This window comes from Hyla sarda, chromosome 11 (genome assembly GCF_029499605.1).
Source record: "Hyla sarda isolate aHylSar1 chromosome 11, aHylSar1.hap1, whole genome shotgun sequence".
Classification (NCBI taxonomy): Eukaryota; Metazoa; Chordata; class Amphibia; order Anura; family Hylidae; genus Hyla; species Hyla sarda.
Genome location: NC_079199.1, coordinates 77,383,739 through 77,527,917, shown reverse-complemented (window position 1 = coordinate 77,527,917; position 144,179 = coordinate 77,383,739). Strand labels below are relative to the sequence as shown.

Below are 144,179 nucleotides of genomic sequence, written 5' to 3'. Positions count from 1 at the left end.
TGCGGCATGCCCCCAGAGCAAAATTTGCTTTCAAAAAGCCAAACGTGACTCCTTCTCTTCTGAGACCTGTAGTGCGCCAGCAGAGCACTTTTCACCCCCATATGGGGTGTTTTCTGAATCAGGAGAAATTGGGCTTCAAATTTTGGGGGGTGTTTTCTGCTATTACCCTTTTTAAAAATGTAAAAATTTTGGGAAACCAAGCATTTTAGGTAAAAAAAAATAAAAAATGTTCACATATGCAAAAGTCGTGAAACACCTGTAGGGTATTAAGGTTCACATTACCCCTTGTTACGTTCCCCGAGGGGTCTAGTTTCCAAAATGGTATGCCATGTGTTTTTTTTTTGCTGTTCTGGCACCATTTGGGCTTCCTAAATGCGGCATGCCCCCAGAGCAAAATTTGCTTTCAAAAAGCCAAATGTGACTCCTTCTCTTCTGAGACCTGTAGTGCGCCAGCAGAGCACTTTTCACCCCCATATGGGGTGTTTTCTGAATCGGGAGAAATTGGGCTTCAAATTTTGGGGGGTATTTCCTGCTATTACCCTTTTTAAAAATGTTAACATTTTGGGAAACCAAGCATATTAGGTAAAAAATAAAAAAATGTTTTTACATATGCAAAAGTCGTGAAACACCTGTAGGGTATTAAGGTTCACATTACCCCTTGTTACGTTCCTCGAGGGGTCTAGTTTCCAAAATGGTATGCCATGTGTTTTTTTTTTGCTGTTCTGGTACCATAGGGGCTTCCTAAATGCGACATGCCCCCAGAGCAAAATTTGCTTTCAAAAAGCCAAATGTGACTCCTTCTCTTCTGAGACCTGTAGTGCGCCAGCAGAGCAATTTTCACCCCCATATGGGGTGTTTTCTGAATCGGGAGAAATTGGGTTTCAAATTTTGGGGGGTATTTTCTGCTATTACACTTTTTAAAAATGTAAAATTTTTGGGAAACCAAGCATTTTAGGTAAAAAAAATATATATTTTTTTACATATGCTAAAGTCGTGAAACACCTGTGGGGTATTAAGGTTCACTTTACCCCTTGTTACGTTCCCTGAGGAGTCTAGTTTCCAAAATGGTATGCCATGTGTGTTTTTTTGCTGTTCTGGCACCATAGGGGCTTCCTAAAGGTGACATGCCCCCCAAAAACCATTTGACGCTCCTTCCCTTCTGAGCCCTCTACTGCGCCCGCTGAACAATTAACATAGACATATGAGGTATGTGCTTACTCGAGAGAAATTGGGTTTCAAATACAAGTAAAAATTTTCTCCTTTTTACCCCTTTCAAAAATTCAAAAATTGGGTCTACAAGAAAATGCGAGTGTAAAAAATGAAGATTTTGAATTTTCTCCTTCACTTTGCTGCTATTCCTGTGAAACACCTAAAGGGTTAATACACTTACTGAATGTCATTTTGAATACTTTGGGGGGTGTAGTTTTTATAATGGGGTCTTTTATGGGGCATTTCTAATATGAAGGCCCTTCAAATCCACTTCAAACGTGAACTGGTCCATGAAAAATAGCGAGTTTGAAAATTTTGTGAAAAATTTCAAAATTGCTGCTGAACTTTGAAGCCCTCTGGTGTCTTCCAAAAGTAAAAACTCATAAATTTTATGATGCAAACATAAAGTAGACATATTGTATATGTGAACCCAAAAAAAATATATTTTGAATATCCATTTTCCTTACAAGCAGAGAGCTTCAAAGTTAGAAAAATGCAAAATTTTCATTTTTTTCATCAAATTTGGTGATTTTTCACCAAGAAAGGATGCAAGTTACCATAAAATTTTACCACTAAGTTAAAGTAGAATATGTCACGAAAAAACAATCTCGGAATCAGAATGATAACTAAAAGCATTCCAGAGTTATTAATGTTTAAAGTGACAGTGGTCAGAATTGCAAAAAACGCTCCGGTCCTTAAGGGGTTAAGTAACAGGACGCAAGGGCGTATGCATACGCCCTTCGTCCCCAACAGATTAAGTACCAGGACTCAAGGGCGTACCCATACGCCCGTGGTCCCCAACAGGTTAAAAAAGCCACCTGATTGGTTGCTATGGACAACTTCTCCACTTTTCCTCTCACAGGTTTTCATAAATCTCCCCCAGTATGTGGGAATATTCACAAATTTTTAGGGCAGTTTTACAGTATTCAGAATAGGGTATATTTGATTATAGCAGAGTGTGGCGCAGTTACATACTTTGCAGCACAGTGTTTTACTGCACTACCCTCTGCTGTAATCTAATTAAAAATGCATAATTAGAAAAATCAATTGGGGGGGGGGGGGGGGGTCCCTGGGGGCAGACTCAGGGACAGGCCACTAGGTTGAAGCGAACCCCGGCCTTTACCTGTGTAAGGGGGCCAGAAATCTCTGATGGCAGCCCTGTCTCCTACCCTATATATAGAGGATAACTTTTAAAGATTGCACTTACACCACTACCATCAGGTGTTGCACCAACTGGCCTCAACATATGCATGGAGCTGTAGGTGGGCATTTGCCAGGACCTTAGGCGCTCCTCAGTATGACATGATGAGATTGTGGCATAAAGATGCAGAATTCTTTCCCCTTATTCATCAGCTTTAGCCATCTAGCTTCGAAGAAATATTCTATACATTGACCAATATTATGGCCTGCAAGTTTAGCTCAGACTTTGTGCTCCTAGATCAGTGTTTCCCAACCAGGGTGCCTCCAGCTGTTGCAAAACTACAACTCCCAGCATGCATGGACAGCCTTTGGCTGTCTGGGCATGCTGGGAGTTGTAGTTTTGCACAGCTGGAGGCACCCTGGTTGGGAAACACATTCCTCTGGAAGCCATTCATGGTACCAGACAGTTTCCCCCACATGGTAGTCAGTAGCAGTGCCCTTCCCCTCCCCCTCCTGGATGCTTACCTTCTGCGACTCTTTTACCCTCTTCCCAGCGGCTCCGGCGGCGGGGGCTTCCTTAGCATGGGCTCTTCCTTTCTCTTCCTCTGCGCTCCGGCATCTGATGAAGTCACTCGTTCGCAGAAGCGCAGAGGAAGAGCTCAGCCTGGCCTCTTGTGTTCTCTGGCTAACTTGAGCCAGCGAGCACAAGAATGATTGACTGGGTGAGGAGCCAATGGCTCTGTCAAACCTTCCACCGAGCACCGCATTTAACTACAGACGCCTCATTAAGAGGCATTTACAGTTAAATGCGGGACATGTGGGGGCCAATAGCGGGAATGTCCTGCCGGATCTGAGATGGTTGGGAGGTATGGTTATAGGGCTCAGAATATGGAGATTTAATATAGAAAATAAAAGGAGAACCACAAGAAATGAAAATGCACAGCATTCTAAAAGAATTAAAGGGGTTATCCACCATAAGGTGATTTTAGGACGTACCTGCCAGACAGTAATGGACATGCTTAGGAAGGATCTGCGCTTGTCTTGGGGCTAAATGGCTATGTTGTGAGATTACCATAACACTGTGGCTAGCTTTTTGTGAACTGGTATTTCCTGTTTGAGTTTTCTTCTTTGCCTACAAATCCTATAATTCCATTTTCCTCCCTCCCACACATCAGCCACCCGACCCATTAAAACATAAATGAGCTGCATCCATTCAAAAGACCTGTGTTTTCAATCAGGGTGCCTACAGCTGTTGCATTAGTTGCAGATTGAGCTCACTCCCACCAAGCGATTGCTCAAGCCATTGAAGCAGACAGGCTCCCTGTCATCAGCTGACTAGTGATTGCAACCTGGGAAAAATCTGAGACAACAGTCATTTTGTATGGTGTTTAAAAATAAATCAAATAAGAAAACCTATGTATTATGAACTACACTAACTTTACAGCCCCTGTAGCATAGTCAAATAAAAAAAAATCCCGGAATACCCCTTTAAGGGGTTATCCAGATGCTAAAAAAAACTTTATATATTGTTAGGGGTGACATGAAAGTAAAACAAAACATATATTTATGTCAACGAAGAAAGTAGAAACTGATCCAGCACTTGGATAAAAAGTTGCAGCTTTATTTTGGTCCGAATCCGACAAACAAACTTTCCACGGTAAAACCGACACCCTCCCTTGTCATACGCGTTTCAAGAGCATGCGCTCTCTTCCTCATATATTTATGTACCTGACTCCCTGTCATCTGGTCTCCATCAGCTCTATCTACCTAATTCTGAGACAAGCTCTTCTTGAATCTGATTGTCTGAGCCTCGACACTAGGGGGAAGAGTGTTTCCCTTAAGTAGGAAGTAGGTAAAGTAGTGGGGGACTAGATAGCATCACAGCAGGGTGATTGCAGGATGGGGTAAGGGGGATTTGTGATCCGTTGTGCTCCTCCATGTTGTTTCAGCTCCCCAAGAAGGAGCGAGTGCAGCACCAGATCCCGGCTCCCAGTCCTGTGCACTAAAAGACTTGTATTGTAGGCTGCAGGTCCTGGCAGGTGTACAGAACAGGAGCAATAGCTCTGCACTGGAATGTACAAACCGTGGACTCCACAGTGCCAGGACCCTTACACTACAAATCATTCTTTGGTCTTGGCAGTTTAGAGCCCATGTTGTGTACATTCAAGTAGTCATCCCTTACACTTGCAGGGTGCTGTAAGAGATCTGACAACATCCTACTCTGAAATCACACAATCAGCTCCAGCTCACCCCCTATGTAAATCACAGCCCCTCACTGCAGCATCAGAACACAGTATTGTAATGAAGGGTATGCTCATCTGACAGATTCACTGTCAGTCAGAGAGGATCCAAAAACCTTCATATCTCGAGAATGGGGGAGGAAGAATTTTTTTTAACTAAGAACACCGGTAGATTTAGGGCGCCCTAAGATTTTAAGGGATATTAAAAAGTCACAATGTCTGGGGAGGCCACAGGTCCTAGAGAACAGAGGATGTTACTGTACAATCTGGCTGCATGGTACTTGGCGCACCAGGACGTACTGAGTCTCTACTGGATTATGAATCGAGCGCAGTAGCTGTTTACTTTATAGAGCTGCGGCTAATGGCAGACATCAGCCATCATGCTGATACCCTATATTAACCCTTCAGATGCCATGATCAATACTGATCACGGCTTCTGAAGCATAACAGAGAATATGAGGCCACCATATCACCATCAGACCACCCACTGCACAATCTCTGGGGTATAATGAGTCAAGATGGCAGCCAAATCTCCTCTCACCTGCTCCTGGCCCACTTTGGCAATCTTTTTCTGGCAGACCATAGAAGCAGATCTCCGATATTACTTATCACTGCTATGCCTATGCATAATCTAATGACTGCTATAAATATTCTCCAATGGAGTTAAGAGGAAAAAAAAAATGTTTATATAAGTAAAAAAGCTTCCACCCCAATGAAATAATAAATAACCCTCTTTTCCATTTTACAAGTGAAAAAAATTAGATTAACAAAAATATTTGGTATTGCCGCGTGTGGAAATGTCCAAACTATTAAAATAAAATGTAACCCCCCTTAAGGACATTGGGATTTTTGATTTTTTTCCTCTTTGCTTTGTAATAGCCTTTTACATTTTACACCTACAAACTCATAAAAGGCTCCTTTTTTGGCTTCACTAACTGTACTTTGTAATAACATCACAAATGTTATCACAAAATCTACTGTGAAACAAAAAAATAAATATTTGTGGGGCAAATAAATTCTATTTTGTAAATTTTGGGGGCTTCTGTTTCTAATAATGACACATTCAATGACACTGACCTTACGGTTTTCTTAATGTCATATTTTAATAGTTCAGACATTTACGCACACAGTGATACCACATAATTTGAAACCTTAACCCCTTAAGGACCGAGCCCTTTTTCACCTTAAGGACCAGAGCATTTTTTGCAATTCTGACCACTGTCACTATAAACATTAATAACTCTGGAATGCTTTTAGTTATCATTCTGATTCCGAGATAGTTTTTTCGTGACATATTCTACTTTAACTTAGTGGTAAAATTTTATGGTAACTTGCATCCTTTCTTGGTGAAAAATCCCCAAATTTGATGAAAAAAATGAAAATTTTGCATTTTTCTAACTTTGAAGCTCTCTGCTTGTAAGGAAAATGGATATTCAAAATAAAAAATTTTTGGGTTCACATATACAATATGTCCACTTTATGTTTGCATCATAACATTTATGAGTTTTTACTTTTGGAAGACACCAGAGGGCTTCAAAGTTCAGCAGCAATTTAGAAATTTTTCACAAAATGTTCAAACTCGCTATTTTTCAAGGACCAGTTCAGGTTTGAAGTGGATTTGAAGGGTCTTCATATTAGAAATACCCCATAAAAGACCCCATTATAAAAACTACACCCCCCAAAGTATTCAAAATGACATTCAGTAAGTGTATTAACCCTTTAGGTGTTTCACAGGAATAGCAGCAAAGTGAAGGAGAAAATTCAAAATCTTCATTTTTTACATTCGCATATTCTTGTAGACCCAATTTTTGAATTTTTGCAAGGGGTAAAAAGGAGAAAATTTTTACTTGTATTTGAAACCCAATTTCTCTCGAGTGAGCACATACCTCATATGTCTATGTTAATTGTTCAGTGGGCGCAGTAGAGGGCTCAGAAGGGAAGGAGCGACAAATGGTTTTGCGGGGGCATGTCACCTTTAGGAAGCCCCTATGGTGCCAGGACAGCAAAAAAAAAAACTTGGCATACCATTTTGGAAACTAGACCCCTCAGGGAACGTAACAAGGGGTAAAGTGAACCTTAATACCCTACAGGTGATTCACGACTTTTGCATATGTAAAAAAAATGTAAAAATTTTTACCTAAAATGCTGGGTTTCCCAAAAATTTTACGTTTTTAAAAAGGGTAATAGCAGAAAATACCCCCCAAAATTTGAAGCCCAATTTCTCCCGATTCAGAAAACACCCCATATGGGGGTGAAAATTGCTCTGCTGGCGCACTACAGGTCTCAGAAGAGAAGGAGTCACATTTGGCTTTTTGAAAGCAAATTTTGCTCTGGGGGCATGCCGCATTTAGGAAGCCCCTATGGTGCCAGAACAGCAAAAAAAAACACATGGCATACCATTTTGGAAACTAGACCCCTTGGGGAACGTAACAAGGGGTAATGTGAACCTTAATACCCTACAGGTGTTTCACGCCTTTTGCATATGTGAAATTATTTTTTTTTTATTTACCTAAAATGCTTGGTTTCCCAAAATTTTTACATTTTTAAAAAGGGTAATAGCAGAAAACACCCCCCAAAATTTGAAGCCCAATTTCTCCCGATTCAGAAAACACCCCATATGGGGGTGAAAAGTGCTCTGCTGGCGCACTACAGGTCTCAGAAGAGAAGGAGTCACATTTGGCTTTTTGAAAGCAAATTTTGCTCTGGGGGCATGCCGCATTTAGGAAGCCCCTATGGTGCCAGGACAGCAAAAAAAAAAAAAACACATGGCATACCATTTTGGAAACTAAACCCCTCGGGGAACGTAATAAGGGGTTAAGTGAACCTTTATACCCCACAGGTGTTTCATGACTTTTGTATATGTAAAAAAAAAATAAAAATTTTTACCTAAAATGCTTGTTTTCCCAAAAATTTTACATTTTTAAAAAGGGTAATAGCAGAAAATACCCCCCAAAATTTGAAGCCCAATTTCTCCCGAGTACGGCGATACCCCATATGTGGCCCTAAACTGTTGCCTTGAAATACGACAGGGCTCCAAAGTGGGAGCGCCATGCGCATTTGAGGCCTAAATTAGGGACTTGCATAGGGGTGGACATAGGGGTATTCTACGCCAGTGATTCCCAAACAGGGGGCCTCCAGCTGTTGTAAAACTCCCAGCATGCCTAGACAGTCAGTGGCTATCTGGCAATACTGGGAGTAGTTGTTTTGCAACAGCTGGAGGCTCCGTTCTGGAAACAGTGGCGTACCAGACGTTTGTCATTTTTATTGGGGAGGGGGGCTGTGTAGGGGTATGTGTATATGTAGTGTTTTTTACTTTTTATTTTATTTTGTGTTAGTGTAATGTTTTTAGGGTACAGTCGCACGGGCGGGGGTTCACAGTAGTTTCTCGCTGGCAGCTTGAGCTGCAGCAGAAAATTTGCCGCAGCTCAAACTTGCAGCCGGATACTTACTGTAATCCTCCGCCCATGTGAGTGTACCCTGTACGTTCACATTGGGGGGGGGGGGGAACATCCAGCTGTTGCAAAATTACAACTCCCAGCATGTACGGTCTAGCAGTGCATGCTGGGAGTTGTAGTTTTGCAACAGCTGGAGACACACAGGTTGTGAAACACCGAGTTTGGTAACAAACTCAGTGTTTTGCAACCAGTGTGCCTTCAGCTGTTGCAAAAGCTACAACCCCCAGCATGTACGGACAGCGGAAGGGCATGCTGGGTCTTGTAGTTATGCAACAGCCGGAGGCATACTACATTGGCTGGGGATGCTGGGGATTGTAGTTATGCAACAGCTGGAGACACACTGGTTTGCTACTTAACTCAGTGTGCCTTCAGCTGTTGCAAAACTACAACTCTCAGCAGTCACGACAGCCAACGGGCATGCTGGGAGTTGTAGTTATGCAACCACCAGATGCACCACTACAACTCCCAGCATGCACTTTAGCTGATTGTGCAAGCTGGGAGTTGTAGTTATACAACAGCTGAAGGTACACTTTTCCATAGAAAGAATGTGCCTCCAGCTGTAGCAAAACTACAAGTCCCAGCATGCCCATAAGGGCATGCTGGGAGTTGTGGTGGTCTGCCTCCTGCTGTTGCATAACTACAGCTCCCAGCATGCCCTTTTTGGGATCTAAGCAACAGCAGGAGGCTGTCACTCACCTCCTGCTGCTGCTCAGGGAACAGGTCAGTCCCGCCGCCGCTGTCGCTCCTGGGGCCCCGATCCCAACAGGGACGCCGGGGATCGGGGTCCCCAGCACCCGGGGTCTTCTGCCCGCACCCGCTCATGTCCTCCGGAAGAGGGGCGGAGCGGGTGCGGGAGTGACACCCGCAGCAGGCGCCCTGATTGGTCGGCCGGGAATCCGGCCGACGAATGAGGGCGATCGTGAGGTGGCACCAGTGCCACCTCACCCCTGCTGGCTCTGGCTGATCAGCCAGTAATTCCGGGTCATCGGGTCACTGGAGACCCCATTGACCCGGAATCCGCCGCAGATCGCTGGACTGAATTTTCCAGCGATCTGCGGCAATCGCCGACATGGGGGGACATAATGACCCCCCTGGGCGATATGCCGGGATGCCTTCTGAACGATTTCAGCAGGCATCCGGCCCCGGCTCCCCTCTGGCTAGCGGCGGGCGCCGGAAATGCTCAGGGCGTATCCATCCCTCGGTCCTTAAGCACTTGGAAACGGGGGCGTATGGATACGCCCTATGTCCTTAAGGGGTTAAGAACTCTTAAGGGCAATTTTCGTTCTTTCCTCCTCCCCTTCTAAAAATCATAACGCGTTCAATTTTGCACCTACAGACCCATATGAGGGCTTTTTATTTGCGCCAATAAGTTTACTTTATAATGACATCACTTATTTTGTAACATAATCTGCGGCAAAACAAAAAAAAAACTTATTTGTGGGGTGAAATAAAAAATAAAAAAAAAGACCATTTAGCAACTTTTTAAGGCTTTCGTTTCTACGCAGTGCACCTTTCGGTAAAAAAGACACCCTTAAAAAAAATTATAATTACATGCACCAAAATTAGTATGTTTAACCCCTTTTAAGGACCAAGTCCAGTTTGACCTTAAGAACAATGCTAATTTTGTTTTTGCATTTTCATTTTTTTCCTCCTCGCCTTCTAAAATCCATAACTCTTTTATATTTCCATCCACAGTCCCATATGAGGGCTTGTTTTTCTGCGTGACCAATTGTACTTATAAAAGCTCCTCTCATTTTACCATAAAATGTACGATGAACCCAAAAATACAGTTTTTTAGTGAGGAAATTTTAATAATAAACACAATTTTGCTAATTTTGGAGGGTTTCGTTTTCACATTGTACACTTTACAGTAAAAATTAAGTTTCTTCATTCTTTGGGTCAATACAATTAAAATGATGCCCATCTTTACATACCTTTCTATTATTGTGTTCGTAGGAGATACAGACTGTCGTGTCCGGCACTGCAAGGGTGTAGTGCGTAGATTGCACTGGTAGCACACACAGTTTGATTGGCGTGAGGTTAAAGAGGCTGCTAAAACTGGTAGTGCAGGTAGAAGAGCACAAAGCGCTACTGTAATATGCAGAGAGAGGAACCGCACTCACCTGTGTATCCGTGCAGAAAGTCTTTATTCCATCAGTTTTTATTCCATAAATATTTTTAGTTACACAGTTTTTTTTTTTTTATGGGTAAAGGGGGATGATTTTATTAGGGAAAGGGTTAAATCATCTTTATCCACTTTTTTTTTTTTGCAATGTTATAGCCCCCATAGGGGCTACATACACACAGGGCTACATGAGGGCTCATATTAGGGGAGGGGCTTATTCACATATATTAACTTTTTTTTAAGCCCCATAGGGGGCTATACCATGCAATCTTTTGATTGCATACACTGTTCAATGCAATGCAATAGCATAGCATCTATCAGTGTTATCAGTGCTCTACTGCTTCAGCCTGCATGGACGGCTGGGAGCAACAGAGGACCGATCGTCCAGCGAGGAGGCAGGTAAGGACCCTCCACTGTCCATTTAGCTGATTGAGACATCGCGATTTCATCGCAATAGTCCCGATCAGCTCCGCTGAGCTGCCAGGATGCTTTCAATTTCATTTTAGATGCCGCAATCAACTTTGATTGCGGTGTCTAGAGGGTTAATGCCGGACTTTTTGCCCCAATAAGGGGTCTGGGCAGGCGCCTTCGCGGAACAAGACGGCTCCCTCGTTCCGGGCGCGCCCGTCTTGGAAATCAGACACCAACCGTTCCGGATGTTTTGTGGCCAAATAGGGCAACCGCAAACCCACTTCCGCATGAAGTGATGCCCCCACCCGCAGATTTTTTTCTCCGGTGTAAGGTCGTCTCTTACTTCTTTGAGACATCTGGACCACACAAATTCAGGACTCTTGGGTCAGGGACGTGGTGTCCAACGGATACCGAATCGAATTTGCCTCCCTTCCGAGGGATCGATTTTTTTCAGTCCCGGGCCCCCCGGTCTCCTTCTCTGGCGAAGCAGTTTCGGGAGGCCCTCCAGTCCCTACTTCTCCAAGTAGTTATTGTCCCCGTCCCTCCAGGGAAACGTTTTTGGGGTTTCTATTCCAATCTTTTTGTGGTCCCCAAGAAGGGCGGTTCTGTGTGGCCAATCTTGGACCTCAAGCGTCTCAACCGTCATCTTCTCATCCGCCACTTCCGAATGGAATATCTCCATTCAGTAGTGGCATCCATCGAACAAGGGGAGTTTCTTTCTTCGGTGGACATCAAGGATGCCTACCTCCATGTTCCAATATTTCCCGGCCATCAGCGGTACCTCCGCTTTGCGGTTCCAGAGGGGTATTTTCAATTCGTAGACCTCCCCTTTGGTCTGGCCACTGCTCCTCGGGTCTTTACCAAGATCCTTGCGCCAGTGATAGCCCTGTTGCGGTCGAGAGGAGTCTCAGTGATCCCTTACCTGGACGACCTTCTCATCAAGGCTCCCACCAGAGTCCAGACTCTGGAGAATGTGGATCTCACTCTCCAGACCTTGGATCGCTTCGGGTGGATGGTCAACCGGGACAAGTCTGACCTCTATCCCACCCAGTCTCTGATCTTCTTGGGACTTCAATTCAACACGGCCATCTGCCCGGATTTGCCTTCTGCCGGACAAACGTCTGACTCTCCTGTCAGTAGTCCTCTCCCTTCGGGCCCAGGTCCCAGTTTCCATCCACATTTGCATGGAAGTCTTGGGTCGGATGGTAGCGGCCATGGAGGCCGTACCCTTTGCCCAGTTTCATTACCGCCCCCTTCAACTGGCGATTCTCTCTCGATGGGACAGATCTCCTCTGTCTCTCGATCGCAAGATTGCTCTCCCTTGTCGGATCCGTCAGTCTCTGCTCTGGTGGCTCCGCTCCCCCCTTCTTCTTCAGGGGCTATCATTTCTTCCCCTCCACTGGCAGGTAGTTACAACAGTTGCCAGTCTGTCGGGCTGGGGCGGTGTGTTCAGGGACTAAACGGTTCAAGGCCTCTGGTCTCCCCGGGGTGCCCTTCTTCCGATAAACATCTTGGAACTGAGGGCGATTCTTCTTTGTCTTCTTCATTGGGAGTCCCTGCTTCAAACCCGCCCTGTCCGCGTCCAGTCGGACAACGCCACGGCCGTAGCGTACATAAATTGGCAAGGCGGCACTCGCTGCTCGGCAGCCATGGCCGAGGTGACAAAGATTCTCATCTGGGTGGAAAACAAGGTTCCGGCCATTTAGGCGATTTACATTCCGGGTGTGCTCAACTGGGAAGCGGATTTCCTCAGCCAGTCCTCAGCCGACCCCGGCGAGTGGACCTTCATCCAGAGGTCTTCGCGCAGATCTGCGACCTCTGGGGCATTACAGACGTGGACCTCGTCGCGTCTCGGCACAATCGGAAGATTCTTCCATTTGTTTCAAAGTCCCGGGACCCCCTGGCTCTAGCCGTGGACGCCATAGTGATTCCTTGGGCAGGGTTTGCCCTGCCCTATCTGTTCCCTCCCCTTCTGCTCCTTCCCAGGGTTCTGAGGAAGCTCAAAGCGGAGGACATTCCCGCCATACTGGTAGCTTCAGATTGGCCCCGAAGGACGTGGTACTCCGACGTGGTCAGGCTCCTGGACGACTCTTCGCTGCGCCTTCCACTTCGTCCGGACCTGCTGTCTCAGGGTCCTCTTTATCACCCCAATTTACATTTGACAGCGTGGCGGATGAGACCGCGGTTTTGAGAGCCCACGGTTTCTCTTCCCAAGTCATTCGCACCATGCTCAGGGCTCATAAGCCCTCCTCGGCGAAAATTTACAGTCTTATTTTCGTTAGTGTGAAGCTCAGGTCTTGTCTCCTGTTACTTTTTCTGTTCCCCGTCTTATCTCCTTCTTGCAGTCGGGATTGGGTTGTCTCTCAGTTCCCTTAAGGGTCAGGTTTCGGCCCTTTCTATTCTTTTCCAGCGTCCTCTGGCTTCTAATTCTCATGTCCAGACCTTCATTCAAGGAGTGGCGCATGCTGCCCCTCCTTATCGGTCACCTTCTCCCCCTTGGGACTTGAATCTGTTCTGGGTGTCCTCCAAGGTGAACCCTTTGAACCCCTTAGGGAGGTGTCCCTGCGCCTCCTTTCTTGGAAAGTGGCGTTTCTTGTTGCGATCACCTCCATTCGGAGAGTGTCTGAATTGGCAGCTCTCTCCTGCTGTTCTCCGTTTCTGGTGATTCACTGTTAGGTCCTATCTCTCTATCACTTCTTCATTTCGTCAGTGCGATTCCTTTTTCGTCCTTACGGAAGGTCGTAAGGGACAACCGGCTTCCAAGGCCACCATTTCTCGGTGGATCCGGTCTGCCATTTTGGAAGCCTATCGCTGTATGGGGAAGATTCCTCCCATCAGGGTTGTGGCTCATTCTACCCGTCCTGTTGGTGCATCCTGGGCTCTCCAGAACAAAGCCTCGGCCTCGCAGATTTGCAAGGCGGCTACTTGGTCGTCTTTGCACACTTTCTCGAGGTTCTACCAGGTTCATACCTTTGCATCGGCTGATGCTAGTCTGGGCCGTAAAGTGCTGCAGGCGGCAGTGGAACAGCCGCCTGCCTGACTGATTATCTGCCCACCCAAGGGACGGCTTTGGTACATCCCATGGTCTGTGTCCCCCAATGGAGTCGATAGAGAAAAGGAGATTTTTTAATGCTTACCGTAAAATCTCTTTCTCGATGGATCCATTGGGAGACACAGCTCCCACCCTTTTGGGTTTCTCTTTGGTTCTCTGTCCAAGGGTGTGTTTAGTTATGCTTTTTCTTCTGGTTCTTGAACAGTTCGTGTTTTTTCCTTGACCTGTCGGTCCTCTCCTATTGCTCTGGTACTAAAACTGATTAGCTCAGGGCCTGGAGGCGGGTATATCCTGCTGGGAGGAGCCGACTTTTTTTGTTGCCATAGTGTCATACCTCCTAGAGACATCATCATACACCCATGGTCTGTGTCCCCCAATGGATCCTTCGAGAAAGAGATTTTACGGTAAGCATTAAAAAATCTCCTTATTTTTTAACCAATGTATATTACAAATACGCATATAATGGTATTATCTACATTGTCTAAAAAGTTTTTGTTGACAACAGGTACACTTTAACCCCTTAACGACCAAGGACGTAAATGTACGTCCTGGTGCGGCGGTACTTCATGCACCAGGATGTACATTTAAGTCCTGTACATGCGCGGCAGGTCCTGGCTGCTGATAGCAGCCAAGGAGCCTCTGGTAATGGCCGACATCTGTGATCGCACGGATGTCTGCCATTAACCCCTCAGATGCCGTGATTAAACGTACTAATTTGGTTTTAAAAGTTTGCTATTTGTTTTTAAGCACAAAAATAAAAGAAAAGTATGTAATCATGGTTATCTTTTTAATCGTATCGACCCACAGAATAAAGAACACATGTCATTTTTACCATAAATTGTACGGCGTAAAAACGAAACCTTCCAAAATTTCCAAAATTGCGTTTTTCTTTTTCATTTCACCACATAAATAGTAGTTTTTTGGTTGCGCCATATATTTTATGGTAAAATGAGTGAGGTCATTACAAAGGACAACTGGTCGTGCAAAAAACAAGCCCTCATAATATAGTCTGCGGATGAAAATATAAGAGTTACGATTTTTAGAAGGAGAGGAGGAAAAAACGAAAATGCAAAACTAAAATTGGCCTGGTCCTTAAGGTCAAACGGGCATGGTCCTTAAGGGGTTAATAACTAAATATGGAGAAAACAAAAAAACATGAATATGTAAAAATGAAAATTGGCCTAAAGGGGTTAACAAATGTTTACATAAACATTTGGTATCTCTGTAATCGTATGGACCTACAGAATAAGTTGCTAAATTATGGTTTTGGTTTCAGTTTCATCTCTCATAGATGCCTGGCACCTGCAGAATCCTTCCGTCAAAGACTACTTGCACTTTTCAGCAGCTCATAACTCTTACCAGAGACTGGACTACTTGTTTGTCCATTCTTCTCTCTTACCACACCTCACAGCCACAGGTATTGATGTTATTTCTCTGACCATGCTCCTGTTCACCTCTGTCTTCTCCTTTCTAAAACCACCTCTAAACCTGGAGATGGTGCCTAAATGAACACATTCTAGAGAACCCACAGGCCGTCTCAGATATTCAGTCTCATCTTGATTCCTATTTCAAGCTGAATTGTGACTCTGGCCCGCCTGTACCAGTCATATGGGAGGCCCACAAAGCCTGCATTATGGGAATTTTCATATCCTGGGGCTCTAAACTAACGAAAGCTAGCCAGCATGAGAATGACTCCCTTTTGCAATAAATAGCTGCATTGGAGAGGATCCACAAAGCCTCACATACAGCAGACACCCAGAAAGAACTATGCTTCCTCTGAGAAAAACTTCTCAACCATAAATCATCCAAAGCATACTTACATTTCAGGCACCGCATCTACGCTCATGACAATAAGCAACACATTCATGAGGTGAGAACCACTGGTGGCGCTCTTAGCACCTCCACACCAGACATTGAATTTGCTTTCCAGCGGATCTACTCCAAATTATACAACCTTAACGATAAAAGTCCCCCATCCAAAGTGAGTGAGCGGAATTTGCTGATTGAGCAGTTCCTTAAAGTTCTATCTCTTCCTCAACTGCATGAGGACATGTCTGCAGAGCTTCTCACCCCTTTTACACCAGAAGAGGTAAAAGTAGTGCTCTCCTCCCCCCCCCCCCCCCCCCGGAAAAAGCCCTAGTCCAGACAGACTACGACTACTTTATTACAAGGAGTTTCAAGATATCTTACTACCCCCATCTCACAAATCCTGTGCTCCTCACTGTTCCAGGGTACCCCTCTCCCTAAGCAGTCTCTAGAAGTAGGGATCGATCGATTATCGGTTTGGCCGATTTTATCGTCCGATATTCACGATTTTGGGCGTTACTGGTATCGGCAATTACCTTGCCGACAATCCTATAATGGCCCCCGCCCACACCGCGCCGCACCACCCGCCGCACCCCCCACCGCACCGCCCCGGCCCCATGGCCTTCCCCATCCCCGGTTTTATAATTACCTGTTCCCGGGGTCCACGCTACTTCTGGCTCCTGCTGTGTCCTGTGTTACGCTGTGCAATGATGAGTGACGTCCTCAACGCGACCTCTCTGTCAGCGCGCACAGTGACAGCTCAGGAGGACGCCACCGGAGCCAGATGTAGTGTGGACCCCGGGAACAGGTAATTATAAAACCGGGGATGGGGGAGGCAATGGGTCCGGGGCGGTGCGGTGGGAGGTGCGGCGGTTGCGGTGATAGTTCTCAGGAGGACCCCCGGACAGGCAGGGGGAGAGAAGTGGGTGGCGGCGGTAGTCTCTGACACTGCAAAAGCTGCTGCAGTTCATTGATTTAAAGCGCCCGCTTTAAATCAATGATCTGCAGCGGTGTCGCGTGCGGAGGGGGGGGGCTGGGGGTTTCGGTGGGTTGGGGGGGGTGTCTGGTTTCTAATAAAAGTCGGAGCTTCTGAATGTCTCCTTCCCATCTTCTAAAACCTCCATGCTCAAATCTCAGTCTCAGTTTGCCTGGGCTCCCACTTCCCTCAAATATCTAGGTGTCCACATCACAGCAGAGATGGGCACTCTCTATGATGCCAACTACAAACCACTTTTACATGACATACCATCCTTACTGGAGGAGTACGATATCACCCTCATATCATGGCTTCAATGTAATGTTCTCCTGAAACTCACATATAGGATGCACGTGGTCCCAATAGCCCTGCCGGAAGCATTTTTTGCCTCTATACTGCCTCTGTTCTCTAAATTCCTCTGGAAGCAGAAGAAACTGGTAGGGATAAAAGACTGATTCAGTCTTTTATCCCTACCGTGGCTCCCTGAAACGCGTCTGGTACAGACTGCTTACTTGCACAGAGACCGGGACACATCAGAGCATTCTATTACCACAGCAGAGTCCCGAACAGTCACCGCTAATCAGCCGCAGACAGCACCGGCTCCCAGCGCTACAGCCAGCAACGTCATCTCACACCGGACCTCCATCCCTCTCCTGCTCCTGTTTCCCCATGCTGCCGGGTCACAGATGGCAGGCACCGGAGGACCTCCAGCGCTGACACGCGCATTCAAATTCAGAGGAGCCGGTAAGAGGCACATAGTGCCCGTTCTTCATTGACCTCTTCTTGTATTTTGTCCCCGTGCCGCCGGGGTATAGGAGAGCGCATCTTGCACAACTGTATATAACCTGATACGCCTGCAGCGCTATTACGCGCATCTATTTTAAGTAAACCCTGCGCAGACAGGGAAAGTGGTCTAATTTCTGAAAGCCTACAGCGCCGCCGAGCGCCAAAACTACTGTGGATCAACCCTATCAGTGCTATGTATGCTATGTGACTATTACAAGACTATTACTTTCATTACCTATCATCCACAGAAATAGGTCACCGTCATCCCCCAGACTATTGCTTGACACCTTCTCTCCCATATATCCCTCTAGTGCAATATTAGCCCCAATTGTATTTTACTCATTTTTTAATATATGGTTAATATTATTTGTGTGTCGTCCGAAGCAAGGGCACTGCCGAGGACCTCACTATGAAACTATTGTAATTAATGTAATCAAATAAATAGGGATCAACCGATATCGTTTTTTTAGGGCCGATAATCGGTGGAGGTTAGTGCCGATAGCCGATAACTTATACCGATATTCCGGTATAAGTTATCGGCTATTTATCCCCCCGCGACACCGCTGCAGATCATTGATTTAAAGTGGGCGATTTAAATCAATGAACTGTAGTGGCTTTTGCGGTGCCATAGGCCGCCGCCGCCACCCGCTTCTCTCCCCCTGCCTGTCCGGGGGTCCTGAGTCCTGTCACCGCCATCGCTCCCCCCACTGCCGCACCGCGACCGCCCCCCCCCCCCCCGACCCGCCGCACCGCGACCGCCCCCCCGACCCGCCGCACCGCGACCGCCCCCCCGACCCACCGCAACGCGACCGCCCCCCCCCGACCCGCCGCACCGCGACCCCCCACCGCTCCGCCCCGGCCCCATTGCCTCATCCATCCCCGGTTTTATAATTACCTGTTCCCGGGGCCCGGGGTCCACTCTACGTCTGGCTCCGGTGGCGTCCTCCTGAGCTGTCACTGTGCGCACTGACGGTGACGTCGCACACGTCACGTCACTCGTCATTGCGCACAGTGTAACGCAGGACGCAGCAGGAGCCAGAAGTAGCATGGTCCCCGGGAACAGGTAATTATAAAACCGGGATGGGGGAGGCAATGGGGCCGGGTGGTGCGGTGGGGGGTGCGACGCGATGCGGTGGGTCGGGGGGGGGGGCGTCGCAGTGCGTTGCGGCGGGTAGGGGGGCGGTGCGGGGGCGGGGCATTATCGGCTTATCGGCAAGGTAATTACCGATAATGCCCAAAATCGTGATTATCGGCTGATAATATCGGCCAAACAGATAATCGTTCGATCCCTACTAATAAATGTTTAATATTTGACACAACTCTTCATCTACTATCTCTTTAATATTCTATTCTTCATCTTTCATCTTATACCCCTAGCATGGCAGGACTGCTCCATTTATTTATGTATATACAGTTGGGATATACCCACAAATCTTAGGTACTGGGGTCTGCAGTCACTGTTCTATGATTGCTGTATTGTGAATTAAAACCAATAATATTGACCCCCTCTACTAGTTTTCGGTGCAGCAGCACCGTCCTCAGGAGGATAATAAGGCAACACCCTTCCTCGTGGTCCTCCCGGTCAAACATGCCCTAGGTAGATTAACTCATCATTAGGTGCCAGACAATCAGCCAATCTCTCCTGCCTGTTTAGTAGTACAATGCACAGGTATGTCTTAACATTACCTGTGCTCCTATGATCCAAAGGGTTCATCCGCCATCCTTCAGGTGTGTAACGTCATCTGCAGCTATCATATCTTTTTTTTTTTATCTTTATGTAACTTTTTAGTCTCCAAAAGGGTGGTACACTAGGCCAGAAGGGCCTCCCCTATAACATCAATAAAGGAATAATCCAAGACAAAACATTCCATTTAAGAGAAATAAAACAATACAGCAATCTCCTCAACAACAACTTGATGAAATATAATCGCCACTCTTCCCTATTTCACCCCTCTGAAGACATATAAATAACCAACCCCAATCCCTAACCCCCCCCCCATGCCCAGTTAGGCCCCGAAAAAAAAACCCACCCCAAACCCCTCTTCTCCCTCAGCACTAGGTCCAGCTTATCATATATCGCAAAGAAAAAGGAGGACGCTAGGACCTAATCTCATACTTGCTTAACTCATAAAGAGCATCCTTATATAAAAGCTTGTCAGGGAAAACCCTCTATATTCTTATATTCTGACGTCTCACAGAATTCCCTCCAGGCACACCATGTTTGCTGAAACTGTTCACCGGCATCATGGATAAAAGAAGTCAAATTTTAAAGAGTCATTAAATCATTTAACTTGGAAACCCAGAGAGACAAAGATGGAGCATTAGATTTTTTTTTACAAAGAATTGGAACACAGGCTCTAGCGGACATAACTAGAAACCTCAAAAGAGGCTTCTTATATATCTTAATGGGTACCTCACAGTGATGGAGAAGAAAAAGAGCTGGAGACAGATCTATTTTCATGCCTGTTGCAGCCTTTATGATTCGTGTTACCCCCTCCCAAAATTGGGTCAACAGAGGACATGACCAAAAAAGCCCTCTGCGTCCCCACAACGCTAGAAAGCAGACTCTACATGTGACCACATGGCATGAGGTTGAGTTGGCACTCTGTACCACCTAGATAAGATTTTATATCTAGCTTCCTAGGAGTGGGAACTAATCGTGGACTGGTGTAAAACTGAGACCTCTGCACGGGGGTCAGAGAGATCTGTAGGTCCACCTCCCACTTAGAAATAAAACTCAGGGGTCCCCGGTCCGGGGGAAACATCAACACCTCATAAATTCTGGACACCGAGTGTCTCACGGAGCCATCCCCTGAGCAAAGCACCTCCATCACTGTTAATAGGGAAACAAATGCAGAAGGCAAGGGAAAAGTCAACAAACAATGGCGCAATTAGGCAGTCATCCATTATCCCAGCGGGCATGGGTCCACCACCTCCATCGAAGCGGAGCTGGTCAACCAATCCTGTTCGTGCAAAAGATGTCCAACCCGAAATTTACCCGCTGTTATCCAGGCTTGAAAGACCGGGTCATTCAAGCTCGGGGAGAATGAAGGACTGCCCAACACTGGCGTGATAAGGGAATTTGTAGTAAACAAACAAACCCTGCTTTTTCTATCTGCGCATGCCCCCAATGTGGGACCCAAAATGGGGGTCAAACGCAATGGCCGTACTTTGTTGGTAGGACACAAGGCAAACAGCAAAGCAGGATTTTAGTAAATGATTGTTCTAGCTCCACCCATGGCTTGCTGTGAGCATGGCAACACCAGTCAACCCCTCGTGTTAACAATACAGCTTAAAAATAGGACCGCATGTCCAGAAAGCCAATCCCTCCAGCCGCCTTTGGGCTACAGAGAGCAGCCCTTTTCAATCTCACCACTTTCCCTCCCCATACAAACTTATTTTGAAGAGATTCAAGAGCAGAATTGGGAGTCATTGGAAAGCGTGAAGAAATTTTGGTAAGATCATCATCTTCTAAGGGATACATTTAATGGCTCTGATTTAGAATAGTTTATCTTAAAATTCGGGAGCTTTGAAAAACATTCCAGTTCTTTCATAAGGACAGGATGGGAAATCCGTGGTTTGGTGATTAAAAACAAAAGGTCATCAGCATAGCCCCTTAAGGACGCAGGACGCAAATGTACGTCCTGGTGAGGTGGTACTTAACGCACCAGGACGTACATTTATGTCCTGTGCATAACCGCGGGCATCGGAGCGATGCCCGTGTCATGCGCGGCTGATCCCGGCTGCTGATCGCAGCCAGGGACCCGCCGGCAATGGCTGACGCCCGAGATCTCGCGGGCGTCCGCCATTTACCCCTCAGGTGCCGGGATCAATACAGATACCGGCATCTGCGGCAGTTCGCGATTTAAATGAACGATCGGATCGCCCGCAGCGCTGCTGCGGGGATCCGATCATTCAGAACGCCGGACGGAGGTCCCCTCTCCTTCCTCCGTCCGGCTCCCGGCGTCTCCTGCTCTGGTCTGTGATCGAGCAGACCAGAGCAGGAGATGACCGATAATACTGATCTGTTCTATGTCCTATACATAGAACAGATCAGTATTAGCAATCATGGTATTGCTATGAATAGTCCCCTATGGGGACTATTCAAGTGTAAAAAAAAATTTAAAAAAATGTAAAAGTAAAAGTAAAAAAAAAGTGAAAAATCCCCTCCCCCAATAAAAAAGTAAAACGTCCATTTTTTCCTATTTTACCCCCAAAAAGCGTAAAAAACATTTTTTATAGACATATTTGGTATCGCCGCGTGCGTAAATGTCCGAACTATTAAAATAAAATGTTAATGATCCCGTACGGTGAACGACGTGAACGAAAAAAAAAAAAAGTCCAAAATTCCTACTTTTTTAATACATTTTATTAAAAAAAAAATTATAAAAAATGTATTAAAAGTTTTTTATATGCAAATGTGGTATCAAAAAAAAGTACAGATCATGGCGCAAAAAATGAGCCCCCATACAGCCACTTATACGGAAAAATAAAAAAGTTAGAGGTCATCAAAATAAAGGGATTATAAACGTACTAATTTGGTTAAAAAGTTTGTGATTTATTTTAAGCGCAACAATAATATAAAAGTATATAATAATGGGTATCATTTTAATCGTATTGACCCTCAGAATAAAGAACACATGTCATTTTTACCATAAATTGTACGGCGTGAAAACAAAACCTTCCAAAATTAGCAAAATTGCGTTTTTCGTTTTAATTTCCCCACAAAAATAGTGTTTTTTGGTTGCGCCATACATTTTATGATATAATGAGTGATGTCATTACAAAGGACAACTGGTCGCGCAAAAAACAAGCCCTCATACTAGTCTGTGGATGAAAATATAAAAGAGTTATGATTTTTAGAAGGCGAGGAGGAAAAAATGAAAACGTAAAAATTAAATTGTCTGAGTCCTTAAGGCCAAAATGGGCTGAGTCCTTAAGGGGATAGGATGCCTTATCTGTATCCTTGCAATATCAGGCGACCACCTGATTTTACACTAGTGGTCCCATGGTGAGAATAAAAATCAGTGGGGACAGGGGACACCCCTGTCCAGTGCCGTTATGTATTGAGAAGTCCCCTGAGAGTATGTGGTTCATCCTTACACATGCTGTTGGTGAGGAGTATAGAGCCATTATCCAATTTAAAAACACGACTGTATAAATCTGAGTGTCTCTTCCCAAAAAAAATTTTAAAAAAATGAACACGATCAAATGCCTTTTCGGCGTCTGTTGAAAGTAACATGGCAGGTATAGCTGCTGATTTTGCAATGTGGATCCGGATTAATTGCTTTCATGGTATTATCCCATGCTTCCCTCTCATCATGAACCCTGCTTGGTCTGAGTGAACTACTCCCATAAGCGTCGCCAGTACCTTTAGCAAAAAGATTTAGGTCCACATTAAGCAGGAATATAGGGCAAAACCCAGCACATGTGGACGTATCCTTTCCCTCTTTTGGTAACACCACCACGTGAGCACGCGTAGAATCAGCTGGTAAGTTGGTTCCCTTAGCCAGTGCATTAAAGCCCGTAGAAAGTGTGGTGAGAGAATATCAAGAAAAGTCTGATAGTATCCCAGGGGAATATTTAACTGAGAAAATTCAACTGCCCTTTGTAATTCTTCTGCAGATATCGGATTCTCCAAGTTGATTACATCCTCTTCACAAAGAGGAAGCATACCCGAAGAAGCAATATAGTCTTGTACTATATCCCGAAAATTAGGGATTTCCATAGAGAGATGCACCACAGAGTGTGAGCGAGTGCCTATAGAAGGTATATAAGATCTTGCTTGTTGTTTTTGTAGTGCCCCCGGCAGGGTCCTCCCACCCCGGCAGGGTCTGCATTTTGTAAGCGTAGCTTTGGCCTTATCCAGCATCAGAGAGCGGACCTCCTGCCTCTTCTGAGCGAATTCCCCTCTGATTCTTACCAATGCATGATCCGAGAAACTTATGGTATTAATAGTAACGCATTGTAATATCTGGAGGTCGTGATGCTTCAGAAAAAAAATATCTAACCTAGAGTACATATCATGTATCGTAGAATATAAAGAATAATTACGCTCTCCAGGATGTCAAATGCGCCACGCGTCCATAAATCGATGTTCATGGAGAAGTGTACCAATACGCCTCAACGTTGAAAGTCTGACTCGTGAGGCTCAAGAGCTACATTAAAATCTCCCCCCAGAATCAGGGTACCCTCCCCAAATTCACTCAGACTCCAGTGCAGAGGCCTATGCACATGATATGATACATATGTACTCTAGGTTAGATTATTTTTTTCTGAAGCATCATGACCTCAAGATAATGCAATGCGCTACTATTGATACGATAAGTTTCTCAGATCATGCATTGGTAACCATCACTATTCTGATTCCCTCTTCATATGCGCTGCAGTGGCAATGGAGAATGAATCCATCCCTTCTGAATGATGTAGTGGTGGTGGAAGATATTAAATCCACCCTGGACAATTCTTTTAAGAAAAATGTAACAGAAAATGTCCCTACTCAAGGGAAGCTCATAAATGCATGGTTAGGCATATATTAGTGAAGCATGGTGTCCGTATTAAAAGAGCTAGGGCAGCCCAGCTTTCCGGCTGTTGGCACAGTTGAGAGAGCTTTATGTGCGGCATAAAATGTCCCCGACAGATAGGCTACATGTGGGTGTTTTGTTTTTTGCATTTATGTCAGAAGCGCTGTAATGATCAGCCACCCCTGTGCAAATCATCAATTTAGGCCTCAAATGTATATGGTGCGCTCTCACTCCTGAGCCTTGTTGTGTGCCCGCAGATCGCTTTACGTCCACATATTGGGTATTTGTAGTTTTGCAAGATCTGGACAGCCACAGTTTAGAGACCACTGCACAGTGATCTCCAAACTCTGGCCCTTCAGATCTTGCAAAACTACAAATTCCAGCATATCCAGAGAGTAAATGGCTGTCTGGACATGCTGGGAGTTGTAGTTTTGAAAAATCTGGAGGGCCACAGTTTAGAGACTACGCACAGTTGTCTCCAAACTGTGGCTCCCAGATCTTTGAGGACCTCTTCTGCATCAACGACGCCTCCTGTCAGGATGGCAGTGCCGCTGATCTTTGCCTGCCAGGGTTGAGCTGCCTGCCGCTGATCTTCACCCTCCCCTGCTCTTCCTGGACTACCAGTGGAGGGACTAAATTTTGCCCCCGCTCCCTCCTGACTAACCAATGCCAAGGATAGGAGGGGTGGCACCCCTGCCACCTCACTCCAATCCCTTCAGGGTAATAGGTGCTGTCTCAGACAGCACCGGTCACCCTTATTTTCCGATCCATTGGGTCACCAGCTTGGCCCTGAAAAACAGCGATTGCTGTTATGGGTGGGTCTCAGGCCACCCCTAGGCGATGTGCCGGGAAAAAAAGCAGCCTATAGTGAAATAATGTCATACATGCCATTCCTGGTATTAACTAGCTGAGTACCCGGTGCTGCCCAGTTTTTCCTACCTTATCCTTGTGGGGGAGGAAAAGTAACATAGGAGGAAGCTTTTGTCCTCATATCCCATCCTTAAATCCTGACCCCATATCCCCTCCTCATATGCCGACCCCAAATCCCTTCCTCCTATTCCAACCTCATATCCTGTCACCATATCTTGTCCCCATATCCTGACCTCCATATTCTGTCCTTATATCCCATCCCTATATCCTGTCCCCATATCTCGTCCCCATATCCCAACCTCATATCCTGTCCTCATATCCTGACCTCATATCCCGTCCTCAGATCCCGTCCAGATATCTCGTCTCCATTTTCCGACCTCGTATCCCGCCCTCATATCTCGACCTCATATCCTGTCCCCATATCCCGACCTCATATGCCGACCCATATCCTGTCCTTATATCTAATCCTCATTTCTAATCCTCATATCTTGTCCTCAGGGGGGGCTGCGTTGTGGTTAAGATATTGTAAGCTGAAAATAAAAGGGGTGTGGCTTAAATGGTGGGCGTGTCTAGTGCAAGATGGGGCATGGAATGTGGCCTGCCAGCCGGACTGACGCATTTTTCAGGAGATGCAGAGCGGAGATTGTGGAGTAAGGTACCAGAAGTCCTATATACATGCATGGGAATTGAAACAAAATCCCCATCCTTCACATATCGGGGTAGGGGTTAATTTAACTATTATATATTTTTATTTGACATATAAGTAACATGTGACCAAGTATTATTTTTACTGGACTTTAACCGGTTGCTGTCTAAGGACGAGCCGGCTTGTCATGAGACCGCAAGCGGTGTATGACTCAGGCTGCATCATAACGGCCGGCCACCAGCTGATTCTTGTAGCTGGGGGCTGCCGTTATTAACCGACATAGCCGCAGGCGGCTATTAACCCTTTAGATCGCCTCTGTCAAAGTTGACAGCAGCGTCTAAAGGGACATTTAAACCATCCCTGGTGGTCCAGTGGAGTGGATTGCCCCCCCCCCTCCGGAGTGCAATACACTGTGGGCGTTCCCGTAGGGCTTGCCTCCCCTTCTGAGGCTGTCCCGGCTCTGTGATTGATATGGCAGAGTTTTCACACCAGCCAGGTGTGAGGGGCTGAGGGATAGATGACAGCGCTGTCCACAAGCTGGATGGGTAACTTTTATTCACATGTAACGCGTTTCAAGGACGCTCCGTCCTTTTCCTCAGACATGCTAAATATACATAAAAACAACACATATATACTCATTTGGTTATAGGAACCGGAAATGACATCACAAATTAATTAGCATAAAATGATGTTTTTCCATGTGATCCAAGATAATATAAAAAAAAAATTCTTTAAAAATTCTTTATATACATGGATAAATAAATAAATAAGACTCCGAACCTACCATTGAAATGTTTTATCTATTGTCTCATTTAATCCCCTTGGCCACAAGGAGTTAAGGGAATAAATCCAAAAGGATTCCCTATTCACTAATTTTTGAAAGCGGTCATCATATTCTAAAGGGATACTTTCCAAGATAGTTAGTTTCAAACAATTGTGGTTACTGTTGTGTAAAGCTGTGGTGTGTCTTGATACACTATGTAGTATAACATTGTTTTTGATATTATATCTATGTTTATTTATGCGGGCACGTACAGTTTGTACCATGCGGCCCACATACTGAAGCCCACACTCACATGTAAGGAGATAAATAACAAAGGAATCGGAGCAGTTTAATTTTTCTTTCAAAGAAAAAACTTTGCCTGTAGAGAAAGATGTTACTGAATCACAGGGAGGAAACGCAATCCATTCGCAGCACAGACAGCGTTTTTTAGCGCAGCGGAATGTACCAATCATGGTAGGTTTACAAATATTTGGTTTGATAATTTTATTTTTTAGTTTGCTTGGGGATAAATGATTTCTTGATGTTTTTGCTCGTAATAATTGGCCAGTGTTTATTTAATATGTTTCTTATTTTGTTTGTGGCATTGTTAAAAGTAGTAATAAAATTTAATTTGGGTGTATTTTTTTGTTTTTGTTTTACCTCATATTTAATTAAATCAGTCTGTTTTAGTCCCTCTACTCTTTTATATGCGTTTGTTAATATTTTTTGGGGTAATTTTTTTCTTTAACCCCTTAACGATGCAGGACGTAAATGTACGTCCTGGTGATGTGGTACTTAACGCACCAGGATGTACATATACGTCCTGAGCATAGCCGCTGGCATCGGAGCGATGCCGGCATCATGTGCGGCAGGTCCCGGCTGTGGATCGCAGCCAGGGACCCGCCGGAAATGGCGGACACCCGCAATCCCGCGGATGTTCGCCATTAACCCCTCAGATGCGTGATCAATGCAGATCACGGCATCTGCAGCATCGCGGTCACTTAACAGGACGATCGGATCGCCCGCAGCGCTGCCACGGCGATCCGATCATCCTGCACGGCAGATGGAGGTCCCCTCACCTGCCTCTGCTGCCTTCCGGGAGTCTTCTGCTCTGATCTGCCTTCCTGCAGACCAGAGCAGAAGATGACCGATAATGCTGATCAGTGCTATGTCCTATACATAGCACTGAACAGGATTAGCAATCGAATGGTTTCTATAAATAGTCCCCTATGAGTGTAAAAATAGAAGTAAAAAAAGTAAAAAAATTAAGTTAAAAAAAATGTGAAAAACCCCCTCCCCCAATAAAAACGTAAATTGCCCCATTTTCCCTATTTTACCCCCAAAAAGTGTAAAAAATATTATTTTATATACATATTTGGTATCGCCGCATGAGTAAATATCCGATCTATTAAAATAAAATTTAAATGATCCCGTACGGTGAACGGCGTGAACGTAAAAAAAAAAAAGTCCAAAATAGCTGCTTTTTATAACATTTTATTCCCAAAAATAATTATAAAAAAATGTAAAAAAAAGTTTTTTATAAGCAAATATGGTATTAATAAAAAGTACAGATCACGGCGCAAAAAATGAGCCCTCATATCACCGCTTATACAGAAAAGTGAAAAATGTATAGGTCTTCAAAATAGGGGGATTTTAAACGTACTAATTTGGTTAAAAAGTTTGCGATTTTTTTTAAGCGCAACAGTAATAGAAATGTGTATAATCATGGGTATCATTTTAATTGTATTGACCCAGAGAATAAAAAAGACATGTCATTTTTACCATAAATTGTACGGCGTGAAAACAAAACCTTCCAAAATTTGCAAAATTGCGGTTTTCTTTTTAATTTCCTCACACAAATAGTATTTTTTTGGTTGCGCCATACATTTTATGGTAAAGTGAGTGATGGCATTACAACGGACAACTGGTCACGCAAAAAACAAGCCCTCATACTAGTCTGTGGATGAAAATATAAAAGAGTTATGATTTTTTGAAGGGGAGGAGGAAAAAACGAAAGCGTAAAAATAAAATTGTCCTTAAAGGGGTATTCCGCCCCTAGACATTTTATCCCCTATCCAAAGGATAGGGGATAAGATGTCAGATCGCCGCGGTCCCGCTGCTGGGGACCCCCGGGATCCCCGCTGCGGCACTGCGCTATCATTACAGCACAGAGCGAGTTCGCTCAGTGCGTAATGACGGGCGATACAGGGGACGGAGCCGCGTGACGTCATGGCGCCGCCCCTAGTGACATCACGGCCCGTCCCCTTAATGCAAGTCTATGGGAGGGAGCGTGACAACCGCCACGCCCCCTCCCATAGACTTGTATTGAAAGGGGCGGGCCGTGACATCACGAGGGGCAGGGCCGTGACTTAACGATGCTCCGGCCCCTGTACCGCCCATCATTACGTGCAGAGCGAACTCTCTCTGTGCTGTAATGATAGCGCGGTGCTGCAGCGGGGATCCCAGGGCTCCCCAGCAGCGGCACCGCGGCGATCTGACATCTTATCCCCTATCCTTTGGATAGGGGATAAAATGTCTAGGGGCGGAATACCCCTTTAAGGTCCAAATGGGCTGAGTCCTTAAGGGGTTAAAACGCTTATATAACATTTTTGATTGTTCTTTAAAATCCTCGGAGGAAGTACAATTTTTTTCTTATCCTCCGCTACTGTCCGTAGGGGATATTTGTAAGCCACTTAGAATAATGACAACTATCAAAGCCAAGGAAACTATTTACATCTACCTTTTTAAAGTGTTTTTTTGTACATATTTTAGAATCCACATTTGTAAAAAATTTCCAGATCGAGAAAAACTGTAGAATTAAAAGAAAATTTCATAGTGAAATTAACCCCTTAAGGACCAGGCCATTTTACACCTTAAGGACCGGAGCGTTTTTTGCAATTCTGACCACTATCACTTTAAACATTAATAACTCTGGAATGCTTTTAGTTATCATTCTGATTCCCAGATTGTTAAAGTAGAATATGTCACGAAAAAACATAGTGGTAAAATTTTAATGTAACTTGCATCCTTTCTTGGTGAAAAATCCCAAAATTTGATGAAAAAAATGAAAATTTTGCATTTTTCTAACTTTGAAGCTCTCTGCTTGTAAGGAAAATGGATATTCAAAATATATTTTTTTTGGGTTCACATATACAATATGTCTACTTTATGTTTGCATCATAAAATTTATGAGTTTTTACTTTTGGAAGACACCAGAGGGCTTCAAAGTTCAGCAGCAATTTTCCGATTTTTTACAAAATTTTCAAACTCGCTATTTTTCAGGGACCAGTTCAGGTTTGAAGTGGATTTGAAGGGCCTTCATATTAGAAATACCCCATAAAAGACCCCATTATAAAAACTACACACCCCAAAGTATTCATAATGACATTCAATAAGTGTTTTAACCCTTTAGGTGTTTCACAGGAATAGCCTCAAAGTGAAGGAGAAAATTCAAAATCTTAATTTTTTACACTCGCATGTTCTTGTAGACCCAATTTTTGAATTTTTGCAAGGGATAAAAAGGAGAAAATTTTTACTTGTATTTGAAACCCAATTTCTCTCGAGTAAGGACATACCTCATATGTCTATGTTAATTGTTTGGCGGGCGCAGTAGAGGGCTCAGAAGGGAAGGAGCGACAAATGGTTTTTGGGGGGCATGCCGCATTTAGGAAGCCCCTATGGTGCCAGGACAGCAAAAAAAAAAACACATGGCATACCATTTTGGAAACAAGACCCCTCAGGGAACGTAACAAGGGGTAAAGTGAACCTTAATACCCTACAGGTGATTCACGACTTTTGCATATGTAAAAAAACTATATATATTTTTTACCTAAAATGCTTGGTTTCCCAAAAATTTTACATTTTTAAAAAGGGTAATAGCAGAAAATACCCCCCAAAATTTGAAGCCCAATTTCTCCCGATACAGAAAACACCTCGCATGGGGGTGAAAAGTGCTCTGCTGGCGCACTACAGGTCTCAGAAGAGAAGGAGTCACATTTGGCTTTTTTGAAGGAAATTTTGCTCTGGGGGCATGCCGCATTTAGGAAGCCCCTATGGTGCCAGAACAGCAAAAAAAAAACACATGGCATACCATTTTGGAAACTAGACCCCTCGGAGAACGTAACAAGGGGTAATGTGAACCTTAATGCCCTACAGGTGTTTCACGACTTTTGCATATGTAAAAAAAAAAAAAAATTTTACCTAAAATGCTTGTTTTCCCAAAATGTTTACATTTTTAAAAAGGGTAATAGCAGAAAATACCCCCCAAAATTTGAAGCCCAATTTCTCCCGATTCAGAAAACACCCCATATGGGGGTGAAAAGTGCTCTGCTGGCGCACTACAGGTCTCAGAAGAGAAGGAGTCACATTTGGCTTTTTGAAAGAGAATTTTGCTCTGGGGGCATGCCGCATTTAGGAAGCCCCTATGGTGCCAGGACAGCAAAAAAAAAAACACATGGCATACCATTTTGGAAACTAGACCCCTCGGGGAACGTAACAAGGGGTAGTTTGAACCTTAATACCCTACAGGTGTTTCACGACTTTTGCATATGTAAAAAAATATATATTTTTTTTACCTAAAATGCTTGTTTTCCCAAAAATTTTACATTTTTAAAAAGGGTAATAGCAGAAAATACCCCCCAAAATTTGTTAGGCAATTTCTCCCGAGTACGGCGATACCCCATATGTGACCCTAAACTGTTGCCTTGAAATACGACAGGGCTCCAAAGTGAGAGCGCCATGCGCATTTGAGGCCTAAATTAGGGACTTGCATAGGGGTGGACATAGGGGTATTCTACGCCAGTGATTCCCAAACAGGGTGCCTCCAGCTGTTGTAAACCTCCCAGCATGCCTAGACAGTCAACGGCTATCTGGCAATACTGGGAGTAGTTGTTTTGCAACAGCTGGAGGCTCCGTTTTGGAAACAGTGGCGTACCAGACGTTTTTCATTTTTATTGGGGAGGGGAGGGGGGCTGTATAGGGGTATGTGTATATGTAGTGTTTTTTACTTTTTATTTTATTTTGTGTTAGTGTAGTGTAGTGTTTTTAGGGTACAGTCGCACGGGCGGGGGGTTCACAGTAGTTTCTCGCTGGCAGTTTGAGCTGCGTCAGAAATTTTGCCGCACTTCAAACTTGCAGCCCGATACTTACTGTAATCCTCCGCCCATGTGAGTGTACCCTGTACATTCACATTGGGGGGGGGGGGGGGGGAACATCCAGCTGTTGCAAAACTACAACTCCCAGCATGTACGGTCTATCAGTGCATGCTGGGAGTTGTAGTTTTGCAACAGCTGGAGGCACACTGGTTGTGAAACACCGAGTTTGGTAACAAACTCAGTATTCTGCAACCAGTGTGCCTTCAGCTGTTGCAAAAGCTACAACCCCCAGCATGTACGGACAGTGGAAGGGCATGCTGGGTCTTGTAGTTATGCAACAGCTGGAGGCATACTACTTTGGCTGGGGATGCTGGGGATTGTAGTTATGCAACAGCTGGAGACACACTGGTTTGCTACTTAACTCAGTGTGCCTTCAGCTGTTGCAAAACTACAACTCTCAGCAGTCACCGACAGCCAACGGGCATGCTGGGAGTTGTAGTTATGCAACCACCAGATGCACCACTACAACTCCCAGCATGCACTTTAGCTGATTGTGCAAGCTGGGAGTTGTAGTTACACAACAGCTGAAGGTACACTTTTCCATAGAAAGAATGTGCCTCCAGCTGTTGCAAAACTACAAGTCCCAGCATGCCCATAAGGGAATGCTGGGAGTTATGGTGGTCTGCCTCCTGCTGTTGCATAACTACAGCTCCCAGCATGCCCTTTTTGCATGCTGGGAGCTGTTGCTAAGCAACAGCAGGAGGCTGTCACTCACCTCCAACGATCCTCGCTGCACAGGTCAGTCCCTCGTCGTCGCCGCCGCTGCTCCTGGGGCCCCGATCCCAACAGGGGCGCCGGGGGTCGGGGTCCCCAGCACCCGGGGTGCACGTCCCGCACCCGCTCACGTCCTCCGGAAGAGGGGCGGAGCGGGTTGCGGGAGTGACACCCGCAGCAGGCGCCCTGATTGGTCGGCCGGTAATCTGGCCGACGAATCAGGGCGATCGTGAGGTGGCACCAGTGCCACCTCACCCCTGCTGGCTCTGGCTGTTCGGGGCCGTCTCTGACGGCCCCGATCAGCCAATAATTCCGGGTCACCGGGTCACTGGAGACCCGATTGACCCGGAATCCGCCGCAGATCGCTGGACTGAATTGTCCAGCAATCTGCGGCCATCGCCGACATGGGGGGTCATCATGACCCCCCTGGGCGATATGCCCCGATGCCTGCTGAACGATTTCAGCAGGCATCGGGGACCGTCTCCGCTCCAGATGGTTGCGGGGGGCCGGTAAAACACATGACGTTCTCATACGTCATGTGTCCTTAAGGACTTGGAAATGGAGACGTATGAGAACGTCATGTGTCCTTAAGGGGTTAAGACCCCAATCATTTTTGTTTAAAAATTCAACAAATTCAAAAGCTTCTTCCCGTGACCCCTTCCACAAAATAAACAGATCATCTATAATTCTCTTAAAATACATAATATTACTATTAAAATACCAGGGAGACTGTGCGATGGACACACTCTCAAATAGACCCATATATAAATTTGCATAGCTTGGTGCGAAACGTGTGCCCATCGCACAGCCTGTCGTCTGGCGATAGACCACATTTGGCTTACAAATATCCCCTACGGACAGTACCAGAGGATAAGAAAAAATTGTACTTCCTCCGAGGATTTTAAAGAACAATCAAAAATTACATATAAGTGTTTTAAAGAAAAAAAAATACCCTAAAAGAATATTAACAAACACATATAAAAGAGTAGATGGACTAAAACAGACTGATTTAATTAAATATGAGCTAAAACAAAAACAAAACAATACACCCAAATTTAATTTTATTACTACTTTTAACAATGCCACAAACAAAATAAGAAACATATTAAATAAATACTGGCCAATTATTATGACGGATCCTATTTTAAAATTATTAATCCCAAAACGTCCTACCCTAACATTCAGACGATCAAAAACATTAAGAAATCATTTAGCCCCAAGCAAACTAAAAAATAAAATTATCAAACCAAATTTTTGTAAACCTACCATGATTGGTACATTCCGCTGCGATAAAAAACGCTGTCTGTGCTGCGAATGGATTGCGTTTCCTCCCTGTGATTCAGTAACATCTTTCTCTACAGGCAAAGTTTTTTCTTTGAAAGAAAAATTAAACTGCTCCGATTCCTTTGTTATTTATCTCCTTACATGTGAGTGTGGGCTTCAGTATGTGGGCCGCACGGTACAAACTGTACGTGCCCGCATAAATAAACATAGATATAATATCAAAAACAATGTTATACTACATAGTGTATCAAGACACACCACAGCTTTACACAACAGTAACCACAATTGTTTGAAATTAACTATCTTGGAAAGTATCCCTTTAGAATATGATGACCGCTTTCAAAAATTAGTGAATAGGGAATCCTTTTGGATTTATTCCCTTAACTCCTTGTGGCCAAGGGGATTAAATGAGACAATAGATAAAACATTTCAATGATAGGTTCGGAGTCTTATTTATTTATTTATCCATGTATATAAAGAATTTTTAAAGAAAAGTTTTTTTTTATATTATCTTGGATCACATGGAAAAACATCATTTTATGCTAATTAATTTGTGATGTCATTTCCGGTTCCTATAACCAAATGAGTATATATGTGTTGTTTTTATGTATATTTAGCATGTCTGAGGAAAAGGACGGAGCGTCCTTGAAACGTGTTACATGTGAATAAAAGTTACCCATACTTAGCTTGTGGACAGCGCTATCATCTATCCCTCATCCCCTCACACCTGGCTGGTGTGAAAACTCTGCCGTTCTTATTCCCACGTTGTTGCCTGGGCGGGATATAGCTGCAGTCCACATCGGATTGTTGTGCCTCTATCCTAGCACAACTATATCTGGTGAGTCCTTTCATTAAAGGGTCCCCCCCTTTTTTTACCGTCAAATCGTTCTACACATTGGAGCATTCTGTTTTCTTCTTCTTCTTCTGTGATTGATATAGCCTGGCTAAACCACATTGATCTGTATGAGGAATCTACCGATTCCTCCTAAAAGTCCCCTAAGGGGACTAAAAGTGTAAAAAAAAAAAAAAAAGTTTTAAAAAACACCCATTAACCACTTCCATATTAAAAGTTTGAATCACCCCCTTTTCCAAAATTCCATATAAGAAATACGTAAACATAATAAAAATAAACATATGTGGTATTACCGCGTGTGTAAATGTCCGAACTATAAAACATAATGTTAATTAAACTTCACAATCAATAGCATACACCATGGGTGTCAAACATGCGGCCCACAATGAATATCTTTCTGGCCCGGCAAAGATATTCATTGCTCTGGTTACCTGGAAACGGGCAGAGATAAAATAAAAAAGTCAGAGGCTGTCCAGGAGCGGTTGAAGGATGGTGGAGGCAGTCCAAGAGAAGTTGGAGGCTGTCCAGTAGCTGACAAGCGGTCCAGAAGAGGATGGAGGCTGTCAGAGGCAGTCAAGGAGCTGTTGGAGGCGGTCCAGGAGAGGATGGAGGTGCGCAGAGGTCAACGTCATGTCCTGATGTGACGTCATCAGGCTGCTCCTTAAAGGAGTTCTGACACATGCTGCGGACGGCACCATTGCGGCTATAGACACAGGACACCAGATTGACAAGGTGAGAAAAGTAAATATTAATGCTAATATTGTTGTTTGATTTATTTATTTTTTAAACAGGGAATGGGGTCTTGTGCAGGGGGGTCATGGGGGCAAAAGGGGCATGGGGTGTTGTCCAAAAGGGGCCTGGGGTCTTGTGAAGGAGGGGCATGGGGTCTTGTGCAAATGGGCATGGAGTCTTGTGAAGGGGGGTCATGGGGTCTTGTGAAGGGGGTCCAGGGGTGTTTTGCAGGGGGGCATGGGGTCTTGTGTAGGGTGAGCATGGGGTCTTGTGCAAAGGAGGGCATGGGTTTTTGTGCAGGGAGGCATGGGGTCTTGTGCAAAGGGGCATGGAGTGTTGTACAAAAGGGGCATGGGGTCATGTGAAGGGGTCATGGGGTCATGTGAAGGGGTCATGAGGTGTTGTGCATGGAGGCATGGGGTTTTGTGTAGGGTGGGCATGGGATCTTGTGCAAAGGGGGCATGGGATCTTGTGTAGGGGGGCATGAGGTCTTGTGCAGGGGGGCATGGCTTGTTGTGCACAGGGGACATGGGGTGTTGTGCAGGGAGGGCATGGGGTCTTGTGCAGGGGGGGTTGGGTTATTGTACAGGGGGGTTGGGGTCTTGATACATATAGTAAAGTTAAATAATTTTTTTTTGATGCGGCCCACATAAACTTAAACCTTGTTTTTTTTGGCCCATGTTAACCTTTGGGTTTGATATGCTTGGCGTACACGTAAAAAAATTCAAAAGTCCAAAATTGCACTTTCCGTACCCGTATCAGATTTCTTGTTTCATTTTTAACAAGCCCTCTGCAAAATGAAAGAAGGGATCTGATTGGTTGCTATGGGCAACTCAGCAACTTTTCCTCTGCACAGGTTTTGATAAATCTCCCCCATGGTGTCATTTTTAACGAAAAGTGCACTACATAGAATCGGAAGCCCACAAAATTATCAAAAATTGCTTTTTTGTTTTTCAATTTTGCCCCACAAATATTTTTTTTTTGGTGGTTTCGTCAAAAATGTTGTGGTGAAGTGATTGATGTCATTATAAATTGCATTTGGTGGCGCAAAAAAAAAGCCCTCATATGGGTCTGTATGTGCAAAATTGGTTTTTAGAAGGTGATGAGGAAAAAACGAAAGTGCATAAATGGAAAAACCCTGTGTCCTTAAGGGGTTAAACAAAAACCCTGACCCTCGCAATAAGGGTAGATTAGGGTTAAATTAACTATCCTATATTTTTTGTGAACAAAGTAACATGTGACCAAGTATCATCAAAATATCTCCAGCTGGAAGTTATGCAGTAACATATACCGTAATTCTCATAGACTTGTATGGGACTTTAAACAAAAACCTAAATTACCTATCCTATATTTGTTGTTGACATACAAGTAACATGTATACCAAGTTTCATTTTAATATTTTTAGCCATTTGGTGATGCTGGAACATACATACATACACACACACACATTGAGTTTCATATATATATATATATATATATATTTATATATATTTACCATGAATATACTCTGTTTTTGTTAATTATGGCATATGCACGCACGCTCCATATGAGCGTGCATATTATCATCTTTTACCATATAATACCATATTACATACTTTTTAATTACTCTGTAAGATAATACCTCCCTAATTTCATTATACCATAAGGCTACGTTCACACAGGCATTGTCCACATGGAAAAATTCTGTGCAGACATTTCCCCGACAGCGGAACGCTGGCAGAACAAGCCAGCGCTAGGACTGCTCGGAAATGCTGCATCTCCTAGATGGCAATGCATGTCTGTGCAGACTCTGCAGAAAGAATAGACACGCCCATTTTTTGCAGACTGCAAAATCAGGATTTGTGCAGCAGAAGCATCTGCAGTGGAAATTCCGCTGTGAAAACCATGCAGCAGAATCCCATTAATATCAATGCTCCGTGTGGAATTCCATTGTGTGAACATTTGTTTTTGATATCTGATTGTAGAATATATTATTTTGCTTTTTACACAACAGTACTCTACACTACACTAAATTGGGAAAAAAGAGGGCATCAAATGAGGGAAATAAAGTATGCAGCAAATAGTACTACACTAAATTGCCATACATTTACCATTGGTATATGATCGTTTTTTTTAATACCATTTAAGAGGTTCAAGCTAGGTACTAGGGATCGACCGATATCGTTTTTTTAGGGCCGATACCGATAATCGGTGCAGGTTAGGGCCCATAGCCGATAACTTATACCGATATTCCGGTATAAGTTATCGGCTATTTACCCCCTGCGACACCGCTGCAGATCATTGATTTAAAGCGGGCGCATTAAATCAATGATCTGCAGTGGCTTTTGCGGGGCCATAGGCCGCCGCCGCCACCGGCTTCTCTCCCCCTACCTGTCAAGGTGGTCCGGGCCATCCATTCTTCCTTCCTGTAGTGTCCGGGGGCGTTCCGGGTGGAGGGTGAATCGGTCCGGGCTGTCCTTCTCCGGCGGTCATCTTCTCCACTCCTGGCAGGCTCTGGCCTAGTACGCTGCATAGACGCCGCTGCGCAGTGACGCCCGTGCACAGCGACGCACCTGACATCACGGCGTAGCGGCGTCTATGCAGTGTACTAGGTCGGAGCCTGCCCGGAGTGGAGAAGATAACCGCCGGAGAAGAAGGACAGCCCAGACCGGTTCACTCTTCACCCGGAATGCCCCCGGACACTACAGGAAGGATGGATGGCCCGGACCACCCCCATTAAGTTAAATTTTTTTATTGACTCGGAGGGTGGGGGAGGGGCCCGACCGGTATAGCGGTATGGGCAAAAATCCATACCGGTATACCGCCCAGCATCACGGTGGGGGGTGCAGTGCGACGGGTCGGGGGGTGGCGCGGCGGGTACTTTATTTTATTTCATTGTGGACCAAAATCCATTATTATTTGTTGGCATTTTTGATGCACTCTTCAGTTTTGGTATCTTTTATGTTCCTTCCCCGCCCCCTTCTCCTTCAAGTCCTTTATGTAGGTCTTGTCTTCACATGTATGAAATTGTTTAGCAATTCAGTTCCCCCCCCCCCCCCCAATATAAATTAATTAGCCAGATACCAACCAAGCAGCAACAGCCTGACATTACCAGGGTGGGCGAGGACCATTATTATTGGTCCTGCCCAGCCTAAGATATGTCAGCCTGTTATTGCCTAGGCCCAGGAGCGCCATGTTTGACGATCTGGCCCTTTTGGTACCGTCGCTTCTCGGCACCCCTGGGGCGATGGGTACCAGGGTAATATTTGGAGGTCAGCGCTAGCTGTTTTTGGGGCTAACACTAAGGCTGCTTTCACACTATAAAAATTCATCTGTTATAAACATCCGTTAGAAAAGCTTTAAAAAAGGATGTTAAACGTCCATTACAAAATCCCATTAAAGTCTACGGGATTTTTTGATTATCTGTTATGACCCATTATAGTCCGTCATGACTAGCGGACGTTAATTGTGATGGAAGAATTAACGGCACATGCACTAATTTTTCTTCTGTCACAAGAAACGGATAAATTAACGGCCGTTATTTTTAACATTGAAGTCTATGGCAAACGGATGAGCCTTTATGTTATCCGTTTGCACCTGGTTTATAAAATCCGTTATTTCTGAGGTGACATCAGCAGACTCCTGCAGTGCTGAGGGACTACTACTACTCCCATTATGGAACAGACTTATTTCCATGATCGGAGTAGTAATTCCCCGGCTGCGGGAGTCTGCAGACAGCTGGGGAGGCTACATTAGTGTTTGTACTACTACCCCATCATGGAACAGAGTCTGTTCCATGATGGGGTTGTAGTACAGGGGCTGAGGGATTGATAGCACTCTGCAACCCTGCGGCCGATACCGAGGGGCCATTCAGGGCTCGCAGCGAGAGATTTAAAAATTACCATTGTGAGTAGCAGGGGGCCATATCTATATTAAAAGCGCTGTGGGGGCAAGATATATATAGTTCTGCAGGGGGGGGGCAGACATATAGCCTATATATCTAGCCCCCCAGTGCATTTATAATATGCCCCCTGCAGCACATTAATAAAGATATGACCCCCGCCGGCACATTTATACATATATACCCCCCCGGCACATTTATACATAAATTCCCTTGCCGGCACATTTATACATATGTACCCCCCGCCGGCGCATTAATAAATATATACCCCCCGCCGGCGCATTTAATAAATATATACCCCCCGCCGGCGCATTAATAAATATATACCCCCCGCCGGCGCATTAATAAATATATACCCCCTGCCGGTATATATAAGTAGTGAGACTGTCCAGGCATGCTGGAAGCTGTAGTTCTGCAACATCTGAAGGGCCAGATGTTACAGAACTATAACTCCCAGCATGTCTGGGCATGCTTGGAGTGGTAGTTTTGCAACATCTGTAGGACTACAGCTTGGGCACCACTGTATGGTGGTCTCCAAACTGTGGCCCTCCAGATGTTGCAAAACTACAACTTCCAGCATGCCCAGACATCCTTTGGCTTTCTGGGCATGCTGGAAGTTGTAGTTTGGCAACTCCTAGAAGGCAGCAGTGAAGATCACTTACCACTGATCTTCACGGCTGCCTCCACCGCTGCTCCTTTGCCACCTCCTTACTTCCGCTGATGCCTGCCGGTTAGTCCCAATGTGAAATCAGTCAAATGCATTCTACACCTCCCCCCTTTTCATACTCTTTTCCTACCATATCTTTCACTCCCCTGCTATTTGGGGAAATTGGAGAAGGGAGTGCCTACATACATTGTCTTGGCTCAACAGGTGTCGTGTCAACTGTGTCCCTCCATATACACCAGGTGAGTTCTACTACATAAATGGCATTAGTGACTGTTTGGATGAGCGCTGCCCGTTTTGTAATTCTTTTCTTACATAATGAACAGAGTCATGCCCTTCTGGGTCTATTTACTGGGGGGTATTCATCAAGAGTGGTGTAGGTGAACGTTTTTTTACCTTATTAAATCATGTGTAGAGATGAGCGAACTTACAGTGATTTCATTCGTCACAAACTCCTCAGCTCGGCAGTTGCTGACTTTAGCCTGCATAAATTAGTTCAGCTTTCAGGTGCTGACTTTAGCCTGCATAAATTAGCATAGCTTTCAGGTGCTCCGGTGGGCTGGAAAAGGTGGATACAGTCCTAGGAGAGAGTCTTTTTATGTAGGGTTTTTCTTTTTTTTAATAGTGTTAACTGTGCGGGATAAATAACTATATTTAATTATTATTTTATAATACAGGGCTTTATTAGAAAAGGGACATTTATATAGTTTTTTACACTTTTTATTGAAAAACATTTTATTTTCACACTTTTTACCTGTTAACCTCTTAAGGACGCAGGGCGTATGGATACGCCCTGCATCCCGAGTCCTTAAGGACGCAGGGCGTATCCATACGCCCGTGGGAATTTCGGTCCCCACCGCTAGCCGGTTGGGGACCGTAGCCGGATGCCTGCTGAAATCGTTCAGCAGGCATCCCGGCATATCGCCCAGGGGGGTCATTATGCCCCCCCCCCCATGTCAGCGATCGCCGCAGATCGCTGGACAATTCAGTCCAGCGATCTGTGGCGATTCCGGGTCAATCGTGTCTCCAGTGACCCGGTGACCCGGAATTACTGGCTGTTCGGGGCCGTCTCTGACGGCCCCGAACAGCCAGAGAGTGCAGGGGTGAGGTGGCACTGGTGCCACCTCACGATCGCCCTGATTCGTCGGCCGGATTACCGGCCGACCAATCAGGGCGCCTGCTGCGGGTGTCACTCCCGCACCCGCTCCGCCCCTCTTCCGGAGGATCCCCTGTTGGGATCGGGGCCCCAGGAGCGACGGCGGCGGCGAGGGACAATCCTGTGATGAAGCAGCAGCAGGAGGTGAGTTACAGCCTCCTGCTGTTGCTTAGCAACAGCTCCCAGCATGCAAAAAGGGCATGCTGGGAGCTGTAGTTATACAACAGCAGGAGGCAGACCACCACAACTCCCAGCATTCCCTTATGGGCATGCTGGGACTTATGGTTTTGCAACAGCTGGAGGCACATTTTTTCTATGGAAAAGTGTACCTTCAGCTGTTGTATAAACTACAACTCCCAGCTTGCACAAACAGCTAAAGTGCATGCTGGGAGTTGTAGTGGTGCATCTGCTGGTTGCATAACTACAACTCCCAGCATGCCCGTTGGCTGTCGGTGACTGCTGAGAGTTGTAGTTTTGCAACAGCTGAAGGCACACTGGTTGTCAAACTTATTTTTTTTTTTTACCTAACTCAGTGTTTCACGACCGGTGTGCCTCCTGCTGTTGCAAACTACAACTCCCAGCAGTCACCTTACACCATGCACCGTACATGCTGGGAGTTGTAGTTTTGCCACAGCTGGAGGCACACTGGTTTTGAAACACTGAGTAAGGTCACAAATTCCGTGATACATAACCAGTGTGCCTACAGCTGTTGCAAAACTACAACTCTCAGCATGTACAGTCTGTCAGCGCATGCTGGGAGTTGTAGTTTTGCAACAGCTGGATGTCCCCCCCAATGTGAATGTACAGGGTACACTCACATGGGCGGAGGCTTACAGTAAGTATCGGGCTGCAAGTTTGAGCTGCAGCAAATTTTCTGCAACAGCTCAAACTGCCAGCGAGAAACTACTGTGAACCCCCGCCCGTGCGACTGTACCCTAAAAACACTACACTACACTACCACAAAAAATAAAATAAAAAGTAAAAAAACACTACATATACACATACCCCTACACAGCCCCCCTCCCCTCCCCAATAAAAATGAAAAACGTCTGGTACGCCACGGTTTCCAAAACGGAGCCTCCAGCTGTTGCAAAACAACAACTCCCAGTATTGCCAGACAGCCGTTGACTGTCCAGGCATGCTGGGAGTTTTGCAACAGCTGGAGGCACCCTGTTTGGGAATCACTGGCGTAGAATACCCCTATGTCCACCCCTATGCAATCCCTAATTTAGGCCTCAAATGCGCATGGCGCTCTCACTTTGGAGCCCTGTCGTATTTCAAGGCAACAGTTAAGGGTCACATATGGGGTATCGCCGTACTCGGGAGAAATTGGGCTTCAAATTTTGGGGAGTATTTTCTGCTTTTACCCTTTTAAAAAATGTAAAGTTTTTGGGAAAAGAAGCATTTTAGGTAAATTTTTTTTATTTTTTTTACATATGCAATAGTTGTGAAACGCCTGTGGGGTATTAAGGTTCACTTAACCCCTTGTTACATTCCCCGAGGGCTCTAGTTTCCAAAATGGTATGCCATGTGGGCTTTTTTTGCGGTCCTGGCACCATAGGGGCTTCCTAAATGCGGCATGCCCCCAGAGCAAAATTTGCTTTCAAAAAGCCAAATGTGACTCCTTCTCTTCTGAGACCTGTAGTGCGCCAGCAGAGCACTTTTCACCCCCATATGGGGTGTTTTCTGAATCGGGAGAAATTGGGCTTCAAATTTTGGGGGGTATTTTCTGCTTTAACCCTTTGTATAAATGTAAATTTTTTGGGAAACCAAGCATTTTAGGTACATTTTTTTATTTTTTTTTACATATGCAAAAGTCGTGAAACACCTGTAGGGTATTAAGGTTCACTTTACCCCTTGTTACGTTCCCCGAGGGGTCTAGTTTCCAAAATGGTATGCCATGTGTTTTTTTTTTTGCTGTCCTGGCACCATAGGGGCTTCCTAAATGCGGCATGCCCCCAGAGCAAAATTCGCTTTCAAAAAGCCAAATGTGACTCCTTCTCTTCTGAGACCTGTAGTGCGCCAGCAGAGCACTTTTCACCCCCATATGGGGTGTTTTCTGAATCGGGAGAAATTGGGCTTCAAATTTTGGGGGGTATTTTCTGCTATTACCCTTTTTAAAAATGTAAAACTTTAGGGAAACCAAGCATTTTAGGTAAAAAAATTTTTTTTTTTTTTTTTACATATGCAAAAGTCGTGAATCACCTGTGGGGTATTAAGGTTCACATTGTTACGTTCCCCGAGGGGTCTAGTTTCCAAAATGGTATGCCATGTGGGGGTTTTTGCTGTTCTGGCACCATAGGGGCTTCCTAAATGTGACATGCCCCCCAAAAACCATTTGACGCTCCTTCCCTTCTGAGCCCTCTACTGCGCCCGCCGAACACTTTACATAGACATATGAGGTATGTACTTACTCGAGAGAAATTGGGTTTCAAATACAAGTAAAAATGTTCTCCTTTTTACCCCTTGCAAAAATTCAAAAATTGGGTCTACAAGAACATGCGAGTGTAAAAAATGAAGATTGTGAATTTTCTCCTTCACTTTGCTGCTATTCCTGTGAAACCCGTAATGGGTTAAAACGCTGACTGAATGTCATTTTGAATACTTTGGGGGGTGCAGTTTTTATAATGGGGTCATTTATGGGGTATTTCTAATATGAAGACCCTTCAAATCCACTTCAAACCTGAACTGGTCCCTGAAAAAAAGCGAGTTTCAAAATTTTGTGAAAAATTTGAAAATTGCTGCTGAACTTTGAAGCCCTCTGGTGTCTTCCAAAAGTAAAAACTCATCAATTTTATGATGCAAATATAAAGTAGACATATTGTATATGTGAATAAAAAAAAAATTATTTGGAATATCCATTTTCCTTACAAGCAGAGAGCTTCAAAGTTAGAAAAATGCAAAATTTTCAAATTTTTCATGAAATTTTGGGATTTTTCACCAAGAAAGGATGCAAGTTACCAAAAAATTTTACCACTACGTTAAAGTAGAATATGTCACGAAAAAATAATCTCGGAATCAGAATGATAACTAAAAGCATTCCATAGTTATTAATGTTTAAAGTGACAGTGGTCAGATTTGCAAAAAATGGCCGAGTCCTTAAGGTGAAAAAGGGCTCAGTCCTTAAGGGGTTAAACTATACTGCAGTACAACTTAACTGCAGTATAGTATAACTGCTATGACAGTTCACCTGTACAATTCAGGCTAGGACTGGACCTTACAGGCTTCCATACTGAGAAGATAGGAAGCTATTCAATGGCTTTCTGTTGCCATGGTAATCAGCCAGGTCGCGTTGACAATCTTGCGGGAATATAGACACAATTTTTCCTGTAATGAATGGAACGCATTCACCGCTTTACTCATTGTGGGGTTAGTGGACATTTCCAGGAATGGGAGCGTACCTGTACACCCTACGTCTTCAACTGGTTAAACCAGTGCCGACAAATAAATGAAAGGATGGCAGCATATGGCAACTTTACTGACCTGCATTATGAACCTGAAAACCCTCATGGGTTTTTCGGTTTGAAAATGTGTAATTTTCCCTTATGCTGCTACCCTCTTATAATCCATCATTTTTGGGCCAGGTAGTACGATAACTTGGCGACAAGATAACAGTATGAGTATATGATGGTTTGGGAAAATAGGTGTAAAAGGACAAATGGATGAAAGGATAGCAGCATATGGCAACTTTACTGTTTGCTTTTTTTCAAAGCTAAAGAGGAGCATATAATTGTTAAAAGGCTATTTTTGGAGATGGACAGGCAGGCTGTAGGGGAGGAGGTAGGCCTGTATTTTGAACTTAAAAACTCAAATGGGTTTTTGGGTTCAAAATGTGTATTTTTCCCTTATGCTGCTATCCTTTGATAGTCCATAATTTTGGGGCCAGGTTGTCCGATAACTTGGCAAAATGAGAACAGTATGAGTGCATGGTTTGGGAAAATAGGTGGAGAAGGACAAATGGATGAAAGGATGGCTGCATGTGGCAACTTTACTGTTTGCTTTTTTTCAATGCAAAGGACGAGCGTATTATTATTATTAAAAAGGGTATATTTGGAGATGGACAGGCAGGTTGAAGGGGAGGACGTAGGCCTGTATTTTGAATGGGTTTTTGGTAGGGATCGACCGATTATCGGTATGGCCGATATTATCGGCCGATAATCACGATTTTGCCGATACCTTGCCGATAAGCCGATAATGCCCCGCCCCCGCGCCGCCCCAACCGCACCGCGACCACCACCCCCCCCCCGACCCGCCGCACAGCGAATGCCCCCCCGACCCACCGCACCGCGACCACCCCCCGACCCACCGCACCACGTCTCACCCCCACCGTGATGCTGGGCGGTATACCGGTATGGATTTTAGCCCATACCGCTATACCGGTCGGGCCCCTCCCCCACCCTCCGAGTCAATTAAAAAAATTCAACTTACCTGTAATGGTGGTGGTCCGGGCCATCCATCGTTCCTGTAGTGTCCGGGGGCGTTCCGGGTGAAGGGTGAACCGGTCCGGGCTGTCCTTCTTCTCCGGCGGTCATTTTCTCCACTCCGGGCAGGCTCCGGCCTAGTAGCTGCATAGACGCCGCTACGCCGTGAAGTCAGGTGCGTCGCTGCGCACGGGCGTCACTGCGCAGCGGCGTCTATGCAGCGTACTAGGCCAGAGCCTGCCCGAAGTGGAGAAGATGACCGCCGGAGAAGGACAGCCCGGACCGGTTCACCCTCCACCCGGAATGCCGCCAGTGTGAGGTGGTTTTTTGCGCCCCCGTAGATCGATGCGTCCGCTCCTCCCCCAGCTCTCCGAACATTTCCGAAGCTAGAACTGGGGGAGGGCAGAGCAAGGGGAGGGAGGAGGTTCACGCCCCCTCCCTCAACTCCCTGAGCTCGGCTGGGCGCAGATCTCTACGGCACGCCCCCTCCCTGAGGACATAGATCTCCACGGCAGGTCCCCTCCCTCATCTTCCCTCCCTGAGGACGTAAATCTCCACGGCAGGTCCCCTCCCTCATCTCCCCGAGCTGAGGACATAGAGCAGTGCTCTCAATGAGCTCTATGTGTAAAGGGGGACATACTGTATGGGCTAAAGGGGGACATACTGTATGGGCTAAAGGGGGACATACTGCACGGGCTAAAGGGGGACATACTGTACGGGCTAAAGGGGGACATACTGTATGGGCTAAAGGGGGACATACTGTACGGGCTAAAGGGGGACATACTGTATGGGCTAAAAGGGGACATACTGTATGGGCTAAAGGGGGACATACTGTACGGGCTAAAGGGGGACATACAGTATGGGCTAAAGGGGGACATACTGTATGGGCTAAAAGGGGACATACTGCACGGGCTAAAGGGGAACATTTATCCTGAACAGTATGTCCCCCTTTAGCCCATACAGTATGTCCCCTTTAGCCCATGCAGTATGTCCCCTTTAGCCCATGCAGTATGTCCCCTTTAGCCCATGCAGTATGTCCCCCTTTAGCCCATACAGTATGTCCCCTTTAGCCCATACAGTATGTCCCCTTTAGCCCATGCAGTATATCCCCCTTTAGCCCGTGCAGTATGTCCCCCTTTAGCCCGTGCAGCATGTCCCCCTTTACACATAGAGCACATTGTGAGCACTGCTCTACGTCCTCAGCTCGGGGAGATGAGGGAGGGGACCTGCCGTGGAGATTTACGTCCTCAGGGAGGGGAGATGAGGGAGGGGACCTGCCGTGGAGATCTATGTACTCAGGGAGGGGGCGTGCCGTAGAGATCTGCGTCCAGCCGAGCTCAGTGAGGGGAGATGAGGGAGGGGGCGTAAACCTCCTCCCTCCCCTTGCTCTGCCCTCCCCCAGTTCTAGCTTCGGAAATGTTTGGAGAGCTGGGGGAGGAGCGGACGCATGGATCTACGGGGGCGCAAAAAAACACATCACACCGGACACTACAGGAAGGATAGATGGCCCGGACCACCCTGACAGGTAGGGGGAGAGAAGCGGGTGGCGGCGGCCTATGGCACCGCAAAAGCCACTGCAGTGCATTGATTTAAAGCGCCCGCTTTAAATCAATGACCTGCAGCGGTGTCGAGGGGGGATAAATAGCCAATAACTTATACCGATATTCTGGTATCGGCCCTAACCTCCACCGATTATCGGTATCGGCCCTAAAAAAACGATATCGGTCGATTCCTAGTTTTTGGGTTCAAAATGTGTATTTTTCCCTTATGCTGCTATCCTTTTATAATCCATCATTTTGGGGCCAGGTTGTCTGATAACTTGGCAAAGTGAGAACAGTATTAGTGTATCCCAACCTCATATTCTGTCCTCATATCCATCCTCTTATCACGACCTAATATCCTGTCCTCATATCCCGACCTCACATCCCGTCCTCACATCTTGTCCTCATATCCCTACCTCATATCCCGACCTTATATCCCCTCCTCTTATCCTGTCCTCATATCCCGACCTCATATCCTGTCCTCATATCCTATTCTCATATCCCGACCTCATAGGCCATCCTCATATGCTGTCCTCCTATTCAGACCTAATATCCCGTCCTCCAATCCAGTCCTCATATCCCATCCTCATATCACAACCTCATATCCCGTCCTTATGTCCCATCCTCCTATCCCGTCCTCATATTTCATTCTCATATTCTGTCCTCATATCTCAACCTCATATCCCATCCTTATATCCTGTCCTCATATTCCCACCTCCTATCTTGACCTCATATCCCATCCTCATATCCCGACCTTATATCCCATCCTCATATCCTATCCTCAGATGGGACTGATTTGTGATGAAGATATTGTAAGCTGAAAATAGAAGGGGACATGGCTTTGTGGGACTGGGCATGATTTGCAAGCCAGACCGATGCACATAAAAGGGTAGATAATATAAGGAGTGGGGCTTAAAATGTGGGCTTGTCTATGTGAGATGGGGTATGGCTTGCAAGCCAGATTGACACATTCACCAGGAGATGCAGAACGGAGCTTGTGGAGTAAGGTACTGGGAGTCCCATATACTTGAATGGGTCTTAAAACAAAAACCCATCTTTTATTTAAAAAAAAGGGTGTATGTAAGGGTTAATTTAACTATCATATCTTTTCATTTGACATATAAGTAATATGTGTAGCAGGTATTATTTAAATATCTCCAGCTGTACGGAAGTTATGTCGGAACATACATTTCCCAATGATTTGCATGGGACTTTAAACAAAAACCCCGACCCTGACAAATGGGGGTAGTTAAGGGATAAATTAACTATCCTATAGTTTAAGTGGTCATAAAAGTAACACGTGACCAAGTATTATCGAAATATCTCAAGCCATTTTGGAAAGTTATGCAGTAACATATATTTTCCATAGACTTGTATGGGACTTTAACCCCTTCCCGACCTATGACATACCTGTACGTCATGGGTGGCAAGGTGTTCCCGACCCATGACATACAGGTACGTCATGAACATTACTGCCGCTACTCGCGGCACCCCGCAGCGCCTAGAAAGATGGTGGCTATCACTGATAGCCAGCCATCTTACCGTGCGACCACGGGGGGTTTCATCCCCCACCCCCCCCCCAGCGATCGCTGCTATCAGCTGGTCAAATCTGACTAGCTGATAGAAGCGTTTCGCTATGAAAATACTTAGCAGCGCGGTGTGTGAGTCCCGATCACGGGGATCGGGACACACACCGCTCTGCTTAGTGTCCCTGACCCGTCCCCCGGCGTCACTTACCCGTCCGAGCGGTGTCCCGAGCGGTCCCGGCGTCCTCCATGCGGTCCTGGCTGCGCTGCGTCCCGGAGGTGAGTTTCCGGCATCAGGGCGGCATCTTCATTGGCAGCAGTGAGATCGCCGTAAAGCGATCTCACTGCTGCCTCTGAGAGTTTCAAAACTGCAACTCCCAGCATGCCCAGACAGCCTTTGGCTTTCTGGGCATGCTGGGAGTTGTAGTTTTGCAACATCTGGAGGTCCACAGTTTGGAGACCACTGTATAATGGTCTCCAATCTGTGCTCTTCCAGATGTTGCAAAACTACAAATCTCAGCATGCTCAGTCTGTCCAGGCATGCTGGGAGTTGTAGTTCTCTAACATCTGGAAGAGCACAGATTGGAGACCATTATACAGTGGTCTCCAAACTGTGGACCTCCAGATGTTGCAAAACTACAACTCCCAGCATGCCCAGACTGCCCAAGCATGCTGGAAGTTGTAGTTCGGCAACATCTGATCCTTCAGATATTGCCGAACTACAACTTCCAGCATGCCTGGGCAGTCTGGGCAGTCTGGGCATGCTGGGAGTTGTAGTTTTGCAACAACTGGAGGCACACTAGTTGGGAAACATTGTCCGTTTCCTACCTCAGTGCCTCCAGCTGTTGCAATTGTTGCAAAACTATAACTTCCAGCATGCACTGACAGACCATGCATGCTGGGAGTTGTAGTTTTGCAACAGCTGAAGGCACACTGATTTGGAAACACTAAGTTTGGTTGCAAAACACTTGAAAGTTTATTACTTAACTTAGTGTTTCCAAACCAGCGTTCCTCCAGCTGTTGCAAAACTACAACTCCCAGCATGCACGGACAGCCAAAGGGCATGCTCGGAGTTTGCAACAGCTGGATGTTTGACCCCCCCCCCCCCCCCCCCAATGTGAATGTACAGGGTACACTCACATGGGCGGAGGTTTACAGTGAGTGCTGCAAGTTTGAGATGGCGCAAATTTTGCGCTGCAGCTCAAACTTCCAGCGGCAAACTTGCTGTGAACCTCTGCCCATGTGACTGTACCCTAAAAACACTACACTACACTAACACTAACCTAAAATAAAAAGTAAAAAACACTACATATACACATACCCCTACACAGCCCCCCTCCCCCCAAAAAATGAAAAACGTCTGGTACGCTACTGTTTCCAAAACGGAGCCTCCAGCTGTTGCAAAATAATAACTCCCAGTATTGCCGGACAGCCATTGACTGTCCAGGCATGCTGGGAGTTTTGCAACAGCTGGAGGCACCCTGTTTGGGAATCATTGGCATAGAATACCCCTATGCAAATCCCTAATTCAGGCCTCAAATGCGCATGGCGCTCTCTCACTTTGGAGCCCTGTCGTATTTCAGGGCAACAGTTTTGGGACACATATGGGGTATCGCCGTACTCGGGAGAAATTGCCTTACAAATTTTGGGGGGCTTTTTCTTCTTTAACCCCTGATGAAAAGGTGACGTTGGGGTCTACACCAGCATGTTAGTGTAAAAAAATAAATTTTTTACACTGACATGCTGGTGTTGCCCTATACTTTTCATTTTCACAAGAGGTAAAAGGGAAAAAAGACCCCCAAAATTTGTAACGCAATTTCTCCCGACTACGGAGATACCCCATATGTGGGCGCAAAGTGCTCTGGGGGCGCACAACAAGGCCCAGAAGGGAGAGTGCGCCATGTACATTTGAGGCGATTTGCACAGGGGTGGCTGATTGTTACAGCAGTTCTGACAAACGCAAAACAATAAATATCCATATGTGACCCCATTTTGGAAACTACACCCCTCACGGAATTTAATAAGGGGTGCAGTGAGCATTTACACCCCACTGGTGTATGACAGATTTTTGGAAGAGTGGTCTGTGAAAATGAAAAATTAAATTTTTGATTTGCACAGTCCACTGTTTCAAATATCTGTCAAACGCCAGTGGGGTGTAAATGCTCACTGCACCCCTTATTAAATTCCATGAGGGGTAAAGTTTCCAAAATGGGGTCACATGTGGGGGGGGTCCACTGTTCTGGCACCATAGGGGCTTCCTAAATGGGACATGCCCCCCAAAAACCCTTTCAGAAAAACTCACTCTCCAAAATCCCACTGTCGCTCCTTCCCTTCTGAGCCCTCTACTGCGCCCGCCGAACACTTTACATACACATATGAGGTATTTCCTTACTCGAGAGAAATTGGGTTACAAATTTTAGGGTGATTTCTCTCCTTTTACCCCTTGTAAAAATTCAAAAATTGGGTCTACAAGAAAATGCGAGTGTAAAAAATGAAGATTTAGAATTTTCTCCTTCACTTTGCTGCTATTCCTGTGAAACACCTAAAGGGTTAAAACACTTACTGAATGTCATTTTGAATACTTTGGGGGTGCAGTTTTTATAATGGGGTCATTTATGGGGTATTTCTAATATGAAGACCCTTAAAATCCACTTCCAACCTGAACTGGGCCCTGAAAAATTACGATTTTGAAAATCTTGAGAAAAATTGGAAAATTGCTGCGGAACTTTGAAGCCCTCTGGTGTCTTCCAAAAGTAAAAACTTGTCAATTTTTTTATGCAAACACAAAGTAGACATATTGTATATGTGAATCAATATGTAATTTATTTGGAATATCCATTTTCCTTTCAAGCAGAGACTTTCAAAGTTAGAAAAATGCTAAATTTTCTAAATTTTCATGAAATTTTTAGATTTTTTTTTACCAAGAAAGGATACAAATATCAGTGAAATTTTACCAATAACATAAAGTAGAATATGTCACGAAAAAACAATCTCGGAATCAGAATGATAAGTAAAAGCATTCCAAAGTTATTAATGTTTAAAGTGACAGTGGTCAGATTTTCAAAAAATGCCCAGGTCATGAAGGTAAAAATGGGCTGGGTCATGAAGGGGTTAAACAAAACCCTGACCCTGGCAAATGGGGTTGAGTAAGGGTTAAATCACCTATCATATCTTTGTTGTTGACATATAAGTAACGTGTGTGCCAAGTTTCATGTTTATATCTTTTGCCGTTTAAACGTGATACTGGAACATACACACACATACATACACACACAGATTGGGGGAGATTTATCAAAACCTGTCCACAGGAAAAGTTGTTCAGTTGCCCATAGCAACCAATCAGCTTGCTTCTTTCCGTTTTTAATAAGGCCTCTGTAAAATGAAAGAAGCAATCTGATTGGTTGCCATGGGCAACTGCACCACTCTTGCTCTGCACAAATTTTGATAAATCTCCCTCATTGAGTTTTATATATATATAATAGATGAATACCCAGAATTGCCCAGTTTTTCCTTCCTAATCCTTGTTGGGGAGGAAAATAAACAAAGGAGGAAGCTTTTGACTTCATATCCCGTCCTCATATATTGTTGTCATATCCCAACCCCATATCCCGTCCTCATATCCCAATCTCCTATCCCGTCATCATATCTCAGCCTCCTATCCCGTCGTCCTATCCCGTCCTCCTATTCCGACCTCTTATCCCGACCTCCTATTCCGTCCTCCTATCCCGTCCTCATATCCCGTCCCGATATCCCATCCTTCTATCTCGACCTCCTATCCCGACCTCCTATCTTGACCTCCAATCCAATCCTCATATCCCTTCCTCATATCCCGACCTCATATCCTGTCCTCATATCCATCCTCTTATCACGACCTAATATCCTGTCCTCATCTCGCGACCTCACATCCCGTCCTCACATTTTGTCCTCATATCCCTACTTCATATCCCGACCTTATATCCCATCCTCTTATCCCGACCTCCTATCCTGTCCTCATATCCCATTCTCATATCCCAACCTTGTATGCCATCCTCATATGCTGTCCTCCTATTCAGACCTAATATCCCATCCTCCTATCCCATCCTCACATCCCATCCTCATATCCTGACCTCATATTCTGTCCTCATATCCCATCCTCATATCACAACCTCATATCCTGTCCTTATGTCCCATCCTCATATCCTGTCCTCATATGCTATCCTCATATCCCATCCTCATATGCTGACCTCATATCCCGTCCTTATGTCCCAACCTCGTATCCCGTCCTCATATCCTGACTTCATATCCTGTCCTCATATCCCGACCTTATATGCTATCCTCATATCCCATCCTCAAATCCTGTCCTCATATCTCGACCTCCTATCCCGTCCTCATATTCCATTCTCATATTCTGTCCTCATATCTCAACCTCATATCCCATCCTTATATCCTGTCCTCATATTCCCACCTCCTATCTTGACCTCATATCCCATCCTCATATCCCGACCTTATATCCCATCCTCATATCCTATCCCCACATCCCGTCTTTATATCCCGACCTCATATACCATCCTTATAGCCCATCCTCATATCCTGTCCTCATATCCCGACCTCATATCCCTTCCTTATGTCCCATCCTCCTATCCTGTCCTCAGATGAGACTGATTTGTGATGAAGATATTGTAAGCTCAAAATAGAAGGGGACGTGGCTTTGTGGGACCGGGCGTGATTTGCAAGCCAGACCGATGCACAATAAGGGTAGATAATATAAGGAGTGGGGCTTAAAATGTGGGCTTGTCTATGTGAGATGGGGTGTGGCTTGCAAGCCAGATTGACACATTCACCAGGAGATGCAGAACGGAGCTTGTGGAGTAAGGTACTGGAAGTCCCATATACTTGCATGGGACTTGAAACAAAAACCCATCTTTTATATAAGGGTGTATGTAAGGGTTAATTTAACTATCATATCTTTTTATTTGACATACAAGTAATATGTGTACCAGGTATTATTGAAATATCTTCAGCTGTACGGAAGTTATGTGGGAACATACATTTCCCAATGATTTGCATGGGACTTTAATGCAGCCCATTTTCACCTCTAGGACGAAGCCCTTTTTTGCAAATCTGACCACTGTCACTTTAAACATTAATAACTCTGGAATGCTTTTACTTATCATTCTGATTCTGAGATTGTTTTTTCGTGACATATTCTACTTTAGCATAGTGGTAAATTTTTGTGGTAACTTGCAACCTTTCTTGGTGAAAAATCCCCAAATTTGATGAAAAAAATTTAAATTTCGCATTTTTCTAACTTTGAAGCTCTCTGCTTGTAAGGAAAATCTGTGAGGGGTGTAGTTTCCAAAATGGGGTCACATGTGGGTGTGTTTTGTCAGAACCGCTGTAACAATCAGCCACCCCTGTGCAAATCACCTCAAATGTACATGGCGCACTCTCCCTTCTGGGCCTTGTTGTGTGTCCCAGAGCACTTTGCGCCCACATAAGGGGTATCTCCGTACTCGGGAAAAATTGCGTTACAAATTTTGGGGGGTGTTTTTCCCTTTTACCTCTTGTGAAAATGAAAAGTATAGGGCAACACCAGCATGTTAGTGTAAAAATGTTTATTTTTTTACACTAACATGCTGGTGTAGACCCCAACTGTTCCTTTTCATAAGGGGTAAAAGGAGAAAAAGCCCCCCAAAATTTGTTAGGCAGTTTCTCCCGAGTACAGTGATACCCCATATGTGACCCTATACTGTTGCCTTGAAATACAACAGGGCTTCAAAATAAGAGTGCCATGCGCATTTGAGGCCTGAATTAGGGACATAGGGGTATTTTATGCCAGTGATTCCTAAACAGGGTTCCTCCAGCTGTTGTAAAACTCCCAGCATGCTTGGACAGTCAATTGCTGGCCAGAAATGCTGGGAGTTTTCATTTTGCAACAGCTGGAGGCTCCATCTTAGAAACACTGCCGTACAATAAGTTTTTCATTTTTATTGGGGAAGGGGGGTGGTAGGGGGGGTAGTGTATGTGTGTATATGTAGTGTTTTACTCTTTATTTTATGTTGGTGTAGTGTAGTGTTTTTAGGTTGCATTCACACTGGAGGCAGATTACACTGAGTCTCCCGCTAGGAGTTTGAGCTGCGGCGGAAAATTTTCTGCAGCTCAAACTTGAAGCGGGTTACTCACTGTAATCTGCCTCCAGTGTGAATGTGGCCTGTACATTCACATGGGAGGGGGGTCAAAACTACAACTCCCAGCATACACTGACAGACCATGCATGCTGGGAGTTGTAGTTTTGCAACAGCTGGGGGCACACTGGTTGAAAAACCTTGAATTAGGTTCTATGACCTAACTCAGTATTTTCCAACCAGTGTGCCTCCAGCTGTTGCAAAACTACAACTCCCAGCATGTACTGATTGCGGATGGGCATGCTGGGAGATGTAGTTATGCAACGGCAGGTGGCACGCAAGTACAACTCCCAGCATGCCAAGACAGCCTTATGCTGTTCCTGAATGCTGGGAGTTGTAGTTTTGCAAGATTTAGAGGGGTTCAGGTTGTAAATCACTGTCCAGTGGTCTGTAAACTGTGGCCCTCCAGATGTTGCAAAACTACAACTCGCAGCATGCACAGACAGCAAACTGCTTTCTGGGCATGCTGAGAGTTGTAGTTTTGCAACATCTGGAGGTCTACAGTTTGAGACCACTGCATAGTGATCTACAACCTGAACCCCTCTGTAAACTGTGGTCCTCCGGATGTTGCTAGGCAACAACTCACCTGGCAGGACCCGGATGAATTGTTGCCGCCGCCGCACATGGGGGATCCCCGCATGGAGGATCGCGCTCCGGGTTCCGGGATCCAGGTAAGGGACCTTCGGCGCCGGTCCCTGGACAGTTCCCCCATTTTGCCCGGACACCGATAGGTGGGCAAAGCGGGGAAACCAAACTTTAACCCCCCCTCCCCCGGTCTGCTATTGGTCGGTTGCTCGGCCGACCAATAGCAGGGATAGGAGGGGTGGCACCCCTGCCACCAAACTCCTATCCCTTCAGGGGGATCAAGAGTGTCTCGGACACCCCCGATCCATCTTATTTTCCTGGTCACCAGTGACCCGTATGACCCGGAATCGCACAGATTGCAGGTCTGAATTGACCTGCTATTTGTGCCCATCGCGGTCATGGGGGGGTCTCAGTACCCCCCTCGGCGATGTGCTGGGATGCCTGCTGTTAGATAACAGCAGTCATCCCGGCCCGATCACCGCTATCGGTGACGTGGCGCTCCCGGAACCCCGCGGCGTACATGTACGTCGCCGCGCGCCAAGTGACACTTCGTGGCGCCGTACATGTACGTCACTCGTTGTGAAGGGGTTAAACAAAAACCCTGACCCTCACAAATGGGGGTAGTTAAGGGTATTATCGAAATATCTCCAGCCATTTCAAAAGTTATACAGTATTTTCCATAGACTTGTATGGGACTTTAAACAAAAACCCTAACCCTGGCAAATGGGGTTGAGTAAGGGTTAAATCACCTATCCTATCTTTGTTGTTGACATATAAGTAACGTGTGTGCCAAGTTTCATGTTAATATCTTTTGCCGTTTGGACGTGATGCTGGAACATACACACATACATACACACACTCACATTGGGGGAGATTTATCAAAACCTGTCCACAGGAAAAGTTGCCCAGTTGCCCATAGCAACCAATCAGCTTGCTTCTTTCCTTTTTTTAAAAGGCCTCTGTAAAATGAAAGAAGCAATCTGATTGGTTGCCAAGGGCAACTGCACCACTCTTGCTCTGCACAAGTTTTGTTAAATCTCCCCCATTGAGTTTTATATATATATACTAGCTGAATACCCGGCATTGCCCGGTTTTTCCTTTCTAATCCTTGTTGGGGAGGAAAATAAACAAAGGAGGAAGCTTTTGATTTCATATCCCCTCCTCATATATTTTTGTCATATCCCAACCCCATATCCCATCCTCATATCCCAACCTCCTATCCCGACCTCCTATCTCGTCATCATATCTTGACCTCCTATCTTGACCTCTTATCTCGACCTCCTATCTCGACCTCCTATCTTGACCTCCTATCCCGTCCTCCTATCTCGACCTCCTATCCCGACCTCCTATCCAGTCCCCTATCCCTTCCTCCTATCACGTTCTCATATCCCATCCTCATATCCCGTCCTCATATCCCGTCCTCCTATATCGACCTCCTATCCCGACCTCTTATCCTGGTCCTCCTATCCCGTCCTCCTATCCCGACCTTCTATCCCATCCTCCTTTCCAGTCCTCATATCCCGACCTCCTATCCCAACCAGAAATATGTGTACCAGGTATTGAAATATCTCTTGAAGTTATGTGGGAACATACATTTCCCATTGACTTGTATGGGACTTTAAACATAAACCCCGCCCCTGGCAAATGGGGGTGAGTAAGGGTTAAATCACCTATCCTATGTTTGTTGTTGACATATAAGTAACATGTGTACCAAGTTTCATGTTAATATCTTTAGCCGTTTGGACGTGATGCCGGAACGTACACACATACACACATATATATAGATAGATATATATATATTAAAGCATGCAGAATAGAACTGCTATGTAGAAGAAAATGGCAGAAAAATTCAAAAATTACCCTTTTCCATAGCAATAGAGACAAGTATCTATCTATATATATATATTATATGTGTGTGTGTTTTTTACATTTCTTCCCTCGCTTATAGAACTGTGAGACAAGGTTGGTGACATCACACATGTGACCTCACAAGAGATTAGCTATATCTTTGCCTTTCTTATAATCAGGCAACAAAGAAGACAAGACATTTCAAGGATCAGAGGGAGGATGGCCAGGAGCAGCCGAATACAACCAACAAACCAAGAAGATTGGTTCCTAGCATGCCTTCAAAATGCCTAGGACAGGATAAAGAAAACATTCAGCAAAGAGAAGTAGAAAGGGGTAATCCAGGATGAGAAAATCAGAGCTGATTTCTTCTGAAAACTGCACCACCTCTGTCCTAATGTTGTGTGTGATATCGCTGCTCAATTCTTCAAAAGGGAATGGAGAAAACTTGTAATATTACATACAACATGAGGACAGGTATGGTGCTGTTTTTGGAAACAAATAGCTCTGTTTTCTATTCCCTTGTAACAAACTCCTAGGATGCAGCAACATTCATCTGATGGACGGCACAGGTAGGACACTACATGTTTTTCTATACATTTCTCACTATTAACACCAGATTCATGTAACTAACACAATCATTTCAATGGCCTCAGTGCTGAACTTCTAGACACATGGGATATTTATCAAAACCTATGTACAGGAAGAGTATCATCTTTCATCCTTTAGAGATTTTTGGGGAGATTTATCAAAATCTGTGCAAAGGATAAGTTGACCAGTTGCCAATAGCAACCAATCAGATTAATTTTCATTGTCAGATTCAAATTAATTTTGCAGAGGCCTTGTTAAAAATAAAATAAGCAAGCTGATTGGTTGCTATGGGCAACTGGGCAACATTTCCTCTGCACAGGTTTTGATAAATTGTAAGCTCCTGGAGGGGACTTTTTTTGTGCGAACTTGGCGAGTAGTACTGGTTGCCTAGTTTTGGTCACCCCAATGTGAAATCAGTCAAATGCATTCTACACCTCCCCCCTTTGTCTTTATACTCTTTCCCTACAATATCTTTCACCCCCCTGCTATTTGGGGAAATTGGAGAAGGGAGTGCTTACACACATTGTGTTTAATTTTTTGCGCAAAGTTTTGCGCAAGATGTTTTTTTTTTGCGTCTTTTTTTGCGCACATTTCCTCCAGATGTGTAAGTTTTGGTGTACCTTGGAGTGACATATTTAGTACACACAAATTTATTAACTGCGTACATTTCATTTACCGACAGAAATCTTGCGGGATGACCATATTTTTAAAGCCATCTTGGACTGCACTTTGCAAGATGCTCTAAATCATGCATTTAATTTTCCATTTGGATTGCGGAGATTACTATGCTTTTGTCGCCAGTCAGATTATCTCTGTGCTACTTAAAATCTTTTTCATGTACCTTTTAAAAAAAATGAAATGATTATAGACCACTTATGATCACCCCTTCACCCGCAGTCTAACCTGATTCAACTGGAAAATACATCAGGTTATAGTGCAGGTGAAATACTTCCGGCACAGTTCAGACTTCAAACTGTGTAAAATTCAAACTCCCCAGCTGCTCTTGATGAGTGCAGGAGATTGCACCTGTGTAGTGTAACCATGGTGCCCACAGCTAAGAATATACCACTGTATGTGCAGGGAGAGACAAGAAGATATCACTGTTAGGTCTATGTATATGTGTGAGTATGTGTATGTAGCAGAGGCAGGTGTGTGAGTGTGTGTATGTAGCAGAGCTGAGTGTGTAAGTGTGTGTATGTAGCAGAGCTGAGTGTGTGACTGAGTGTATGTAGCAGAGTTGAGTGTGTGAATGTGTATATGTAGCAGAGCTGAGTGTGTATATATAGCAGAGTTGAGTGTGTGAATTTGTGTATGTAGCAGAGTTGAGTGTGTGTGTATGTAGCAGAGTTTAGTGTGTGAATGTATGTAGCAGAGTTTAGTGCGTGAGTGTGTGTATGTAGCAGAGTTGAGTGTTTGAGTGTGTGTATGTAGCAGAGTTGAGTGTGTGTAATAGAGCTGAGTTTGTAAGTGTGTGTATGTAGCAGTGTTGAGTGAGTGTATGTGGCAGAGTCGAGTGTGTGTATGTAGCAGAAATGAGTGTGTGAGTATGTGCATGTAGCAGAGCTGAGTGTGTAAGTGTGTGTATGTAGCAAAGCTGAGTATGTAAGAGTGTGAATGTAGCAGACCTGAGTGTGTGAATGTGTGTATGTAGCAGAGCTGAGTGTGTATATGTAGCAGAGTTGAGTGTGTTAATGTGTGTATGTAGCAGAGTTAAGTGTGAATGTGTGTAATTAGCAAAGCTGAGTATGTATATGCAGCATAGTTGAGTGTGAGTGTGTGTATGTAGCAGAGTTGAATGTGTGAGTGTGTGTATGTAGCAGAGTGGAGTGTGTGTGTATGTAGCAGAGCTGAGTGTGTATATGGAGCAGAGTTGAGTGTGAGTGTGTATGTAGAAGAGTTGAATGTGTAAATGTGTGTATGTAGCAGAGCTGAGTGTGTTTATGTAGCAAAGTTGAGTGTGTGTATGTAGCAGATTTGAGTGTGTGAATTTGTGTATGTAGCAAAGTTGAGTGTGTGAGTGTGTATGTAGCAGAACTGACTGTATAAGAGTGTGTGTAGCAGAGCTAAGTGTGTGTGTGTGTATGTAGCAGAGCTATGTGTGTAAGTGTGTGTATGTAGCAAAGTTGAGCGTGTGAGTGTGTATATGTAGCAGAGCTGAGTGTGTGTGTGCATGTAGCAGAGCTGAGTGTGTGAATGTATGTATGTAGCAGAGCTGAGTATGTGAATGTGTGTATGTAGCAGTGCTGAGTGTTTGGTTGTGTGTATGTAGCAGAGTTGAGTGTGTGAGTGTATGTAGCAGAGTGGATTGTGTGAGTGTGTGTATGTAGCAGAGCTGAGTGTGTATATGGAGCAGAGTTGAGTGTGAGTGTGTGTATGTAGAAGAGTTGAATGTGTAAATGTGTGTATGTAGCAGAGCTGAGTGTGTTTATGTAGCAAAGTTGAGTGTGTGTATGTAGCAGATTTGAGTGTGTGAATGTGTGTATGTAGCAGAGTTGAGTGTGTAAGTGTGTGTATGTAGCAAAGTTGAGTGTGTGAGTGTGTATGTAGCAGAACTGAGTGTATAAGTGCGTGTGTAGCAGAGCTAAGTGTGTGAGTGTGTGTATGTAGCAGAGCTAAGTGTGTAAGTGTGTGTATGTAGCAAAGTTGAGTGTGTGATTGTGTGTATGTAGCAGAGCTGAGTGTGTGAGTGTGTATATGTAGCAGAGCTGAGTGTGTGTGTGCATGTAGCAGAGCTGAGTGTGTGAATGTATGTATGTAGCAGAGCTGAGTATGTGAATGTGTGCATGTAGCAGTGCTGAGTGTTTGGTTGTGTGTATGTAGCAGAGTTGAGTGTGTGAGTGTGTATATTAGGCAGAGCTGAGTGTGTGATCAGGTGTATTTAGCAGACCTGAGTGTGTGATCAGGTGTATGTAACCATGTTGAGTGTGTGTGTGGTCATGCTTACACATAATCACATTCAGCTCTGCTACATACACATGTTGCACACTAATTTCTGCTAACAGGGTGCCTCCAGCTTTTGCAGAACTTCAACTCCCAGCATGCCAAGTATTGCAAAACTTGGAGGCATTCTGGTTGGTAAACACTGATTTAGAGTTAAGGGGACAGATTATTCAGCAAAATTACATATTTTTTAAACCCAGACATTCTGGGGGAGATTCTCAAAAACTACTGTTATTATTCACACCTTTTTTTTCTCCTGACATTTTCAAAGGTCTCTTTTGTTGCTTTGAAAATATGTGAAAATTCATTTTTGTGCCACTTTTCTTTATTTTTTTGCACCAAAATATTTTTTTGTTGCAACCATGAGAATTTTTTATGCCAAAATTGCCGAGTTTGGTGCCAAAATCGGCAATTTTTGTGCCAACTTTTACATCCAAGAAAATTCTGGTGGAAACATCTCACGAAATATTCCATGGTTACTAGTGCCCAGACAAGCAATAACTGTATAAATAAAACCTTTCTGAGCTTAAATGTGAGTGCAGGTGCAGTGACCAAGAAAAAAATATATAAAAGTATATATATATATATATATATAAATTTTTAATAATTACTTACATGACACCTTCCCCCCCCCCCCCAAAAAAAAGAAAAAAAGTCAACGAAACAATAAAACTACAACCATTTCTTTGATTTCTACACTATCAAAAAGCTGGTGTGAAAGTTTTGATGTAAACTGGACTCTCACCCCTTTGAAAATATCATATTAAGCAGACAATATACGTGGACACACCCACTTTTACAAAACTGACATGAACAGCGTAAACCGCGGCACAAAGCTCTTCGAAAATGTGGTCGATACTTTTTGCGCCAAAATTGTTTTTTTTACGCAAAATTCTTTGATAATCTTCCCCTCTGTGTACTTGATAAAGAATTATGATTTTACTATTCTGCAAAGTTTTGTTCGGCGCACACTGCTGCTCCAGCACTTCTAGCTATGAGCAGTGAGCAGTGTACCGTGTGAGGTAGAGAAGGATGCACAGTAGAGCGAGAGGGGCCTTTCTTTATTTGCACAAAATTTATCAAAGTACATGCACAACTTTAGTAAATCTTGAGCAAGAGTGTAAATTAGACAAGCAGTGTAAAGGGTAGAACTGTGTCTACAATAGACACCTAATGATATATGTCCCCCAATGTCTTGGCTCAACAGGTGTCGTGTCAACTGTGTCCCTCTATATATACCAAGTGAGTTCTACTACATAAATGGCATAAGTGACTGTTTGGATAAGCGCTGCCCATTTTATAATTCTTTTCTTATGTAATGAACAGAGTCATGCCCTTCTGGGTCTATTTACTGGGGGGTATTCATCAAGAGTGGTGTAGGTGAATGTCTTTTTATCTCATTAAATCACGTGGTTTCCCTATTTGTGTGGCCATAACTTTTTAATTTTCATCCAACCTCATTGTGTAAGGGCTTATTTTTTGCAGGACAAGCCATACTTTTTATTAGTATTATTGATGGGACACATGTTACCTTTTGATCCTTTTTATTCCAGTTTTTTAAACAAAATTAGCAAATTTTGCATTTTTATGTAGGGTTTTTTGTTACCAATGTTTACTGTGCGGGACAAATAACATCATTTTAAAGTAAAAGTCATTATGAATGTGGCAATACCTATTATGTATAGTTTTTTTTTTATTATTTAATAATACAGGGCTTTATTAGAAAAGGGGTATTTATATAATTTTTTACACTGTTAATTGAAAAACATTTTATTTTCACACTTTTCACCTGTTATACTATACTGCAGTACAAATTTACTGCAGCATGGTATAACTGTTATGACAGTTCCCTGTATGGTCCAGGCTAGCACTGGACCTTACAGGCTCCCATACTGAGAAGACAGAAAGCTATCCACTAGCTTTCTGTTGCCATGATAACCAGCCAGACATTCTTGCGGGAATGTAGACACATTTTTTCCTAGAATGGATGGAACGTACCATTACCTGCGCAGCCACCGCTTTAATCTTTGTGGGGCTAGTGGACATTTCCAGGAATGGGAGCGTACTTGTACACCCTGCGTCTCCAACTGGTTAAACCAGTGCCTCTTGAGGAATAACATACTGGAAAATTTGACTTCACTTTTTAAGCTTATGTTGTTAAATTATTTAGCAATATGTTAAATTATACAAATACCCACATAAGTATTGAGTTCAAAATATGTAATTTTCCCTTATGCTACTATCCTTTTATATTCAATAATTTTTGGGCCAAGTAGTCCGATGACTTAGCCATCTTTATCATTTTTGACTTGGCAATATTGATAATTTTTAGGTTCAGGTCATCGGTTTACACGAAAAAAGTGTAGGATGGTTTGGGAAAAAGGCTATTTTTAACTCCGTATGCATAAGCCCTCGCGTCCCGTCACTTAAGGGCGGAGGGCGTATCCATACGCCCTCGGCATTTCCGATCACTGCCGCTCGCCTGGCGGTGATCGGACCATGATGACTGCTGATATCTATCAGCAGGCATCCCGTGGCAATGCCTAGGGGGGTCCTTAGACCCCCCCCCATATTGGCAATCGCAGCAAATCGCAAGTCAATTCAGACCCGATCTCCCGTAAAATAAGACTGACCGGAGCTGTCAGAGCCAACTCCGACCAGCCTAAAGGATAGGAGCGAGGTGGCAGTGTTGCCACCCCCTCCTATCCTCTGCCATTGGTCGGTCAGGCTGACCACCAATGGCAGGAGGGGGGCGGGGGGTTAGAGTTAATTTCCCCCGCTCTGGCCACCGATCGGAAGTCGGTACAGAGCGGGGGAACACGGGCGGAGAGGGGGGAGCATGACCCGACTTACCCGGACCTTCGGAGGCGGCATCCTGTAGCAGTGGCGCAAGCAGGAAGAGCGGCGGCCGGAAAGTGCGGCGGAGAAGGCTGCAGTGAAGATCGCGATAAGTGATCTTCACTGTGGCCTTCTATTAGCTGCAAAACTACAACTCCCAGCATGCCCACACAGCCAAAGGCTGTCTGGGCATGCTGGGAGTTGTAGTTTTGCAACATCTGGAGGGTCACAGTTGGGAGACCACTGTGTAGTGGTCTCTAAACTGTGGTCCTCCAGATGTTGCAAAACTACAACTTTCAGCATGCACTGACTGTCTGGGCATGCTGGGAGTTGTAGTTTTGCAACATCTGAAGTGGCACAGTTTGGAGACCACTATATGGTGGTCTCCAAACTGTAGCCCTCCAGATGTTGCAAAACTACAACTCCCAGCATGCCCAGACAGTCAGGGATGCTGGGCGTGTAGTTCTGCAATATCTAGCCCTTCAGATGTTGCAGAACTACAACTCCCAACATGCCTGGACAGTCTGGGCATGCTTGGAGTTGTAGTTTTGCAACATCTGGAGGGCTACAGTTTGGAGGCCACTACTTAGCGGTCTCCAAACTGTTCTTCCCCAGTTGTTGCATAACTACAACTCCTAGCATGCCCAGACTGTCCAGGCATGCTGGGAGTTGTAGTTCTGCAACATCTGAAGGGCCAGATATTGCAGAACTACATGCCCAGCATCCCTGACTGTCTGGCCACGCTGGGAATTGTAGTTTTGCAACAGCTGTAGGCACACTGGTTGGGAAACACTGAGCTAGAGTCTGTTTCCTAACTCAGTGATTCCCCACCAGTGTGCCTACAGCTGTTGTAAAACTACAACTCCCAGCATGTACGGTCTGTCAGTGCATTCTGGGAGTTGTCATTTTGCCACCGCTGAAGGTTTGGGGCCCCCCCCCATGTGAATGTACAGGGTACATTCACACAGGCGGATCTACAGTGGGTTTCCTTCAAGGAAACTTATTGTGAACCCCTGCCTGTGTGAATGTACCCTAAAAACACTACACTAACAAATAATAAAAAATAAAACGCTACATATACACCCCCTTACACGTCGCCCCCCCCCCCCCAATAAAAATGAAAAACGTCTCATACGGCAGTGTTTCCTAAATGGCGCCTCCAGCTGTTGCAAAACCACAACTCCCAGTGTTGCCGGACAGCCATAGACTGTCCTGACAGGCTGTGAGTCTTGCAACAGCTGGAGGCACCCTGTTTGGGAAACACTGCTGTAGGGTTTTGGTGGAGACAAGCCCCGTCCTTGTAACCGGGTCCGCCCCTATTGAAAATTCCTTATTCAGGCCTCAAATGCGCACTTCAGAGCCCTGTCGTATTTCAAGACAACAGTTTAGGGCCACATATGGGGTATCTCTGTGCTCGGGAGAAATTGTGTTACAAATTTTGGGGGGATTTTTCTCCCATTACCCTTTGTAGAAATGGTACATTTGGGGAAAAAAACTGCACTTTTTTTTTTTCATTTACACATCTGAATTTAACAAAAAAGTCGTCAAACACCTGTGGGGTGTTAAGGCTCACTGGACCCCTTGTTATGTGCCTTGAAAGGTGTAGTTTCCAAAATAGTATGCCATGTGTTTTGTTTTTTTGCTGTTCTGGCACCATAGGGGCTTCCTAAATGTGACATGCCCCCAAAAACCATTTCAGCAAAATTCACTCTCCAAAATCCCATTGTCGCTCCTTCCCTTCTGAGCCCTCTACTGCGCCCGCCGAACACTTGAAATACACATATGAGGCATTTCCATACTTGAGAGAAATTGGGTTACACATTTTGGGGGGCTTTTTCTCCTATTCCCCCTTGTAAAATTTCAAAAACTGGGTCTACAAGAACATGCGAGTGTAAAAAATGAAGATTTTGAATTTTCTCCTTCACTTTGCTGCTATTCCTGTGAAACACCTAAAGGGTTAACAAACTTACTGAATGTCATTTTGAATACTTTGAGGGGTGCAGTTTTTATAATGGGGTTATTTATGGGGTATTTCTAATATGAAGGCCCTTCAAATCCACTTCAAAACTGAACTGGCCCCTGAAAAATTGCTTCTGAACTTTTAAGCCCTCTGATGTTTTCCAAAAGTAAAAACATGTCAACTTTATGATGCAAACATAAAGTAGACATATTGTATTTGTAAATCAATATATAATTTATTTGGAATGTCTGTTTTCCTTATAAGCAGAGAGCTTCAAAGTTAGAAAAATGCTACATTTTAAATTTTTTCATCAAATTTTGGAATTTTTCACCAAGAAATGATGCAAGAATCGACAAAAAATTACCACTAACATAAAGTAAAATATGTCACGAAAAAACAATCTCAGAATCAGAATGAAAAGTAAAGGCATCCCAGAGTTATTAATGCTTAAAGTGACAGTGGTCAGAATTGCAAAAAATGCTCCCGTCCTTAGGGTTATAATGGGCTCCGTCCCCAAGGAGTTAAAGGGGTACTCCGGTGAAAAACTTTTTTCTGCTGAATACTACGGTGGAAATTCTGCTGACAACTGCTGAATACTACAGTGAAAATTCTGCTGACATCATGAGCACAGTGGTCTCTGCTGACATCTCTTTCCATTTTAGGAACTGTCCAGGGTAAAAGGAAATCCCCATAGCAAACATATGCTGTTCTGGACAGTTCATAATGGACAGAGATGTCAGCAGAGAGCACTGTGCTCGTGATGTCAGCAGACAGTTCTGTGTTTCAAAAAGAAAATAATTTTTGCTGTAGTATTCAGCAGCTAATAAGTACAGGAAGGATTAATATTTTTTTAATAGAAGTCATTTACAAATCTGTTTAACTTTCTGGCACCAGTTGATTTAAAAAAAAAAGTTTTTCACCGGAGTACCCCTTTAAAGATGGACAGGCAGGCTGACGGGGAGAAAGTAGGCCTGTATTTTGAACTTAAAAACTCAAATGGGTTTTTGTGTTCAAAATATGTAATTTTCCATTATGCTTCTACCCTTTCATAATCCATAATTTTTTGGGCCAGGTATTCTGATAATTTGATGAAATGAGAAGAGTGTAGGATGGTTTGGGAAAATCTGTGTAGAAGGACAAATGGATGAAAGGATGGCAACATATGGATACTTTTTTCACAGCAAAGGAGTGTAAAATTGGCAAAAAGTCCAATTTTGGAGATGGAGAGGAAGGCTGAAGGGGAGGAGGAGGCCTACATTTTGAACTTGAAAACCCTCATGTGTTTTTGGGTTCAAAATGTGTAATTTTACCATATGCTGCTACCCTTATATAATCCATAATTTTTGGGAAAGGTAGACCAAAAACTTTGCGGCAAGAGCACAGTATTAGTGTAGGATGATTTCGGAAAAGGCTATTTTTAGAGATGGACAGGCAGGCTGAAGGGGAGGAGGTAGGCCTGTATTTTGAACTTAAAAACTCAAATGGATTTTTGGGTTCAAAATGTGTATTTTTCCCTTATGCTGCTATCCTTTTAAAATCCATAATTTTGGGGCTAGGTACTCCGATAACTTGTTAAAGTGAGAACAGTATGAGTGTATGATGGTTTTGGAACATAGGTGTTGAAGCACAATTCGATGAAAGGATGGCCGCATATGGCAAGTTTACTGTTTGATTTTTTTCAATGCAGTGAAGTAGCTTATAATTATTAAAAATGGTATTTTTGGAGATGGACAGGCAGGCTGTAGGGGAGGAGGTAGGCCTGTATTTTGAACTTAAAAACTGAAATGGGCTTTTGGGTTCAAAATGTATATTTTTCCCTCATGCTGCTATCCTTTTATAATCCATAATTTTGGGGCCAGGTTGTCCGATAACTTGGCAAAGTGAAAACAGTAGGAGTGTATGATGGTTTGGGAACATAGGTGTAGAAGCACAAATCGATTAAAGGATAGCAGCATATGGCAACTTAACTGTTTGTTTTCCAAAGCAAACGAAGAGTGTATAATTATTAAAAAAAGGTATTTTTGGAGATGGACAGGCAGGCTGTAGGGGAGGAGGTAGGCCTGTATTTTGAACTTAAAAACTGAAATGGGCTTTTGGGTTCAAAATGTATATTTTTCCCTCATGCTGCTATCCTTTTATAATCCATAATTTTGGGGCCAGGTTGTCCGATAACTTGGCAAAGTGAAAACAGTAGGAGTGTATGATGGTTTGGGAACATAGGTGTAGAAGCACAAATCGATTAAAGGATAGCAGCATATGGCAACTTAACTGTTTGTTTTCCAAAGCAAACGAAGAGTGTATAATTATTAAAAAAGGTATTTTTGGAGATGGACAGGCAGGCTGAAGGGGAGGAGGTAGGCCTGTATTTTGAACTTCAAAACTCAAATGGGTTTTTGGGTTCAAAATGTGTATTTTTCACTAATGCTGCTATCCTTTTATAATCCATAATTTTTGGGCCTGGTAGTCTAATTTCTTGGCGACATAATAACAGTATGAGTGCATGGTTTGGGAGAATAGATGCAGAAGGACAAATGGATGAAAGGATGGCCGCATCTGGCAACTTTACTGTTTGCTTTTTTTCAATGCAAAGGAGGAGCGTATAATTATTAAAAAGGGTATTTTTGGAGATGGACAGGCAGGCTGTAGGGGAGGAGGTAGAAAGAAAGAAAGAAGGGGCAGCGGCACCCATTGCCGGCGCCGCTTCCCCGTTGCCTCCCCCATCCCCAGTTGTATAATTACCTGTTGCTGGGGTCGGGTCAGCGCTGCTTCAGGCCTCCGGGGTGCATCCCCTGCGTCGTTGCTATGCGCTGCATGGCGCGGCGCAATGACGAGTGACATCACTCGTCATTGCGTCTCACAATGCATAGCAATGATGTAGGGGATGCACACCGGAGGCCTGAAGCAGCACGGACCCGACCCCGGCAACAGGTAATTATACAACTAGGGATGGGGGAGGCAACGGGGCAGCGGCGACGGCAATGGGTGCCGCTGCCCCTTATCTCCCCCTAGCTATCGGTGCAGCTGCCCAATTGCCGGCACCGCTTCTCTCCCCCTGGCTATCGGCGCTGGCAATGGGACAGCGGCACCGATAGCCAGGGGGAGAGAAGGGGCAGCGGCGCCGATAGCAGGGGGAGAGAAGCGGCGGTAGCAGGGCTCTAGACCCCAGGAAAGGCAGGGGGAGAGAAGCAGGCAGCGACGGCCTCTCTCCCCCTGCCTTTCCTGGGGGCTCTGTGGGGTGAGAAGCAGTGTATCGGGGTATACACATGCACACACACGCACCCTCATTTTATGAAGGATATTTGGGTAAAAAACTCTTTTTACCCAAATATCCTTGGTAAAATGAGGGTGCGTGTTATAGGCCGGTGCGTGGTACACCCCGATAAATACACTAATTTTCCCTTATGCTGCTACCCTTTTATAATCCATAATTTTTGGGCCAGGTAGTCTAATAACTTGGCGACATGATAACAGTATGAGTGCATGGTTTCGGAAAATAGGTGCAGAAGGACAAATGAATGAAAGGATGGCTGCATATGGCAACTTTACTGTTTGCTTTTTTTCAATGCAAAGGAGGAGCGTAAAATTATTAAAAAAGGGTATATTTGGAGATGGACAGGCAGGCTGAAGGGGAGGACGTAGGCCTGTATTTTGAATGGGTTTTTGGGTTCAAAATGTGTATTTTTCCCTTATGCTGCTATCCTTTTAACCCCTACAGGACCCATGACGTAACGGTACGTCCCGACACCCTGGGTCTTAAGGACCAGGGACGTACATTTACGTCATGGGCAGTTTTAGTCCCCGCCGTGCATCGGGCGGGGATCGGATCGGGATGCCTGCAGAAATCATTCAGCAGGCATCCCATGCAAATGCCCAGGGGGGTCATCAGACCCCCCCATGTCGGCGATCGTGGCAAATCGCAAGTGAATTCACACTTGCGATTTGCTCGATTCCGGGTCATTACGGGTCTATAGTGACCCGGTGACCCGGAATGTAAGGGGGATCGCGGGTGTCTAAGACACCCACGATCCTCCTGAAGCGATAGGAGTGAGGTGGCAGGGGTGCCACCCCTCCTATCCCTGCTATTGGTGGTCTAGACGCGACCATCAATAGCAGATCGGGGGCGGGGGGGTTTACTTTTGTTTTCCCCGTCCTGCCCTCCCACAATAGGCGGGGCAGGACGGGGAAACGACGGGGACCGGCGCCGAAGATCCACTTACCCATCCGGGCGGGCGTCGGAGGCTGCAGGCGACGGAGATCGGCGGGCGGCGATGACGTGCGGCTGGATCCGACAGAAGCCGGTGAGTTGCCTAGCAACATCTGAAGGGTACAGTTTGCTGACCATTATACAGTGGTCTCTAACTGTAGCCCTCCAGATGTTGCAAAACTACAACTCCCAGCATGCCCAGACAGCTGTTTGGGCATGCTGGAATATGTAGTTTTGCAACAGCTGGAGGGCTACAGTTTGAGACCACTATATAGTGGTCCCTAAACTGTAGCCCTCCAGATCTTGCAAAACTACAAATCCTAGCATGCTCAAACAACTGTTTGCTGTCAGGGCATGCTGGGAATTGTAGTTTTGCAACAGCTGGAGGACCACAGTTTGGAGATCACTTTGCAGTGTTCTCTAAAACTGTAGCCCTCCAGATGCAAAACTGCAAATCCCAGCATGCCCTGACAGCAATCAGCTGTCTCGGCATGCTGGGAGTTGTAGTTGCGTACCTCCAGCTATTGCATAACTACATCTCCCAGCATGCCCTTCGGCGATCAGTACATGCTGGGAGTTGTAGTTTTGCAACAGCTGGAGGCACACTGGTTAGAAAATACTGAGTTAGGTAACAGAACCTAACTGAAGGTTTTCCAACCAGTGTGCCTCCAGCTGTTGCAAAAGTACAACTGCCAGCATGCACGGTCTGTCAGTACATGCTGAGAATTGAAGTTTTGAAACAGCTGGAGGTTTGCCCCCCTCCCATGTGAACGTACAGAGTACATTCACACGGGCAGGCTTACAGTAAGTTTCCTGCTTCAAGTTTGGGAACATAGGTGTAGAAGCACAAATCGATGAAAGGATAGCAGCATATGGCAACTTAACTGTTTGTTTTTCCAAAGCAAATGAAGAGTGCATAATTATTAAAAAAGGGTATTTTTGGAGATGGACAGGCAGGCTGATAGGGAGGAGGTAGGCCTGTATTTTGAACTTAAAAACTCAAATGGGTTTTTGGGTTCAAAATGTGTATTTTTCCCTTATGCTGCTATCCTTTTATAATCCATAATTTTGGGGCCAGGTTGTCCGATAACTTGGCAAAGTGAAAACAGTATGAGTGTATGATGGTTACCCCTGCTATCGGCGCTGCTGCCCCTTCTCTCCCCCTGGCTATCAGTGCCGCTGCCCCATTGCCGGCACCGATAGCCAGGGGGAGAGAAACGGCGCCGGCAATGGGGCAGCGATGTCGACAGACAGGGGGAAAGAAGGGGCAGCGACACCCATTGCCGGCGCCGCTGCCCCGTTGCCTCCCCCATCCCCGGTTGTATAATTACCTGTTGCTGGGGTCGGGTCAGCGCTGCTTCAGGCCTCCGGTGTGCATTCCCTGCGTCGTTGCTATGCTTTGCATGGCACGGCGCAATGACGAGAGACGTCACTCGTCATTGCGTCTCGCAACGCATAGCAATGATGCAGGGGACGCACAACAGAGGCCTGAAGCAGCTCGGACCCGACCCCGGCAACAGGTAATTATACAACTAGGGATGGGGGATGCAACGGGGCAGCGGCGCCGGCAATGGGTGCCGCTGCCCCTTCTTTCCCCCTGTCTGTCGACATCGCTGCCCCATTACCGGCGCCGCTTCTCTCCCCCTGGCTATCGGCGCTGGCAATGGGACAGCAGCACCGATAGCCAGGGGGAGAGAAGGGGCAGCGGCGCCGATAGCAGGGGGAGAGAAGCGGCGGTAGCAGGGCTCTAGACCCCAGGAAAGGCAGGGGGAGAGAAGCAGGCAGCGACGGTCTCTCTCCCCCTGCCTTTCCTGGGGGCTCTGTGGGTTGAGAAGCAGTGTATCGGGGTACACACATGCACACACACGCACCCTCATTTTATGAAGGATATTTGGGTAAAAAAATTATTTTACCCAAATATCCTTGGTAAAATGAGGGTGTGTGTTATAGGCCGATGCGTGGTACACCCCGATAAATACGGTAATGTTCCCTTATGCTGCTACCCTTTTATAATCCATAATTTTTGGGCCAGGTAGTCTAATTACTTGGCGACATAATAACAGTATGAGTGCATGGTTTGGGAAAATAGATGCAGAAGGACAAATGGATGAAAGGATGGCCGCATCTGGCAACTTTACTGTTTGCTTTTTTTCAATGCAAAGGAGGAGCGTATAATTATTAAAAAGGGTATTTTTGGAGATGGACAGGCAGGCTGTAGGGGAGGAGGTAGGCCTGTATTTTGAACTTAAAAACTCAAATGGGTTTTTGGGTTCAAAATGTGTATTTTTCACTAATGCTGCTATCCTTTTATAATCCATAATTTTTGGGCAAGGTAGTCTAATTACTTGGCGACATAATAACAGTATGAGTGCATGGTTTGGGAAAATAGATGCAGAAGGACAAATGGATGAAAGGATGGCCGCATCTGGCAACTTTACTGTTTGCTTTTTTTCAATGCAAAGGAGGAGCGTATAATTATTAAAAGGGTATTTTTGGAGATGGACAGGCAGGCTGTAGGGGAGGAGGTAGGCCTGTATTTTGAACTTAAAAACTCAAATGGGTTTTTGGGTTCAAAATTTGTATTTTTCACTAATGCTGCTATCCTTTTATAAACCATAATTTTTGGGCCAGGTAGTCTAATTACTTGGCGACATAATAACAGTATGAGTGCATGGTTTGGGAAAATAGATGCAGAAGGACAAATGGATGAAAGGATGGCCGCATCTGGCAACTTTACTGTTTGCTTTTTTTCAATGCAAAGGAAGAGCGTATAATTATTAAAAATTGTATTTTTGGAGATGGACAGGCAGGCTGTAGGGGAGGAGGTAGGCCTGTATTTTGAACTTAAAAACTCAAATGGGTTTTTGGGTTCAAAATGTGTTTTTTTCACTAATGCTGCTATCCTTTTATAATTCATAATGTTTGGGCCAGGTAGTCTAATTACTTGGCGACATAATAACAGTATGAGTGCATGGTTTGGGAAAATAGATGCAGAAGGACAAATGGATGAAAGGATGGCCGCATCTGGCAACTTTACTGTTTGCTTTTTTTCAATGCAAAGGAGGAGCGTATAATTATTAAAAAGGGTATTTTTGGAGATGGACAGGCAGGCTGTAGGGGAGGAGGTAGGCCTGTATTTTGAACTTAAAAACTCAAATGGGTTTTTGGATTCAAAATGTGTATTTTTCACTAATGCTGCTATCCTTTTATAATCCATAATTTTTGGGCAAGGTAGTCTAATTACTTGGCGACATAATAACAGTATGAGTGCATGGTTTGGGAAAATAGATGCAGAAGGACAAATGGATGAAAGGATGGCCGCATCTGGCAACTTTACTGTTTGCTTTTTTTCAATGCAAAGGAGAAGCGTATAATTATTAAAAATCGTATTTTTGGAGATGGACAGGCAGGCTGTAGGGAAGGAGGTAGGCCTGTATTTTGAACTTAAAAACTCAAATGGGTTTTTGGGTTCAAAATGTGTTTTTTTCACTAATGCTGCTATCCTTTTATAATTCATAATGTTTGGGCCAGGTAGTCTAATTACTTGGCGACATAATAACAGTATGAGTGCATGGTTTGGGAAAATAGATGCAGAAGGACAAATGGATGAAAGGATGGCCGCATCTGGCAACTTTACTGTTTGCTTTTTTTCAATGCAAAGGAGGAGCGTATAATTATTAAAAAGGGTATTTTTGGAGATGGACAGGCAGGCTGTAGGGGAGGAGGTAGGCCTGTATTTTGAACTTAAAAACTCAAATGGGTTTCTGGGTTCAAAATGTGTATTTTTCACTAATGCCGCTATCCTTTTATAATCCATAATTTTTGGGCAAGGTAGTCTAATTACTTGGCGACATAATAACAGTATGAGTGCATGGTTTGGGAAAATAGATGCAGAAGGACAAATGGATGAAAGGATGGTCGCATCTGGCAACTTTACTGTTTGCTTTTTTTCAATGCAAAGGAGGAGCGTATAATTATTAAAAAGGGTATTTTTGGAGATGGACAGGCAGGCTGTAGGGGAGGAGGTAGGCCTGTATTTTGAACTTAAAAACTCAAATGGGTTTTTGGGTTCAAAATGTGTATTTTTCCCTTATGCTGCTATCCTTTTATAATCCATAATTTTTGGGCAAGGTAGTCTAATTATTTGGCGACATAATAACAGTATGAGTGCGTGGTTTGGGAAAATAGATGCAGAAGGACAAATGGATGAAAGGATGGCCGCATCTGGCAACTTTACTGTTTGCTTTTTTTCAATGCAAAGGAGGAGCGTATAATTATTAAAAGGCTATTTTTGGAGATGGACAGGCAGGCTGTAGGGGAGGAGGTAGGCCTGTATTTTGAACTTAAAAACTCAAATGGGTTTTTGGGTTCAAAATGTGTATTTTTCCCTTATGCTGCTATCCTTTTATAATCCATAATTTTGGGGCCAGGTTGTCCGATTACTTGGCAAAGTGAAAACAGTATGAGTGTATGATGGTTACCCCTGCTATCGGCGCTGCTGCCCCTTCTCTCCCCCTGGCTATCAGTGCCGCTGCCCCATTGCCGGCGCCGATAGCCAGGGGGAGAGAAATGGCGCCGGCAATGGGGCAGCGATGTCGACAGACAGGGGGAAAGAAGGGGCAGCGGCACCCATTGCCGGCGCCGCTGCCCCGTTGCCTCCCCCGTCCCCGGTTGTATAATTACCTGTTGCTGGGGTCGGGTCAGCGCTGCTTCAGGCCTCCGGTGTGCATTCCCTGCGTCGTTGCTATGCTTTGCATGGCGCGGCGCAATGACGAGAGACGTCACTCGTCATTGCGTCTCGCAACGCATAGCAATGATGCAGGGGACGCACAACAGAGGCCTGAAGCAGCTCGGACCCGACCCCGGCAACAGGTAATTATACAACTAGGGAGGGGGGAGGCAACGAGGCAGCGGCGCCGGCAATGGGTGCCGCTGCCCCTTATGCCCCCCTGGCTATCGGTGCCGTTGCCCCATTGCCGGCACCGCTTCTCTCCCCCTGGCTATCGGCGCCGGCAATGGGACAGCGGCACCGATAGCCAGGGGGAGAGAAGGGGCAGCGGCGCCGATAGCAGGGGGAGAGAAGCGGCGGTAGCAGGGCTCTAGACCCCAGGAAAGGCAGGGGGAGAGAAGCAGGCAGCGACGGCCTCTCTCCCCCTGCCTTTCCTGGGGGCTCTGTGGGTTGAGAAGCAGTGTATCGGGGTACACACATGCACACACACGCACCCTCATTTTATGAAGGATATTTGGGTAAAAACTTTTTTTACCCAAATATCCTTGGTAAAATTAGGATGCGTGTTATAGGCCGGTGCGTTGTACACCCCGATAAACACGGTAATGTTCCCTTATGCTGCTACCCTTTTATAATCCATAATTTTTGGGCCAGGTAGTCTAATTACTTGGCGACATAATAACAGTATGAGTGCATGGTTTGGGAAAATAGGTGCAGAAGGACAAATGGAAGAAAGGATGGCCGCATCTGGCAACTTTACTGTTTGCTTTTTTTCAATGCAAAGGAGGAGCGTATAATTATTAAAAAGGGTATTTTTGGAGATGGACAGGCAGGCTGTAGGGGAGGAGGTAGGCCTGTATTTTGAACTTAAAATCTCAAATGGGTTTTTGGGTTCAAAATGTGTATTTTTCACTAATGCTGCTATCCTTTTATAAACCATAATTTTTGGGCCAGGTAGTCTAATTACTTGGCGACATAATAACAGTATGAGTGCATGGTTTGGGAAAATAGATGCAGAAGGACAAATGGATGAAAGGATGGCCGCATCTGGCAACTTTACTGTTTGCTTTTTTTCAATGCAAAGGAGGAGCGTATAATTACTAAAAATTGTATTTTTGGAGATGGACAGGCAGGCTGTAGGGGAGGAGGTAGGCCTGTATTTTGAACTTAAAAACTCAAATGGGTTTTTGGGTTCAAAATGTGTTTTTTTCACTAATGCTGCTATCCTTTTATAATCCATAATTTTTGGGCAAGGTAGTCTAATTACTTGGCGACATAATAACAGTATGAGTGCGTGGTTTGGGAAAACAGATGCAGAAGGACAAATGGATGAAAGGATGGCCGCATCTGGCAACTTTACTGTTTGCTTTTTTTCAATGCAAAGGAGGAGCGTATAATTATTAAAAGGGTATTTTTGGAGATGGACAGGCAGGCTGTAGGGGAGGCGGTAGGCCTGTATTTTGAACTTAAAAACTCAAATGGGTTTTTGGGTTCAAAATGTGTATTTTTCACTAATGCTGCTATCCTTTTATAAACCATAATTTTTGGGCCACGTAGTCTAATTACTTGGCGACATAATAACAGTATGAGTGCATGGTTTGGGAAAATAGATGCAGAAGGACAAATGGATGAAAGGATGGCCGCATCTGGCAACTTTACTGTTTGCTTTTTTTCAATGCAAAGGAGAAGCGTATAATTATTAAAAATCGTATTTTTGGAGAATTGACAGGCAGGCTGTAGGGGAGGAGGTAGGCCTGTATTTAGAACTTAAAAACTCAAATGGGTTTTTGGGTTCAAAATGTGTTTTTTTCACTAATGCTGCTATCCTTTTATAATTCATAATGTTTGGGCCAGGTAGTCTAATTACTTGGTGACATAACAGTATGAGTGCATGGTTTGGGAAAATAGATGCAGAAGGACAAATGGATGAAAGGATGGCCGCATCTGGCAACTTTACTGTTTGCTTTTTTTCAATGCAAAGGAGAGGCGTATAATTATTAAAAATTGTATTTTTGGAGATGGACAGGCAGGCTGTAGGGGAGGAGGTAGGCCTGTATTTTGAACTTAAAAACTCAAATGGGTTTTTGGGTTCAAAATGTGTATTTTTCACTAATGCTGCTATCCTTTTGTAATCCATAATTTTTGGGCAAGGTAGTCTAATTACTTGGCGACATAATAACAGTATGAGTGCATGGTTTGGGAAAATAGATGCAGAAGGACAAATGGATGAAAGGATGGCCGCATCTGGCAACTTTACTGTTTGCTTTTTTTCAATGCAAAGGAGGAGCGTATAATTATTAAAAAGGGTATTTTTGGAGATGGACAGGCAGGCTGTAGGGGAGGAGGTAGGCCTGTATTTTGAACTTAAAAACTCAAATGGGTTTTTGGGTTCAAAATGTGTATTTTTCACTAATGCTGCTATCCTTTTATAATCCATAATTTTTGGGCAAGGTAGTCTAATTACTTGGCGACATAATAACAGTATGAGTGCATGGTTTGGGAAAATAGATGCAGAAGGACAAATGGATGAAAGGATGGCCGCATCTGGCAACTTTACTGTTTGCTTTTTTTCAATGCAAAGGAGGAGCGTATAATTATTAAAAGGCTATTTTTGGAGATTGACAGGCAGGCTGTAGGGGAGGAGGTAGGCCTGTATTTTGAACTTAAAAACTCAAATGGGTTTTTGAGTTCAAAATGTGTATTTTTCCCTTATGCTGCTATCCATTTATAATCCATAATTTTGGGGCCAGGTTGTCCGATAACTTGGCAAAGTGAGAACAGTATGAGTGTATGATGGTTTGGGAACATAGGTGTAGAAGCACAAATCGATGAAAGGATAGCAGCATATGGCAACTTAACTGTTTGTTTTTCCAAAGCAAATGAAGAGTGCATAATTATTAAAAAAGGGTATTTTTGGAGATGGACAGGCAGGCTGATGGGGAGGAGGTAGGCCTGTATTTTGAACTTAAAAACTCAAATGGGTTTTTGGGTTCAAAATATGTATTTTTCCCTTATGCTGCTATCCTTTTATAATCCATAATTTTTGGGCCAGGTAGTCTAATTACTTGGCGACATAATAACAGTATGAGTGCATGGTTTGGGAAAATAGATGCAGAAGGACAAATGGATGAAAGGATGGCCACATCTGGCACCTTTACTGTTTGCTTTTTTTCAATGCAAAGGAGGAGCGTATAATTATTAAAAAGGGTATTTTTGGAGATGGACAGGCAGGCTGTAGGGGAGGAGGTAGAAAGAAAGAAAGAAGGGGCAGCGGCACCCATTGCCGGCGCCGCTTCCCTGTTGCCTCCCCCATCCCCGGTTGTATAATTACCTGTTGCTGGGGTCGGGTCAGCGCTGCTTCAGGACTCCGGGGTGCATCCCCTGAGTCGTTGCTATGCGCTGCATGGCGCGGCGCAATGATGAGTGACATCACTCGTCATTGCGTCTCGCAACGCATAGCAATGATGTAGGGGACGCACACCGGAGGCCTGAAGCAGCGCGGACCCGACCCCGGCAACAGATAATTATACAACTAGGGATGGGGGAGGCAACGGGGCAGCGGCGATGGCAATGGGTGCCGCTGCCCCTTATCTCCCCCTGGCTATCGGTGCAGCTGCCCCATTGCCGACACCGCTTCTCTCCCCCTGGCTATCGGCGCTGGCAATGGGACAGCGGCACCGATAGCCAGGGGGAGAGAAGGGGCAGCTGCGCCGATAGCAGGGGGAGAGAAGCGGCGGTAGCAGGGCTCTAGACCCCAGGAAAGGCAGGGGGAGAGAAGCAGGCAGCGACGGCCTCTCTCCCCCTGCCTTTCCTGGGGGCTCTGTGGGGTGAGAAGCAGTGTATCGGGGTATACACATGCACACACACGCACTCTCATTTTATGAAGGATATTTGGGTAAAAAAATTCTTTTACCCAAATATCCTTGATAAAATGAGGGTGTGTGTTATAGGCGGATGCGTGGTACACCCCGATAAATACGGTAATGTTCCCTTATGCTGCTACCCTTTTATAATCCATAATTTTTGGGCCAGGTAGTCTAATTACTTGGCGACATAATAACAGTATGAGTGCATGATTTGGGAAAATAGATGCAGAAGGACAAATGGATGAAAGGATGGCCGCATCTGGCAACTTTACTGTTTGCTTTTTTTCAATGCAAAGGAGGAGCGTATAATTATTAAAAATGGTATTTTTGGAGATGGACAGGCAGGCTGTAGGGGAGGAGGTAGGCCTGTATTTTGAACTTAAAAACTCAAATGGGTTTTTGGGTTCAAAATGTGTATTTTTCACTAATGCTGCTATCCTTTTATAATCCATAATTTTTGGGCCAGGTAGTCTAATTACTTGGCGACATAATAACAGTATGAGTGCATGGTTTGGGAAAATAGATGCAGAAGGACAAATGGATGAAAGGATGGCCGCATCTGGCAACTTTACTGTTTGCTTTTTTTCAATGCAAAGGAGGAGCGTATAATTATTAAAAAGGGTATTTTTGGAGATGGACAGGCAGGCTGTAGGGGAGGAGGTAGGCCTGTATTTTGAACTTAAAAACTCAAATGGGTTTTTGGGTTCAAAATGTCTATTTTTCCCTTATGCTGCTATCCTTTTATAATCCATCATTTTTGGGCCAGGTAGTCTAATTACTTGGCGACATAATAACATTATGAGTGCGTGGTTTGGGAAAATAGATGCAGAAGGACAAATGGATGAAAGGATGGCCGCATCTGGCAACTTTACTGTTTGCTTTTTTTCAATGCAAAGGAGGAGCGTATAATTATTAAAAGGCTATTTTTGGAGATGGACAGGCAGGCTGTAGGGGAGGAGGTAGGCCTGTATTTTGAACTTAAAAACTCAAATGGGTTTTTGGGTTCAAAATGTGTATTTTTCCCTTATGCTGCTATCCTTCTATAATCCATAATTTTGGGGCCAGGTTGTCCGATAACTTGGCAAAGTGAAAACAGTATGAGTGTATGATGGTTTGGGAAGATAGGTGTAGAAGCACAAATCGATGAAAGGATAGCAGCATATGGCAACTTAACTGTTTGTTTTTCCAAAGCAAATGAAGAGTGCATAATTATTAAAAAAGGGTATTTTTGGAGATGGACAGGCAGGCTGATGGGGAGGAGGTAGGCCTGTATTTTGAACTTAAAAACTCAAATGGGTTTTTGGGTTCAAAATATGAATTTTTCCCTTATGCTGCTATCCTTTTATAATCCATAATTTTTGGGCCAGGTAGTCTAATTACTTGGCGACATAATAACAGTATGAGTGCATGGTTTGGGAAAATAGATGCAGAAGGACAAATGGATGAAAGGATGGCCGCATCTGGCAACTTTACTGTTTGCTTTTTTTCAATGCAAAGGAGGAGCGTATAATTATTAAAAATGGTATTTTTGGAGATGGACAGGCAGGCTGTAGGGGAGGAGGTAGGCCTGTATTTTGAACTTAAAAACTCAAATGGGTTTTTGGGTTCAAAATGTGTTTTTTTCACTAATGCTGCTATCCTTTTATAATTCATAATGTTTGGGCCAGGTAGTCTAATTACTTGGCGACATAATAACAGTATGAGTGCATGGTTTGGGAAAATAGATGCAGAAGGACAAATGGATGAAAGGATGGCCGCATCTGGCAACTTTACTGTTTGCTTTTTTTCAATGCAAAGGAGGAGCGTATAATTATTAAAAAGGGTATTTTTGGAGATGGACAGGCAGGCTGTAGGGGAGGAGGTAGGCCTGTATTTTGAACTTAAAAACTCAAATGGGTTTTTGGGTTCAAAATGTGTATTTTTCACTAATGCTGCTATCCTTTTATAAACCATAATTTTTGGGCCAGGTAGTCTAATTACTTGGTGACATAATAACAGTATGAGTGCATGGTTTGGGAAAATAGATGCAGAAGGACAAATGGATGAAAGGATGGCCGCATCTGGCAACTTTACTGTTTGCTTTTTTTCAATGCAAAGGAGAGGCGTATAATTATTAAAAATCGTATTTTTGGAGATGGACAGGCAGGCTGTAGGGGAGGAGGTAGGCCTGTATTTTGAACTTAAAAACTCAAATGGGTTTTTGGGTTCAAAATGTGTATTTTTCACTAATGCTGCTATCCTTTTATAATCCATAATTTTTGGGCAAGGTAGTCTAATTACTTGGCGACATAATAACAGTATGAGTGCATGGTTTGGGAAAATAAATGCAGAAGGACAAATGGATGAAAGGATGGCCGCATCTGGCAACTTTACTGTTTGCTTTTTTTCAATGCAAAGGAGGAGCGTATAATTATTAAAAATGGTATTTTTGGAGATGGACAGGCAGGCTGTAGGGGAGGAGGTAGGCCTGTATTTTGAACTTAAAAACTCAAATGGGTTTTTGGGTTCAAAATGTGTTTTTTTCACTAATGCTGCTATCCTTTTATAATCCATAATTTTTGGGCAAGGTAGTCTAATTACTTGGCAACATAATAACAGTATGAGTGCGTGGTTTGGGAAAATAGATGCAGAAGGACAAATGGATGAAAGGATGGCCGCATCTGGCAACTTTACTGTTTGCTTTTTTTCAATGCAAAGGAGGAGCGTATAATTATTAAAAATTGTATTTTTGGAGATGGACAGGCAGGCTGTAGGGGAGAAGGTAGGCCTGTATTTTGAACTTAAAAACTCAAATGGGTTTTTGGGTTCAAAATGTGTTTTTTTCACTAATGCTGCTATCCTTTTATAATCCATAATTTTTGGGCAAGGTAGTCTAATTACTTGGTGACATAATAACAGTATGAGTGCATGGTTTGGGAAAATAGATGCAGAAGGACAAATGGATGAAAGGATGGCCGCATCTGGCAACTTTACTGTTTGCTTTTTTTCAATGCAAAGGAGAGGCGTATAATTATTAAAAATCGTATTTTTGGAGATGGACAGGCAGGCTGTAGGGGAGGAGGTAGGCCTGTATTTTGAACTTAAAAACTCAAATGGGTTTTCGGGTTCAAAATGTGTTTTTTTCACTAATGCTGCTATCCTTTTATAATTCATAATGTTTGGGCCAGGTAGTCTAATTACTTGGCGACATAATAACAGTATGAGTGCATGGTTTGGGAAAATAGATGCAGAAGGACAAATGGATGAAGGAATGGCCGCATCTGGCAACTTTACTGTTTGCTTTTTTTCAATGCAAAGGAGGAGCGTATAATTATTAAAAAGGGTATTTTTGGAGATGGACAGGCATGCTGTAGGGGAGGAGGTAGGCCTGTATTTTGAACTTAAAAACTCAAATGGGTTTTTGGGTTCAAAATGTGTATTTTTCACTAATGCTGCTATCCTTTTATAATCCATAATTTTTGGGCAAGGTAGTCTAATTACTTGGCGACATAATAACAGTATGAGTGCATGGTTTGGGAAAATAGATGCAGAAGGACAAATGGATGAAAGGATGGCCGCATCTGGCAACTTTACTGTTTGCTTTTTTTCAATGCAAAGGAGGAGCGTATAATTATTAAAAAGGGTATTTTTGGAGATGGACAGGCAGGCTGTAGGGGAAGAGGTAGGCCTGTATTTTGAACTTAAAAACTCAAATGGGTTTTTTGGGTTCAAAATGTGTATTTTTCCCTTATGCTGCTATCCTTTTATAATCCATCATTTTTGGGCCAGGTAGTCTAATTACTTGGCTACATAATAACAGTATGAGTGCGTGGTTTGGGAAAATAGATGCAGAAGGACAAATGGATGAAAGGATGGCCGCATCTGGCAACTTTACTGTTTGCTTTTTTTCAATGCAAAGGAGGAGCGTATAATTATTAAAAGGCTATTTTTGGAGATGGACAGGCAGGCTGTAGGGGAGGAGGTAGGCCTGTATTTTGAACTTAAAAACTCAAATGGGTTTTTGAGTTCAAAATGTGTATTTTTCCCTTATGCTGCTATCCTTTTATAATCCATCATTTTTGGGCCAGGTAGTCTAATTACTTGGCGACATAATAACAGTATGAGTGCGTGGTTTGGGAAAATAGATGCAGAAGGACAAATGGATGAAAGGATGGCCGCACCTGGCAACTTTACTGTTTGCTTTTTTTCAATGCAAAGGAGGAGCGTATAATTATTAAAAGGCTATTTTTGGAGATGGACAGGCAGGCTGTAGGGGAGGAGGTAGGCCTGTATTTTGAACTTAAAAACTCAAATGGGTTATTGGGTTCAAAATGTGTATTTTTCCCTTATGCTGCTATCCTTCTATAATCCATAATTTTGGGGCCAGGTTGTCCGATAACTTGGCAAAGTGAAAACAGTATGAGTGTATGATGGTTTGGGAAGATAGGTGTAGAAGCACAAATCGATGAAAGGATAGCAGCATATGGCAACTTAACTGTTTGTTTTTCCAAAGCAAATGAAGAGTGCATAATTATTAAAAAGGGTATTTTTGGAGATGGACAGGCAGGCTGATGGGGAGGAGGTAGGCCTGTATTTTGAACTTAAAAACTCAAATGGGTTTTTGGGTTCAAAATATGTATTTTTCCCTTATGCTGCTATCCTTTTATAATCCATAATTTTTGGGCCAGGTAGTCTAATTACTTGGCGACATAATAACAGTATGAGTGCATGGTTTGGGAAAATAGATGCAGAAGGACAAATGGATGAAAGGATGGCCGCATCTGGCAACTTTACTGTTTGCTTTTTTTCAATGCAAAGGAGGAGCGTATAATTATTAAAAATGGTATTTTTGGAGATGGACAGGCAGGCTGTAGGGGAGGAGGTAGGCCTGTATTTTGAACTTAAAAACTCAAATGGGTTTTTGGGTTCAAAATGTGTTTTTTTCACTAATGCTGCTATCCTTTTATAATTCATAATGTTTGGGCCAGGTAGTCTAATTACTTGGCGATATAATAACAGTATGAGTGCATGGTTTGGGAAAATAGATGCAGAAGGACAAATGGATGAAAGGATGGCCGCATCTGGCAACTTTACTGTTTGCTTTTTTTCAATGCAAAGGAGGAGCGTATAATTATTAAAAAGGGTATTTTTGGAGATGGACAGGCAGGCTGTAGGGGAGGAGGTAGGCCTGTATTTTGAACTTAAAAACTCAAATGGGTTTTTGGGTTCAAAATGTGTATTTTTCACTAATGCTGCTATCCTTTTATAAACCATAATTTTTGGGCCAGGTAGTCTAATTACTTGGTGACATAATAACAGTATGAGTGCATGGTTTGGGAAAATAGATGCAGAAGGACAAATGGATGAAAGGATGGCCGCATCTGGCAACTTTACTGTTTGCTTTTTTTCAATGCAAAGGAGAGGCGTATAATTATTAAAAATCGTATTTTTGGAGATGGACAGGCAGGCTGTAGGGGAGGAGGTAGGCCTGTATTTTGAACTTAAAAACTCAAATGGGTTTTTGGGTTCAAAATGTGTATTTTTCACTAATGCTGCTATCCTTTTATAATCCATAATTTTTGGGCAAGGTAGTCTAATTACTTGGCGACATAATAACAGTATGAGTGCATGGTTTGGGAAAATAGATGCAGAAGGACAAATGGATGAAAGGATGGCCGCATCTGGCAACTTTACTGTTTGCTTTTTTTCAATGCAAAGGAGGAGCGTATAATTATTAAAAAGGGTATTTTTGGAGATGGACAGGCAGGCTGTAGGGGAGGAGGTAGGCCTGTATTTTGAACTTAAAAACTCAAATGGGTTTTTTGGGTTCAAAATGTGTATTTTTCCCTTATGCTGCTATCCTTTTATAATCCATCATTTTTGGGCCAGGTAGTCTAATTACTTGGCTACATAATAACAGTATGAGTGCGTGGTTTGGGAAAATAGATGCAGAAGGACAAATGGATGAAAGGATGGCCGCATCTGGCAACTTTACTGTTTGCTTTTTTTCAATGCAAAGGAGGAGCGTATAATTATTAAAAGGCTATTTTTGGAGATGGACAGGCAGGCTGTAGGGGAGGAGGTAGGCCTGTATTTTGAACTTAAAAACTCAAATGGGTTTTTGGGTTCAAAATGTGTATTTTTCCCTTATGCTGCTATCCTTTTATAATCCATCATTTTTGGGCCAGGTAGTCTAATTACTTGGCGACATAATAACAGTATGAGTGCGTGGTTTGGGAAAATAGATGCAGAAGGACAAATGGATGAAAGGATGGCCGCATCTGGCAACTTTACTGTTTGCTTTTTTTCAATGCAAAGGAGGAGCGTATAATTATTAAAAGGCTATTTTTGGAGATGGACAGGCAGGCTGTAGGGGAGGAGGTAGGCCTGTATTTTGAACTTAAAAACTCAAATGGGTTTTTGGGTTCAAAATGTGTATTTTTCCCTTATGCTGCTATCCTTCTATAATCCATAATTTTGGGGCCAGGTTGTCCGATAACTTGGCAAAGTGAAAACAGTATGAGTGTATGATGGTTTGGGAAGATAGGTGTAGAAGCACAAATCGATGAAAGGATAGCAGCATATGGCAACTTAACTGTTTGTTTTTCCAAAGCAAATGAAGAGTGCATAATTATTAAAAAAGGGTATTTTTGGAGATGGACAGGCAGGCTGATGGGGAGGAGGTAGGCCTGTATTTTGAACTTAAAAACTCAAATGGGTTTTTGGGTTCAAAATATGAATTTTTCCCTTATGCTGCTATCCTTTTATAATCCATAATTTTTGGGCCAGGTAGTCTAATTACTTGGCGACATAATAACAGTATGAGTGCATGGTTTGGGAAAATAGATGCAGAAGGACAAATGGATGAAAGGATGGCCGCATCTGGCAACTTTACTGTTTGCTTTTTTTCAATGCAAAGGAGGAGCGTATAATTATTAAAAGGGTATTTTTGGAGATGGACAGGCAGGCTGTAGGGGAGGACGTAGGCCTGTATTTTGAACTTAAAAACTCAAATGGGTTTTTGGGTTCAAAATGTGTATTTTTCACTAATGCTGCTGTCCTTTTATAATCCATAATTTTTGGGCCAGGTAGTCTAATTACTTGGCGACATAATAACAGTATGAGTGCATGGTTTGGGAAAATAGATGCAGAAGGACAAATGGATGAAAGGATGGCCGCATCTGGCAACTTTACTGTTTGCTTTTTTTCAATGCAAAGGAGGAGCGTATAATTATTAAAAAGGGTATTTTTGGAGATGGACAGGCAGGCTGTAGGGGAGGAGGTAGGCCTGTATTTTGAACTTAAAAACTCAAATGGGTTTTTGGGTTCAAAATGTGTATTTTTCACTAATGCTGCTATCCTTTTATAATCCATAATTTTTGGGCCAGGTAGTCTAATTACTTGGCGACATAATAACAGTATGAGTGCATGGTTTGGGAAAATAGATGCAGAAGGACAAATGGATGAAAGGATGGCCGCATCTGGCAACTTTACTGTTTGCTTTTTTTCATTGCAAAGGAGGAGCGTATAATTATTAAAAGGGTATTTTTGGAGATGGACAGGCAGGCTGTAGGGGAGGAGGTAGAAAAAAAGAAGGGGCTGCGGCACCCATTGCCGGCGCCGCTGCCTCCCCCATCCCCGATTGTATAATTACCTGTTGCTGGGGTCGGGTCAGAGCTGCTTCAGGTCTCCGGTGTGCATCCCCTGCGTCGTTGCTATGTGCTGCATGGCGAGGCGCAATGACGAGTGACGTCACTCGTCATTGCTTCTCGCAACGCATAGCAATGATGCAGGGGACGCACACCGGAGGCCTGAAGCAGCGCGGACCCGACCCCGGCAACGGGTAATTATACAACTATGGATGGGGTAGGCAACGGGGCAGCGGCGCCGGCAATGGGTGCCGCTGCCCCTTATCCCCCCCTGGCTATCGGTGCCGTTGCCCCATTGCCGGCGCCGCTTCTCTCCCCCTGGCTATCGGCGCTGGCAATGGGACAGCGGCACCGATAGCCAGGGGGGGAGAAGGGGCAGCGGCGCCGATAGCAGGGGGAGAGAAGCGGCGGTAGCAGGACTCTAGACCCCAGGAAAGGCAGGGGGAGCGAAGCAGGCAGCGACGGCCTCTCTCCCCCTGCCTTTCCTGGGGGCTCTGTGGGGTGAGAAGCAGTGTATCGGGGTATACACATGCACACACACGCTCCCTCATTTTATGAAGGATATTTGGGTAAAAAACTTTTTTTACCCAAATATCCTTGGTAAAATGAGGGTGCGTGTTATAGGCCGGTGCGTGGTACACCCCGATAAATACGGCAATTTTTCCTTATGCTGCTACCCTTTTATAATCCATAATTTTGGGGCCAGGTAGTCTAATTACTTGGCGACATAATAACAGTATGAGTGCATGGTTTGGGAAAATAGATGCAGAAGGACAAATGGATGAAAGGATGGCCGCATCTGGCAACTTTACTGTTTGCTTTTTTTCAATGCAAAGGAGGAGCGTATAATTATTAAAAAGGGTATTTTTTGAGATGGACAGGCAGGCTGTAGGGGAGGAGGTAGGCCTGTATTTTGAACTTAAAAACGCAAATGGGTTTTAGGGTTCAAAATGTGTATTTTTCCCTTATGCTGCTATCCTTTTATAATCCATAATTTTGGGGCCAGGTTGTCCGATAACTTGGCAAAGTGAAAACAGTATGAGTGTATGATGGTTTGGGAACATAGGTGTAGAAGCACAAATCTATGAAAGGATAGCAGCATATGGCAACTTAACTGTTTGTTTTTCCAAAGCAAATGAAGAGTGCATAATTATTAAAAAAGGGTATTTTTGGAGATGGACAGGCAGGCTGTAGGGGAGGAGGTAGGCCTGTATTTTGAACTTAGAAACTCAAGTGGGTTTTTGGGTTCAAAATGTGTATTTTTCCCTTATGCTGCTATCCTTTTATAATCCATAATTTTGATGCCAGGTTGTCCGATAACTTGGCAAAGTGAAAACAGTATGAGTGTATGATGGTTACCCCTGCTATCGGCGCTGCTGCCCCTTCTCTTCCCCTGGCTATCAGTGCCGCTGCCCCATTGCCGGCGCCGATAGCCAGGGGGAGAGAAACGGTGCCGGCAATGGGGCAGCGGCGTCGACTTACAGGGGGAAAGAAGAGGAAGCGGCACCCATTGCCAGCGCCACTGCCCCGTTGCCCCGTTGCCTCCCCCATCCCCGGTTGTATAATTACCTGTTGCTGGGGGCTCTGTGGGGTGAGAAGCAGTGTATCGGTGTATACACATGCACACACACGCACCCTCATTTTATGAAGGATATTTGGGTAAAAACTTTTTTTACCCAAATATCCTTGGTAAAATGAGGGTGCGTGTTATAGGCTGGTGCGTGGTACACCCCGATAAATACGGTAATTTTCCCTTAAGCTGCTACCCTTTTATAATCCATAATTTTTGGGCCAGGTAGTCTAATAACTTGGCGACATGATAACAGTATGAGTGCATGGTTTTGGAAAATAGGTGCAGAAGGACAAATCGCTGCTGCCCCTTTTCTCCCCCTAGCTATCAGTGCCGCTGCCCCATTGCCAGGCGCCGATAGCCAGGGGGAGAGAAACGGTGCCGGCAATGGGGCAGCGGCATCGACTTACAGGGGGAAAGAAGAGGAAGCGGCACCCATTGCCGGCGCCGCTGCCCCATTGCCTCCCCCATTCCCGGTTGTATAATTACCTGTTGCTGGGGTCGGGTCAGTGCTGCATCAGGCCTCCGGTGTGCATCCCCTGCGTCGTTTCTATGCGCTGCATGGCGCGTCTCAATAACGAGTGACGTCACTCTTCATTGCGTCTCGCAACGCATAGCAATGATGCAGGGGACGCACACCGGAGGCCTGAAGCAGCGCGGACCCGACCCCGGCAACAGGTAATTATACAACTAGGGATGGTGGAGGCAACGGGGCAGCGGCGCCGGCAATGGGTGCCGCTGCCCCTTATCTACCCCTGGCTATCGGTGCCGCTGCCCCATTGCCGGCGCCGCTTCTCTCCCCCTGGTTATCGGCGCTGGCAATGGGACAGCGGCACCGATAGCCAGGGGGAGAGAAGGGGCAGCGGCGCCGATAGCAGGGGGAGAGAAGCGGCGGTAGCAGGGCTCTAGACCCCAGTAAAGGCAGGGGGAGAGAAGCAGGCAGCGACGGACTCTCTCCCCCTGCCTTTCCTGGGGGCTCTGTGGGGTGAGAAGCAGTGTATCGGGGTATACACATGCACACACACGCACCCTCATTTTATGAATGATATTTGGGTAAAAAAACTTTTTTTACCCAAATATCCTTGGTAAAATGAGGGTGCGTGTTATAGGCCGGTGCGTTGTACACCCCGATAAATACGGTAATGTTCCCTTATGCTGCTATCCTTTTATAATCCATCATTTTTGGGCCAGGTTGTCCGATAACTTGGCAACGTGAAAACAGTATGAGTGTATGAAGGTTTGGGAACATAGGTGTAGAAGCACAAATCGATGAAAGGATAGCAGCATATGGCAACTTAACTGTTTTTTTTTCCAAAGCAAATGAAGAGTGCATAATTATTAAAAAAGGGTATTTTTGTAGATGGACAGGCAGGCTGATGGGGAGGAGGTAGGCCTGTATTTTGAACTTAAAAACTCAAATGGGTTTTTGGGTTCAAAATGTGTATTTTTCCCTTATGCTGCTATCCTTTTATAATCCATAATTTTTGGGCCTGGTAGTCTAATTACTTGGCGACATAATAACAGTATGAGTGCATGGTTTGGGAAAATAGATGCAGAAGGACAAATGGATGAAAGGATGGCCGCATCTGGCAACTTTACTGTTTGCTTTTTTCAATGCAAAGGAGGAGCGTATAATTATTAAAAAGGGTATTTTTGGAGATGGACAGGCAGGCTGTAGGGGAGGAGGTAGGCCTGTATTTTGAACTTAAAAACTCAAATGGGTTTTTGGGTTCAAAATGTGTATTTTTCACTAATGCTGCTATCCTTTTATAATCCATAATTTTTGGGCCAGGTAGTCTAATTACTTGGCGACATAATAACAGTATGAGCGCATGGTTTGGGAAAATAGATGCAGAAGGACAAATGGATGAAAGGATGGCCGCATCTGGCAACTTTACTGTTTGCTTTTTTTCAATGCAAAGGAGGAGCGTATAATTATTAAAAAGGGTATTTTTGGAGATGGACAGGCAGGCTGTAGGGGAGGAGGTAGGCCTGTATTTTGAACTTAAAAACTCAAATGGGTTTTTGGGTTCAAAATGTGCATTTTTCACTAATTCTGCTATCCTTTGATAATCCATAATTTTTGGGCCTGGTAGTCTAATTACTTGGCGACATAATAACAGTATGAGTGCATGGTTTGGGAAAATAGATGCAGAAGGACAAATGGATGAAAGGATGGCCGCATCTGGCAACTTTACTGTTTGCTTTTTTCAATGCAAAGGAGGAGCTATGCACTGCATGGCGAGGCGCAATGACGAGTGACGTCACTCGTCATTGCGTCTCGCAACGCATAGCAATGATGCAGGGGACGCACACCGGAGGCCTGAAGCAGCGCGGACCCGACACCGGCAACAGGTAATTATACAACTAGGAATGGGGGAGGCAACGGGGCAGCGGCGCCGGCAATGGGTGCCGCTGCCCCTTATCTCCCCCTGGCTATCGGTGCCGCTGCCCCATTGCCGGCGCCGCTTCTCTCCCCCTGGCTATCGGCGCTGGCAATGGGACAGCGGCACCGTTAGCCATGGGGAGAGAAGGGGCAGCGGCGCCGATAGCAGGGGGAGAGAAGCGGCGGTAGCAGGACTCTAGACCCCAGGAAAGGCAGGGGAAGAGAAGCAGGCAGTGACGGCCTCTCTCCTCCTGCCTTTCCTGGGGGCTCTGTGGGGTGAGAATCAGTGTATCGGGGTATACACATGCACACACACGCACCCTCATTTTATGAAGGATATTTGGGTAAAAAACTTTTTTTACCAAGTATCCTTGGTAAAATGAGGGTGCGTGTTATAGGCCGGTGCGTGGTACACCCCGAGAAATCTGGTAATGTTCCCTTATGCTGCTACCCTTTTATAATCCATCATTTTTGGGCCAGGTAGTCTAATTACTTGGCGACATAATAACAGTATGAGTGCATGGTTTGGGAAAATAGATGCAGAAGGGCAAATATATGAAAGGATGGCCGCATCTGGGAACTTTACTGTTTGCTTTTTTTCAATGCAAAGGAGGAGCAAATAATTATTGAAAAGGGTATTTTTGGAGATGGACAGGCAGGCTGTAGGGGAGGAGGTAGGCCTGTATTTTGAACTTAAAAACTCAAATGGGTTTTTGGGTTCAAAATGTGTATTTTTCCCTTATGCTGCTATCCTTTTATAATCCATAATTTTGGGGCCAGGTTGTCCGATAACTTGGCAAAGTGAAAACAGTATGAGTATATGATGGTTACCCCTGCTATCGGCGCTGCTGCCCCTTCTCTCCCCCTGGCTATCAGTGCCGCTGCCCCATTGCCGGCGCCGATAGCCAGGGGGAGAGAAACGGCGCCGGCAATGGGGCAGCGACGTCGACAGACAGGAGGAAAGAAGGGGCAGCGGCACTCATTGCCGGCGCCGCTGCCCCGTTGCCTCCCCCATCCCCGGTTGTATAATTTCCTGTTGCTGGGGTCAGGTCAGCGCTGCTTCAGGCCTCCAGTGTGCATTCCCTGCGTCGTTGCTATGCTTTGCATGGCGCGGCGCAATGACGAGAGACGTCACTCGTCATTGCGTCTCGCAACGCATAGCAATGATGCAGGGGACGCACACCGGAGGCCTGAAGCAGCGCGGACCCGACCCCGGCAACATGTAATTATACAACTAGGGATGAGGGAGGCAACGGGGCAGCGGCGCCGGCAATGGGTGCCGCTGCCCCTTATCTACCCCTGGCTATCGGTGCCGCTGCCCCATTGCCGGCGCCGCTTCTCTCCCCCTGGCTATCGGCTCTGGCAATGGGACAGCGGCACCGATAGCCAGGGGGAGAGAAGGGGCAGCGGCGCCGATAGCAGGGGGAGAGAAGCGGCGGTAGCAGGGCTCTAGACCCCAGGAAAGGCAGGGGGAGAGAAGCAGGCAGCGACGGACTCTCTCCCCCTGCCTTTCCTGGGGGCTCTGTGGGGTGAGAAGCAGTGTATCGGGGTATACACATGCACACACACGCACCCTCATTTTATGAATGATATTTGGGTAAAAAAACTTTTTTTACCCAAATATCCTTGGTAAAATGAGGGTGCGTGTTATAGGCCGGTGCGTTGTACACCCCGATAAATACGGTAATGTTCCCTTATGCTGCTACCCTTTTATAATCCATAATTTTTGGGCCAGGTAGTCTAATTACTTGGCGACATAATAACAGTATGAGTGCATGGTTTGGGAAAATAGATGCAGAAGGACAAATGGATGAAAGGATGGCCGCATCTGGCAACTTTACTGTTTGCTTTTTTTTCATTGCAAAGGAGGAGCGTATAATTATTAAAAAGGGTATTTTTGGAGATGGACAGGCAGGCTGTAGGGGAGGAGGCAGTCCTGTATTTTGAACTTAAAAACTCAAATGGGTTTTTGGGTTCAAAATGTGTATTTTTCACTAATGCTGCTATCCTTTTATAATCCATCATTTTTGGGCCAGGTAGTCTAATTACTTGGCGACATAATAACAGTATGAGTGCATGGTTTGGGAAAATAGATGCAGAAGGGCAAATATATGAAAGGATGGCCGCATCTGGGAACTTTACTGTTTGCTTTTTTTCAATGCAAAGGAGGAGCAAATAATTATTGAAAAGGGTATTTTTGGAGATGGACAGGCAGGCTGTAGGGGAGGAGGTAGGCCTGTATTTTGAACTTAAAAACTCAAATGGGTTTTTGGGTTCAAAATGTGTATTTTTCCCTTATGCTGCTATCCTTTTATAATCCATAATTTTGGGGCCAGGTTGTCCGATAACTTGGCAAAGTGAAAACAGTATGAGTGTATGATGGTTACCCCTGCTATCGGCGCTGCTGCCCCTTCTCTCCCCCTGGCTATCAGTGCCGCTGCCCCATTGCCGGCGCCGATAGCCAGGGGGAGAGAAACCGCGTCGGCAATGGGGCAGCGGCGTCGACAGACAAGGGGAAAGAAGGGGAAGCGGCACCCATTGCCCCGTTGCCTCCCCCATCCTCGGTTGTATAATTACCTGTTGCTGCGTATCGGGTCAGCGCTGCTTCAGGCCTTCGGTGTGTATTCCCTGCGTCGTTGCTATGCTTTGCATGGCGCGGCGCAATGACGAGAGACGTCAGTCGTCATTGCATCTCGCAACGCATAGCAATGATACAGGGGACGCACACCGGAGGCCTGAAGCAGCGCGGACCCGACCCCAGCAACAGGTAATTTTACAACTAGGGATGGGGGAGGCAACGGGGCAGCGGCGCCGGCAATGGTTGCCGCTGCCCCTTATCCTCCCCTGGCTATCGGTGCCGTTGCCCCATTGCCGGCACCGCTTCTCTCCCCCTGGCTATCGGCGCTGGCAATGGGACAGCGGCACCGATAGCCAGGGGGAGAGAAGGGGCAGCGGCGCCGATAGCAGGGGGAGAGAAGCGGCGGTAGCAGGGCTCTAGACCCCAGGAAAGGCAGGGGAGAGAAGCAGGCAGCGACGGCCTCTCTCCCCCTGCCTTTCCTGGGGGCTCTGTGGGGTGGGAAGCAGTGTATCGGGGTATACACATGCACCCACACGCACCCTCATTTTATGAAGGATATTTGGTTAAAAAACTTTTTTTACCCAAATATCCTTGGTAAAATGAGGGTGCGTGTTATAGGCCGGTGCGTGGTACACCCCGATAAATACGGTAATTTTCCCTCATGATGCTACCCTTTTATAATCCATAATTTTTGGGCCAGGTAGTCTAATTACTTGGCGACATAATAACAGTATGAGTGCATGGTTTGGGAAAATAGATGCAGAAGGACAAATGGATGAAAGGATGGCCGCATCTGGGAACTTTACTGTTTGCTTTTTTTCAATGCAAAGGAGGAGCGTATAATTATTAAAAAGGGTATTTTTGGAGATGGACAGGCAGGCTGTAGGGGAGGAGGTAGGCCTGTATTTTGAACTTAAAAACTCAAATGGGTTTTTGGGTTGAAAATGTGTATTTTTCACGAATGCTGCTATCCTTTTATAATCCATAATTTTTGGGCCAGGTAGTCTAATTACTTGGCGACATAATAACAGTATGAGTGCATGGTTTGGGAAAATAGATGCAGAAGGACAAATGGATGAAAGGATGGCCGCATCTGGCAACTTTACTGTTTGCTTTTTTTCAATGCAAAGGAGGAGCGTATAATTATTAAAAAGGGTATTTTTTTGAGATGGACAGGCAGGCTGTAGGGGAGGAGGTAGTCCTGTATTTTGAACTTAAAAACTCAAATGGGTTTTGGGTTCAAAATGTGTATTTTTCCCTTATGCTGCTATCCTTTTATAATCCATAATTTTGGGGCCAGGTTGTCCGATAACTTGGCAAAGTGAAAACAGTATGAGTGTATGATGGTTACCCCTGCTATCGGCGCTGCTGCCCCTTCTCTCCCCCTGGCTATCAGTGCCGCTGCCCCATTGCCGGCGCCGATAGCCAGGCGGAGAGAAACGGCGCCGGCAATGGGGCAGCGACGTCGACAGACAGGAGGAAAGAAGGGGCAGCGGCACTCATTGCCGACGCCGCTGCCCCGTTGCCTCCCCCATCCCCGGTTGTATAATTACCTGTTGCTGGGGTCGGGTCAGCGCTGCTTCAGGCCTCCGGTGTGCATTCCCTGCGTTGTTGCTATGCTTTGCATGGCGCGGCGCAATGACGAGAGACGTCACTCGTCATTGCGTCTCGCAACGCATAGCAATGATGCAGGGGACGCACACCGGAGGCCTGAAGCAGCGCGGACCCGACCCCGGCAACATGTCATTATACAACTAGGGATGAGGGAGGCAACGTGGCAGTGGCGCCGGCAATGGGTGCCACTGCCCCTTATCCCCCCCTGGCTATCGGTGCCGTTGCCCCATTGCCGGCACCGCTTCTCTCCCCCTGGCTATCGGCGCTGGCAATGGGACAGCGGCACCGATAGCCAGGGGGAGAGAAGGGGCAGCGGCGCCGATAGCAGGGGGAGAGAAGCGGCGGTAGTAGGGCTCTAGACCCCAGGAAAGGCCTGGGAGAGAAGCAGGCAGTGACGGCCTCTCTCCTCCTGCCTTTCCTGGGGGCTCTGTGGGGTGGGAAGCAGTGTATCGGGGTATACACATGCACACACACGCACCCTCATTTTATGAAGGATATTTTTGTAAAAAACTTTTTTTACCAAATATCCTTGGTAAAATGAGGGTGCGTGTTATAGGCCGGTGCGTGGTACACCCCGAGAAATACGGTAATGTTCCCTTATGCTGCTACCCTTTTATAATCCATCATTTTTGGGCCAGGTAGTCTGATTACTTGGCGACATAATAACAGTATGAGTGCATGGTTTGGGAAAATAGATGCAGAAGGGCAAATATATGAAAGGATGGCCGCATCTGGGAACTTTACTGTTTGCTTTTTTTCAATGCAAAGGAGGAGCAAATAATTATTGAAAAGGGTATTTTTGGAGATGGACAGGCAGGCTGTAGGGGAGGAGGTAGGCCTGTATTTTGAACTTAAAAACTCAAATGGGTTTTTGGGTTCAAAATGTGTATTTTTCCCTTATGCTGCTATCCTTTTATAATCCATAATTTTGGGGCCAGGTTGTCCGATAACTTGGCAAAGTGAAAACAGTATGAGTATATGATGGTTACCCCTGCTATCGGCGCTGCTGCCCCTTCTCTCCCCCTGGCTATCAGTGCCGCTGCCCCATTGCCGGTGCCGATAGCCAGGGGGAGAGAAACGGCGCCGGCAATGGGGCAGCGACGTCGACAGACAGGAGGAAAGAAGGGGCAGCGGCACTCATTGCCGGCGCCGCTGCCCCGTTGCCTCCCCCATCCCCGGTTGTATAATTACCTGTTGCTGGGGTCAGGTCAGCGCTGCTTCAGGCCTCCAGTGTGCATTCCCTGCGTCGTTGCTATGCTTTGCATGGCGCGGCGCAATGACGAGAGACGTCACTCGTCATTGCGTCTCGCAACGCATAGCAATGATGCAGGGGACGCACACCGGAGGCCTGAAGCAGCGCGGACCCGACCCCGGCAACATGTAATTATACAACTAGGGATGAGGGAGGCAACGTGGCAGCGGCGCCGGCAATGGGTGCCACTGCCCCTTATCCCCCCCTGGCTATCGGTGCCGTTGCCCCATTGCCGGCACCGCTTCTCTCCCCCTGGCTATCGGCGCTGGCAATGGGACAGCGGCACCGATAGCCAGGGGGAGAGAAGGGGCAGCGGCGCCCATAGCAGGGGGAGAGATGCGGCGGTAGCAGGGCTCTAGACCCCAGGAAAGGCAGGGGGAGAGAAGCAGGCAGTGACGGCCTCTCTCCTCCTGCCTTTCCTGGGGGCTCTGTGGGGTGAGAAGCAGTGTATCGGGGTATACACATGCACACACACGCACCCTCATTTTATGAAGGATATTTGGGTAAAAAACTTTTTTTACCCAAATATCCTTGGTAAAATGAGGGTGCGTGTTATAGGCCGGTGCGTGGTACACCCCGATAAATACGGTAATGTTCCCTTATGCTGCTACCCTTTTATAATCCATCATTTTTGGGCCAGGTAGTCTAATTACTTGGCGACATAATAACAATATGAGTGCATGGTTTGGGAAAATAGATGCAGAAGGGCAAATGGATGAAAGGATGGCCGCATCTGGGAACTTTACTGTTTGCTTTTTTTCAATGCAAAGGAGGAGCAAATAATTATTGAAAAGGGTATTTTTGGAGATGGACAGGCAGGCTGTAGGGGAGGAGGTGGGCCTGTATTTTGAACTTAAAAACTCAAATGGGTTTTTGGGTTCAAAATGTGTATTTTTCCCTTATGCTGCTATCCTTTTATAATCCATAATTTTGGGGCCAGCTTGTCCGATAACTTGGCAAAGTGAAAACAGTATGAGTGTATGATGGTTTGGGAACATAGGTGTAGAAGCACTAATCGATGAAAGGATAGTGTTACGCCGAGCGCTCCGGGTCCCCGCTCCTCCCCGGAGCGCTCGCTTCACTCTCCCCGCGGCAGCGCTCCGGTCACGTCCTCTGACCCGGGGCGCTGCGATTCCGCTGCCAGCCGGGATGCGATTCGCGATGCGGGTAGCGCCCGCTCGCGATGCGCACCCCGGCTCCCCTACCTGACTCGCTCTCCGTCTGTTCTGTCCCGGCGCGCGCGGCCCCGCTCCCTAGGGCGCGCGCGCCGGGTCTCTGCGATTTAAAGGGCCACTGCGCCGCTGATTGGCGCAGTGGTTTCAATCAGTGTGTTCACCTGTGCACTTCCCTATATCACCTCACTTCCCCTGCACTCCCTTGCCGGATCTTGTTGCCTTAGTGCCAGTGAAAGCGTTCCTTGTGTGTTCCTTGCCTGTGTTTCCAGACCTTCTGCCGTTGCCCCTGACTACGATCCTTGCTGCCTGCCCCGACCTTCTGCTACGTCCGACCTTGCTTTTGCCTACTCCCTTGTACCGCGCCTATCTTCAGCAGCCAGAGAGGTGAGCCGTTGCTAGTGGATACGACCTGGTCACTACCGCCGCAGCAAGACCATCCCGCTTTGCGGCGGGCTCTGGTGAAAACCAGTAGTGGCTTAGAACCGGTCCACTAGCACGGTCCACGCCAATCCCTCTCTGGCACAGAGGATCCACTACCTGCCAGCCGGCATCGTGACAGATAGCAGCATATGGCAACTTAACTGTTTGTTTTTCCAAAGCAAATGAAGAGTGCATAATTATTAAAAAAAGGGTATTTCTGGAGATGGACAGGCAGGCTGATGGGGAGGAGGTAGGCCTGTATTTTGAACTTAAAACTCAAATGGGTTTTTGGGTTCAAAATGTGTATTTTTCACTAATGCTGCTATCCTTTTATAATCCATAATTTTTGGGCCTGGTAGTCTAATTACTTGGCGACATAATAACAGTATGAGTGCATGGTTTGGGAAAATAGATGCAGAAGGATAAATGGATGAAAGGATGGCCGCATCTGGCAACTTTATTGTTTGCTTTTTTTCAATGCAAAGGAGGAGCGTATCATTATTAAAAAGGGTATTTTTGGAGATGGACAGGCAGGCTGTAGGGGAGGAGGTAGGCCTGTATTTTGAACTTTAAAACTCAAATGGGTTTTTGGGTTGAAAATGTGTATTTTTCCCTTATGCTGCTATCCTTTTATAATCCATAATTTTGGGGCCAGGTTGTCCGATAACTTGGCAAAGTGAAAACAGTATGAGTGTATGATGGTTTGGGAACATAGGTGTAGAAGCACAAATCGATGAAAGGATAGCAGCATATGGCAACTTAACTGTTTGTTTTTCCAAAGCAAATGAAGAGTGCATAATTATTAAAAAAGGGTATTTTTGGAGATGGACAGGCAGGCTGATGGGGAGGAGGTAGGCCTATATTTTGAACTTAAAAACTCAAATGGGTTTTTGGGTTCAAAATGTGTATTTTTCACTAATGCTGCTATCCTTTTATAATCCATAATTTTTGGGCCTGGTAGTCTAATTACTTGGCGACATAATAACAGTATGAGTGCATGATTTGGGGAAAATAGATGCAGAACGACAAATGGATGAAAGGATGGCCGCATCTGGCAACTTTACTGTTTGCTTTTTTTCAATGCAAAGGAGGAGCGTATAATTATTAAAAAGGGTATTTTTGGAGATGGACAGGCAGGCTGTAGGGGAGGAGGTAGGCCTGTATTTTGAACTTAAAAACTCAAATGGGTTTTTGGGTTGAAAATGTGTATTTTTCACGAATGCTGCTATCCTTTTATAATCCATAATTTTTGGGCCAGGTAGTCTAATTACTTGGCGACATAATAACAGTATGAGTGCATGGTTTTGGAAAATAGATGCAGAAGGACAAATGGATGAAAGGATGGCCGCATCTGGCAACTTTACTGTTTGCTTTTTTTCAATGCAAAGGAGGAGCGTATAATTATTAAAAAGGGTATTTTTTTGAGATGGACAGGCAGGCTGTAGGGAAGGAGGTAGTCCTGTATTTTGAACTTAAAAACTCAAATGGGTTTTGGGTTCAAAATGTGTATTTTTCCCTTATGCTGCTATCCTTTTATAATCCATAATTTTGGGGCCAGGTTGTCCGATAACTTGGCAAAGTGAAAACAGTATGAGTGTATGATGGTTACCCCTGCTATCGGCGCTGCTGCCCCTTCTCTCCCCCTGGCTATCAGTGCCGCTGCCCCATTGCCGGCGCCGATAGCCAGGGGGAGAGAAACGGCGCCGGCAATGGGGCAGCGACGTCGACAGACAGGAGGAAAGAAGGGGCAGCGGCACTCATTGCCGACGCCGCTGCCCCGTTGCCTCCCCCATCCCCGGTTGTATAATTACCTGTTGCTGGGGTCGGGTCAGCGCTGCTTCAGGCCTCCGGTGTGCATTCCCTGCGTTGTTGCTATGCTTTGCATGGCGCGGCGCAATGACGAGAGACGTCACTCGTCATTGCGTCTCGCAACGCATAGCAATGATGCAGGGGACGCACACCGGAGGCCTGAAGCAGCGCGGACCCGACCCCGGCAACATGTCATTATACAACTAGGGATGAGGGAGGCAACGCGGCAGCGGCGCCGGCAATGGGTGCCACTGCCCCTTATCCCCCCCTGGCTATCGGTGCCGTTGCCCCATTGCCGGCACCGCTTCTCTCCCCCTGGCTATCGGCGCTGGCAATGGGACAGCGGCACCGATAGCCAGGGGGAGAGAAGGGGCAGCGGCGCCGATAGCAGGGGGAGAGAAGCGGCGGTAGTAGGGCTCTAGACCCCAGGAAAGGCCTGGGAGAGAAGCAGGCAGTGACGGCCTCTCTCCTCCTGCCTTTCCTGGGGGCTCTGTGGGGTGGGAAGCAGTGTATCGGGGTATACACATGCACACACACGCACCCTCATTTTATGAAGGATATTTTTGTAAAAAACTTTTTTTACCAAATATCCTTGGTAAAATGAGGGTGCGTGTTATAGGCCGGTGCGTGGTACACCCCGAGAAATACGGTAATGTTCCCTTATGCTGCTACCCTTTTATAATCCATCATTTTTGGGCCAGGTAGTCTGATTACTTGGCGACATAATAACAGTATGAGTGCATGGTTTGGGAAAATAGATGCAGAAGGGCAAATATATGAAAGGATGGCCGCATCTGGGAACTTTACTGTTTGCTTTTTTTCAATGCAAAGGAGGAGCAAATAATTATTGAAAAGGGTATTTTTGGAGATGGACAGGCAGGCTGTAGGGGAGGAGGTAGGCCTGTATTTTGAACTTAAAAACTCAAATGGGTTTTTGGGTTCAAAATGTGTATTTTTCCCTTATGCTGCTATCCTTTTATAATCCATAATTTTGGGGCCAGGTTGTCCGATAACTTGGCAAAGTGAAAACAGTATGAGTATATGATGGTTACCCCTGCTATCGGCGCTGCTGCCCCTTCTCTCCCCCTGGCTATCAGTGCCGCTGCCCCATTGCCGGCGCCGATAGCCAGGGGGAGAGAAACGGCGCCGGCAATGGGGCAGCGACGTCGACAGACAGGAGGAAAGAAGGGGCAGCGGCACTCATTGCCGGCGCCGCTGCCCCGTTGCCTCCCCCATCCCCGGTTGTATAATTACCTGTTGCTGGGGTCAGGTCAGCGCTGCTTCAGGCCTCCAGTGTGCATTCCCTGCGTCGTTGCTATGCTTTGCATGGCGCGGCGCAATGACGAGAGACGTCACTCGTCATTGCGTCTCGCAACGCATAGCAATGATGCAGGGGACGCACACCGGAGGCCTGAAGCAGCGCGGACCCGACCCCGGCAACATGTAATTATACAACTAGGGATGAGGGAGGCAACGTGGCAGCGGCGCCGGCAATGGGTGCCACTGCCCCTTATCCCCCCCTGGCTATCGGTGTCGTTGCCCCATTGCCGGCACCGCTTCTCTCCCCCTGGCTATCGGCGCTGGCAATGGGACAGCGGCACCGATAGCCAGGGGGAGAGAAGGGGCAGCGGCGCCCATAGCAGGGGGAGAGATGCGGCGGTAGCAGGGCTCTAGACCCCAGGAAAGGCAGGGGGAGAGAAGCAGGCAGTGACGGCCTCTCTCCTCCTGCCTTTCCTGGGGGCTCTGTGGGGTGAGAAGCAGTGTATCGGGGTATACACATGCACACACACGCACCCTCATTTTATGAAGGATATTTGGGTAAAAAACTTTTTTTACCCAAATATCCTTGGTAAAATGAGGGTGCGTGTTATAGGCCGGTGCGTGGTACACCCCGATAAATACGGTAATGTTCCCTTATGCTGCTACCCTTTTATAATCCATCATTTTTGGGCCAGGTAGTCTAATTACTTGGCGACATAATAACAGTATGAGTGCATGGTTTGGGAAAATAGATGCAGAAGGGCAAATGGATGAAAGGATGGCCGCATCTGGGAACTTTACTGTTTGCTTTTTTTCAATGCAAAGGAGGAGCAAATAATTATTGAAAAGGGTATTTTTGGAGATGGACAGGCAGGCTGTAGGGGAGGAGGTGGGCCTGTATTTTGAACTTAAAAACTCAAATGGGTTTTTGGGTTCAAAATGTGTATTTTTCCCTTACGCTGCTATCCTTTTATAATCCATAATTTTGGGGCCAGCTTGTCCGATAACTTGGCAAAGTGAAAACAGTATGAGTGTATGATGGTTTGGGAACATAGGTGTAGAAGCACAAATCGATGAAAGGATAGCAGCATATGGCAACTTAACTGTTTGTTTTTCCAAAGCAAATGAAGAGTGCATAATTATTAAAAAAAAGGGTATTTCTGGAGATGGACAGGCAGGCTGATGGGGAGGAGGTAGGCCTGTATTTTGAACTTAAAACTCAAATGGGTTTTTGGGTTCAAAATGTGTATTTTTCACTAATGCTGCTATCCTTTTATAATCCATAATTTTTGGGCCTGGTAGTCTAATTACTTGGCGACATAATAACAGTATGAGTGCATGATTTGGGAAAATAGATGCAGAAGGACAAATGGATGAAAGGATGGCCGCATCTGGAAACTTAACTGTTTGCTTTTTTTCAATGCAAAGGAGGAGCGTATAATTATTAAAAAGGGTATTTTTGGAGATGGACAGGCAGGCTGTAGGGGAGGAGGTAGGCCTGTATTTTGAACTTAAAAACTCAAATGGGTTTTTGGGTTCAAAATGTGTATTTTTCCCTTATGCTGCTATCCTTTTAGAATCCATAATTTTGGGGCCAGGTAGTCTAATTACTTGGCGACATAATAACAGTATGAGTGCATGGTTTGGGAAAATAGATGCAGAAGGATAAATGGATGAAAGGATGGCCGCATCTGGCAACTTTATTGTTTGCTTTTTTTCAATGCAAAGGAGGAGCGTATCATTATTAAAAAGGGTATTTTTGGAGATGGACAGGCAGGCTGTAGGGGAGGAGGTAGGCCTGTATTTTGAACTTTAAAACTCAAATGGGTTTTTGGGTTCAAAATGTGTATTTTTCCCTTATGCTGCTATCCTTTTATAATCCATAATTTTGGGGCCAGGTTGTCCGATAACTTGGCAAAGTGAAAACAGTATGAGTGTATGATGGTTTGGGAACATAGGTGTAGAAGCACAAATCGATGAAAGGATAGCAGCATATGGCAACTTAACTGTTTGTTTTTCCAAAGCAAATGAAGAGTGCATAATTATTAAAAAAGGGTATTTTTGGAGATGGACAGGCAGGCTGATGGGGAGGAGGTAGGCCTATATTTTGAACTTAAAAACTCAAATGGGTTTTTGGGTTCAAAATGTGTATTTTTCACTAATGCTGCTATCCTTTTATAATCCATAATTTTTGGGCCTGGTAGTCTAATTACTTGGCGACATAATAACAGTATGAGTGCATGATTTGGGGAAAATAGATGCAGAACGACAAATGGATGAAAGGATGGCCGCATCTGGCAACTTTACTGTTTGCTTTTTTTCAATGCAAAGGAGGAGCGTATAATTATTAAAAAGGGTATTTTTGGAGATGGACAGGCAGGCTGTAGGGGAGGAGGTAGGCCTGTATTTTGAACTTAAAAACTCAAATGGGTTTTTGGGTTGAAAATGTGTATTTTTCACGAATGCTGCTATCCTTTTATAATCCATAATTTTTGGGCCAGGTAGTCTAATTACTTGGCGACATAATAACAGTATGAGTGCATGGTTTTGGAAAATAGATGCAGAAGGACAAATGGATGAAAGGATGGCCGCATCTGGCAACTTTACTGTTTGCTTTTTTTCAATGCAAAGGAGGAGCGTATAATTATTAAAAAGGGTATCTTTTTGAGATGGACAGGCAGGCTGTAGGAGAGGAGGTAGTCCTGTATTTTGAACTTAAAAACTCAAATGGGTTTTGGGTTCAAAATGTGTATTTTTCCCTTATGCTGCTATCCTTTTATAATCCATAATTTTGGGGCCAGGTTGTCCGATAACTTGGCAAAGTGAAAACAGTATGAGTGTATGATGGTTACCCCTGCTATCGGCGCTGCTGCCCCTTCTCTCCCCCTGGCTATCAGTGCCGCTGCCCCATTGCCGGCGCCGATAGCCAGGGGGAGAGAAACGGCGCCGGCAATGGGGCAGCGACGTCGACAGACAGGAGGAAAGAAGGGGCAGCGGCACTCATTGCCGACGCCGCTGCCCCGTTGCCTCCCCCATCCCCGGTTGTATAATTACCTGTTGCTGGGGTCGGGTCAGCGCTGCTTCAGGCCTCCGGTGTGCATTCCCTGCGTTGTTGCTATGCTTTGCATGGCGCGGCGCAATGACGAGAGACGTCACTCGTCATTGCGTCTCGCAACGCATAGCAATGATGCAGGGGACGCACACCGGAGGCCTGAAGCAGCGTGGACCCGACCCCGGCAACATGTCATTATACAACTAGGGATGAGGGAGGCAACGTGGCAGCGGCGCCGGCAATGGGTGCCACTGCCCCTTATCCCCCCCTGGCTATCGGTGCCGTTGCCCCATTGCCGGCACCGCTTCTCTCCCCCTGGCTATCGGCGCTGGCAATGGGACAGCGGCACCGATAGCCAGGGGGAGAGAAGGGGCAGCGGCGCCGATAGCAGGGGGAGAGAAGCGGCGGTAGTAGGGCTCTAGACCCCAGGAAAGGCCTGGGAGAGAAGCAGGCAGTGACGGCCTCTCTCCTCCTGCCTTTCCTGGGGGCTCTGTGGGGTGAGAAGCAGTGTATCGGGGTATACACATGCACACACACGCACCCTCATTTTATGAAGGATATTTTTGTAAAAAACTTTTTTTACCAAATATCCTTGGTAAAATGAGGGTGCGTGTTATAGGCCGGTGCGTGGTACACCCCGAGAAATACGGTAATGTTCCCTTATGCTGCTACCCTTTTATAATCCATCATTTTTGGGCCAGGTAGTCTGATTACTTGGCGACATAATAACAGTATGAGTGCATGGTTTGGGAAAATAGATGCAGAAGGGCAAATATATGAAAGGATGGCCGCATCTGGGAACTTTACTGTTTGCTTTTTTTCAATGCAAAGGAGGAGCAAATAATTATTGAAAAGGGTATTTTTGGAGATGGACAGGCAGGCTGTAGGGGAGGAGGTAGGCCTGTATTTTAAACTTAAAAACTCAAATGGGTTTTTGGGTTCAAAATGTGTATTTTTCCCTTATGCTGCTATCCTTTTATAATCCATAATTTTGGGGCCAGGTTGTCCGATAACTTGGCAAAGTGAAAACAGTATGAGTATATGATGGTTACCCCTGCTATCGGCGCTGCTGCCCCTTCTCTCCCCCTGGCTATCAGTGCCGCTGCCCCATTGCCGGCGCCGATAGCCAGGGGGAGAAAAACGGCGCCGGCAATGGGGCAACGACGTCGACAGACAGGAGGAAAGAAGGGGCAGCGGCACTCATTGCCGGCGCCGCTGCCCCGTTGCCTCCCCCATCCCCGGTTGTATAATTACCTGTTGCTGGGGTCAGGTCAGCGCTGCTTCAGGCCTCCAGTGTGCATTCCCTGCGTCGTTGCTATGCTTTGCATGGCGCGGCGCAATGACGAGAGACGTCACTCGTCATTGCGTCTCGCAACGCATAGCAATGATGCAGGGGACGCACACCGGAGGCCTGAAGCAGCGCGGACCCGACCCCGGCAACATGTAATTATACAACTAGGGATGAGGGAGGCAACGTGGCAGCGGCGCCGGCAATGGGTGCCACTGCCCCTTATCCCCCCCTGGCTATCGGTGCCGTTGCCCCATTGCCGGCACCGCTTCTCTCCCCCTGGCTATCGGCGCTGGCAATGGGACAGCGGCACCGATAGCCAGGGGGAGAGAAGGGGCAGCGGCGCCCATAGCAGGGGGAGAGATGCGGCGGTAGCAGGGCTCTAGACCCCAGGAAAGGCAGGGGGAGAGAAGCAGGCAGTGACGGCCTCTCTCCTCCTGCCTTTCCTGGGGGCTCTGTGGGGTGAGAAGCAGTGTATCGGGGTATACACATGCACACACACGCACCCTCATTTTATGAAGGATATTTGGGTAAAAAACTTTTTTTACCCAAATATCCTTGGTAAAATGAGGGTGCGTGTTATAGGCCGGTGCGTGGTACACCCCGATAAATACGGTAATGTTCCCTTATGCTGCTACCCTTTTATAATCCATCATTTTTGGGCCAGGTAGTCTAATTACTTGGCGACATAATAACAGTATGAGTGCATGGTTTGGGAAAATAGATGCAGAAGGGCAAATGGATGAAAGGATGGCCGCATCTGGGAACTTGACTGTTTGCTTTTTTTCAATGCAAAGGAGGAGCAAATAATTATTGAAAAGGGTATTTTTGGAGATGGACAGGCAGGCTGTAGGGGAGGAGGTGGGCCTGTATTTTGAACTTAAAAACTCAAATGGGTTTTTGGGTTCAAAATGTGTATTTTTCCCTTATGCTGCTATCCTTTTATAATCCATAATTTTGGGGCCAGCTTGTCCGATAACTTGGCAAAGTGAAAACAGTATGAGTGTATGATGGTTTGGGAACATAGGTGTAGAAGCACAAATCGATGAAAGGATAGCAGCATATGGCAACTTAACTGTTTGTTTTTCCAAAGCAAATGAAGAGTGCATAATTATTAAAAAAAGGGTATTTCTGGAGATGGACAGGCAGGCTGATGGGGAGGAGGTAGGCCTGTATTTTGAACTTAAAACTCAAATGGGTTTTTGGGTTCAAAATGTGTATTTTTCACTAATGCTGCTATCCTTTTATAATCCATAATTTTTGGGCCTGGTAGTCTAATTACTTGGCGACATAATAACAGTATGAGTGCATGATTTGGGAAAATAGATGCAGAAGGACAAATGGATGAAAGGATGGCCGCATCTGGAAACTTAACTGTTTGCTTTTTTTCAATGCAAAGGAGGAGCGTATAATTATTAAAAAGGGTATTTTTGGAGATGGACAGGCAGGCTGTAGGGGAGGAGGTAGGCCTGTATTTTGAACTTAAAAACTCAAATGGGTTTTTGGGTTCAAAATGTGTATTTTTCCCTTATGCTGCTATCCTTTTAGAATCCATAATTTTGGGGCCAGGTAGTCTAATTACTTGGCGACATAATAACTGTCACGATGCCGGCTGGCAGGTAGTGGATCCTCTGTGCCAGAGAGGGATTGGCGTGGACCGTGCTAGTGGACCGGTTCTAAGCCACTACTGGTTTTCACCAGAGCCCGCCGCAAAGCGGGATGGTCTTGCTGCGGCGGTAGTGACCAGGTCGTATCCACTAGCAACGGCTCACCTCTCTGGCTGCTGAAGATAGGCGCGGTACAAGGGAGTAGGCAAAAGCAAGGTCGGACGTAGCAGAAGGTCGGGGCAGGCAGCAAGGATCGTAGTCAGGGGCAACGGCAGAAGGTCTGGAAACACAGGCAAGGAACACACAAGGAACGCTTTCACTGGCACTAAGGCAACAAGATCCGGCGAGGGAGTGAAGGGGAAGTGAGGTGATATAGGGAAGTGCACAGGTGTAAACACTAATTGGAACCACTGCGCCAATCAGCGGCGCAGTGGCCCTTTAAATCGCAGAGACCCGGCGCGCGCGCGCCCTAGGGAGCGGGGCCGCGCGCGCCGGGACAGAACAGACGGAGAGCGAGTCAGGTAGGGGAGCCGGGGTGCGCATCGCGAGCGGGCGCTACCCGCATCGCGAATCGCATCCCGGCTGGCAGCGGAATCGCAGCGCCCCGGGTCAGAGGACGTGACCGGAGCGCTGCCGCGGGGAGAGTGAAGCGAGCGCTCCGGGGAGGAGCGGGGACCCGGAGCGCTCGGCGTAACAGTACCCCCCCCCTTGGGTCTCCCCCTCTTCTTAGAGCCTGAGAACCTGAGGAGCAGACTTTTGTCTAGGATGTTGTCCTCAGGTTCCCAGGATCTCTCTTCAGGACCACAACCCTCCCAGTCCACTAAAAAAAAAAATTTCCCTCTGACCTTTTTGGCAGCTAAAATTTCTTTGACCGAGAAGATGTCCGAGGAGCCGGAAACAGGAGTGGGAGGAACAGACTTGGGAGAAAAACGGTTGAGGATGAGTGGTTTGAGAAGAGAGACGTGAAAGGCATTAGGGATACGAAGAGAGGGAGGAAGAAGAAGTTTATAAGAGACAGGATTAATTTGACACAAAATTTTGAAAGGACCAAGATAGCGTGCTCCCAACTTGTAGCTAGGGACACGGAAGCGGACATATTTAGCGGAGAGCCATACCTTGTCTCCAGGGGAAAAAACGGGGGGAGCTCTTCTTTTCTTATCTGCGAACTTCTTCATGCGTGATGAAGCCTGTAAGAGAGAATTTTGGGTCTCTCTCCATATGATGGAAAGGTCACGAGAAATTTCATCCACAGCGGGCAGACCAGAGGGCAAGGGAGTAGGGAGGGGGGGAAGAGGGTGACGGCCGTACACCACGAAAAATGGGGATTTGGAGGAAGACTCAGAGACCCTGAAGTTATACGAGAATTCGGCCCATGGGAGGAGATCTGCCCAGTCATCCTGGCGGGAGGAAACAAAATGTCGCAAATAATCACCCAAGATCTGGTTAATCCTTTCTACTTGTCCATTGGACTGGGGATGATATGCAGAAGAAAAATTTAATTTAATCTTGAGTTGTTTACAGAGAGCCCTCCAGAATTTAGACACGAATTGGACGCCTCTATCCGAGACAATCTGCGTAGGCAATCCGTGAAGACGAAAAATGTGTACAAAAAATTGTTTAGCCAACTGAGGCGCAGAAGGAAGACCCGGAAGAGGGATGAAATGTGCCATTTTGGAGAATCGATCAACGACCACCCAAATAACAGTGTTGCCACGGGAAGGGGGTAAATCAGTAATAAAATCCATACCAATCAGAGACCAAGGCTGTTCGGGGACAGGCAGAGGATGAAGAAAACCAGCGGGCTTCTGGCGAGGAGTCTTATCCCGGGCACAGATAGTGCAGGCTCGCACAAAGTCCACAACATCCGTCTCCAGAGTCGGCCACCAATAGAAGCGGGAGATGAGTTGCACAGATTTCTTGATACCCGCATGACCTGCGAGATGGGAGGAGTGACCCCATTTGAGGATTCCGAGGCGTTGGCGAGGAGAAACAAAGGTCTTTCCTGGAGGAGTCTGCCTGATGGAGGCAGGAGAAGTGGAGATCAGGCAGTCAGGTGGAATGATGTGTTGCGGAGAGAGTTCAACTTCTGAGGCATCCGAGGAACGAGAGAGAGCATCGGCCCTAATGTTCTTATCGGCAGGACGAAAGTGAATCTCAAAATTAAATCGGGCAAAGAACAGAGACCACCGGGCCTGGCGAGGATTCAGCCGTTGGGCAGACTGGAGGTAGGAGAGGTTCTTGTGGTCGGTGTAGATAATAACAGGAGAACTTGATCCCTCCAGCAGATGCCTCCATTCCTCAAGTGCTAATTTAATGGCTAGAAGCTCTCGATCCCCGATGGAGTAGTTCCTCTCCGCTGGAGAGAAGGTCCTAGAGAAAAAACCACAAGTGACAGCATGCCCGGAAGAATTTTTTTGTAGAAGAACAGCTCCAGCTCCCACTGAGGAGGCATCAACCTCCAATAGGAAGGGTTTGGAAGGGTCAGGTCTGGAGAGGACGGGAGCCGAAGAAAAGGCAGACTTGAGTCGTTTAAAGGCGTCTTCTGCTTGAGGAGGCCAGGACTTGGGATCAGCATTTTTTTTGGTTAAAGCCACGATAGGAGCCACAATGGTAGAAAAATGTGGAATAAATTGCCTGTAATAATTGGCGAACCCCAAAAAGCGTTGGATAGCACGGAGTCCGGAGGGGCGTGGCCAATCTAAGACGGCAGAGAGTTTGTCTGGATCCATCTGTAGTCCCTGGCCAGAGACCAAATATCCTAGAAAAGGAAGAGATTGGCATTCAAACAGACATTTCTCAATTTTGGCATAGAGTTGGTTGTCACGAAGTCTCTGAAGAACCATACGGACATGCTGGCGGTGTTCTTCTAGATTGGCAGAAAAAATTAGGATATCGTCCAGATATACAACAACACAGGAGTATAACAGATCACGAAAAATTTCATTGACAAAGTCTTGGAAGACGGCAGGGGCGTTGCACAGTCCAAAGGGCATGACCAGATACTCAAAGTGTCCATCTCTGGTGTTAAATGCCGTTTTCCACTCGTCCCCCTCTCTGATGCGGATGAGGTTATAGGCGCCTCTTAAGTCCAATTTAGTGAAGATGTGGGCACCTTGGAGGCGATCAAAGAGTTCAGAGATGAGGGGTAAGGGGTAGCGGTTCTTAACCGTGATTTTATTAAGACCGCGGTAGTCAATGCAAGGACGTAGGGAGCCATCCTTTTTGGACACAAAGAAAAATCCGGCTCCGGCAGGAGAGGAGGATTTACGGATAAAGCCCTTTTTTAGATTCTCCTGGACGTATTCGGACATGGCAAGAGTCTCTGGGGCAGAGAGAGGATAAATTCTGCCCCGGGGTGGAGTAGTGCCCGGGAGGAGGTCGATAGGGCAATCATAAGGCCTGTGAGGAGGTAGAGTCTCAGCTTGTTTTTTGCAGAAAACATCCGCGAAGTCCATATAGGCCTTAGGGAGACCGGTTACTGGAGGAACCACAGAGTTACGGCAAGGGTTACTGGGAACCGGTTTTAGACAGTTCTTGGAACAAGAGGACCCCCAACTCTTGATCTCCCCAGTGGACCAATCCAGGGTAGGGGAATGAAGTTGAAGCCAGGGAAGTCCAAGGAGAATTTCCGAGGTGCAATTGGGGAGGACCAAAAGTTCAATCCTCTCATGATGAGATCCGATGCTCATAAGAAGGGGCTCCGTGCGGAAACGTATGGTACAGTCCAATCTTTCATTATTTACACAATTGATGTAGAGGGGTCTGGCGAGACTGGTCACCGGGATGTTGAACCTGTTGACGAGAGAGGCCAAAATAAAATTTCCTGCAGATCCAGAGTCCAAGAAGGCCACTGTAGAGAAGGAGAAGGCAGAGGCAGACATCCGCACAGGCACAGTAAGACGTGGAGAAGCTGAGTAGACATCAAGGACTGTCTCACCCTTGTGCGGAGTCAGCGTACGTCTTTCCAGGCGGGGAGGACGGATAGGACAATCTCTCAGGAAGTGTTCGGTACTAGCACAGTACAGGCAGAGGTTCTCCATACGGCGTCGTGTCCTCTCTTGAGGTGTCAGGCGAGACCGGTCGACCTGCATAGCCTCCACGGCGGGAGGCACAGGAACAGATTGCAGGGGACCAGAGGAGAGAGGAGCCGAGGAGAAGAAACGCCTCGTGCGAACAGAGTCCATATCTTGGCGGAGTTCCTGACGCCTTTCGGAAAAACGCATGTCAATGCGAGTGGCTAGGTGAATAAGTTCATGTAGATTAGCAGGAATTTCTCGTGCGGCCAGAACATCTTTAATGTTGCTGGATAGGCCTTTTTTGAAGGTCGCGCAGAGGGCCTCATTATTCCAGGACAATTCTGAAGCAAGAGTACGGAATTGTACGGCATACTCGCCAACGGAAGAATTACCCTGGACCAGGTTCAACAGGGCAGTCTCAGCAGAAGAGGCTCGGGCAGGTTCCTCAAAGACACTTCGGATTTCCGAGAAGAAGGAGTGTACAGAGGCAGTGACGGGGTCATTGCGGTCCCAGAGCGGTGTGGCCCATGACAGGGCTTTTCCGGACAGAAGGCTGACTACGAAAGCCACCTTAGACCTTTCAGTGGGAAACAGGTCCGACATCATCTCCAGATGCAGGGAACATTGGGAAAGAAAGCCACGGCAAAACTTAGAGTCCCCATCAAATTTATCCGGCAAGGATAAGCGTAACCCAGGAGCGGCCACTCGCTGCGGAGGAGGTGCAGGAGCTGGCGGAGGAGATGACTGCTGAAGCTGTGGTAGTAACTGTTGTAGCATAACGGTCAGTTGAGACAGCTGTTGGCCTTGTTGCGCTATCTGTTGTGACTGCTGGGCGACCACCGTGGTGAGGTCAGCGACAACTGGCAGAGGAACTTCAGCGGGATCCATGGCCGGATCTACTGTCACGATGCCGGCTGGCAGGTAGTGGATCCTCTGTGCCAGAGAGGGATTGGCGTGGACCGTGCTAGTGGACCGGTTCTAAGCCACTACTGGTTTTCACCAGAGCCCGCCGCAAAGCGGGATGGTCTTGCTGCGGCGGTAGTGACCAGGTCGTATCCACTAGCAACGGCTCACCTCTCTGGCTGCTGAAGATAGGCGCGGTACAAGGGAGTAGGCAAAAGCAAGGTCGGACGTAGCAGAAGGTCGGGGCAGGCAGCAAGGATCGTAGTCAGGGGCAACGGCAGAAGGTCTGGAAACACAGGCAAGGAACACACAAGGAACGCTTTCACTGGCACTAAGGCAACAAGATCCGGCGAGGGAGTGAAGGGGAAGTGAGGTGATATAGGGAAGTGCACAGGTGTAAACACTAATTGGAACCACTGCGCCAATCAGCGGCGCAGTGGCCCTTTAAATCGCAGAGACCCGGCGCGCGCGCGCCCTAGGGAGCGGGGCCGCGCGCGCCGGGACAGAACAGACGGAGAGCGAGTCAGGTAGGGGAGCCGGGGTGCGCATCGCGAGCGGGCGCTACCCGCATCGCGAATCGCATCCCGGCTGGCAGCGGAATCGCAGCGCCCCGGGTCAGAGGACGTGACCGGAGCGCTGCCGCGGGGAGAGTGAAGCGAGCGCTCCGGGGAGGAGCGGGGACCCGGAGCGCTCGGCGTAACAATAACAGTATGAGTGCATGGTTTGGGAAAATAGATGCAGAAGGATAAATGGATGAAAGGATGGCCGCATCTGGCAACTTTATTGTTTGCTTTTTTTCAATGCAAAGGAGGAGCGTATCATTATTAAAAAGGGTATTTTTGGAGATGGACAGGCAGGCTGTAGGGGAGGAGGTAGGCCTGTATTTTGAACTTTAAAACTCAAATGGGTTTTTGGGTTCAAAATGTGTATTTTTCCCTTATGCTGCTATCCTTTTATAATCCATAATTTTGGGGCCAGGTTGTCCGATAACTTGGCAAAGTGAAAACAGTATGAGTGTATGATGGTTTGGGAACATAGGTGTAGAAGCACAAATCGATGAAAGGATAGCAGCATATGGCAACTTAACTGTTTGTTTTTCCAAAGCAAATGAAGAGTGCATAATTATTAAAAAAGGGTATTTTTGGAGATGGACAGGCAGGCTGATGGGGAGGAGGTAGGCCTATATTTTGAACTTAAAAACTCAAATGGGTTTTTGGGTTCAAAATGTGTATTTTTCACTAATGCTGCTATCCTTTAATAATCCATAATTTTTGGGCCTGGTAGTCTAATTACTTGGCGACATAATAACAGTATGAGTGCATGATTTGGGGAAAATAGATGCAGAACGACAAATGGATGAAAGGATGGCCGCATCTGGCAACTTTACTGTTTGCTTTTTTTCAATGCAAAGGAGGAGCGTATAATTATTAAAAAGGGTATTTTTGGAGATGGACAGGCAGGCTGTAGGGGAGGAGGTAGGCCTGTATTTTGAACTTAAAAACTCAAATGGGTTTTTGGGTTGAAAATGTGTATTTTTCACGAATGCTGCTATCCTTTTATAATCCATAATTTTTGGGCCAGGTAGTCTAATTACTTGGCGACATAATAACAGTATGAGTGCATGGTTTGGGAAAATAGATGCAGAAGGACAAATGGATGAAAGGATGGCCGCATCTGGCAACTTTACTGTTTGCTTTTTTTCAATGCAAAGGAGGAGCGTATAATTATTAAAAAGGGTATTTTTTTGAGATGGACAGGCAGGCTGTAGGGGAGGAGGTAGTCCTGTATTTTGAACTTAAAAACTCAAATGGGTTTTGGGTTCAAAATGTGTATTTTTCCCTTATGCTGCTATCCTTTTATAATCCATAATTTTGGGGCCAGGTTGTCCGATAACTTGGCAAAGTGAAAACAGTATGAGTGTATGATGGTTACCCCTGCTATCGGCGCTGCTGCCCCTTCTCTCCCCCTGGCTATCAGTGCCGCTGCCCCATTGCCGGCGCCGATAGCCAGGGGGAGAGAAACGGCGCCGGCAATGGGGCAGCGACGTCGACAGACAGGAGGAAAGAAGGGGCAGCGGCACTCATTGCCGACGCCGCTGCCCCGTTGCCTCCCCCATCCCCGGTTGTATAATTACCTGTTGCTGGGGTCGGGTCAGCGCTGCTTCAGGCCTCCGGTGTGCATTCCCTGCGTTGTTGCTATGCTTTGCATGGCGCGGCGCAATGACGAGAGACGTCACTCGTCATTGCGTCTCGCAACGCATAGCAATGATGCAGGGGACGCACACCGGAGGCCTGAAGCAGCGTGGACCCGACCCCGGCAACATGTCATTATACAACTAGGGATGAGGGAGGCAACGTGGCAGCGGCGCCGGCAATGGGTGCCACTGCCCCTTATCCCCCCCTGGCTATCGGTGCCGTTGCCCCATTGCCGGCACCGCTTCTCTCCCCCTGGCTATCGGCGCTGGCAATGGGACAGCGGCACCGATAGCCAGGGGGAGAGAAGGGGCAGCAGCGCCGATAGCAGGGGGAGAGAAGCGGCGGTAGTAGGGCTCTAGACCCCAGGAAAGGCCGGGGAGAGAAGCAGGCAGTGACGGCCTCTCTCCTCCTGCCTTTCCTGGGGGCTCTGTGGGGTGAGAAGCAGTGTATCGGGGTATACACATGCACACACACGCACCCTCATTTTATGAAGGATATTTGGGTAAAAAACTTTTTTTACCAAATATCCTTGGTAAAATGAGGGTGCGTGTTATAGGCCGGTGCGTGGTACACCCCGAGAAATACGGTAATGTTCCCTTATGCTGCTACCCTTTTATAATCCATCATTTTTGGGCCAGGTAGTCTAATTACTTGGCGACATAATAACAGTATGAGTGGATGGTTTGGGAAAATAGATGCAGAAGGGCAAATATATGAAAGGATGGCCGCATCTGGGAACTTTACTGTTTGCTTTTTTTCAATGCAAAGGAGGAGCAAATAATTATTGAAAAGGGTATTTTTGGAGATGGACAGGCAGGCTGTAGGGGAGGAGGTAGGCCTGTATTTTGAACTTAAAAACTCAAATGGGTTTTTGGGTTCAAAATGTGTATTTTTCCCTTATGCTGCTATCCTTTTATAATCCATAATTTTGGGGCCAGGTTGTCCGATAACTTGGCAAAGTGAAAACAGTATGAGTGTATGATGGTTACCCCTGCTATCGGCGCTGCTGCCCCTTCTCTCCCCCTGGCTATCAGTGCCGCTGCCCCATTGCCGGCGCCGATAGCCAGGGGGAGAGAAACGGCGCCGGCAATGGGGCAGCGGCGTCGACAGACAGGGGGAAAGAAGGGGCAGCGGCACCCTTTGCCCCGTTGCCTCCCCCATCCCCGGTTGTATAATTACCTGTTGCTGCGTATCGGGTCAGCGCTGCTTCAGGCCTCCGGTGTGTATTCCCTGCGTCGTTGCTATGCTTTGCATGGCGCGGCGCAATGACGAGAGACGTCACTCGTCATTGCGTCTCGCAACGCATAGCAATGATGCAGGGGACGCACACCGGAGGCCTGAAGCAGCGCGGACCCGACCCCGGCAACAGGTAATTTTACAACTAGGGATGGGGGAGGCAACGGGGCAGCGGCGCCGGCAATGGTTGCCGCTGCCCCTTATCCTCCCCTGGCTATCGGTGCCGTTGCCCCATTGCCGGCACCGCTTCTCTCCCCCTGGCTATCGGCGCTGGCAATGGGACAGCGGCACCGATAGCCAGGGGGAGAGAAGGGGCAGCGGCGCCGATAGCAGGGGGAGAGAAGCGGCGGTAGCAGGGCTCTAGACCCCAGGAAAGGCAGGGGAGAGAAGCAGGCAGCGACGGCCTCTCTCCCCCTGCCTTTCCTGGGGGCTCTGTGGGGTGGGAAGCAGTGTATCGGGGTATACACATGCACCCACACGCACCCTCATTTTATGAAGGATATTTGGTTAAAAAACTTTTTTTACCCAAATATCCTTGGTAAAATGAGGGTGCGTGTTATAGGCCGGTGCGTGGTACACCCCGATAAATACGGTAATTTTCCCTCATGATGCTACCCTTTTATAATCCATAATTTTTGGGCCAGGTAGTCTAATAACTTGGCGACATGATAACAGTATGAGTGCATGGTTTCGGAAAATAGGTGCAGAAGGACAAATGGATGAAAGGATGGCTGCATATAGCAACTTTACTGTTTGCTTTTTTTCAATGCAAAGGAGTAGCGTAAAATTATTAAAAAGGGTATATTTGGAGATGGACAGGCAGTCTGAAGGGGAGGACGTAGGCCTGTATTTTGAATGGGTTTTTGGGTTCAAAATGTGTATTTTTCCCTCATGCTGCTATCCTTTTATAATCCATAATTTTGGGGCCAGGTTGTCCGATAACTTGGCAAAGTGAAAACAGTATGAGTGTATGATGGTTTGGGAACATAGGAGTAGAAGCACAAATCGATGAAAGGATAGCAGCATATGGCAACTTAACTGTTTGTTTTCCAAAGCAAACGAAGAGTGTATAATTATTAAAAAAGGTATTTTTGGAGATGGACAGGGAGGCTGATGGGGAGGAGGTAGGCCTGTATTTTGAACTTAAAAACTCAAATGGGTTTTTGAGTTCAAAATGTGTATTTTTCCCTTATGCTGCTATCCTTTTATAATCCATAATTTTGTGGGCCTGGTAGTCCAATAACTTGGCAAAGTGAAAACAGTATGAGTGTATGATGGTTACCCCTGCTATCGGCGCTGCTGCCCCTTCTCTCCCCCTGGCTATCAGTGCCGCTGCCCCATTGCCGACGCCAATAGCCAGGGGGAGAGAAACGGTGCCGGCAATGGGGCAGCGGCGTCGACAGACAGGGAGAAAGAAGGGGCAGCGGTACCCATTGCCGGCGCCGCTGCCCCGTTGCCTTCCTCATCCCCGGGTGTATAATAACCTGTTGCTGGGGTCGGGTCAGCGCTGCTTCAGGCCTCTGGTGTGCATTCCCTGCGTTGTTGCTATGCTTTGCATGGCGCGGCGCAATGACGAGAGACGTCACTCGTCATTGCGTCTCGCAACGCATAGCAATGATGCAGGGGACGCACACCGGAGGCCTGAAGCAGCGCGGACCCCACCCCGGCAACAGGTAATTATACAACTAGGGATGGGGGAGGCAACGGGGCAGCGGCGCTGCCCCTTATCCCTCCCTGGCTATCGGTGCCGTTGCCCCATTGCCTGCGCCGCTTCTCTCCCCCTGGCTATCGGCGCTGACAATGGGACAGCGGCACCGATAGCCAGGGGGAGAGAAGGGACAGTGGCGCCGATAGCAGGGGGAGAGAAGCGGCGGTAGCAGGGCTCTAGACCCCAGTAAAGACGGGGGAGAGAAGCAGGCAGCGACGGCCTCTCTCCCCCTGCTTTTCCTGGGGACTCTGTGGGGTGAGAAGCAGTGTATCGGGGTACACACATGCACACACACGCACCCTCATTTTATGAAGGATATTTGGGTAAAAAACTTTTTTTTACCCAAATATCCTTGGTAAAATGAGGGTGCATGTTATAAGCCGGTGCGTGGTACACCCCGATAAATACGGTAATTTTCCCTTATGCTGCTACCCTTTTATAATCCATAATTTTTGGGCCAGGTAGTCTAATTATTTGGCGACATAATAACAGTATGAGTGCATGGTTTGGGAAAATAGATGCAGAAGGACAAATGGATGAAAGGATGGCCGCATCTGGCAACTTTACTGTTTGCTTTTTTTCAATGCAAAGGAGGAGCGTATAATTATTAAAAAGGGTATTTTTGGAGATGGACAGGCAGGCTGTAGGGGAGGAGGTAGGCCTGTATTTTGAACTTAAAAACTCAAATGGGTTTTTGGGTTCAAAATGTGTATTTTTCACTAATGCTGCTATCCTTTTATAATCCATAATTTTTGGGCCAGGTAGTCTAATTACTTGGCGACATAATAACAGTATGAGTGCATGGTTTGGGAAAATAGATGCAGAAGGACAAATGGATGAAAGGATGGCTGCATCTGGCAACTTTACTGTTTGCTTTTTTTCATTGCAAAGGAGGAGCGTATAATTATTAAAAAGGGTATTTTTGGAGATGGACAGGCAGGCTGTAGGGGAGAAGGTAGAAAGAAAGAAGGGGCAGCGGCACCCATTGCCGGCGCCGCTGCCTCCCCCATCTCCGATTGTATAATTACCTGTTGCTGGGGTTGGGTCAGAGCTGCTTCAGGCCTCCGGTGTGCATCCCCTGCGTCGTTGCTATGCGCTGCATGGCGAGGCGCAATGACGAGTGACGTCACTCGTCATTGCTTCTCGCAACGCATAGCAATGATGCAGGGGACGCACACCGGAGGCCTGAAGCAGTGCGGACCCGACCCCGGCAACGGGTAATTATACAACTATGGATGGGGTAGGCAACGGGGCAGCGGCGCCGGCAATGGGTGCCCCTGCCCCTTATCCCCCCCTGTCTATCGGTGCCGTTGCCCCATTGCCGGCGCCGCTTCTCTCCCCCTGGCTATCGGCGCTGGCAATGGGACAGCGGCACCGATAGCCAGGGGGGAGAAGGGGCAGCGGCGCCGATAGCAGGGGGAGAAAAGCGGCGGTAGCAGGGCTCTAGACCCCAGGAAAGGCAGAAGGAGAGAAGCAGGCAGCGACGGCCTCTCTCCCCCTGCCTTTCCTGGGGGCTCTGTGGGGTGAGAAGCAGTGTATCGGGGTATACACATGCACACACACGCTCCCTCATTTTATGAAGGATATTTGGGTAAAAAACTTTTTTTACCCAAATATCCTTGGTAAAATGAGGGTGCGTGTTATAGGCCGGTGCGTGGTACACCCCGATAAATACGGTTATGTTCCCTTATGCTGCTACCCTTTTATAATCCATAATTTTTGGGCCAGGTAGTCTAATGACTTGGCGACATAATATTAGTATGAGTGCAAGGTTTGGGAAAATAGATGCAGAAGGACAAATGGATGAAAGGATAGCCGCATCTGGCAACTTTACTGTTTGCTTTTTTTCAATGCAAAGGAGGAGCGTATAATTATTAAAAAGGGTATTTTTGGAGATGGACAGGCAGGCTGTAGGGGAGGAGGTAGGCCTGTATTTTGAACTTAAAAACTCAAATGGATTTTTGGGTTCAAAATGTGTATTTTTCACTAATGCTGCTATCCTTTTATAATCCATAATTTTTGGGCCAGGTAGTCTAATTACTTGGCGACATAATATTAGTATGAGTGCATGGTTTGGGAAAATAGATGCAGAAGGACAAATGGATGAAAGGATGGCCGCATCTGGCAACTTTACTGTTTGCTTTTTTTCAATGCAAAGGAGGAGCGTATAATTATTAAAAAGGGTATTTTTGGAGATGGACAGGCAGGCTGTAGGGGATGAGGTAGGCCTGTATTTTGAACTTAAAAACTCAAATGGGTTTTTGGGTTCAAAATGTGTATTTTTCCCTTATGCTGCTATCCTTTTATAATCCATAATTTTGAGGCCAGGTTGTCCGATAACTTGGCAAAGTGAAAACAGTATGAGTGTATGATGGTTTGGGAACATAGGTGTAGAAGCACAAATCGATGAAAGGATAGCAGCATATGGCAACTTAACTGTTTGATTTTCCAAAGCAAATGAAGAGTGCATAATTATTAAAAAAGGGTATTTTTGGAGATGGACAGGCAGGCTGAAGGGGTGGAGGTAGGCCTGTATTTTGAACTTGAAAACTCAAATGGGTTTTTGGGTGCAAAATGTGTATTTTTCCCTAATGCTGCCATCCTTTTATAATCCATAATTTTGGGGCCAGGTTGTCCGATAACTTGGCAGAGTGAAAACAGTATGAGTGTATGATGGTTACCCCTGCTATCGGCGCTGCTGCCCCTTCTCTCCCCCTGGCTATCAGTGCCGCTGCCCCATTGCCAGCGCCGATAGCCAGGGGGAGAGAAACGGCGCCGGCAATGGGACAGCGGCGTCGACAGACAGGGGAAAGAAGGGGCAGCGGCACCCATTGCCCCGTTGCCTCCCCCATCCCCGGTTGTGTAATTACCTGTTGCTGGGGTCGGGTCAGCGCTGCTTCAGGCCTCCGGTGTGCATTCCCTGCGTCGTTGCTATGCTTTGCATGGTGCGGCGCAATGACGAGAGACGTCACTCGTCATTGCGTCTCGCAACGCATAGCAATGATGCGGGGGACGCACACCAGAGGCCTGAAGCAGCGCGGACCCGACCCCGTTAACATGTAATTATACAACTAGGGATGGGGGAGGCAACGGGGCAGCGGCGCAGGCAACGGGACAGCGGCACCGATAGCCAGGGGGAGAGAAGGGGCAGCGGCGCCGATAGTAGGGGGAGAGAAGCGGCGGTAGCAGGGCTCTAGACCCCAGGAAAGGCAGGGGGAGAGAAGCAGGCAGCGACGGCCTCTCTCCCCCTGCCTTTCCTGGGGGCTCTGTGGGGTGAGAAGCAGTGTATCGGGGTATACACATGCACACACACGCACCCTCATTTTATGAAGGATATTTGGGTAAAAAACTTTTTTTACCCAAATATCCTTGGTAAAATGAGGGTGCGTGTTATAGGCCGGTGCGTGGTACACCCCGATAAATACGGTAATTTTCCCTCATGCTGCTACCCTTTTATAATCCATAATTTTTGGGCCAGGTAGTCTAACAACTTGGCGACATAATGAGTGCATGGTTTGGGAAAATAGATGCAGAAGGACAAATGGATGAAAGGATGGCCGCATCTGGGAACTTTACTGTTTGCTTTTTTTCAATGCAAAGGAGGAGCGTATAATTATTAAAAAGGGTATTTTTGGAGATGGACAGGCAGGCTGAAGGGGAGGAGGTAGGCCTGTATTTTGAACTTAAAAATTCAAATGGGTTTTTGGGTTCAAAATGTGTATTTTTCACTAATGCTGCTATCCTTTTATAATCCATAATTTTTGGGCCTGGTAGTCTAATTACTTGGCGGCATAATAACAGTATGAGTACATGGTTTGGGAAAATAGATGCAGAAGGGCAAATGGATGAAAGGATGGCCACATCTGGCAACTTTTTTTGTTTGCTTTTTTTCAATGCAAAGGAGGAGCGTATAATTATTAAAAAGGGTATTTTTGGAGATTGACAGGCAGGCTGTAGGGGAGGAGGTAGGCCTGTATAGATGGATGCAACAATCTCCTGTTGCTTCTATGAAGGCCATAATAGACGACATCACCAACCAGCTCCATAGTCACATACACAGCAAAGGTGAGATGTTGTTTACACCTAGTGATGTCAGTGGTATTGAGTGACATCACAGCACAGTGCTAAGGCTCCTGGGCCTGAACACAGCAGCGGCTGCAATATCTCAACGGAGAATACGTTTATATATATGTGTGTGTGTGTGCGTATATATATATATATATATATATATATATATATATATATATTTCTCCGCCGAAATCACTTTTAAACCCATTTCCACCTTTTTTTCCCTTCTCTTCCTCTTACTTTTTTTTCATGTTTTTTCACGTTTTTCTCCTTTTCGCCTCTTTTCTCGGCGTATTATTCTTCTTTTTCTTCTATTTTTTTCGTCTAATGCATACCCTATCAGTGCAGCAATGCTTATTCAATACCACCAGCAGATGGATACACTGGGGGATAATTTTCTAAGGATTTATACTGATTTTTCCTGTCTGAATTTGTCGCACAGAAAGTTGCAGGCCAAATATGTGTGACATTTTTGCGACTTTAGCTTCTAGAGCATTTTTACAACATTATACATAGGTGCTGAATACATAAAAAGCGACTGTTCAGCGACAGACAAGTCGCATCGGCTGAAAGTAGGCCAGAATGTCAGTCCATGTTGGAGCAGGTTTAGATACAGTCTAAAGCATAGATCTCAAAGTCTGTGCACAGAATTTAGCAAGGGCCTCGCACCTTCTGATGCATTAGGTAGGTGCACAATAGCATAGCCTAACCCTCTGTACTTTGGTCTATATTGATGCGGGACATAGACAGCCAGCTGATGACCAATCCATTAGTGCAATGGATGGCTGGAAGCATTTGTCTTTGCCTTTGCAATACCACAGAAGCAATGCATGGTCAATGTACAGCAATGACACACCTGTGTGAACAGCCAGGAGACCCCCCATGTTATGTCAATTAGGAACATTCAGCACCCACCCGCTATAAGGCAGCTGCCTATCATGTCATGCCCTACCTGCACAGGTGTGCTGGCTGCTCAGATGATCCAATTAAGGAGGCCATTTAGTCAGCAGCAGCAGAAGTCCTGTGCCTGGACGCTCCAACAGCGGCCAGACACAAGCAGCAGCAGCACCACCTTTTGTTTTTTGGCTGCAGCAGCAGCAAGGCCCACAGGGCTGGCTAGCTGGCTAGCCAGCAAGCAGGTAGCAATGAAAGTAGGAATCTTTCTTTTTAACCCTGTAAGGGGGTGGTGCACTGTACCCGAAGATACTGCCATATCGGGTCAATGCATAGGGCGACGGAAGCAAGCTTCGAAATCGGCCCCCGTTCTCAAAAATCCATTTAATATATGGTCCCCAGATAGGGGACGTATCAGATATTAAACTGATAAGAACAGATGTTTTTTTTTGATTGAAAGAGCTTTATTTTCCGTTCAGTCATTACAAGTCGTACAATAAATTACAGTCACACAATGCATGATAGTACAATACACAGCAAAGGTTCCCTAAGCTATACATCGCACACCATGCTACTCTAACATTCAGCTCAATCCTGCAATAGAAAGGCACAAGAGATCAAACAAAAACCAAATAATACAATCTGTGATCGGGGTAGGGGTGTGGGCGACTATGTGGGGGTAGGGAGGGGGCGGATCACAGGGCCAAACTGTTGGGCTGTATCTTCAGGGAGACATGGGAGAAGGAGAGGGGTCTTCACTCCTCTTCTTCCTCATCAACGGCCGAGCTGTCCAAGATGGAATAGTCTCTAAGCAGGTTCTTGATGAACCTGGGGCAGTCCGGGACGGACATGTTTTCTCTGTTGATCACGAGGCGGTTCCTGGCAAGCCACACTGCGTCCTTAAAACAGTTCATAAGGCGCCAGGCCTCCTGGATGGCCTCCACGTCGTGGGTCCCAGGGAACAGGCCGTAAAGCACCGAATGGTACGATAGGCAGCTCCTGGGCACTGAGTCTCTGAGTTCATGTTCTAGGGCGTCCAACAGACCCTGTGCAAAGGGGCATTGCCAAAACACGTGGAAAGATGTTTCCTCCACGTAGGGGCAACGGGGGCAGTACCGGGTCTTGCACAGGTTGCGGGCATGCATGAATGACCTGAGAGAGAGACCTCCCATGACGGCCATCCACGACAAGTCCTTGTGTCCATTGGTAAGCCGCTTTGAGGCCACATTGTTCCAAACTGTCTCTGCAGTGGCTGCGGGGAGTCCCGGAACCAGCTCGGTCAAGTCCTTAGCTCGGATGAGCTTGTGGATTGTCTTCGGCTTCCATAGGTCGGGTTTCAGTCCTTCCAGCTGGTGCTCCCTCACAAACCGGACAACATCCCCATAGAACCAGGGAGTGTTCCAGTTGTAAGGGATGGAGCTGTCCCACTTGTCCCAGCCCAGCTGTCTCCAGAGGGGCATGAGAAGCAAGCGAGACATGGACCTGCCCGCTGAGCCAGTCTTTTCAACAAGAGTCCGCTGCACCGTGACACATGCAAAGGAGGCCCTCAGCAGAGCGGGGATGTCGGGTATTCCCTTCCCACCCTTGCGGGGTTCCTTGTGCATCACGGTCCTCTTGACTCTGTCCATTTTGCCCCAGACGAAGCCAAACACTGTCCAGGTGATGGCCTTGCAAACGGTGGTATGGGGAGGCCAGGCCTGTGCGGTATATTGGAGCACAGGCAAAACTTCACTCCGCAGGACAAGTGCCTTGCCTTCCATCGTGAGCTTTCTGGAGCTCCACAGTCCGATCTTCGAGTTTATCCTTCCTAGTCGGTCTTGCCAAGACTTAAGGGCCGCTCCTTCCTTCCCGAACCAGACTCCAAGAATTTGAATGAAGTCCGGCTTAACCGTAAAGGGGAAGGGGGCGGAAGAAGCCAGGTGCCATTCCCCGAAGAGCATGGCCTCCGACTTCCCGCAGTTGACTTTTGCCCCCGAAGCTCTGCCGAAGTCCTCGCAGGTCTGGACGAGTGCAGTCACCGAACGCTGGTCAGCGCAGAAGACGGTCACGTCGTCCATGTAGAGCGAGCACTTGACCTCGTGGCGATCTGGTCCTGGTGCGGTGATCCCTCTGATCTCTCCATTCTGCCGGATAGTCTCAGCGAAGAGCTCTATAACACAAACAAAAAGGAGAGGTGAAAGAGGGCAGCCTTGTCTAACCCCTGAAAGAATAGAAAAGGGGTCAGTCTTCCAGCCGTTCACCAACACCGTGCTGTAAATGTCAAAATACATAACGTTAACAAAAGAGCAAAACATCTTCCCCAGACCCAGCCTGCGCAAAACCCTGTCCATGAATGCGTGGGAGACACGGTCGAACGCCTTCTCCTGATCTAAGCTGACCAGGGCGGCGCGGCCCCCACGGTCCTGGATGTAATGGACCGTGTCTCTCACAAGGGCAAGGCTGTCGGCAATCCTGCGGCCAGGAATGCTGCAGGTCTGGTCCGGATGGACGATCTGCCCCATGACAGGTTTCAGCCTGTTGGCCAGCACCTTGGCGAGGATCTTGTAGTCCACGTTCAGGAGAGAGATGGGACGCCAGTTTTTCAGGTCACATCTCTCCCCCTTCCGCTTATACAAGATCGTGATCATCCCTTCCCTCAACGACGGAGGCATTCTGCCCCCCACCACCATCTCCTCGTACACCTCCAACAGGTCCCGACAGATCACGTCACCCAGCGCTACGTAGAGCTCGGCCGGGAGACCGTCACTGCCCGGGGTCCTGCCGGGCTTAAAGGATTTAGCGGCAGAGAGCAGCTCCCCCACCGTCAAGGGATCGTCCATAGCCGCCGCACCTGCGGGATCAACAACGTTAGTGACTCCTGACAGGAACCTCTCGGCGGCTTCGTGGTCGGATGACTTGGGGGCGTAGAGGTTGCTGTAGAAGTCGTGGACGACCCCCATCACTTCCTCCTTGCCGCTTCTCATGTGTCCGGTCTCATCTCGTAGCTCAGTCAGGGGCGTGTGGCCGGCATGGAGCTTCCTGAAAAAGAAAGAGTTACATTTCTCACCCTTCTCCAGGTTCTCCACCTTGGAACGAAAGACGATTCGCTTGGATTCCTCCTCAAAGTGCCCTTTCAAGCTCTTTTTGGTCTCCTCCAGCTCCTCCCTGACGTCCCAGCCACACTGGAGCAGGTCCTGCTCGCGCTGCAGTTTCCTCAAGTCCCACTTCTTCGCACACGCCTGTTGTCTGCCTTTTGCCTGAAAGAAACAACGGAATTCGACTTTAACATATTCCCACCAATCGCTGATGCACTTGAACAGACATTTGTCATTTCGCCATACAAGGTAAGCATCCCTAAGTTCCTCCATGACCTCCCTCTGCTCCAACAGGGCACAATTCAACTTCCAGGAGCCTGGGCCAGGTGGGAATCCATGGCCCAGAGTCCCCCGGAATCGAATGGCCCTGTGGTCAGAGAAGAAGCAGGGGACCATAGAGTACGACACCTTTCTGACTGCTCTCGAAGTGAAGATGAAGTCTATCCGAGAACGGAGCGAGCCATCGGGGCGGCTCCACGTATAGTTTACGGAGCCGTTCCCGATGGACCCAACAACGTCCTGCAAGGATGCCTCCGTCACCATCTCAATCAGCAGTTTAGACGTCACGTCCAGGTTGGCGGATGTGCCAGAACTGCGCCCGTCCACCTCAATGGGGCAGTTGAAGTCACCACCCAACACTACTGCCCTAGTGGTGGCGAGTTCAGCCCGCAGGGCCTGGAGAACCTCCAGTCGGACATCCCTCTCAGGGGAGGCATACACGTTGATGAGCCGCACGGGCTCACCCGCCCAGGAACCGTCTGCGACAAGAAGTCTGCCACAGACGAGCTCCCGGACGGAATCAAGTGCAAAGTTACCTCCCCTGATCAGGATGGCCACCCCCGCAGACCTATTGTCGCCCCCACCAGACCAGTAGGAAGGGCCGTGAGGCCACTGCCTGGCCAGATGGTTGTAAGACCTAGAAGCAGACAAAGCACATTCCTGCAACATGTAAACATCACACCTCTGGGAATCTAAGAACGTAAGAACAGTCTGAAATCTAAACCAAGCTCTAATACTCCTCACATTAATGCAGAAGATGTTGAGATCAGCCATGGGAATAAAAAGAGAGGTTAGTTCTGATACTAGTTACCAGTCTGGTCGGACGGGTCCTCTTCTCTGGCGCCTGTCGGCTCGTGTGGCTTCTCGTAGCGCCCTTCCAAGAACTCGTCGTAGACCGTGTTGGACGGAGTGTCCAGGATTTTCTTGACCTCTGGGTCCTGCAGCAGCTCCTCCATAGATTGAGCTTGGACTGGCTCTGCTTGGACCTGCTCCACTTGGGCCTGCTCCATCACCTCCTCTCCTTCTGAAGCTTCAAGGCTCTCGCAGACCTGCTCCATCTCCTCCTCCTCATCTGAAGCTTGAGGGGTCTCGCAGGTCTCGATTATCTTTCTTTTGTGGGACTCTTCTGATGCGTTGTCCCTTCCTTTCCTCTTCCTCTGTATGGTACCTGGGGGAGGAATCACAGGAAAGTCCTCCGAAGGGCGGGCACCAGCAGCTGGAGGGGGGTTAGGTGCTGCTGGGCCAGGGTGGAGCGGGGGGCAGGAGAGAGTGCCCGGGCAGGGGAGGACGGGGCAGGGGTGGGCCGGGCAGGGGAGGACGGGGCAGGGGTGGGCCGGGCAGGGGAGGACGGGGCAGGGGTGGGCCGGGGTGGGGTACGGGGGGCAGGGGTGGGGCGGGATGGGGCAGGAGTGGGACGGGATGGGGCAGGAGGGGCAGGGGTGGGACGGGATGGGGCAGGGGTGGGACGGGATGGGGCAGGGGTGGGGCGGGATGGGGAAGGAGATGGGGCGGGAGGGGCAGGGGATGGGGTGGTAGGGGCAGGGGAGGGGCGGGACGGGGCAGGGGTGGTGGCTTTTGCCTTCTTACCCTCCTTGGTCGGCTTGGCCATCCGTGGTGTTGGCTCCGGAGCTGGGGCTGGCTTCGGTGCTCTCGCTGCCACAGATGCCCATGTTCTCTCCCTCTGGGGGCAGTCCTTGTAGCTGTGGGCTGCCAGTCCGCAGAGGTTGCAAGTCTTGCTCTTGGGGCAGTCCTTGGTCGTGTGACCTGTCACACGGCAATACCTGCAGGCATCCTCCGTACAGTCCTTGCCCTCGTGGCCCATCTTGCCACATCTCCTGCAGGTCTGCGGCATGTCCGGGTAGAAGATAAGTCCTGTGGAGTTGCCCAAGGAAAAAGTCGTTGGCAGGTGCTGTAGTCCGTCTGGAGAAGCAGGGTTCTTGTTGAGTCTGACGACCACAGACCACTTGCAGGTCCAGTATCCGAGTGAGTTCAGGATACGGGTGGGCTCCCTCACCACGGTGCAGAAGCGCTTCAGGAAGGTCGAGATGTCCGTGCCTGGGGTGTGTGGGTTCCGCATTGAGACCGTCACCCGCCTCCCCTCTCTTTGAATAAGGCAGTTGCCCACAAAGCGAGAGAAAGAGGATTCGGGACTCGCCGCTTTCACCACCTCCCAGTATCTTCTACAGGTCCCAATGGTGGCAAAGGTGATGTAGAAGATTCCCGAAAAGAAGGTTGCTATTCCCAGGGTGTCAGCCGTGGGGAAGCCTTGATCCGCCAGCATCTTCTTGCAGAACACGTCGTGGGACATGTCCGGCACCCTTCCGTCCACGGGCTTGAGCTTCAAGGCAACAGTCTGCCTCATCCAGGGCTCCAGGATTGGAGCTTCCAGGTTGGGAATTCTGCCGCCCTTCTGCTTTGCCATGGTGGAGGTTGAAGCTTGCTGTGGTTGGGGCTGGACCTCCAGGCCTTGCCCTGCAGCCTCCTGGGTGGACTTGCTGGTTGAGGCCATGGCTTCTTCCAGCAGGCTCTTTTCCGCTTCCTTGCTTGCTTGTGGAGAGAGGCTTCGCAAAGTCTTCTTTCCCGGGTGGGAGGAGCTATGCAGATCCGGTCCCGGTGGGAGGAGCTATGCAAATCCTTCTCCAGAGGCAGCGGGTTTCTTCGAAAAGATTCTGCGCCGCCTTCCTCTTCGCCGCTGTTCCGGAATTCACCGCCGATTCCCTTCTTCCAGGTTCTTCGTCGGCTTCTTCCGGAGCTGCAGTCTTCAAGATATTCTCCTTCCGAGGCAGGCAGGAGACGATCTTCAGGTGGTATGCTCTAGAGAAATGCGGTTCTAATAAGAACGAAAAGTACTGCAATCGTACTACGCAAAATCTCTACCACAATGCTTGGAGTTCTTCAGACCGTAGCGATCATGGTATCTCCCCTGCCAGGTACTACACTTGATCTTAGCCAAAAGGCCGAGAAGCGATAACCGTGAAAGGGGCGGGCCCAACAAGGTCCCCTTCATGGGCACTATCACTGCTTGCTGGAAGGGAGGCTGCCAGACAATTTCCCATGCACACTCTGGGCTGGGGGGCAGTCAACCACCAGTACACACAGCAGAACCTAAACCCATACCATTATTGCTAAGCAGCAAGACAGGGGCCCATTGCACTCCCACGGGGCCTTTATAAATGCAATCCATAACCTGGATTTGCCAGGAACCCTTCTTACTCCTCCTACTTGCATGTGACACTGGGCTTAGGATCTGCATAGGAAACACACACACAAGCACACACCTACCTTTGTTGCCTGCAGATGCCTCCTTGGCTGTCCCCAAACGGTATCAAACCAACACCCACGGGAAGCTGTAAGCATAGAGGACATGCCTGCACCCTATTGGACTTACTTGTGTGGGTTAAATCCGGGTTATTTGACAACCTATGGCGGTGATGGTTCTGCTCAGGCAGAGCAGTGCTGATGCTCCTCATAAAGCTGTCGCTGCTGTGAAGGTTCTAGGCAACATCACAATCCCTATGGTTACATACACAACAAAGCTGGGTTGTTGTTGTTTACACTCTGCAAGGCCTGTGGAAGTGAGTGACATCTTAGCACTGTAGTTCTAAGGGTTCTAGATGGATGCAACAATCTCCTGTTGCTTCTATGAAGGCCATAATAGACGACATCACCAACCAGCTCCATAGTCACATACACAGCAAAGGTGAGATGTTGTTTACACCTAGTGATGTCAGTGGTATTGAGTGACATCACAGCACAGTGCTAAGGCTCCTGGGCCTGGACACAGCAGCGGCTGCAATATCTCAACGGAGAATATGTTTATATATATGTGTGTGTGTGCTTATATATATATATATATATATATATATATATATATTTCTCCGCCGAAATCACTTTTCCCTTCTCTTCCTTTTTTTTCACGTTTTTTCACGTTTTTCTCCTCTTTTCTCGGCGTATTATTCTTCTTTTTCTTCTTTTTTTTCCTCTAATGCATACCCTATCAATGCAGCAATGCTTATTCAATACCGCCAGCAGATGGAGACACTGGAGAATAATTTTCTAAGGATTTATACTGATTTTTCCTGTCTGAATTTGTCGCACAGAAAGTTGCAGGCCAAATATGTGTGACATTTCTGCGACTTTAGCTTCTAGAGCATTTTTACAACATTATACATAGGTGCTGAATACATAAAAAGCGACTGTTCAGCGACAGACAAGTCGCATCGGCTGAAAGTAGGCCAGAATGTCAGTCCATGTTGGAGCAGGTTTAGATACAGTCTAAAGCATAGATCTCAAAGTCTGTGCACAGAATTTAGCAAGGGCCTCGCACCTTCTGATGCATTAGGTAGGTGCACAATAGCATAGCCTAACCCTCTGTACTTTGGTCTATATTGATGCGGGACATAGACAGCCAGCTGATGACCAATCCATTAGTGCAATGGATGGCTGGAAGCATTTGTCTTTGCCTTTGCAATACCACAGAAGCAATGCATGGTCAATGTACAGCAATGACACACCTGTGTGAACAGCCAGGAGACCCCCCATGTTATGTCAATTAGGAACATTCAGCACCCACCCGCTATAAGGCAGCTACCTATCATGTCATGCCCTACCTGCACAGGTGTGCTGGCTGCTCAGATGATCCAATTAAGGATGCCATTTAGTCAGCAGCAGCAGAAGTCCTGTGCCTGGACGCTCCAACAGCGGCCAGACACAAGCAGCAGCAGCACCACCACCTTTTGTTTTTTGGCTGCAGCAGTAGCAAGGCCCACAGGGCTGGCTAGCTGGCTAGCCAGCAAGCAGGTAGCAATTAAAGTAGGAATCTTTCTTTTTAACCCTGTAAGCGGGTGGTGCACTGTACCCGAAGATACTGCCATATCGGGTCAATGCATAGGGCGACGGAAGCAAGCTTCGAAATCGGCCCCCATTCTCAAACATCCATTTAATATATGGTCCCCAGATAGGGGACGTATCAGATATTAAACTGATAAGAACAGATTTTTTTTTTTAACTTGGCTACCCCTGAGGGGTATCTTTTTATTTAGAATTCATAAAATTTTACAAAGTGCATTACGATTTTTAAATATAATTTTTTCAATAAAAACAAATTTTGATAATAAAATCACATATAACAATAAAAGTTCACATAAATACAATCATAATACACTTAAAATGGGCACTTGGTGGCTTTACAAAAGGGCGTTCCATTCATTAAAATACCATTTTCTAGCTAATAAAGGATAATATTTCTTGTCTAATAAAAAGTACTGGTACATATCACTACTACAAAGAGCTAAAACATCATTCACAGATAAAATCTCATGTTTAAAAAGTAAAATGTTTCTGGCATTCCATAGAGCTGCTTTAACATAGTTTATGATCTTCCATGCCATTATCTCTTGAGTCCGTATTGGGCATTCCAGACATCCATAAAAAACAGCTGCAGAGTTTAAGTCCTTTATTTCTGTTATCTTCTTCACCAGAGGGAGTATTTTAGTCCATATCCTTTTTGCATAAAAACAAGTCCAGAAAAGGTGGTACACGGTCTCGGGTTCCTGGCAGCCCTCCCTCGGGCATACTGCAGTGTTGGCCATCCTTCTTCGGTGCTGGAATGCCCGGCATGGAAGACACTCGTGTATGCAGCTCCAGGCCAGATCTTTCTGTGAATTAAAAAGATAAATCATATTTGCCATCTTCCATATTTTCCTGCATTTCTCTCCATTAAAATTATTCACAGGGGCAATAAAACCACTTTCTTTAATATATTTTAACAGTTTTTTGCTATTAGTTATTTCATTCATACTTTTTCCGTTAAAGTTGTACAGGTTGAAAATTTTCTCTAAAATCTTGTATTGTTGGGGAAGATTAAAAGCATAAGGACAGCTTAAAACAGTTTTAAACCACCCATTCCTTCTCATAAAAAAAACCTGTATTAAAACGGATAAAATATGACCAGTAACTATCCTTAAAAAGTGTGCTAACACATACACACCCATATATATATACCCATATATATATATATATATATATATATCCATAGATATATATATATATATATGTGTGTGTGTATGTATTGCTTACTGACATGATAAAAACATTCTTGAGACCAATAAACATATACTTCATTATATTCATCATCAGTAATTTTAGTAGACACATGAATAACTGTTTCTAAACAACAACTCCCATGATAAGGGTTGCCTTCTGCTGTTGCAAATCTTTAGGCTCAACATGTTTTTTAAATTACAACTCCCATTATTCCCACACAGGAAATGTGGGTTGTTTTTTATCAAAAGTTGGAGCATCCACATTAAAAAAACGTTCTCCACAGGGGTGAGTGCCATGCATGTAGTAACTTTTTTTTTAGTTTTTATTTCAGATACGTGTGAAGGGCTACAACTCTGTCTGATGGACTACGTTTATTTTGTTGTAAATTCAAAAAAATATTTTGACAGCTTGTGTGGTAGTGCTTCTTTCAATAAAATTTTTATAAAACTTGTTGTAATTTTTTATTTTTGTGTAATAAATTTACATTATAAGGCTTAGTAGTGGAAACTGTCTTGTAGACAGAATCCATTACTAAGTCAGGGCTTAGCTTTAGCGCCAAAACCAGCTAGCGCTATCCCCCCCATTATTACCCTGGTACCCACCGCCACAGGGGTGCTAGGAAGAGCCGGTACCAACAGGCCTGGAGAATCAAAAATGGCGCTACTGGGCCTAGGTGGTAACAGGCTGGCATTATTTAGGCTGGGGAGGGCCAGTAACAATGGTCCTCACCCACCCTGGTAACGTCAGGCTGTTGCTGTTTGGTTGGTATCTGGCTGAGAATGAAAATATGGTGAACTGCACACGTTTTTTTTTTTTCCCCATCTTGGTAATTATTTTTGACAAACAACGTGTGTGTCACCATTTTTTCAGTCTCTGCCAGATAGCAAACAAACAGCAAGAGCCTGACATTACCAGAGTGGACGAGGACCATTGTTACTGGCTCTCCCCAGACTAAAAAACACCAGCCTGTTAACAACTAGGCCCAGGATCACCATTTTGGATGCTCTGGGCCTGTTGGTACCGGCTCTTCCCGGTACCTCGTTTTAGGTTGTGAACTTGGTAATAATTGGAGGTTACCGCTTCCTGGTTATTTATTTTTTGGCACAAACGCTAATCCCTGCGTTTGTAATGGACTACATCTATACGATTGGTTCCACTACTAAACCGTATAATATAAATTAATAAAAAAAAAAATTATAACATTTTAGAGAAATAAGCACTCCCCTCCATTTTATTGTTTTTATACCAAAATAAAGGAGAGCCAGCTACATAGGCAACAGAATGCAAAATTGTATTCCTCACAATTAATGAACTTGAAAATAAAACATAATAATTTAATTGTGTAACATGGTATTCAAAATACATATTAACAGGGTAGAGGTGGTGCTATATGGTGTGGTTCACATATATCAGGTATCCTGCATAGGTGGTCTCACCCTAAATATTGACACAACTGATTGAATAACTTATGAAAACTTGGCATAAATTGTATTGACTCATGCGTCCATTGTTTCTTGCAAACAGACAGGTGAAAGCAGAAAGTTGTGTTACCCTGTCATAAGCCCTCCATCATGTCCACCCATCTGGCATTAAATTTAGATTCTTGATGAATGTGATCTGTCAAAAAGAAAAGATTGGTATCAGTTCTTGCATGATTTTACCCGCAAATCACGCCAGAGGGAAACTTTGCAGGACATCAATTTTGAGGCAGGATGGTTGGACATCTGAGAGGGCACCTGACAGGGTAACACATCTTTATGCGTTACCCTGTCCACTGTCTTGAAAAAATGGACACCAGATGCTATACTACTTATGATAAGTGGTCATCTGTTGTGGCGTCAATTGTGTCAATATTTATGCTTTAACCTATGTTCACTAGAGATGAGCGAACTTACAGTAAATTCGATTCGTCACGAACTTCTCGTCTCGGCAGTTGATGACTTTTCCTCAATAAATTAGTTCAGCTTTCAGGTGCTCCAGTGGGTGGAAAAGGTGGAAACAGTCCTAGAAGACTCTTTCCTAGGACTGTATCCACCTTTTCCAGCCCACCGGAGCACCTGAAGGCTGAACTAATTTACGCAGGAAAAGTCATCAACTGCCGAGCCCAGAAGTTTGTGACGAATCAAATTTACTGTAAGTTCGCTCATCTCTAATGTTCACCATAAGGTGTCTATGCATTCAATTTGGAACAAGTTGTGATACATAGATCAAAACCATAATTAGGAAAATGATGTATTGGTCTGTATGTCAATGTGACATTTTCCTTTTCATTTTTCAGAAGACTCATCTACAGCTATCTTATTTGTGTTTATTGTTGACTACTCTACAGAACAGCTATACAGGTTGGCATTTAATAATACATACATAATTGTATTATGTAATATAAACTAAATGTACATAAAAAATTTTTTTTGTTATAATCAATGTCTTAGCATTACATGTAGCTGGCACGGACGTCACTGTGCCAATGTAGTCGAAATAAAACGTAAAAATGAGTTTAGTAGCTGTGCTGGAGTCCCTCTATTTTCTGCCCAATATACCCTGTCGTCACAGCCCTGCTGTATGAGTGATATTTAGTGGGGTGGGGGTGAGTGCTGAGTTATTCAGGGGCGCACTGCTTTACTTGAGTCCTCCGCTGTGGAACTCTTTTACCCTTGCAGTGCTGTTACAATATTAACCAAGTTTCAAGCGGAATGAAGGTTTGCCAGTATGTGCCTCTTGCTGGAAAATGCAGATGGTGGTGTTATTGGACTAGGTTCAGGGACCAATGCCTTGATTTGGCTGGACAGCGGTGATGTTGTGATCAGTGGAGCGTGCTCTCAGTTCTCAAGTGAGACGGTAATGGCTTCGTAATTGCGTGTACTACTATGTGTATAATATTTTGGTATTGGTGTGTGCAGTCCTAGGCTACACACATTTATGGAAGCCACATCCCCATTTTCAAAAGCGATTAGTAGGGTTAACTTGTGATAAGTTGTCATTTGTTGTGTTATAAATTTTGTCTATTTAGGCTTAGTTCACCTATGGTGTCTATGTGTTAATTTTTTTAAAAGCTGGGCAACATAGATCAAAAATCTAAGTAATAAAATGATGTTTAGTTCTGTGTGTCAATGTGACATTATCCTTTTTTGATTTTTTTCAGAAGACTCATCAACAGCTCTTTTCTTTTGCTTTATTGTCTACTACTTATCAGAGCCGCTTTTCAGGTTTGCATAAAAATTTTACATAAAGTTATGTAATACATAAATATAGTGTGGGTGATTTTAGAACAACTTGTCCTGATGTGAAGCTGAAGAGTGTCCCATGGCAACCGTTCAGATCGCTTCTTTCATCAAAAAAGCTATATGATTGTTTGCTTTAGGCAACCCAACAACCTTTAGATACATAAATGTATTTCCTCTTCATGCCACACAGAGGTAATAAAGGGGCAATGAAATAGTAGGGTGAAAATTAGTAGTAGACATAGTGGCGGATCAAGGTGAAATAATATGGCACAGTGGTTAAAATCATATGGGGGGGTGGTTTTAGTAGATTACTAAAAGGCTCTCAGATATTCTACTGTATTTAAGGGTTTTATAGTTAATTACAATCTTCATTTAGTACATGACACTACTCTATAATTTATAAAGATTTTTTTAGCCTCTATTCACAATAGGGAACATCTTCCACTAATGGACACTATTTTATTCCACGTGATTCTGCACCATTCTTAGATTATAGTGGATACTATCTTATGCCTCAGTTCAATAATGTAATGCTCTCGCACTAAAATTATTTAGAAAGCTTTGTAAAATTTTGGAAGGGGTTACATTACTGTACTAGTGAACTAACATATTAATCTTGTATTTATTATTTGAATGGTGCTTTTTCAATAAATATTATTTTTCAAATGTTCTCCTAGAAAATAGAAACATAATGTAATTTTAATATTTTTATATAGACATATTTAGTATTTATTTTAAAATCCATTATTCCATTTTCTTCTTTAGAAAATGCCGGGCTGCATTGTCAACGGTTGCAAGTCAAGGAGCGTAAAAGGCGACCATAATATCATCATGCATTCCTTCCCAAGAGAGAGGGATCGTATCATGGCATGGCTATTGGCTACAGATCAAGAGTTTCCCAAAATTGATGAACTGGTTGACCACATTCATCTCTCTAAAACGAACAATTATCGGCTCTGCTCAGCCCATTTTAAAACTACTGACTATACCTTTAATCCAAATACAGGAAAACAGAGGCTCACCCCCTTTGCCGTCCCTAGTATTTTCCCTACACGGGATATACAAGTTCAAGCTGCCGAGGCAGTTGAGGCTGAAATCCTGAATCCTCAAAAGAGGAAAAGATTGGATGAAGACGTAGCTTCAACCAATGGTTTAAAGCCAGGGGAAATGTGCCCAACCTGCCGAAATATTGTACCTCATGTTAACCCAACTGAAACGGAGCCACAAGCCTCAGAGATAACGAAAAAGGAAGCAGCAACTATATTTGACAGGAATTGGGGAACCGGAAATCAGTGTATACAAGTAAAACCTACAACTTTCTCTATAAAAATACAATGCAGAAGACTGGTTAAAAAAAAAATCTTGAGAAAAAAAAAATCAAGACAAAGCTTGGTATTTGGAAACCTGCCTTCGGAGCCATTGCAAGGTGCCAGTGTAATATTTTCGACTCCGAAAAAAAATATAGGACCAACTGGATCAGCAACTCTTAACAGTGTACCTGAGTTTCAAGAAAGTTGTAGAGCTAGACACGAACTACTACCTGCCACGCTTTTATCCGAATTGACAATTTCACCTATACAACCTACTGAAGACCCTGAAGTCACTGTTATTGTGGAGGAATCTACTCTGCATGCCCCTATATCTGTTTTAGAAGTAGATAAAAGTTTATCAACAATCACAACTCCAGTCTCAACAAATGAAAGTAGTTCAAGTGATGATGAGGGAGACTCAGTTCATTCAGATGATGAAGACTACGAAGAAGAGGACAGTCAGCATGTGCTGAGTGAAAAATTTGTAAATGTAAATGTACCACATCATGAAGAAAGAAAATTCATAGTTTATGAAAGCTGTTTGGACACATACTATACTATACTATACAAGATGCCTTGTACCTCTAATCCACCCTGCAACAAAAAAATACTAAGAGTGTATAAAAAAACAAAGGGATCATATATTTCAGTCTTTGCTGAATGCGAGGCCAAACATTTAAAACGCATATGGCAGAGCCAGCCCCGATTGGGAAAGAAACCATTTGGAAATTTACAGTTAGCTACTGCTATCATTACTAGTGGAAACACTTACATCAAAATCCAACAGTTCCTAAAAATATTTAATATTTTGGGAATTAGCCAGGCTACTTACTACCGTATCCAAAAAATATATATATTTCCTGCAATTGAAAATTCTTGGACAATTAATCAAAAATAAGAAATGGAAAAAATATCACAACATGCAGTATGTGTTGCTGGAGATGGACAATGTGATTCACCCGGGCACAGTGCAAAATATTGCATATACACATTGATGGATGTAGAAACTAACAAAATATTGAATTTCAACATTCAACAAATCGGTATTGGTTTATCCTCTGTTGCCCTTGAAAAAATAGCGTGCAAGAATGCCTTGGAATTTCTACTGCAAAATAAAGTGGACATAGACATCATTTGCACTGACCGGCACGTATCCATCAGAAAAATGCTGCGTGAGGAATATAAAACAATTGGTCACCAGTTTGATGTCTGGCACTTAGCTAAATCTATTGGAAAAAAAGCTACTTGCCGTCAGCAAAAAAAAAACTAAAAACTGCCAAGATTTAGCAGAATGGATAGGACCAATTAAAAATCATTTATGGTGGAGTTCTAATACTTGTGAATGCAATCCAGATGAACTTGTAAACAGATGGAACTCTGTCTTGTACCATGTCACCAACGTTCATTTTTGGAAGGATGATAATGGTCAGGAATCATCTTGTCATCATGACCAACATTCAGTCCACCCGAAAATGGTTAAAAAAACAAAGTGCCTGTTATGTTGAACTTGGAAAAATTGTCATGGATACAAGACTACAAAAAGACCTTAGACATCTTAGCAACTTTTGTCACACTGGAGATCTGGAAGTGTTTCATAGTTTACTAACAAAATACAGGCCTAAAAGACTTCTGTCACGATTCGGCTTCCAGGTAGTGGATCCTCTGTGTCAGCGAGGGATTGGCGTGGACCGTGCTAGTGGACCGGTTCTAAGAGGCTACTGGTTTTCACCAGAGCCCGCCGCAAAGCGGGATGGTCTTGCTGCGGCAGTACCAACCAGGTCGTATCCACTAGCAACGGCTCTACCTCGCTGACTGCTGAGAAGGCGTGGGACAGAAGGACTAGGCAGAGGCAAGGTCAGACGTAGCAGAAGGTCGGGGGCAGGCGGCAGGGTTCGTAGTCAGGATGGGTAGCAGAAGTTCAGGTAACACAGGCTTTGGACAACACTAAACGCTTTCACTGGCACAAGGCAACAAGATCCGGCAAGGGAGTGCATGGGAGGAGATCAGATATAGCCAGGGAGCAGGTGGAAGCCAATTAAGCTAATTGGACCAGGCACCAATCATTGGTGCACTGGCCCTTTAAGTCTCAGAGAGCTGGCGCGCGCGCGCCCTAGAGAGCGGAGCCGCGCGCGCCAGCACATGACAGCAGGGGACCGGGACGGGTAAGTGACCTGGGATGCGATTCGCGAGCGGGCGCGTCCCGCTGTGCGAATCGCATCCCCAACGGCCAAGACAGTGCAGCGCTCCCGGTCAGCGGGACTGACCGGGGCGCTGCAGGGAGAAAGACGCCGTGAGCGCTCCGGGGAGGAGCGGGGACCCGGAGCGCTAGGCGTAACAGTACCCCCCCCCTTAGGTCTCCCCTTCTCTTTGTCCGGTAACTGCCTCCCCTGGGATGAGGACACCGGAAAGAATGGAGGGTTTCCTCATCGGCAGGCAGTACAGCAGGAGTGGGAATGGGGAGGGAGGGCAGAGGGCGAGGCCTGGCACGGGGCAGTGTGACACCAGGACGGGGGCCATGGGGAGGCACAGAGGCTTGCCTGACGGGACTGGGAGGGGGGGAGAGGCACTTCCTGTGGCAGGCAGAGTCCCAGTTCCTGATCTCCCCGGTGGTCCAATCAATGGTGGGGGAATGAAGCCGGAGCCAAGGCAGACCGAGGAGGACCTCAGAGGTACAGTTGGGGAGAATGAAGAACTCAATCCTCTCAAGGTGGGGTCCAATAGACATGAGGAGGGGCTCTGTGCGGTAACTAGTGTTGAGCGGCATAGGCCATATTCGAATTCGCGAATATTCGCGAATATATGGACGAATATTCGTCATATATTCGCGAATATTCGCATATTCGTTATATTCCCGTTTTATTTTCGCATATGCGAACATTTGCGTATGCGAAAACTATCATATGTGCATATTAGCATATACAAAATTAACATACGCGAAAATTCGCATATGTGAAAATTCGCATGTGCTAATTTTCGCATATGCTAATTTTCGCATATGCGAATTTTCGCGCGCCAGTCTCACACAGTAGTATTAGAGCCTTCTTTACACCACACAAGCTGGAAGCAGAGAGGGATGATCACTGTGATGTGTACTGTGAAAAAAAAAAAAAAAAAAAAAAAAAAAAAAAACAATATTCGTAATTACGAATATATAGCGCTATATTCGCGAAATTCGCGAATTCGCGAATATGCGATATTCGCGAATAATATTCGAATTGCGAATATTCGTGAGCAACACTAGCGGTAACGCACGGTGCAGTCCAATCTGGCTCCGTTGACCGCGGAAATGTAGAGCGGCTTGACGAGACGGGTCACCGGGATGCTGAATTTATTAACAAACGACTCCAAAATAAAATTTCCAGAGGCACCGGAGTCCAAGCAGGCCACGGCTGAGAGGGAGGAGTTGGCTGAAGAAGAAATCCGCACGGGTACCGTGAGACGTGGAGGAGCAGACTTGGAACCAAGAGACGCCACACCCACGTGAGCTGGGTGCGTGCGTGCGTTTCCCAGGCGTGGAGGACGGATAGGGCAATCCACCAAGAAATGCTCGGTACTGGCACAGTAAAGACAGAGATTTTCTTCCCTACGGCGATTCCTCTCTTCCTGGGTCAGGCGAGACTTATCCACTTGCATGGCCTCCTCGGCGGGAGGCCCAGGCGTAGATCGCAACGGATACTGTGGGAGAGGTGCCCAGAGATCTAAGTCTTTTTCCTGGCGGAGCTCTTGGTGTCGCTCAGAAAAACGCATGTCAATGCGGGTAGCTAGATGGATGAGTTCTTGCAGATTGGCAGGAATCTCTCGTGCGGCCAGCACATCCTTGATGCGACTGGATAGGCCTTTTTTAAAGGTCGCGCAGAGAGCCTCGTTATTCCATGATAACTCGGAAGCAAGAGTACGAAATTGGATGGCGTACTCGCCCACTGAAGAATTACCCTGGACCAGGTTCAACAGGGCAGTCTCGGCAGAAGAAGCTCGGGCTGGCTCCTCGAAGACACTCCGGAGTTCAGTGAAGAAGGCCTGGACTGTGGCTGTGGCAGGATCATTGCGGTCCCAGAGCGGTGTGGCCCAAGACAAGGCCTTTCCTGAAAGAAGGCTTACTACGAACGCCACCTTAGACCGTTCTGAAGGAAACAAGTCCGACAACATCTCCATATGCAGGGAACACTGAGACAAAAATCCACGGCAGAGTTTAGAGTCCCCATCAAATTTGTCCGGCAGGGACAAGCGGAGGTTAGGAGCGGCCACTCGCTGCGGAGGAGGTGCAGGAGCTGGCGGAGGAGATGGTTGCTGCTGTAGCAGAGGCAGAAGTTGCTGTAACATGGCGGTCAACTGCGACAGCTGCTGTCCTTGTTGGGCAATCTGCTGCGATTGCTGAGCGACCACCGTGGGAAGATCAGCGAGACTTGGCAGCGGCACCTCAGCGGGATCCATGGCCGGATCTACTGTCACGATTCGGCTTCCAGGTAGTGGATCCTCTGTGTCAGCGAGGGATTGGCGTGGACCGTGCTAGTGGACCGGTTCTAAGAGGCTACTGGTTTTCACCAGAGCCCGCCGCAAAGCGGGATGGTCTTGCTGCGGCAGTACCAACCAGGTCGTATCCACTAGCAACGGCTCTACCTCGCTGACTGCTGAGAAGGCGTGGGACAGAAGGACTAGGCAGAGGCAAGGTCAGAAGGTCGGGGGCAGGCGGCAGGGTTCGTAGTCAGGATGGGTAGCAGAAGTTCAGGTAACACAGGCTTTGGACAACACTAAACGCTTTCACTGGCACAAGGCAACAAGATCCGGCAAGGGAGTGCATGGGAGGAGATCAGATATAGCCAGGGAGCAGGTGGAAGCCAATTAAGCTAATTGGACCAGGCACCAATCATTGGTGCACTGGCCCTTTAAGTCTCAGAGAGCTGGCGCGCGCGCGCCCTAGAGAGCGGAGCCGCGCGCGCCAGCACATGACAGCAGGGGACCGGGACGGGTAAGTGACCTGGGATGCGATTCGCGAGCGGGCGCGTCCCGCTGTGCGAATCGCATCCCCAACGGCCAAGACAGTGCAGCGCTCCCGGTCAGCGGGACTGACCGGGGCGCTGCAGGGAGAAAGACGCCGTGAGCGCTCCGGGGAGGAGCGGGGACCCGGAGCGCTAGGCGTAACAACTTCATTTTAGAACAGACGGGGTGTATGCTCGAACACAGCTTGCTGCTCTTGACCATAATTATAATGTGAATAGAGTGCAAGCAGTTGTTACAAGAGAGACTGAAACTAGCGGACCTTTAGGCACACCGAGGTACAATCTTGCCTATTCAAAAGCCCGGAAAGAGTGGTTTGTACGATCAGTGTATGAGCCAACCACTCAGGAATTCGTCTCGAAAATCATGCAGGATGTAATGGGACTTGCCGATGGAAACATTTCCATAGACTGGACCTCTCGCCGGTCAACAATGCCTTCTAATATAGCACCAATTGAAAAACCAGACAAACAATCAATGGTTGAAAAACACCACTCAAGATTTAAATTTTTTACTTGTTTGTTATGTGCTATATACTTGTTTATGTGCTATATTGTTTAACATGCATATTCATGTATATTTTCATGAGTAAAAAATACTTTTTTTATTAATGGTTTATTATTATAGTGTTGTTTATTTAAAAATATTATTACTACTTGTTTTTGTGAAATGTTTTCATTACAGAAAATAAATTTTAATCATCAATTGTTCAAAACGTAAATCAAAAATATTCAGTTTCTAAGGAATTAATATTTTTTTTATATGCCATATAAGACTACCTTTAAACAAGGTAAAATTTTATAGAAAACCGGGGGTTATCTCATACGCCAGGTGCTGCAGCTGGCCGAGATACAAGGAGTATGGATTATCTATTTTTCAGTTGGTATGTATTTAAAATTTCTGCTTTATATAGCAACTGACAAATAATATCTTCTCTACTTTGAATTGTTGCCATCTTGACTATTTATTCCACACACAATTCTTCACTGTTAAACATGCAAAACAAACACATTAGGATCCGCAATTATTTTACGTGGGCAACAGAGGGGTGTAGATGAGTGTACATGGGTAACAGAGGGGTGTACATGGGTGACAGAGGGGTGTAGAGGAGTGTATATGGTTTATATAGGGGTGTAGAGGAGTGTACATGGTTTATAGAGGGGTGTAGAGGAGTGTACATGGTTTATAGAGGGGTGTAGAGGAGTGTACATGGTTTATAGAGGGGTGTAGAGGAGTGTACATGGGTAACAGAGGGGTGTAATTGGGTAACAGGGGTGTAGAGGAGTGTACATGGGTGACAGATGTGAATAGGGGGTAGACATGATTGACGGGGAGGGGGAACATGTGTGACAGTGAGGCCAGGAGGATGAACATGGTGACACGGGTGTGGACGGGGGGGGGGGGGTTGACAGTTGGGGTGGGTAGAGGGTGGACCTGGGTGACACCGCAGTGACGGTGGCACCGCAGGTATTACAGCTTCTTCACCATGGCTCCATTTTTGCCTCACTGGGCCGCAAGGTGGAGTGGGACACTGTGCGCAGTTCGCACGCAGGCTTCCCTTCCACCCTGCGCCGTCAGTCATCAGCGAGCATGCCAGGGCTGGAAATAAAAAAATCAACGGAAAAATAAACTCCAACAATGGGAAGTGTCAAATGGAATAGCAGTGTGCCGAGGGACCACGTTTGGGAAATGACTGGTGTAGACAGATTAAAATAGACAAAATAAAATAACCACCATAAAAATTTAAATAACTAATTAATATAATATAAATAACAAGATAAATAAACATAAAAAAATTGTAAACAATAAAAGTGCAATGTAAAACTGTAGTAACATGAAAAGTGCAGAAAGTAAGTGTCATAGTGAATCAAACATCAGCAGCCATGTCACTTGCTGGGTATTCATCAGGCCAGTGGAATCCAATATATTGCCCGTCAGGATCTGGAAATTCAGACCTAATAAAATTGACGACACATGATGGTATTGGCTTTCGTCGTTTAGGCCCAAGGATTCCATGCGCAAAACAAGAGTAGGATCTATAAGCGGACTTGCGAATAACCCTACAAATAAAATAAGATTAAAATAGTGTAAAAATTATGAATAATTTACAGATATGTGGATTTAGATTCAAATTTCACAATCGTGGGGGAAGACTTATAAAGACCTACATCATGTTGTTACACTTACATGAGTTCATAAGGCTGTGGTGGAGCTAAAACCATGTGCTACCGTATCCCTGCCGTATGGTAAATCATTTCAATGAGCCGACCGGAGTGATCCTCAGTGAGGTTGGCTCATTTTTGTCCCGTATGCACTTTCAACCGTACCTAAAAAGGTGAAGTAAAACCATGGTCGACTATGGCTTTAGGTCTGTGGAAAAAGCGCATACAGGGCAAAAATGAGCCAACCATAATCGGCATTTCACTCCGGTCGGCTCATAGAAAGGAATTAACATATGGTTGCATATGGCAGGGATACGTGATCCCCCGGTTTTATCTCCCCCAGCCGTATACGCTAAAGTTTGTGTAAATGTACTTTGAGATTGGTAAATTATTTGCACACAAAAAAATAAATAAAAAATAAAATGAATTGTAATAGCAACTGCAATTATGTTCATGTAAACACAGAGAAATGCTGATATGCACATTTTTAATTTTTCAAGTTTTATGAAAAGGTCAAAAAAAGAGAGTAATATTTAAAAACATAAAAAATTGTTTTTTCTTTAAATCTCAAGTTGACTAACTCCTCGTGTTGTAGAATACAAGTTAGTCCTTTATCAAAGTGGGGATTAAGAATATCCTCCTCCTGGCAGCAGATGCTCTCATCTCTTGTTGGCATAATTTTGCAATTTTGGCACTTGCACCAATGTGTATTCCCAATTCTTGGATCATTATAGTTCAATGTGGTTCAATGTGGATAAATGTAAAGTTATGCATCTGGGTACTAATAACCTGCATGCGTCGTATGTCTTAGGGGGGATTAAACTGGCAGAGTCACTGGTAGAGAAGGATCTGGGTGTACTTGTAGATCACAGACTACAGAATAGCATGCAATGTCAGGCTGCTGCTTCCAGAGCCGGCAGGATATTGTCATGTATCAAAAGAGGCATGGACTCAAGGGACAGGGACATAATACTCCCCCTTTATAAAGCATTGGTACGGCCTCACCTGGAATATGCTGTTCAGTTTTGGGCACCTGTCCATAAAAGGGACACTGCGGAGTTGGAAAGGGTGCAGAGACGCGCGACTAAACTAATATGGGGCATGGATCATCTTAGCTATGAGGAGCGATTAAAGGAGTTACAATTGTTTAGTCTTGAGAAGAGACGTTTAAGGGGGGATATGATAAACGTATATAAGTATATTAATGGCCCATACAAAAAATATGGAGAAAAACTGTTCCAGGTTAAACCCCCCAAAGGACGAGGGGGCACTCCCTCCGTCTGGAGAAGAAAAAGTTTAGTCTCAAGGGGCGACACGCCTTCTTTACCGTGAGGACTGTGAATTTATGGAACGGTCTACCTCAGGAACTGGTCACAGCAGGAACAATTAAGAGCTTTAAAACAGGATTAGATACATTCCTGGAACAAAATAACATTAATGCTTATGAAGAAATATAAAATCCCATCCCTTCCCCAATATCGCGCCACACCCCTACCCCTTAATTCCCTGGTTGAACTTGATGGACATATGTCTTTTTTCGACCGTACTAACTATGTAACTATGTCACCTGGGATGTCATTGATGCTTGGCCACTCTGGATCGTTTTGGAAAGAGTGCTCATGTAGCTCGCCATGTAGTTCTGCCTTTTTTCTTAGTCTTTCCAGAAGAGCTTTTCGTTTCTAAAAATGAATACAAAAAGATAAAAAATTGTATACAATAAAAAAATGTAATCCTCTTGAACAATATATTAAATGGACATAGGGGTGTCACAAAAAATTTTGGGGACCACTTACAGTAGCCCTATGGGGGACTGTTTTATCCAAACCCACCAGTTCCTGCTAAAATGTTTGTCCAATGCATCAAGCTACAGACAAAATAGGAAAGTACAGAAATTTAGGAATAAATTAACCCATTAAACATTATCATTTTGGTGAGTCAGAATACCATTGGAGGCTGAGTATGAAGTCAGCCTCCATGGTCTATTGTTGGTGTATAGGAATGAATGGGCTAGATCTATAACATTGAGATTTTTTGCCCATTGAATTCAATGGCCCATTGTGGTCTACGGAGATCCTGTGTCAAATGAAGTAGGAAACTAAACAGCAGGGTACTGGTAGTAATATGTATGGGAGACCCTGGTGTGGGTTCAATTACTGGGTTCAGCTCAAGTTGTGTGATTATTCTTTAATTAGGTTTGACAGATATAGGTCAATTGATACTTTGAACCATGGAAACTAGGTTGATTGGATACAATAAATGGGCAACTAGGTTAATTGAAAAAGGAGGTAATGTGTTGTATTCAATTGACCTAGTTCACAAAAGTTCAAACTAATATGAGTATAATCACAGAACTCTATGGGGGAGATTCATCAAAACCAGTGTAGAGGAAGAGTTGTGCAGTTGCCCATAGCAACCAATTGGATTGCTTCTTTCATTTTTTAAAAGGCCTCTGAAAAATGAAAGAAGCAATCTGATTGGTTGCTATGGGCAACTCAGAAACTTTTCCTCTGGACAGGTTTTGATAAATCTCCCTCTATATCAACAGAGGAATTGAACCCACACCAGGGTCTCCCATACACATTACTAACAGGACACTGCTGTTCAGCTTTCTTACAAGTTTACCACAATATCGCCATAGACCACAATGGGCCCTTGGATTTAAATAGACAAAAAATCACAATGTTATAGATTTATTTATTTATTTTATTTATTTATATAGCGCATACAGATTCCACAGCGCTTACAATTATGGGGTACAAACAAAGACAAGTATCAGACATAA

At 46.0% G+C, this 144,179-nt stretch overlaps 1 protein-coding gene, 1 non-coding gene and 2 pseudogenes across 4 annotated transcripts; 1 reads left to right on the top strand and 3 right to left on the bottom strand.

The window, feature by feature from the left end:
• Nucleotides 1-33,250: 33,250 nt before the first annotated feature.
• Nucleotides 33,251-137,372, top strand: LOC130295873 (uncharacterized). 3 transcript variants are annotated; one of them, XM_056547145.1, is made up of 3 exons: nucleotides 131,840-132,048; nucleotides 132,849-132,912; nucleotides 133,696-137,372. In XM_056547145.1, exon 3 carries the CDS (start codon nucleotides 133,699-133,701, stop codon nucleotides 135,136-135,138), a length of 1,440 nt encoding a protein of 479 aa, XP_056403120.1. In that variant the 5' UTR covers nucleotides 131,840-132,048; nucleotides 132,849-132,912; nucleotides 133,696-133,698; the 3' UTR covers nucleotides 135,139-137,372. The 3 variants fall into 3 exon arrangements, with proteins under 3 accessions (XP_056403118.1, XP_056403120.1, XP_056403119.1); XM_056547143.1 differs by adding an exon at nucleotides 33,251-33,992 and having other exon boundaries at nucleotides 131,985-137,372; XM_056547144.1 differs by having other exon boundaries at nucleotides 131,840-132,912.
• LOC130296130 (U2 spliceosomal RNA) lies at nucleotides 120,596-120,774 on the bottom strand (annotated as a pseudogene).
• Nucleotides 126,484-126,630, bottom strand: LOC130296098 (U2 spliceosomal RNA; annotated as a pseudogene).
• LOC130296142 (U2 spliceosomal RNA) lies at nucleotides 128,504-128,691 on the bottom strand. The gene has a single exon (XR_008849133.1). It is a non-coding gene; the product is annotated as a U2 spliceosomal RNA (small nuclear RNA).
• Nucleotides 137,373-144,179: the final 6,807 nt, after the last annotated feature.

Excerpts from the sequence above, each read along its gene's own strand:
- LOC130295873 (XM_056547143.1), top strand. The coding sequence starts at position 133,699 with ATGCCGGGCTGCATTGTCAACGGTTGCAAGTCAAGGAGCGTAAAAGGC.